General features: G+C 47.3%; 3 protein-coding genes across 14 annotated transcripts in view; 2 read left to right on the top strand and 1 right to left on the bottom strand.

The window, feature by feature from the left end:
* The first annotated feature begins 28261 nt into the window (after positions 1–28261).
* Positions 28262–52653, top strand: Muc6 (mucin 6, oligomeric mucus/gel-forming). 10 transcript variants are annotated; one of them, XM_050136667.1, is made up of 34 exons: positions 28262–28903; positions 29205–29258; positions 29413–29653; positions 29723–29849; positions 30124–30214; positions 30293–30405; positions 30565–30772; positions 30896–31018; positions 31362–31482; positions 31586–31724; positions 31805–31909; positions 32019–32091; positions 32187–32324; positions 32572–32733; positions 32821–32915; positions 32997–33129; positions 33343–33592; positions 33679–33731; positions 33831–33940; positions 34417–34568; positions 34759–34900; positions 34984–35094; positions 35599–35784; positions 35887–36126; positions 36834–36990; positions 37185–37328; positions 38152–38214; positions 38735–38770; positions 39159–39338; positions 39879–40097; positions 40506–42254; positions 46782–47807; positions 49513–49615; positions 50093–52653. In XM_050136667.1, the coding sequence occupies exons 1-34, from the start codon at positions 28822–28824 to the stop codon at positions 50268–50270; spliced, it is 7104 nt and encodes a 2367-aa protein (XP_049992624.1). In that variant the 5' UTR covers positions 28262–28821; the 3' UTR covers positions 50271–52653. The 10 variants fall into 10 exon arrangements, with proteins under 10 accessions (XP_049992624.1, XP_049992622.1, XP_049992621.1 ...); XM_050136665.1 differs by having other exon boundaries at positions 28283–28903; positions 40506–43763; positions 50093–50931; XM_050136664.1 differs by having other exon boundaries at positions 28306–28903; positions 40506–42877; positions 44888–47807; positions 50093–50927.
* A 137-nt stretch (positions 52654–52790) lies between these two features.
* Positions 52791–119153, bottom strand: Ap2a2 (adaptor related protein complex 2 subunit alpha 2). Of its 2 annotated transcripts, none has more exons than XM_050136668.1 (22): positions 118942–119153; positions 94163–94231; positions 86853–86995; positions 85529–85722; positions 81849–81978; positions 78960–79061; positions 73535–73643; positions 71413–71563; positions 70115–70283; positions 68634–68771; positions 66698–66880; positions 66137–66234; positions 65664–65895; positions 65397–65570; positions 62740–62903; positions 58698–58780; positions 56901–56990; positions 55491–55614; positions 54274–54390; positions 54098–54167; positions 53885–54019; positions 52791–53154 (listed from the first exon to the last, which is right to left on the bottom strand). In XM_050136668.1, the coding sequence occupies exons 1-22, from the start codon at positions 119006–119008 to the stop codon at positions 53077–53079; spliced, it is 2820 nt and encodes a 939-aa protein (XP_049992625.1). In that variant the 5' UTR covers positions 119009–119153; the 3' UTR covers positions 52791–53076. The 2 variants fall into 2 exon arrangements, with proteins under 2 accessions (XP_049992625.1, XP_049992627.1); XM_050136670.1 differs by having other exon boundaries at positions 71413–71560.
* A 22828-nt stretch (positions 119154–141981) lies between these two features.
* Positions 141982–144179, top strand: part of Chid1 (chitinase domain containing 1) — a 50446-nt gene continuing 48248 nt past the window's right edge. For both annotated transcript variants that reach the window (XM_050137664.1, XM_050137663.1), the window contains exon 1: positions 141982–142113. The gene's annotated coding sequence lies outside the window, so the exon portion shown is untranslated. The remainder of the gene's footprint in view (positions 142114–144179) is intronic.

Genomic DNA, 144179 nt, shown 5'->3' with positions numbered 1-144179 from the left:
GGGATGTTTTCAAGGTCAAACAGATACATATTTTAGATAGGTAGTCCTCAAAAACACTTCAGAGATCTGCAGAATATGGTATTTAAGATTCTTTACTAATATAAGGTTCTTTTTTATGACAATGAGACTTGTCTGCTTATGGTAGCAACAATCTACTTCAGAGAAGATGATAGGCATCAAAGAAATTCAACATGAAGTTTACTTTCTTTGTGACAAAAGTAAGCCATTGGGCAAGAAAGTGTCCTTGCCTCAACTGCTGTCCAAATTGCACAAGCAAGACACAAAAGAAAGTGACTGCCAAACATTGTCAAGACAAGGCAGGACAGTTCTTCAAAAATCCTGCCTCACTGACAAGTCAGTGAGATACTCTAGGCCTGTAGGCCAAAGATGGGTACCCAACATTACAGAGGAACCTTGAGTGACTGTCCAGGCAGTCAACTGTTTCTGTAATTTATTAATTTTGGAAGCTGTTTGCTCTGCACTTTGATTTACTCAGGTAATTTTATATCCTCCTCAGGTCTCTGATGAAGTTGAAGACTAGATAGTTACAGTTTTCCTTGTTACCAAATTCAGAAAAGAAACTCACAAAAGAGGTATAAAATGTATAAGGTTGAGGGACATAAAAAGATAGTTTGGGGTTGGAAATAAAAGTTAGACTAGAAAGTAAATTATGGGGTTGGAGAGATGGCTTAGAGGTTAAGAGCACTGGCTGTTCTTCCAGAGGTCCTGAGTTCAATTTCCAGCAACCACAAAGTGGCTTACAACCATCTAGAATAAGATCTGGGGTCCTCTTCTGGCCTGCAGGCATACATGCAGGCAGAACACTGTATACAAAATTCAAAAAAAAAAAAAAAAAGAAAAAGAAAAGAAAAGGGAATTCGTACAACACTTTGGACTCACCAAGATAGAATAGATAATGGAGTATTTTCTCTGAATTTGTCAGATGCAAATGGACTAGACACTGTTAATGTCCTTCTTGCCTGTATATATTTGTATATAGTTGTTTTACTTATTGTATATAGTTTTACTATGTTAGTTCAAACCTTCACTTTTTATTTAGACAAAAAGGGGAATTGTGTTCTGACAAATAAAGCTGGCTTGGAGTGGAAAGGCAGAGCTAGCCACTAGCTGACCATAGAGGTTTGGAGGACTGCAGGAAGACAAAGAGGAGACAGGAAGCAGTAAGGTGGGGCTGAGAGAGGATCTTGACCCTTTTGGACAAAGGAATGGATGAGGTAGGAAACAACTGGCATCTGCTTCCCATTCTCTGATCTTTCAGGTTTTTACCACATATTTGACTGCTGATTTTTTAATGATAAAGATTAATTAGATTAATGTTTCATGTACCAAATGGCTTTTGCTTCTGGATTGGAGCAAGGGGTATAAAGTGTGGATGGGTGGACTGGTGTATGAAGAAATGGATGATTGGTTGGTGGATGGTGGGTAGATGGCTGAATGAATGAATGAATGAATGAATAATAGGTGGATAGATGAATGAGTAGGATGTATAGATAGACAGACAGGCAGACAGACGAGATGGAACGGGATGAGTAGGTTGTATAGATGAGTGGATGGGTCTTTTATGTTTTAAATCAAAAGGGATTTTGATTGAGATTACACTTAACACATAGATCAGTTTGGAAGAATCAGCACCCAGAAAGATGAGTCTTCTAGCCTGTGACTTTGCATGGGTTTCTATTTAGGTCTTGGGTTCTCTCAGCAATACTTTGTAATTCTCAATGTGCTGGTCTTACACCTTGTCAGATTTTCCCCCCAGTATTCCATATTTTTGATAATTTTGTGATGCATAATTTTTTATTCCGGTATTAGTTTGCTTGGTGCTAATCTATAGAAACAGTCCATTTTTAATCAACACAAAAAACACGTAACCTAACATTTCCCATCTTAGCTCAGTGGTGTTGAATAGCCTTACCATACTGTGGTCTGTCACCACCACACACCTTGAGAACTCTTTCTTTCTTTGAGAAAAACTGAATTCTACTCGGGAGAAAGGGCTCAACAGTAAGAGCATGCGCTGTTTTTGCTTAGGATCTGAGTTGGGTTCCCAGACCCACAGCAGGTGACTCACAACCACCCACAATTCCAGTTCTAGGGGATGGGACACTCTCTCTGGCCTCTCCGGGCACTCACATATGAACACACCCTAACAGACATACACACACACAGAAACAAAAATAAGAGTAAAATATCTTGCTGGGAGGTGGTGGTGCACCCCTTTAATCCCAGCACTCAGAAGCCAGAGACAGACAGATCTTTGTGTTTGAGGCCAGCCTGGTCTACAGAGTGATTCCAGAATATTCAGGGCTATTTAGAGAAACTCTATAGTTAGACTTTCCTTTACGCTGTCAACTCACAAATAATGACATGGAGACTTATTATTAATTATAAAAGCTCAGCCTTAGCTTAGGCTTGTTTCTAACTAGCTCTTATAACTTAACATAACCCATAATTTTTAATAGCAACATAACCCATAAATTTTAATTACATTCTTTCACATGGCTCTGTTACTATTTCTCTGTTCTGTCCATCCTGCTTCCTCCATGTCTGGCTGGTGATTTTGCCTTTCTTCCTCTCCAAGTCCTCTCCGCCCCCCAGAAGTCCTGCCTAATCTCCTCCTGCCTAGCTATTAGTCATCCAGCTCTTTACTAACCGAATCACAGTGACACGTCTTCCCAAGGGCTAATACTAAAGTGTGTATCACCACTGCTTGGAAGTTTCCATTTCTTAACATTTTCATCAACGCTTGCTGTTTTAGTGGGTTTGTTTTCTTGTTTTTACCTGTGTGTGCCTATATGTCTCTGTGTGTATATGACAGAGGCCAGAAAAGGGTGTTAGATTCCCTGTCACTAGAGACATCTGTAGTTATGGGCCATCATGTGGGTGCTGGGAACTGAACCTGGGTCCTCAGCAGGATCAGCCAGTGCTCTTAATGGCTAAGCCATCTCCCCAGTCCCTGATTTCTTTTTTTATTTAGTTTTTTTAATTTGCATCTGACATACACATGTGTGTACATGTATGCAAGTATGCACACATGCATGCACATACAGAAGCAAGAGGTCAACATTGGCTGTCTTTTTTATTCTCCACATAAATTTTTTTGAATCTCTCTCACTGAGACTAGAGCTCACCATTTCATCTAGGCTGGTTGGGCAGTGAGCTGGTGGTATCTTCCTCTCTCTGCTCTCCCAATGCCAGGGTTACAGGCACACACCACCACATCTGGCTTTGACCTGGGCACTGGGGATCCAAGCTCAGATTCTCGAGCTTGTACTCTCCTCATCTCCCCAGCCCTTGGTGGGGTTCTTATTTGTATTTTTCTGATGGCAGATGGCACAGGGACTATTTCCTGCACTTCTTGGCCATGGGTGTTTACTCTTCACACAATTCTCAGACAATTCATTGTGGAAACATCTATTCAAATTCTTTGTCCATCTACAAGAATCAGTGTTTCTGTATTGATCTTCGGATTCCTACAACCACGGTGACGTCACTTACTCATGGTAGTGGCTTTTTCCAAACTTCTGTTGTCCGAGATGGATGATCATGTCATCTATGACTGTGATGGCTTCAGATCCTTTCCAGTTACTTGTATTTATTTCCCTCCATGGGTGCACTGGCTGTGATTTCCTGCACAGTGTTGGTGGGAGGCAAGGAAAGACGATACCCTGGCCTTGCCCCCAGTTTCAGAGAAACCACTCAGTCTTCTAATGTGCCAGCAGTGCTGGCCTTGCTGATAGCCCTTCCCCGAATAAGGAAGTTCTCTCCTATTTTTAGCACATGCATTCTTTTTACCAGGAACATGCATTGGGTTTCTTCAAGAGTGCCTTTCTGTCTTTACTGAGATGGTTGTGTAGCTCTGGCCTGCCATTTGTGGAATCACACTGATTTCTAGCATTACATTAAGCCCTTCTGCCCTCCTGAATAAACTATATCTGATTACATTTTTAAATTTATTTAATTAATTGGACTTGCTTTTAGACCATTTCATACCTGTGCTTCTCTCCCTTCCCTTTCATATTTTTGACAATACTGGATTTAATTTGTCAACATTTAGAATTTTTGCCTCTGTGCTCAAGAGGGAAGATTGGTCCAGCTTTTTCCTTACTTCTTTTACATTTTATTTACCTTTATATGTATGTGTGCTCCTTTGTCTGTATGTGCATTATGTGCTTGCAGTACCCATGAAGGCCAGAAGAGGGTTCAGATCCCTTGGAACTAGAGTTACAAGCAGTTGGGAGCTGCCTTATGTGGGTACTAGGAACAGAACTCTGGTCCTCTGCAAGGGCACAAAGCGGTCTATCTTTGAGCCCTCTCTCATTCAGCTTCATTTCTTCTTTCTCTTCTCCTTGTTGTTTGAGACAGGGTTTTTCTGTGTAGCCCTGGCTATCCCGGAATTCACTCTGTAGACCAGGCTGGCCTCAAGCTCAGAGATCTGCCTGCCTCTGCCTCCTTAGTGCTAGGATTAAAGGCACACACCACCACCTGGCTCATTTTTTTCTTTTTATAATGTGTTTGTGTGTTTCTTGAATTGGGGTAATACTGACCTCAGAAAAAGAACTGGAAGGGTTTCTTCCCTTTCGAGTTTTTGACTTTTGTTTGGTGTCTTCCCCAAGTAGAATTTCTCAATGGCTCCATCTGAGCCAGGAGTTCTCCTTGTGAGAGAGGTTTTGGTTGTTTTATTTTGCTTTGCTTTGCTTAAACCACAACTGGATTCCTTTGGACTCTAGCTTTATTCTGGTTCATTGATTTAGTGTGTTCACTTTTGATACATTGTGCCTTCCCAGAAGCTGCTAAATTCATTGCCATGTTATTCCTTTAGGCTCTTTCCATGATTGTAGTCTGTAGTGATATCACCATGTCTGTCTTCCCCCTTCTCCTAGTGGTCTGACAAGAGGCTTATCGGTTTTGTTAACCTGTTTAAGGAATTTGATTTGGGTTTCACAGATTTTTTTCTGTTTTGTTTTGTCAGTTTATCAAGGATTTATCCTTTTCTGCTACTTTGGAGTAACTTGATATTGTCTTTATTTCCTGATTTTTAAGGTGGAAAGCCACTGGCTGGAGACCTCCTCCTGTTCTAATGCCACAATTAGTACTATAGGTTTCCCCTAAATGCTGTTTCACTGGCATTCCACAAGCCACCATGCTGCACACACTGTGTTTCTCTCTCCTCATCTGTTCTCTGGCATCTCTAATATTGGTACCTTGGCCCAACCCTGAGAACCCACCTGGAGCCCAGTGCTTTCCAGTCAGTGAAAGAAAATGTCACCAAAGGGAGCCAATGAATAAAATGACTGCCCAAGTATCTGGCAAGATGAGCAGAAGGAAGCAGCTTCTACTCCCAGGTCCTGGGAAACAAAATGAAAGCCATGGGGCTGCTGAGACTTAGGAACAAAAGGTGAGGAGGGGCCTCTGAGGGGTTTAGCAGAACCGATTCAGGTAGTTTCAAAAAGAAACTTCCTCAAGTAGCTAGAGGGACTGCAAAAGAAGTAAAAAAAAAAAAAAAACAAGTAAAATTTCTCTCTTCCCATCACTCAACACTGCTTCTAGGATGCCACACAGCAGGGAGACTGGCGATTTGTAAAGTCCTAGCCATGTACATCAGTCAGCAACAACTGCAAATGGAGTTCTCTAAAACCAAAGTTTCAAGCATTTAGAAGTAAATACTTGAAAAATAGATGGCCAGATGATAGAAGTGTGTGTGTGTGTGTGCATGCACATATGCTATGTGCACAAATATATGTACATGTGTTTTCTAGTTTCTAGCCATCTCTTGGAGCCAGACTGTCATTCTAGAAGAGGAACCAGAGCTCTTTGAAGAAGCAGTTGTGTCTCTGGGAAAGGAAAGACAACTCTGGAGCATTTCACGGTGCCAGACCACAAAATAATCACACAGAAACTATATTATTTAAATCACTGCCTGGCCAATCACTGAAGCATTGCTAGCTAGCTCTTATATCTTTTGTTAACCCATTTCTATTAATCTGTGTATGGCCACATGGGTGTGTCTTACCGGTAAGGTTCCAGTGTGTCTTTCTCTGGCAGTGGCTACATGGCTTCCCTTGACTCTGCCCTCTTTCTCCCAGCATTCAGTTTAGTTCCCCCCCCACTTCCGCCTAGCTCTGCTCTACCCTACCACAAGCCCAAAACAGCTTCTTTATTAACCAATGATAGTCACAGCATACAGAGGGCAATCCACATCAGCCAAGGCTGTTACTGAATTTACAAGAAGCCTGTAAAGCATCTGTGTGGGCTACTGTGTGAGGCCTTACCATCCTGGCTACCCAGGGGAACCAGATGGCTGCACCAAACAGCAGAAAGAATGCTGGAGGGATCCAGCTAGGCCCAGAACAAGACCAAATGGGCTGCAAACCCCGAGCAATAAGAGACACGTTTTGCAGATTTCCTTTTTTTTAAAACTATTCTTTTTTTAAATGTATTTTTTTAACAATCTTTTCTCATTTTATATAGCAATCCCAGTTCCCTCTCCCCCACCCCATCCCCCATCCAGTCCTCAGAAAGGGTGAGGCTTCCTTCCCATGTGGAGTCAACAAAAGCAGACTTCCTTTTTAAACAGAATCTTTTATTTCCTCTTTGACAATTCCATACATATAAACAATGTATTTCTATCATATGCACCCCCATTCCCCTCCCATTTGCTCAGGCACCCCAGCCGAGAGATGCAGATGGCAAAGCTGTCGGTAGACTGGCCCCATGGCTCTAGACTGTAAGGAAGGAATCTATAGTCCATTCTCAGGGTGAGATGCACTTAGGGCTCACCAGAGAAGCACAGATGAGCAGGAGGCACTAGGCCCCCATCCCCCCCCTGCCTAAAGCTGGAGCCTACATGTCTAGACATTCTCAGTTCATCCTAGGGTTGAAAAGTCAGCCAGCTGGGTGTGGTGGCACACACCTTTAATCACATAGGTCTGGTCTACATTGTGATTTCCAAGACAGACAGAGCTACACAGTCAGACCCTCTCAAAAAAGAAAGGGAGAGGATGAGAAGGAAGGGGAGAGAAGGGAAGGGGAGGGGAGGGAAGGGAAAGGAAAGAGAGGGAAAAGAAGGGGAGGGAAGGGAAGGGGAGGGAAGGAAAAGGGAAGGAAGGAAGGAAGGAAGGAAGGAAGGAAGGAAGGAAGGAAGGAAGGAAGGAAGGAAGGAAGGAAGGAAGGAAGGAAGGAAAGAAGTGAGGGGAAGGAAGGGAGTCTGCTATGGGACTAAGTCCACAGATCAAAAAGGGGGGGCTCTTGAGCCCCAGGACTTATATTAGATAAGGCTTTGTGTCCTGAACTAACAAGGTGGGATTTGGGGAGGGAACAAAGCCAGATACTAGGAAGACTGTACCTCCCTGAAGAATTCAGCCAGTGAGAAATTCAGGGCCCAGAAAAGTGCACTAGGAATTTTAAAGCTTCTGGCTTGTGCCAGCCCCAGTGTGCCCGCCATTTCTGCCTTTTCTTTAAACAGATGTGCAACTCTACAAAGTAGAAAAAATAAAAAGTTCCACTCTCACTAGCTGAGTCCCCAGGACCCTTATTGTGAAGTGAGGGTCACTGTTTCACACAAAGTAACTCAGAGTTAGGCAGAGGGAAGCTAGGGGCCCCTCAAGGAAGGAGCCCAAAATGCCACTGAAAATACTGTTATTTTTTTCTCGGGTCTTCCCCAACACTCTAGGATAACTACGTGTGATGTCAAAGTTCTTGAAGGCCAGGCCAGGCTCTGGACACCTCACACTGTTGTAGCCCAGGGAACAAGGCATCAGATGAAGCTCAGGGCAGGGTCACATTGCAGTGGCCCATCCCTGGATGTCACCTCTCTCTGCAGAGCAGCCTGGGAGGAGACAATGCATACACAGTCTTCCTAGCTCTTACAATGGCCAGTGGCACTTACCCAAAAACCAAAGTACATCCCAAGTTCACAAGACTTGATCAAGAAAATACAAAGCCAAATAAGAATCTGAGTTTGCCCCTCAATTTTCTGTGGCTTTTTTTTTTAAAGATGGGAATATCCTACCCTGTAGATTAAGCTAGCTTTAACTCACTGTATGGCCCAGGTTGGTCTCAAACTCATGATAATTCTGCTTCAGATTCCCAAGTGCTGGGCTCACGGGCATGTGTCGTCATGTCTAGATGCAATGATTTAAAGAAGGGGGTTTCCTGAGTGTTCCCATGGGGTACAAGGAAGCATGGTCTCTGGCACATGACTGTGGAATGGGGGTATGTCCAGTGTCTCTCTTAGGATGTCACACTAGGAAGTGAGCAACCAGAAGTGGCCTCAAGTCTTTCTAATCTGTCGCTGCCCAGCTGTCCAGCCATCTAGCCAAAGGCCCTGCATGAATGAAGGGCCATGCAGCTGTGCCATGAACTATTCCAGAGCCATTAAAATCATGTTTCCAGTGCATTTACCATTGGGAGGAAAAGGCTATAAAGCAATCTAAAGCAATAATCAGCATGGCTTACGCACTAACGGAGAAAAGATTCACAAAGCTGAGCAGTGGTGGCCACGCCTTTAATCCCAGCACTTGGGAGGCAGAGGCAGGCAAATCTCTGTGAGTTTGAGGCCAGCCTGGTCTACAAGAGCTAGCTAGCTCCAGGACAGGCTCTAAAGCTACAGAGAAACCCTGTCTCAAAAAACGAAAGAAAGAAAGAAAGAAAGAAAGAAAGAAAGAAAGAAAGAAAGAAAGAAAGAAAGGAAGGAAGGAAGGAAGGAAGGAAAAAAGAGAGAAAAGATTCACAAATACAAGTCATCTCTGCTACCAGGGAAGGGGTACCCATCTTTAGCCATTACACGGAACAACTGTGCTTCTCCGGGACAAAACCACATTGCCCAGTTGGTCTGCATACAGCACCACTAGAACCCAATCCCACTGGACCAGAACAGCATCACCACCACTAGAACCCAATCCCACTGGACCAGAGCAGCATCACCAACACTAGAACCCAATCCCCTGGACCAGAACAGCATCACCAACACTAGAATCCAATCCCACTAGACCAGAACAACATTACCACTACTAAAACCCAAACCCCTGGACCAGAACAACATCACCACCAGAGAGGATTCCAGGCTGCTTGACTTCAGTGCAGGAGACAAGATGCAGCAACCTTCTTAACACTTTGCTGCACCCCAACCATTGCTCTGATGCATCTGAGATCCTGTAGACTCAGAATGTGATCTTACATATAAAGAGAATTGGGGTGCAGAGCAATCCCTACATTAGCAGAGAAGTCATCTTCCTTCTTCCACCTGTGCCCTGCATTGTCCAGCTCCTACAATGAGTAGCCATAGCGCTCTCTGGAGCACAGTGCCTTGTCTCTATGTACTCCCGTTCTATGGGTTAACAGCCCCCAGGCACCGCAGCTGTGGACAGGGCACCACAGGCATCGCTCACAAACGAAGATGGAAAGGTCCAGCCATAAACTCCTAAATCTCACACCTTGGTCCTACTTAATAAAATTAAATAGTACCATAAAGGAAGAAGGCCATAAAGATGGTAAATGCCTGCCTAAAGGCCGGGCATGGCTGGCACATCCCGGCCAGCCCGAAGGCACAGGGTCCGGAAGTCCTGCTTCCTGGGTCCTGGATCCAGCATGAAATTGAAATTGGAATGAAATAGTGAGACCTCAGCCTGCATCCGTGCCAGATCACCAGGTTGCATCCAGGACTTGATTCAGAGAGACAGGGCCCAGAGAACCCCTGAGCCCTGGAGAGCTCACAGCAGGCTTTGAGTATCCTCCTAAAAACAAAAGAGCAGGTCCCTATGCCTTAGATGGCATCCAGGGACATGGCTCCCTACCAGAATAAAATGGGTGACAAGTGGGTACAGAAACCTGAGGTGCAGGCCTTCAATTGGGACAGCAATTGAGGCCTCACTGCATACCCCCTTTGGGGTCCAGGGCATCTAGGCCAAGCCCCAGGGACCCTCCAAGGGTGAACTCCAAGCTAGAAGGCCGCAGGTTACACTCTATAATACCAGCCATTGGGGCAGGTAAGAAAAGATGGCTGGGACTCTGAGGCAAGCATAGGCTACAAAGTGAGTTCCAGGCCAGACTGGGCTACAATGATACCCAATAAAAGAAAGGAGGGGGGAGAAGGATGGGGTACCAAGGACTGGAGTCAGTGTTTAATAGGAAGTGAGTTTCAGTCTGGGAAGATGGAATGTTCTAGAAGATGGTGGGGGTAGCTGCAATACATTGCAAGTGTGCTTCTTGCCACTGAGGTGTGTGCTTCACAACGATAAACAAAATTTTTTTTGAGACGGGGTTCAACTGTGTATTCCTGCTGGCCTCTAGCTCACAGTCCTTATGCCTCCGTTTCCCTGCTGGCACTATAGGTGTAAGTCATCACATCTGCCAAAAACTAAAATTTTAATGTGTAAGTATTTTATTTATGTGTACATCTGAGTGTGGATATGCACATAGGTGTGTGGACATCTGCAGTAGACAGAAGAAGGCATCAGAGACCCCAGGGCTAGAAGTTATATATTGGGCTATTGTGATCCACCCAGTGTGGGTGCTGGGACCTAACTGGGGTCCTCTGTAAAAGCAGTATATGCTCTGAACACCGAGCCTTCTCTCCAGGCTCCAAAATAAATAAATAAATGAGAGAAAACCCATTTTAAATAATAAATAAATATGCAAAGTGCAGAGTGGCCAGCCATCACCTGAGATCCATACGGGAAGCATTCAGAAGGGCAGTCCTGGCACATAGGCCTTACTGTCCCTAAGATGGAGTAGGAAGATGCCGCTTACAGCCTCCTCTGCCTCAGGACCCCAGGGCACTTTGAAAAGAGTGCTGGTCTTTGGGGAACATGGGTAAGATCTTGGCATTTTCCCTACTGGACATTAAAACAGAAAATTATAAGATGCATTCTTCACTTCAAAAATAATAAGCACATTATGTAACAACACACCTAACACTTTTATGAAAAAATAATAACTTTATTTTCCAAGAGAAGAACGTTGAGGAGCTAAGAGGCTAATATTATTCCTCTTATTTTGTTTGGGGGTTTTGCCTCTCCCAGGACAGGTTCCACCAAGTAGGTGGGCTCTTCTCATGGTGCCTGTCCCACCTACCAGAACACATGGCCTTGGGGAAAAGACCACCTTAAGCACCTCCTTGGTCATCAAGGAACCCTGTGACCATCTCTCAACCTGGGAGCCGTCCCAGGATGCTCCAAACATTGACACCACCTACATATGGAATGCTCACAGTTCTCTCCTTAGAAGAGTCTTCAGACTAGGAAGCCACCCTAATGTGGAATTCAGATTTTCTCTAAAAAGCATGAATTCATCATAGCCACTAAGGCCATCACTTGTCTTCACTTGGTCCACTGGGAGAAAGATTTCTGCTGAGAAGCTGGGTATGCGCATTCTCCCTTCTACAGCAAGAGGCTCTTCCAGCCTGCCCAGACCCATGAACACCAGGTCACCGCACACGGTGCTCACACGCCAGGACCCAAAGGAGAATGCAAAATAACTCAATGACACGAGCTGCCAAGACCATCCCACCTTCGTCTGTTCTGTCCCTGTAACCATGGGAGGTCAAGGAGTCTGTTATATGGGGACACACAGGGTCAGTGCAGGTACCAGGCCAGTGGTGTCTCATCTTACTTTGAAAATAATTGGGCTCTCAAGACCTCCCTGAAGACTGATAGACCCTCACAGAGAGCTGAGAGGGTAGTGTATCGCTCGGGAGGATAATTAGTGTCACCAGATGAATGTCTGTCCTTAGGTGGGGACTCAGCCCAGTTGCAGCCAGGAGGGAGGCAGAAAAAAAAACGCACAGTCATTTCCCCACACTGGCCCCCTTTCAAAACTGAAGCCAATATGAGTGGCCCTGGGGGGCACCCTGTACTTATCCAAGTTAAGCCAGCCATAGGAGAGGCATGCCCAAGATGAGCCACTGGCCCCTGGTCCCACCTTAGAGAGCTACCCTTTTTGATCTCTGCCCCGTGTGGACTTCAGCCTTCCTGCCCAGTCCCTGGCAGCCTCTCCAGGTCGGTACCCACGTCTAGAGAGAAAAGCAGGTGCAGCCCCCGGCTTTATGAAGGAGCTTGAGGACTGGCATGTAAGAGCACCAGCACCTTCACGGAACAAACAAGGCCGACAGCTGCAGGCTAGGCCGGGAGGAAAGTCCACCAGGAGGGTCAGTTCTCCACACCAGGGCTTCACTCCACCCAGCTTTATGGCCAGGTCCTGTTGCGGGCACAGGTCCAGCACCACCACCCTTCCTCTTGTTGGCATCTTCCAGGAAGCACAGGGCATAAGGCACCACGACTTAAGAGCTAGGCCTGGCAGGAAGGGGAATTTATTTCTCGACAGACCTAAGAGCTGGGGCAATGAAGAAGAAAGTGGGACTATAAATTAACCCCCTAGCACGTGTCTCTCCCATGCCAGGATGCTGGGTGTCTTCTGGACGGGGCAGATGTACCAGGAATGGTGAAAGTGACTAAAGGGGATGGGACCTACTAATGGCTGTCCACCAGTCCTGAAGGTGGTAGTCTGCTCTCCTCTCTCCAGCAAGAGAAGGGGAGGATGAAGGTGTGGGAGGATAAGTCTGGGGATTGCCAGGAGACTTTTTTGAGACAGGGTCTCTCTGTTATGTAGCTCTGGCTGTTCTAGAACTCAGTATGTAGACCAGGCTGGCCTCAAACTCACAGAGATCCAGTCTCTGCCTCCCGAGTGCTGGGGTTAAAGGTGTGTGCCACCACACCTGGCTTGCCAGAGGACTTTAGGCAGGGAAGTAAGGACAAGGTTGTAGGTCAAGGGTCAGGGCCTGAAGTACAGGGTAGACCTTAGGACTAAAATGTGGGGGTCAGGAAGTTAAGGTAGGATGTGTTTTTAAGGCCAGGAGTTGGACTAATCTTTGAGACTAAGGACTTGGGCTCAGGAATCTAGGGAGATGCTGGAGGCTCAGACACTGAAGATGCAGGACACAAGGCCCTGAAGTACAGAGAGAGAACTGGGCAACTGGGTACCCGTTCTACACCTGCAGGGCTGTCCCATACCACCTTCAAAGAAATCTGCCTATTATCTCCCAGGTCTGAAGGGCAGTGAGTTCAGCCCTTGGTCCTTCTCCCTGGACAGGAGCTACTAGCTACACCCAGCTGTCCACTCCCTTCACTGGGGGCTACAGGGTCACCAATGGAGACCAGCAACCCTGAAAACACAGCTCGAGCAGGTACTAGGTATCTAGGTAGCCTTTCTGTCACTGCCCAGGGTACACCCAATAGGCACTGAAAGCCCTATTAAGACATTACTTCTGAATCTGCCTCTGCTTAGGTAAGGGTACCTGGGGAAGCCACTTCCTCCATGGCGCATGTCAGCTGCAGTGAGGGGTGCAGTTTTCACACCCACCACTACCCACATGGTCTCTGTGACTGACCAGGGAGGGGAGTAGACCCTGCTGGTGGCTTAGAGGATCTCTCACCCTCAGCATGCTCTGATCACCTGGCTCTAATGGGCTTGCCCAGAATGCTGACCCAGGGTGAGGGCAGAGGTAACCTGCCCAAGGCACCTCACCTGCTACTCTGATACCCCGAGATACACCATGGTGTTTGAAAAGTACCCCAGTCTTGAATGGGGTACCTGGGAATCCGCATATCTGGCTAGTACCCCAGCCTCTCAGAAACTTCAATGCTCCTGCGGTAGGCCTGAGGGCCCAGCAGGAGTACAGCAATGTTTCCATACCCTTTATGGAGTAGGTAAATGGCTAATGTGGGGCCTGTGGGCACAGTTGGTAGTTTGAACATTACCGCAAGGGTTGCGATCTGGTCTGAGCCGGGAGATAAGACGGAGGAGAGCAAACAGACTTGGGTGGAGACTCTGTGTTAGGGTGTAGGTAGCAACAACCATGATGCCTTGTGACGTCCCAGTGATGCTTTGGTCTCCAGGGTGTGCAGGACCACACACTTGGCCAAATCTAAAGCTGTGAAGGGCAGGAACTGTGCACCAACTTCCTGATGAAGTTTCCAGAGACAAGGGTCTAGGCATGGCCACTTCCGGAACTGACCAGCAGAGACCACTGGAGAACCTGCCTGGGTCAGATCGGCTGGACTCCCTTTTCCTATGGAGCCCCAGAAGACCCAGGAGATGATCCTGCCTAGCTCTAAGAAGGCAGGCAGAGCCAGGTTATGGGGTCCTAGGCTTGACAAACTCCTACCCCCATTTCCTCCCTGCCTAATTCAGTTTTTCCTATCTGAATCCATTGTTTCTTTACCCTACCCAAGCCAGCTCCAGCCAACCCCGAGGCTGCCTGTATATGAACCATGGAAGATTCCACCGAGTGCCATACCAAGATGCCTTCAGCTGCCAGCAGGTGGCACCTGATGTCCACACAATGTCTCAGAGGAAGGCTGGGCCATCAGTGCTGATCAAAGGAGGAATTCTCTCTTACATGTCTCAGTCACCTCTGGACACACCAGGCTCCATTGTGGTACATTCTAGAACAGGCCAAACTAGTTAGGATAAGAGAAATCTGAAGTGTGAGGCTGGCGAGGCATAGCTGGACAGGCAAGGGGGACACAGGTGTGTGGGCATATTCAAATTAACAGAGCTATATGGGTAAGAGCTGTGCTATCCGATTTAAACACATTATACCTTGGATTAGTTTACTTTTTTTTTAAATCATGGTGACAATTTACAGAAAGAATGATTTGTTTTAGTTCATGATTTCAGAGGACTCAGTTCACAGTCACTTGTCCCACATCATGGTGACAGCACTGTGTGGTGGCAAACTCTAACCTGTAGAAGTTAACACAGAACAGAAACAAGAAGTCCAAGCTCAGCTGTGCTGCAAGGGAACCACACACAAAGAGAGCACACCTGGGTCGCTTCCTCCAGCTCTCCCAAGCTTCCCCCAGCCCTCCCAAACTTCCCCTAGCTCTCCCAAGCTTCCCCCAGCCTTCCCAAGCTTCCCCTAGCTCTCCCAAGCTTCCCCCAGCTCTCCCAAGCTTCCCCTAGCTCTCCCAAGCTTCCGCCAGCTCTCCCAAGCTTCCCCTAGCTCTCCCAAACTTCCCCTAGCTCTCCCCTGCTTCCCCCAGCTCTCCCAAGCTTCCCCCAGCTCTCCCCTGCTTTCCCCAACTCTCCCCTACTTCCTACAGCTATGTCCTATTTCCTGGAGTTTTCTAGCACCTTTCAAGTGGCTCTATGAGCCTTTTCGGAAGACACTTTATATTTAAACCATAACACAACTTGATAACCAAAAGAAACATACATGTGTGTATGCATGTACATGGATGTCTGTATACCCACTATGGGAGAAGCCTATGTGGCCCATGTGCATGAGCATGTGAGTACATGTTCTCGTAACCATGAGAACAGTTGCAACTGTCACTACTGTCCTCTCTGAGGTCCTCTTGCAGTGGGAACATGCGCAACAGGCCCCTCAGGTGCTGACCCTGTCCTACTTTGCTTTCTACTGCTGTGATAAACAAATGACCAAAAGCAAGCTGAGGAGGAAAGGGTTTGTTCTGGCTTAGGGGCTATACGCCATCATCAGGAAAGCCTATTGGTTTCGTGGGAGCCTAGGCAGTTTCGTGGATGCTCACCTTACTAGACCTGGATGGAGGTGGGTGGTCCTTGGACTTCCCACAGGGCAGAGAACCCTGATTGCTTTTTGGGCTGACGAGGGAGGGGGACTTGATTGGGGGAGGGGGAGGGAAAGGGGAGGCGGCGGTGGGGAAGAGACAGAAATCTTTAATAAATAAATAAATAATTTTTTTTTTAAAAAAAAAAGGAAAGCCGGGGCAGGAGCTCAAGGCAAAAACCTGCAGGTAGGAACTAAAGCAGAGGCCATGAAGCAACATGCTGCCTGGTTTGCTCTCATTGGTTTACTTGTTCCAGTGGTGGCCCTACCCACAGTGGGCTGGACTTCCTCACATTGGTCATCACACGAGCCAATCATATGGAAGTATTTTCTATGTAAAGGTTTCCTTATCCCTGGTGACCATAACTTGTGTCAAGTTGTAAAAAAACAAAAACCTCTAACGCGAACAGTCCCCATCCTTTGTAACTCCTCTGGGGTCCACCTTGCTGCCGGCCCTCTGGAAACCAGATGTGCAGTTTCATGTTGTCTGGAACTACAAAGGTCAGAGGTCATCTGCTCTTCCATCCCTCAGACCTAGACTCCAGATGATTATGATCTAACACAGTCACCAGGACAACAGGGTCTATATCAGCCAATAGAGGCAGAGGACACACAGAATGAGCCCCAAGGCCTTGGCTCCTCCACATCCTCCCTGAATGGCCGTGGAAAATCCTCAAAGGCAATACAGGCATTTTTGGTACATACCACTGTGACTCTGAACATCACTAAAGTATGAAGCAAAGACCTGTAGGCATAAGGAAAGGAAGCAGGACCCACCAAGGGCCAGAAGCACCTAAATGAGGTCCTGTGTAAAAATATATAAAAGTCCCCCTTGTTATTTTTTTTTCTTGAGCCTTAGGCATGCTAGCTGAACATTCTGCACCGAGCCATATCCCTAACCCTTCCGTCTATCACTTTTTTAAATTTTTTAAAAATATTTCATTATTTATTTATTTTTGGTTTTGTAAGACAGAGTCTCACTGTGTAGTATTGGTTGGCCTAGAACTTGCTATGTAGACCAGGCTGGTCTCAAACTCACAGAGATCTGCCTGCTTCTCCTTCCAAGAGCTGGGATTTAAGATATGCATCACCACATCTGGCCTCTTTTTATTTTTAATTATGCATGTGTATGTGTGTCCCTGTGTGAGTATGCACTCCTGAGTTGGGATACCCTCAGGGGTCAGAGTGGGCATTGGATGCCCTAGAACTAGAGTTATAGATTGCTGTGAGCTTCCATGTTGGTGCTGGGAGCTAAAACCAGGTCCTCTGGAAGAACAACCAATGCTCTTAACCACGGAGCCATTGCTCCAGCCCCCTGACCCCATCAGTTTTCTGGTTTAATTATTTTTCAAATTTATTTTTGCATTGCTAGGGATCAGACCCAGGGTGTTGTGAGTGCCTGGCAAGCACTCTAACTTTTGAGCTACATCTTCAGTTGAAAAAAAAAACTAATTAGGCTAATAACAGATACCGAAATCTGCATAACAAAATGACACAAAATATGGGTGGAAAGGAAAGACCCCCGTCAGAGCTTACACCCATCTCTGGAAGACAGACTGTGGTTGGAGACACGTGCTTGACCCCTAAGGCTTAGGGACTAGACTTTAGGCAACAGATAAAATAACAACGAAGAATGAGAAGCTAGATGAGATGCTGCACACCTGTGCTCCCAGGACTGGAGACAGAGACTAGAGGTTTGGCTCTACAGCAATCTGAGGCCATCCTGAGCTATATGAGACTCCACCTTTAAAAAGACGCAAGCAAGCCGAGCATTGGTGGCACAAGCCTTTAATCCCAGCACTCCAGAGGCAGAGACAGGAAGATCTCTGAGTTTGAGGCCAGCCTGGTCTACAGAGCGAGTTCCAGGTCAGCCAGGGATACACGGAGGAATCTTGTTTCAATAAATAAATAAATAAATAATAAAGTTGCATTACAGAAGAAAAAAAGAAACTTGCCCGTTCTCTCTCCTATTTTTGTTCAGTACCACAGTGGAGGAAAGAGAGAACAGATGGGAAATGAACAGCAGGTGGCAGACTTTGCCCCAGACACATCAATAACACACCAGTCAAAACATGCACGGCTTGTCAGATAGGATCAAAAGGCTAAATTACCCTGTAAGGCATCTAAACTCACTATAGCAGCTAATCACAGTAATGCTGGTCTGGAACCCTAGTACTACAGAGGCTGAGACAGATGTTCAAGGCCAGGCTAAGCCATATAGCAACACCCTGTCTCTAAAAAGAAAAAAAATATTATAAGGGACAAATAAATTATTTAAAGGATAGAAAAGTATCTACCATGCTGATGGAAGGGCCAGAGTTCAAGGTTATCCCAGACTCAACCAGCTCCTGCCCCACCTGGGCTGCTTGAGACCCTGCCTCAAATTCATTGCTTTAACAGTGGACCCATTTTCTTCTAGAAGGCTTGCCAACATTAATATCAGACAGAATAGGTTTTTGAGCAATGATATTACCAGGTACAAGACTACTACATAATGAAAAGACTGCCAAAGGTGTGTGACCTCCAGAGTTCTGGGCTCCAATAACAAAAGCATGATGTAAAAAAAAAAAAAACCCACTGGTAAATCAGATTCTTTCAAAGTGAAGAACACCTGCTCTGTGAAAGATATGAGAAACATAACAAAGAGGCCACAACCTTGATAAACTTGCAGATAACAAAGGACTTGAAGGATGGGGAAAAAGCTCAGGAAGTAGAGTGCTTGCCTTGCATGCATGAAGCTTGGGTTCAATGCCCAGCTTGCACACGTGCGTGTACAACACACACACAAACACACACACAACTGAAGGACTTTCAAGTGAACCATAGTTAAACAAATAATCCAATCTGAAGATGAACCAGGGATTTGAAGTACTTCATTGAAGAACCAGATTCGGAAAATAGTAAAAAAGGGAAGCCCATTGACAGCTGCCCTTCCACAGCACTGCACACAGTGGGCACCGTGGACTGCCACATGGCAATCCTGACCACATACCTAGAGAGATATGAAGGGCCTAGAAGTTTCTTGTGCCCCAATGGGACACAGTTCAAAGACACCAGCTATGTGTCTATGGAAAACTTGATCATGGCCAAGTGTGAGCACCTGAGCCTCTACCCACATATTCCCAACAGCCCACCTGAGGGTAACTCAAGCTGAAAACAAGTCAAGTAACCAACACAGGGAGTGAGCTTGTTCCAGGCTCCAAGGGTTTGGACACAAGCACACGGACATTACTTTTATTTTCTTTTTCTTTCTTTCATATTTACACTTTTATTTATTATTGGATAGGAGGGCAAGCAAGCCAGAGCACCTATGTGGAGGTCAGAATATATCTTCTGGGAGTCTGTACGCTCCTTCCACCATGCAGTCCAGGATCCAGATCCGGGCTGCCAGACTTGCACAGGCACTTTTCCCTGCTGAGTCATTCTGCTGCCCCTGGACATTACAGTTATTTCCTTGGAGCTGAGACACGTGCAGTGCCACTTAGCTATGCTCTCAGCCCTACGCATGTCATTTCTAAGGCCAGTCTCAGGCTTGCTTAATCTGACACTGGGCGGAAGAGGCTAGAGCCCAATTCCCCAGGACCCCAGAAGTCCACCTGCTCCCATAGTCTTTGCTTCACCCAACCCTCTCAAGCTACAAACAATGGCCAATGCTACAGCCCTTCTGTGCCCAGACCTTCCCTCTCACCTGCTGCCTGTCTATACCACACCCACCTTCCCCTTCCCACTGCCTGGGATGGTCTTAGAGTTCCTGAGGATTGCACTGTTCTGACTGTAGCCCCGGTGTTTCTCATGGCAGAAGCCACGACTCTCTAGAATTTCCCTGCAGGATCTGTGGCCTCAGGGCTGTGGCCTCTGTGCATGTCTGTTTATCATGCTGCTGGCAGAATCAACACATTGTCCTCAGGCTCCACTGAGACACCTTACCCAGACCCCATGTAAGCACACATTACTGCCCTCCTTATTCCCACGGCTAGTTCAAAGACCCCTCATTGCCATCAGCCCTTAGGTTTGGTTTACCTGTTTCTCCCAGCTGACTCTAGGTCCAGAACGCTCTGAATTACCTGTGGCTGGCCAGGCCTGGCCTCCACAGTCTGCCCCAGATGGCAAGGCAGCCTCCTGTAACTTTGGCTGTTATTGACCTGATCTGAAATGTACCTGGCTTCAGGGGCCAACTGACTGGTTTTTCTGGGACTCTGATGAATCCCCAACATGATCCATCTGTGACAGAAACTTAAGATGTCTGGGGAGGAATGGCCTTGTGCCCCTCCAGCTCAACACCTGACCTCTAACTTCCAAAGTCACGCACACAGTCTAGGACCTTCCTGTATTTCTCAAATCCCCCTCTGCAGCTCCCAAAAGTGGGCAAGTCTTCACTGACAACATACATTGCAAGTGCTTGCAGAACAGACGGCAGCCCAGGAACCACAGCCTGACAGGTATTGATTGGTCCACAATGCCACCTGGGGCAGCCAGGGTGTTGAGTCCTGTGTCCAAGCCAATGCTATCTGTTTTTCACTCAACATCCGCTGATCAGCACTGCAGGGGGCAGGGCAGCTTGGATGGGGCTCTCTGGCAATCAATCCTGTGCTGTTTCCTGCTTGCCAGGCTGGGCACCCTTACACGAGGCCTGGACGCTGGATGCAGTGCATCCTTCGGGATCCTGACGTCTTCCCAGGGCTAGGCCTGGTAGTGCCTGTGTGATTTTGGAGTGCCTGTTGTGAGCATGACTGAAAGAAGGCTTATGGGGCATCTAAGCAGTGGGAAAAGTCACGTCACGGGCTTCTGTCTGATGGTCGGAGAGGTCCAGGGCTCCCCTCCCTCCTGCACACAGAATGAAGGGTATGAGGAAGTCCAGCATGGGACTCAGAGGTGCAGCGTCTCCCCTGACCCAACGGACAGCTGAGTCAGAAGACTTCCTGTCAAAAGGTGGGTATCTCAGACTGGGGGTGTGGCTCAGTTGGTAAAACATTCACCAAGATAGACATAGCCTTGAATTTGATCCTCAGCACCTCCTATATCAAGTCTGGTGGCTGACACTAGTAATCTCAGCTCCTGGGAGGTAGAGGGTGGAGGAGCAGAAGTTCAGGTTATCCTTAGCTACATAGCAAGTCAACACCAGTCGGGGCTACATCAGACCAGATCTCAAGAGGAAAAAAAAGAAGAAGGTGTGTGCCAGCTGCAGCCACCCTCACCCCAGGCTAAGACCTATTGGCTCCCTGGGAGTTCAGGCCCACCGAGCACCCCTTTCTGATGCCACCCGTATTATCTGCACTCCTTCTACTAAGTACCAATACAATACATCCACGAACAAAAGGGACTAAAGGGCCCCAGCTAGAGGAGTATGATAGTGAGCTCTCCATCCATTGCAGAGCACAGTTCCATCCCACCCAGGTAGGATCTACCTCAGGTAGTCACTTCTCTGCCAAGGCCAGAAGTCAGGGCCCATATCCAGAGGGAGGGGCTGATCACAACCAAATCCCAGGCCAAGAGTCAAAGCCAAAGCACGTGGTGGAGTCTAGGCCCTCTGCTAAGTAGAAGCTGAGGGAGGCACAGTCACTGAAGGGGCTGTGGAGGGCACATACACCCTCTAGCTGTGGGCCACAGCACAAGATTTGCTAGCTTCATTGTTACCTTCATCAGAATTGACTCCAGCAGCTCAGGGTAAATTCTACAAGAGCCAGAGAAACAAGAGTTGGCTAGAGTAGGGGACCAGAGGCCAGGAGTTAGACAGGATCTTGAACATCTCTGTGGAGCTAGTAGGGAATAGCACAGCATGGCTCCAGGTAGATGCACCAGCCACTAGGATCCTAGGGCAAGAGTTGCAGGTCCCTGGAGGAGGTGGACCAGGACTACTTTATCTCCTATGTACTCCCAAGACAACCAGGAGGCCAGGGTTGTCTCATATGGAGAGAGAGAGGCGGAGGGGTGTGACAGACCACTCATACTTGGGACAGAGAGGGAGGATGGCACAGTCCCTTTTGGGACAGCTAACAAAGCTCAGGTCCCACTGGGCCACAGAGTACAAGGCTGACTGCCACCTACTACACCCAGGACCCAGCAGCATGACCCCCACTCCAAGGCTTGAAATCCCGCAGCTACTTGTATCCAAGGTCACCAGTTCTCACCTTCTCCCCAAGAGCAGATGCCTATGAGCCAGCCCTGAAGCTCACTGACCACCAAGGTACATACAGCCCACCCACAACCTTCAAGAAACATCAGGCCCACGGCCCCACACTCTATACCCAGTTCTTGGGAATTCTGAGCGTCAACCTCCACCCAGAGTCCATACTGGCTGATCGGTCCTGGCTCACCCTCCTAAAGCTGGGCTCAGCCACAGAGAATTCCTACTTCTGGTGTGGTCATCTTTCACAAACACCCCCTACAGTCTTTCCATCTGATGGTGCACGGCTGCCAAGCCGAAGAAATTGGGAAAACACCGGCTCTTCCCCAAGAGAATGTCACCCCTAACCCAGATGAGCTCAGAAGCCAGGGACAGGTGGTCTGGATGGGCTGACCAATGTGTTAACTCTTGTACCTCTGTGAAAGAGACAGAGCAAACTCAGAGTTTGGGGCTTCTTCTCTGTGGCAGGGGTGAGGACCCAGACATAACGGAGGATGCTGGAAGCACCTGCTAGGGACAAGAGCCCTCAACCCCACACGGAGGCCTGCTTTTAGCTGAGCATGATCCTGGGCCACCGCTCTCTAGACCAGTGGTTCTCAATTTGTGGGACATGATCCCTTTGGGGGGGCCCTTTCAAGAGGTTGCCTAAGACCATCAGAAGACACAGATATTTACATTATAATTTATAACAGCAACAAAATTACAGTTATAAAGTAGCAATGAAATAATTTTATTTTATGTTTAGGGGTCACCACAACATGAGGCACTGCATTAAAAGGCTTCAGTATTAGAAAGGTTGAGAGCCACTGCTCTAGACGCTGGGCTCTAAGACCATAGCTGGCTTAGGCCATACTTCAAAGCCACGCCTAGGCCCTGGGAGGCCACTGTCCAGGGCCCGACCACACTGATGGATGTGGAGAGCAAGGGTCTGAGCTGGACGTGAGAATGGACAATCATGGGCTTGTCCAGCTGTAGGTTCCGCTTTCCTAGCCCGCCAGCGGGATCTGGGGCTTATCGCTGTGATAGCGGAGGGAACAATGGCGCACACACACTTATCTCCCGGTCAGAGCTATCTCAGCCTTCAGAGCTGTTTGCTCAGTGCAGTCGCTCTCCCAAGTCAAAGGACAAAAACACTATTGAGGCGTGATTTCCCACCAATCAAGTGTGTCGCAGAAGGTGGGCCCTGATGCCCTCCTGGGGCCCCTCCTCACCAGGATGGAGCCATCGACCCAGGAAAGGCCAAGCCGCTCCCTAGAGCTACCTTCTTGCCACAGGTGTATGCAGCCCAAAACAGCCCAGAAGATCCTGGAAAGCACAGCTCTGAGCCACCCATACGAGCTCACATGCACACGCCCCTGCAGACTGTTAGACAAGCACATCCAGCCACAGGGCTCCGGTTCTACATGACTGCCCTGTGTCCGGATCCACCCTGAGTCCCTCCTCACCTGCCCAAGCCCAGCTGCAAGGCTGCAGTCAGAGCTAAACAAGTTTCATTTGTGTCACTTTGGGTGAAAATGTCACTCTGTTTCCAGTTTCTCACTTGAGTGGGTGCTGCTGAGTGCTAAGAAGCCACCAAGAGGGCAGGAGACAGGGCTCTGTGGTTAAGATCATAGCCCAACACTGCCTACAGCTGGACCTCCAGCTCCAGCTCTGACTCCTCCAGCCTCGCTGGCATCTGCACTCACATGCACATACACACATAAATACCATATACATATAAATCAAAATATAAAAACTAAAAAGGAGAGAAATTGCTAAGAGGGTGGAGAAAGAGTTCAGCCATCAAGAGCCCTTGTTGCCATTACTGGACTGTTTATCTCAGTGGTTAAGAGCACTGGTTGCTCTTCCAGAGAAACAGGGTTCAAGTCTTGGTACCAATATGGTAGCCCACAACTATATATAACTCCAGTCCCAGAAAAGCTGATGCCTTCTGGTCTCTGCAAGTACCAGTCACACAATTAGTGCACTGACATACATGTAGGCAAAACACACACATAAAATAAAAATAAACCTTTTTTTTTTTTAAAAAAAGGAGCACCTATTGCTTTTATCAGTAATCCAGGTTTAGTTTCCAGTACCCACATAGCAGCCCATAAGTGCCTGTAATGCACTCAGGTTCCAACCCCTTCTGGCCTCTGCAGGCACCTACATGCACATGGTGCACATATGCACACTATGGCTCTCACACATGTGCGCATGCATACACACACACACATGACAAATAAATCTATTAGATAAAAAGAAAGATGGGAGGAAGGAAAGAAGAAAGTATAAGAGCAGTAACAGGCCACCCAGAAGCACACACAGCAGTAAGTGACCACTCCACCCACCGAGGCTGAACTCAGTTTCTGTAAAGATCATGTTATTTCTCTGATTTCCGTGGAGAGTTGTTGGTTTTTTTGAAGGGTGGTGCTGAGGTCAAAATGAGGCCTCAAATTTGCTAGACACACACTGTATCATGTGCCCCACCTAAAGGTCAGAACATCCTGATAAAGCTGAGGTTTATTTACAGCAAACAACATCCGTTGCTTTGTCACAGGATCTGCAGGGTTTGCTCTGAGCCAAGGGAGAGCAGAGTCTGAGAGCTACCAGTGTAGAAACGGGTGACCAGAGGAGACAACCTGGGTCCAAGCTATGGGGCTTGGCTTAGCTTGGCTATGAGATAGATACAGGCTCATTTGGGAATCCAGACTCAGTAGGGCTAGAGCCAATACCAAGCCTGCAGTGGACACAGCTAAGGGCTGGTCCTGAGTTCCTTCAGGGGTGCAAGTGGCACCCCTCAATACTTGTTGTAGTGACCAAAACACCACCAGGAGATCTAAGTTCCATGCCCCTGGCTCCCAATGGGACTGGACAAATTCAGTGGCTTGTTGGACCCCACCTCACATTCTGGCTGAAAGATAGTCTCAAGGAAGAACCTGCCCTTTCCTCACCCCAACCTTACCCCTGATTCTGGCCCGTAGCCTAACCTTTGTCCTAACCCTAGCATTAGCCCCTTAAGGGCCTGACATGCACCGCACCTTTGGCCCCCACCTCTCATATTCCCAGGAGTCTGTCTTCCCAGATGTCTACGGGGACCCCACAGCTCACTCAACCCATGGAAATGCTGCAAAGGTAACTTTACCTACCAAGCAAGAACACAGAGCACAGCAACCAGTGCTGGGGGAACCCCCCCCCCCCAAGTACAGGCAGCAGGATCCCTCCCCAGGTGGTCTTTCTCCTGGAGGGAAAACTCACAATGAATGGAGTAAACCTGGCAAACAAATGTCTCTTGAGGTTCCAGGATCCAGGGTGGAGGCTGGATTGATTACCTGGCAGGGTCAGCAGGAGGCCCAGTCTCTCTGATACCACCCCGCCCCCGACCAGGCCCATCTCAGGCACCCAGGTGTGTGACTGATGGTGTCCACGGTGATCTGGCAGTTAGGACGGATTGTGACAGGATACACCATGGCCCCAAGGACAGCCGGAAGCAAGAGGTGTGTGTGGGCCCCTGGAGTGCAATTGTAAGGCCCCCCACTGGGAGTAGAAAGATAAAGGGGCCACAGCCACTGCAGAATTTTCCAACGAAGTCTTGAGCCCTGATAAAGCAGAACCCCATATCCTGTTTGGCCACTGCTGTGCCCAGCAGGCGGTGGCGATCACAGGCCTGGAGTATGGGGCACAAGTGGGTGCGGCAGGGGAAGGGCACACCATCCCTATATAAGTTTTGGAGAGCCAGACACTCAAGTCGCAGCAGAGGCAGCAGCAAGACTGCCTAAGCGCCCAGCAGTAGAAGACCGGGGCTGGTGGCCGCCTTCTGCTCCAGGGGTGCCACCATGTTCAGGGGTCAGCAGCTGCTGCTGTTGCTGTTCTTCAGGGGATCCCTAATCAATGCTGGTGAGTGGGCATCTGCTAGGCTATACCCGGGGCGGGGACAGGTACCCAATGCCCTCCAGAGGACCCCGTGCATGGGAGAGTCTTCAGGTCTTCTCGCCTCATTGACTCTACCTAAGACGGGCAACCCACGCAGACACTGATGGACAGGGGACAGAAGCAGCCCGACAAACTACTCAAACCTGTCTACCTCCTGTGAACTGGGTTTGGTGGCCAGGAAAGGAACATGCTCGCCTGAAATGGGGGTAGGGCTCCCTCTTGTACAGTCTCAGCAGTTCTGGTGACAGCAGCACACAATGGTAGCAGCAGGGCGTTCCTCCCCTCCTCCCGTGGCTCTAGCCCTGAGAGGTCTTTGAGGAGCCTGGGGTATGTAGGGACAGGGGCATGTGTCACCCTAACAGAGTTGCTTCTTTGGTGCTGAAGTCAAAGTTTCCAGGCTCCGTTACTCCTGACCTCACCCACTAACAGAACTGAATGGTGGGCTCCAGGTCTCAGCTTCCCCTTCTGTTAACGTGGGGAGACATCTTGTGCCACCCCAACCCACAGTTCTGCATGCCAATCACCAGCTGTTGGAGATGTCCCCTGCGGGGAAGTCATATAGAGCCCACCCTCAAAATACACCCAGCCTGGGGGTAAAGGTGCTAGGAGGGTCTCAGACTTGAAATAACGTGATGCCCTCCCATCAGGCTGCTCTGCTTCTCCCCAGCAATGGTCTTCCCACTAAATAAGGTAGCGCGGAACACCATAAAGCAATGCCTATAGGCCCTACTGGGGACCCTGTCTTGCCTCTTACCCAGCATTCCTGGCAGAAAGAGAATGACATGTTGACTAGAACCAAGTCCCTTGGGTCCAGAGCCAGGAATAGGGGACTAAGTCCCAGGAGGACCTGAGGGGGGCTGGGAGGCTGAAGGGACTGAGCTGCTCCAATAGCAGGCTGAGTGCCACTCTGTGCAGCCTAGAGGGCGGGCAGAGATGGGAGAATATGAGGTTAGACAGGCCAGATGGGACCTGAGGCTACCGAAGCTGGGAAGGAGGCACCTGAGGCAGTGGGATTAACCCAAGACAGGTAAGGTCACCAAACAGACTGAAGGAAAACCATATGAACGAGTCCCCTTGGGCCATGGCAGAGGAGTCAGCTAACACAAGGTGCAGACGGTCCTGGTAGAAGGGGCAGCGATGCTGGTGATCCCCTGAACATCTTCAAAAGGGCCTACAGCTCAAAGAAAATCAGGGAAGCCAGACTCAAGCTGGGGCCCGGGAAAGGGAAACTTGTCAGGGGAGGGAGCCACCTACATGGGACAGGAGCCCCTTGGGATCACACTAGACAAAACAGTGAGGCAATGGAGCCAGACCCATGGGACCAAGACGGACCAGGACCTGGCCATTTGCTACTCACACCTCCTAGAATGAGGTGGCCTCCAGCGTTCCCATCCTGCCTGAAAGACAGCGAAATCTGAGCATCTGAGGGTGTTGCCCAGGGAACCTAGCCCATTCTCCACACCCTTAATAATCACTGGACAGGGGCAGGTCCCGCTTCCTAGCCATTGTTTTAGATCTCCCCTTCCCATTGCGGGCTGGATCCTGAGGGGGGAATCCAGTGATGAACCAGGCTGAGGCTCAGTGTGAGTCCCATTCCTGCCAGACCCCCATGGTATTGCCAGAGAGAGCCTAAGTCCCTGAAGTGACTGGCGGTAATGACAGAGAGAGCATCTTGCCCAAAGCTCCTGAGATGACGTGAGGGCTATCTGGCTGCGACATCTGTCGCGTTAACGGGGAAGCTGATTCTTGGCTGCTCTGGCTAGCTAAGCAAGCATCCCCTTCCTCTCTCACTGCTCCATGTGAGACCCTCCTGAAGTTACACTTGGTTCAGGAGGATGCCCTTCCTCAATACAGGGGACTGTTCCTTGATTGAGAGTGTGTATATGCACAGCTGTGCTCCCCAGCTAGAAACAAACACCCCCAAACACCTCAGGAGAGCTTGGGGTAGGGCCCAAGAAGAGAACTGAATCCCAAAGGATGGAGTGTGGGGGCCAGCTCGTCGGCAGGGTGGAAAGTGTGTCAGATAAGATGCTGGCAGAGGGATCGGGACATTACAGCCCATGGGAGCCCCAGCAGGGCCCTCCCTCACAAAGTCATCTTGTGGTTGCCTGTCCCTGACTGGCGGTCACCGTGACCCATGCTATTTGGCAATGGTCACCACGTTCCAAGAGCCCACTACAGCTGTCTTAGAGGCTGCCAAGGAGGAAAAGGGGAAGAGAACCAAGCACAGGGCCCCAGATGGGGGAGTAGGTAGCTTCTGAGTAGTTTACGGGATAGACCCATAGGGAGACCAGACAGCCAGAGCAGGGACATGGGGAGTGGCCTGGCAGAGGAGACAGCCAAAATCTGTCTCAGCCCTCTGTCCTCTCCTTGTTGTCCTCTCCTACCTCACAGCACACCCCAGGCCCACCCTCTTGTATCCTTCCTTACCAGAGTTTCACGGAGATGAGTCCTGTGCAAAGGAGGTCTCCTCGGAGCCTAGTCCTACATTTAGAGTCTCCATCTGCAGGGCTCTGCAGCCTGGCTCATCTGAGCAGTGAATGGGGAGTGATCCTGGCACACAGGCATCCATGCCTAGGATATCCCTACCTGACATGGCACTTGCTCCCCAGGGATGTCCTGCTAGCTCTACTCCAGCCACAGGATAGTGCGTCTCTCCAGCATGCCCCAGAGTAGCCAGCACCCTAGGCCCTGTTCTCATGTTATGTCCCTAGCGAGGCTGCCCTCCCGTTCCAGAATGCACAGCGGCAGCTGACTACTCTTCCTTGCTTTGTGTGCCCACCCCGCCAAGTCACTTAAGCAGCATGTGTGTGCTGTATGAGTGGGTGCCACCTTCCGGGGACCCTGCAGGAACAAGCCGTGTGCTGTAGACCTATAGCACCTGACATGGTGACAGGCACCAAGCAGGAGCTTCATGCAGCCCAGGCTAAGCCAAAGGTGGAGTATATGACTGAGTGAACAAACCAGGAAGTAATGAGAGCAGGAAAGATGTTACAGCGGGGGGAAAACTGAGCTGGGATGCCAGGGCCCGGGCTGGACTCCACCTCTGTCCTCCCTCAGAGCCTGCTACCTACTCAGTTAAGCATACTGTGGACAACTTGTGCTGTTCACAACAGGCTGCTGCTACAAACGACAGGCAAATGGGGGGTATGCACTTGGCCAGACCTATGCAACACTAACCATGAGTCCTGCCCATGCAGGTCTGGACACCACTTCCTTTGCCAGCCTAAGTCCCTGGAAGCTGAAGGACTCTCCACAGACAGGTGAGAGCCAACAACATCCACATGGCTGTTGACCAGAGTACCAGAGGCCCAATGGCCCAGTGTGCAGAAAGAAGGGGGCCACACCTCAACACACACACACACACACATGCACACATACTTGACTGACCACACCCAAGTATAGCATGCAGGTCTTGGGGGTGCTGTGGTTTGGGATTTTCTCACGAAGGATCCAGCAATGAAAGTCACAGTTCAGGCTCCAGTCAAGAGTTCTCATCCAAGGCACTGTGACCTCTATGCCTACCCCTGGGGGAACACTGAGTTGTAGCTTCCTGCCTTACAGGTGCCTGGACTGGAGATGCCACCGATTCTAACAGTGAGGATAGCCTGCAATCCTGTAAGGCCTAGACAGAAGGCAGACCCTGGGCTAGAGCTGAGTGGGCATGTGGGGTTGGGGATATGGTGGGCTCTCCAGGGTCCCAGCTTCTGGGTCAGGTTGTCCCTGTCTGGTCAATGGACTCAGGACTGGGAGTGTATCATTTTCTTTGCAGCATCAGAAAAGGGCTGGTGCTCCACGTGGGGAGCTGATCACTTTTCCACCTTTGACCACCATGAGTATGAGTTCAGAGGGATGTGCAACTACATCTTTACGGCCACGTGTGGGGGTGCCTTGCCCACCTTCAGCATCCAGTTGCGGAGAGATAGGGATGGAAACATCTCCCGGATCATCATGGAACTGGGGGCCTCTGTGGTCACCGTGAACAAAGCAATCATCTCTGTCAGGGACATTGGGTAAGCTATGAGGCAGGGCAACCAGGGGCAGGGGTAGAAGGGACAGTTGCTAACTTGTCTTACCCACAGGGTTGTTAGCCTGCCCTATACCAGCAATGGTCTCCAGATCACACCATATGGCCAGAGCGTGCAATTGGTGGCCAAGCAGCTGGAGCTGGAGTTAGTTGTCATGTGGGGACCAGATGCCCATCTTATGGTGAGAGCCATGAGCTGACAAACAGCATTCAGGAAGGGCCCTCCTCAGAGTTCCAGGAGCCCAGACTGGCAGAACAGCACTGACTGTAGGCCAGCAACCCAAGACAACCTGAACTTAAAGAGCAGCTCAGTTTCCTCGTTTGAAAAGGAGGAGGAGTCAGCCGGGAAAGAAACCCCACACCCCAGAAAGGGCAGGGTGGGCAGGTGGGAACACCTGAAATCTGGGTGGGGAACCCCTATGCATTCACACAGGGACCAACAGTGTCACCCCGCAGGTCCTGGTAGAGAAGAAGTACATGGGCAAGCTGTGTGGACTGTGTGGGAACTTCGACGGGAAGACAGATAATGAGTTTCTAAGCGAGGACGGTAAGCTGGCTTGGGGCTGCGTGGCTCAGGTCCCTCAGTGGTCTGCTCCTCATGCTGACCTCTGTCCTATGTCCCCAGACAAACTTCTGGAACCTTACAAGTATGCTGTACTCCAGAAGCTAGATGACCCCAATGAGATCTGTGCCCATGAGCCTATTCCCAGGCCTACCACCCTGAAGACCTCTAGATACGTATGTGAGGTGGCCCAGAACTCAGGGTCAGAACATGGCTGGCACGGGGGGGGGGGTGTAAGGGTCTCTGCTACCCCCACTTTCAGCTTCCCAAGCTCTGGGTATGTATGATACAAGAGGTGACCTCACCCATATGACTTTGAGTGGCTCTCTATTCAGGCCCAGATCTGCAACCAGCTACTGACCCTGGTGTCCCCTGGGTGTGATGTGCCTAAGGAGTCACTGGTGCTGAGCTGCCAGGCAGACATGGCTAAGTGTGCCCAGCCAGGTCAGCAGAATTGCAGCTGCGCCACGCTGTCTGAGTACTCCCGTCGCTGCAGCATGGCCGGCCAGCCTGTCCGCAACTGGAGGACCCCTGGACTCTGCCGTGAGTCCTAGTCAGGGTCAAAGGGAAAGTAGCCTGGGTAGGGGAGGAGCTAAGCGAAAATGAAGTGGGAACTGTGGAAGGTGGGCAGAAATCTTCTTACCAGACTATGCCTGCTGCCTGCAGCCGTGGGCCAGTGCCCAGCCAACCAGGTGTACCAGGAGTGCGGTGAGGTCTGCGTCAAGACTTGCTCCAACCCACAGCACAGCTGCTCCAGCTTCTGCAACTTCGGCTGCTTCTGCCCCCATGGTGAGGACATATACCAGCATCCACTTTCTCCCAAACTCACCTGCATGCTGGCCCAGGTTGGCCTAGACATTCTGTATCTCAGTCCCGAGTCCAGGCCTTATCCACCCCACCCCACCCCCCAAACTTCCAGTCAACCCAGGACTCCCTGCAGAGTGAGCAGGAGGAAGGAGGACCTCAGAGTACTAAGGAGAGGTGGGCTTGGAATCATCCAAGGCAACTTCCTAGGGCTGGCAGGGATGGGGGAGGGCAGAGGTGGGACTGACTGACCAGCCAGCTAGGGAGAAGTCCTCACAGTGATAGGCCACCTAAGGAACATCCATCCAACCTGAGCCTGTGCCCTTAGGTACACTGCTTGACGACATATCCAGAAACCACACCTGTGTGCCAGTCAGCCAGTGCCCCTGTATGCTCAATGGCGTGATTTATGGCCCTGGGGAGATCACGAGAACAGCCTGCCAAACCTGGTGAGTACAGAGAACGAGTTCTACTGGCATGGAACCTGAGAAGGGGCACTATTTACCTTGGGCCTCACAATCCACCGGGGACTATTCCAATGCCCACCTGCAGCCAGTGTACCATGGGCCGCTGGACGTGCACAGAGCAGCCATGTCCTGGGCACTGCTCCCTAGAAGGTGGTTCCTTTGTCACCACATTCGACGCCAGACCCTACCGCTTCCATGGCACCTGCACCTACACGCTTCTCCAGGTAAGAGGAGCCCCAGGGCTGGGGGGAAGGGAACAGTGTGCCCACCCACTCACCCCTCCCCTACTCACTCACCTCCCCAGAGCCCGCTGCTACCCAACAATGGCACCCTCCTGGCTGTGTATGACAAGTCAGGTTACTCCCATTCAGAGACCTCCCTAGTGTCTGTCATCTACCTGTCCAAGAAGGTAAGGCTACCTGCCCTGAATCAAGCACATGCTGGGGACATGGCCTGCAGACCTAGCATTTGGCTCCTGCTTCTCTTACTCCCTACCTCGTATTCCTCTGTCCCTCCAGGACAAAATTGTGATCTCAAAGGATGAAGTGATCACCAACAATGGAGACACCAAGGTGCTGCCATACAAAACACGTAAGTCCTGCTGGGTCTGGCACTGAGAATTTTGTGTTGCTGTGCCTTTGGGGGCTGGCAGCAGGGACAGCCTACTTAGCCCTGAAATCTTGCAGACAACATCACCATCTTCAGGCAGACATCTACCCACCTCCAGATGGCTACCACCTTTGGCCTGGAAGTCGTGGTCCAGCTACAGCCCGTCTTCCAGGCGTACATCACAGTCGGGCCCCAGTTCAAAGGCCAGACCAAAGGTGAGTCACTTACTGTCCCGCTGGTCACTCCCAGTCAGCCTGGCTGTCTCTTCTGCTGCAGCTAGATGCAGAGGGGACCCAGGAGTGCCTTGCACTGGCTCTCCACATCCAGGGAACCCATAGACACAGCCCCCTGAGGACAGTGGTGACTAATGAGAGAGGCATAGCTGGACAGAGGAGATAGGGTATACGGAGGAACCGGGTGGGAGGGCCTGGACTCAGTTGCTCCCACATCCCGCCCCTTTAGGGCTCTGCGGCAATTTCAACGGAGACACGACAGATGATTTCACGACCAGCATGGGCCTTGATGAAGGCACCGCCTCACTCTTTGTGGACTCATGGCGCGCAGGGAACTGTCTAGCTGCCCTGGAGCGGGAGACTGACCCCTGCTCCATGAGCCAGCTCAACAGTGAGTCCCCTGCACCCCCACCCTCAGCCACCTAAGCCTGTTGGTGGGAGGGAACAGGATACCCACGGCTGTACCTGTTGTCCCCAGAGGTGTGTGCAGAGACCCACTGCTCCATGCTGCTGAGGAAGGGCAGTGTCTTTGAGAAATGCCACACGGTGGTGAACCCCCAGCCCTTCTACAAGGTGGGTCCAATGGGCATTGGAGAGGGGGAAGGGATAGCAGCGGATGCAGTCCTTAACACCTGGGTCCTGCCCTCCCCACAGAGGTGTGTGTACCAGGCCTGCAACTACGAGGAGACCTTCCCTCACATCTGTTCTGCACTGGGGGCCTATGCCCATGCCTGCGCCTCCCGAGGTGTCCTGCTCTTGGGCTGGAGGCGCAGCGTGGACAATTGCAGTGAGTGCTGCCTGTGGTGAGAGGGTGGAGAGGAGTCAGGAGCAGGGCTGTGGACACAGGACAAATGGGAGCCTGGACCCCAACAGAGCCCCTGTGCGCATCTTGAGGAATTTGAGGGCCTTAACCTCTGCTCAGCCATTTCTCATCCCCAAGCCCCAGACCCTCTTCCCCACAACTCTCTGCCTGAAAAACCTGACCTCTAGTTTTCCACAGCTGTGCCTTGCTCTGGCAACCGCACGTTCAGTTACAATAGCAAGGCCTGTGACCGCACCTGCCTGTCTCTGTCGGACCGTGAGACAGAGTGCCACGCGAGTGCTGTGCCGGTGGATGGCTGCAACTGTCCTGAGGGCACCTACTTGAACCACAAGGCAGAATGTGTGCACAAGGCCCAGTGCCCCTGCCTGCTGGACAGCTCCAAGTTCGTCCAGGCTGATCAGTCAACCATGATCAATGGGGTCATATGGTATGAAGGGCATGGCTGGGCAATGCCTGGTTTGTGAGGGGCCCCGCACACCTGTAAGCTCATGGGTCCCTGCCCCTTTCTTATAGTTACTGCATCAATGGCCGCCTGAACTGCCCACGGCAGGCAGAGATGTTCTTGGGTAAGTGGATACTAGGAGCTGGCCATGAGGCCATCCCATAAGACCCTACACCACTTGGTGTCCCCCAGTCCACCTGACCCATGTTCCTCTTCCCTGCAGCAACCTGCGCAGAGCCCAAGACCTTCCAGTCCTGCAGCCAGTCATCAGAGGACAAGTTCGGGGCTGCATGTGCCCCCACATGCCAGATGCTGGCCACAGGCATTGACTGTGTAGGTAGTGAGGAGGGTTTCCATGAATCTTCAGGAGCCCGATGGAGGGCAGGGCTATGCTGCATCTACAATATCTCTCTATTTATATCTGCATCTCCATAGCCAGCGCTGGTACTGAGTCAGAAGCTGGTTGGCAGCAAGGTAGCTGGAGGACAGGGTCTATACAGTTGTGTGAGGACATGGACTGGCTGCCGCTCGGGAACTATGGCCACCTGTTCCTGTGCATGTGGCAGCCCATTCTGATAAACACACACACATGCAGAGAGAGAGAGAGAGAGAGAGAGAGAGAGAGAGAGAGAGAGAGAGAGAGAGAGAGAGAGAGAGAGAGAATGTTACTGGAAGAGTGGCTTCTCTAGAAGCAAAACTCAGCTACCCACAGAAGGCTAGACAAAAGGAAAGAAGACATGGGGAAGTCTCAGGAGCTGGAGCTGGCGTAGCAGAGTGTTGAGAAACTAAGAACCCTGTCTCCCCACCAGGTACCCACCAAATGCGAATCTGGCTGTATTTGTCCTAAGGGGCTCTATGAGAACAGCGATGGGCAGTGTGTGCCTGCAGAGGAATGCCCATGTGACTTTGCAGGGGTGTCCTATCCTGGCGGTTCTGAGCTCCATACTGACTGTAAGACCTGGTAGGTCATGCCTTAGTCTGAACACACAGAGCCTAAGTGCCATCTATGCAGGCAAGGACTCCCAAAAGTAAGTTGTTCCAGGTGGGGCTCTCAGAGGTGGGGTATCCTAGGGTCATGGCCCAGGTCTCCAGCCCACCTCCTTGTGTGGAAGGACTATCTCTTAACTACTCCTCCCCCTCCATCTCCCCAGCACTTGCTCACAGGGAAGGTGGACCTGCCAGCTCAGCGCACAATGCCCATCCACCTGTGTCCTCTATGGCGAAGGCCACGTCATAACTTTTGACGGACAGCGCTTTGTGTTTGATGGCAACTGCGAGTACACTCTGGCCACGGTAACCACTGGGCCCAGTGCCAAAGACTGCAAGAAGCCAGGGTGGGGATCATGAGGGCTTTTCCTCAATACCCTTTCCTGCAGGATGACTGTGGTGCCAACAGCTCACAGCCTACCTTCAAGGTCGTGACAGAGAACGTTATCTGTGGGAAGTCAGGGGTCACCTGCTCCCGAGCCATCAAGATCTCCCTGGGTGTAAGTGGCTGGGCCCCACGGGGTGGGAGTCCCCAGGTCTCCCAGCTTCACCTTCATTGCACAGCCCTTCCACCATCTCTCATTTGTATCACGGGAAGGGGTGGCAAGAGAATGGTGACCGACTGAGGAGTTGCACATTCAGAACGAGCGGCCACACGGTCTCCACCAGTTTCCCAGGGATGTATAGCATTTGAGGGACAAAAAGTAAAGGTGCTCTCCAGGAAGCTAAGCCTGAACCTTCTATCTGGAACTGGCTCCCAGCAGACACCCCTACACATTGTTTCATTGTTCTTGTTATTGTTTTCAGACAGGGTCTCATGTAGCCTAGCTTAGCCTCAAGTTTCTCATGCAGTTTAGGCTGGCTTTGAAATCTTGATCTTCACAAAGATGGGAATTTATTATGTTGGATTAGACCTCTACCTTCCAAACACTCAAATCAAAGACACCCTGGGTACTGGGGTAGGCAGGAAAAGAAAGCAAATGGTGACAGCCCTCTCCACACAGGGGCTATCCATCACAATGGCAGACAGAAACTACACAGTCAGCGGGGAAGAACCCTTGGTGCACCTTCAGGTGAAGCCCAGCCCCCTGAATCTGGTCCTGGACATAGACATCCCTGGAAGGCTCAACCTGACGCTCGTGTGGAACAAGCACATGAGCGTCTCTATCAAGATCCGCCGCGCCACCCGGGTACGCACCGCACGTCCGCCAGCCAGCCATGGGTCCCAGCTGGTCTAGGGGTGAGGGATTCCCCACCAAGCCTACATGGTTCCCCATCAACTGCTCCCACAGGATGCCCTCTGTGGCTTGTGTGGCAACTCCAATGGGAACATGAAGGATGACTTTGAGACACGCAGCAAGTATGTGGCATCCAGTGAACTGGAATTTGTGAACTCATGGAAGGAGAATCCACTATGTGGGGATGCAAGTTACGTGGTGGATCCCTGTAGCCTAAACACCTTCCGGCGCTCCTGGGCTGAGCGCAAATGCAACATTATCAACAGCCAGACCTTTGCTGCCTGCCACAGCAAGGTAGGCCCTGTCCTCCAAGATGGAGGCATCAGACACAGTCCTCCTACCACGGGACTCCAGTTTGGCTGGAGGGTATCAGGTGTGGAGAGGGGAATACCCATCACCAGAGGCCAGAGCCATCCACAAGTTAAAGAGATGGTTAAAGTGCCCAGACCACTATCCGCTAGAGGACCATACATAGCAGACAACAGTGAGTCAAGTGTCACCTCAGGCAGATAGCTGGCTGCTCTGGGATGCATGGTCCAGAGAAGAGATATTCAGTCATAAGGGACCAGCCATGGCCAGGGGTGAGTTTTCATAGACTCAAGAGTTTTTAGTACAGCCCCTGATCCTTGGTGCTCAGAAAGAATGACAGGGGGCTACTCCAGGCGGCGCAAAAGCCCTGTAGCCAGGGACCATCTGTGTTCAGGAAGGTAAAGAAGGGAGTAGAGAAGATCAGGTATGCAAGCAAGAGGCATACTGCCTTGGTTTGCCACACCCTGGTCCCAACAGGAGTTGTCTCTCACAGACACCGCTGGGCAGGGTTGACTGAGCACCAATAGCACCCACTTCTAGAAGGTAGCAGCTACTGACAATGGCAGCTTACACTAGAAGGTGCTTTCTCAGAGTGCCAGGGCACTCCCCCAACACCTATACCCCAAGGCTGCCAAGTCTGGCCCCAGTCTGCCACCACTGTAATGCCAACAGGAGACCTCTCCCCTCCACAGGTGTACCACCTGCCCTACTATGAGGCCTGCGTGCGTGATACCTGTGGGTGTGACATGGGCGGAGACTGTGAATGTCTGTGCGATGCGGTGGCTGCCTATGCCAAGGCCTGTCTGGACAAGGGCGTCTGTGTGGACTGGAGGGCCCCAGACTTCTGCCGTGAGTGTCTCACCCCATGTTCAAACCTGCTCAACCCAGGGGCCTACCCTGGAAACCTCTCTCCAGGCTGGTACCGGATGCCCTGCAGGGCAACCCCGGATCACCAGCCGTTCCCCAGGCTCTCCCATAGAACCCAAGCCCTTCATACTGGCGCTCGGGCCTTGATGCCAGCTGATGTACATCCTTCCTCTCAGCCGTCTACTGTGACTACTACAACATTCACACACTGGTGGGTGAGAATGAATACCAGTATGCTCAGGAGGCCAACTGCACGTGGCACTACCAGCCCTGTCTCTGCCCTGGCAGCTTGGGGACCTTCCCGGACACAAACATTGAAGGTATTAGGCATGGGGATGCACATGCGGTGCATGCGGCTTTTGTTCGTGCATGTATTCACATAGGTCTATTTGTTTATTCTCTCATGCAGATATATTCACAATGCATCCATTCGTTCACACACAGATCCACTCTCATGCATGCATTCACCCACACATTACTTGGCACACATCTGCCCTACAAGTACACTCATTCACACACACAATCACTCATGCACACTCAGCAAGTGTGTCCTGAATTCCAGGCCTTGCTCTTGACTGGGTACATGGCCTCACACAAACTAGCCCTGCTCTCTGGCCTGGGGAAGATCCTTAAAAACCAAAATAAGGAATTAAACTGCCCAATGACACACCCTACAGTGGGAGGTTAAGACAGGTCCACAGTTAGACGGGTTGCTGCTGCTCTAGAGTCTGGCAGAGTGAAAGATAAGAGAGGCCAGGAGCTGGGACAGACAGGAGTCTCCACATCAAAAAAGAGCAATAGGGCCAGTCATGGTGGTACTCGCCTCTAGTCCCAGCACTAGGGAGGCCAGAGGCAGGCAGATTTCCCTAAGTTCAAAACCATTCTGAGTCACATAGTGAGTTCCAAATCAGCTAGAGCTAAATAGTGAGATGTCTCAAAATCAGAAGCATAAAAAGGCAGTTAAAACACAGGCACCAAGAGCCAAAACAAGGACACACAGGGCAGAGTTCTAGAGTCCGGAAGGTGACTTTAGAGCTGGTGTGACATGACAGGAAGGAGGTGGTGGCAGGAGCATTGAGAAGGGAGCAGAGAACAGTAGTGGGTGAGAAAAGGAGGCTGAGTCTGACCATTTTTTTGCTCCAGGCTGCTACAACTGCTCCCAGAATGAGTACTTTAACCACACAGAAGGGACCTGTGTACCCTGTGGTAAGTCTAGCAGGTGTCCTTGCCACCAGGTAGTAGAGCCCTTGTGTGGGTAAAATCCATCAAGCCTGTCCAGCCCAGTGACTCCTTCCTAGATCCTCTCCCTCAGGACACTGACGCAGAGGCTCGAACAGTGTCACAGGACACAGCAGAAACAAAAATGCAGTACTGGTCCCCTTGGCCTCAGTTCTATTCCCCATCTCAGCCATTACTTAGCCACAATCTTAGGGCAGAGTACCCCAAGCCAGCAAGGTAACTTGGGTACATGATGGGAATTTTCCTGTGAACCCAGCTCTACACTACCCTGCCATGGTACCCTGGCTGGTCTCACACTCTCCCTGCCTGGCTGACAAGGGAGGGAGGGAGGGAGGGAGGGAGGGAGGGAGGGAGGGAGGGGGGGGGGGGGGGGGGGGGGGGGGGGGGGGGGGGGGGGGGGGGGGGAGGGAGGGAGGGAGGGAGGGAGGAGGCAGGAGAGGAATGCGATAGTCAGGCAGCAATTCCTGATGACTCCCTTCTCTTGCAGCACCACCCGCTACCACACTACCGCCAGCCACCACAGGTGATTGCTTACCCACTTGGTACCACAGGATGAAGGCTTCCCGCCTAGGGCTTACCCTAGCTCCAGTGGACAGCCCTCTCTACCCCACCAGCCCAGTCTCTGCATCTGCCGGGTCCTGGGAGGGTGGGTAATGTACCTTGCAGTCCCAGGTCAGAAGGGAAATAGCAAGTAGCGTAGAAAACTTAGCCCCCGGGCATCTGACTGACTTTATGTGAAGTAGGAAGCGGGGCCTCGACAGGTAAGTCCGCCAGGAGTTCATGTTGTCTTCATAGGTCCATGAGCCACTCTGAGCCTTTTGCCTAGCATTCAGTCAGCAGATCAGTCTCTTCCCAAAGAGGCACCAGAGCTAGGTCCTGCCCGTTCATGAGAGTACATATGCCCCACACAGGTTCACAGCCTACCACAGCAACCCCCACCAGCACCGAGTTCCGCAGTTCCAGCTCTGCAGCTACACCTATGGGCCCCTCCAACTTCCCAGGGCTTCCGGCCCCACCACCTTCAGCCCCATCCTCCACTGAGGAAGTAACAGGATGGACCACCCCCAAGAAATCTACAGTCTCCTCAGGAGGTAAAAAGGAGGGGACGCAGTAGAACCCCAGGGTATGGAGTAAGCATCACCGCCTTCCCACTGAGATATGCCTGCAGGCAATGTCTCAGCACAGAGTTCCCTGGGCATGAAAGGCCGGGTGAAAATTTTTCTGAAGACCTAGCTTACAACTCAAGCTAGCTGGTCACTCAGAGTGGACACTCAAGGTCATCTAAAACTCCCACTAGAATATATGAAAGATCTGCTGGGCCTCCATCCTGAAGCCTGCCCCACTCACATACGGCAGCAATCCACCAAGGAGAAAGGAACATCTGTTTAAAGAGCAGAAGTGTAGGCAGAGGGATGATCAGTGGCCCATGAGAGCCTGTGGTCACTGCCCTTGAGATGAGCCCATTCCAGCTAGGGGAAGTTGCAGGCTGGGAAAGAAACAAGACTCGTGTTCATCAAACTATGAATAGATAACAATAAGTATCATGAAGGCAGGAGCAAAGAGGAAGGGACTCAAATATGCATCTGGAAAAAGCAGGTGGGAAGAGTTATTGCCATGACTTTCCTCTACAGAATACTCTCCGATTACTGTGGGTACCACACCACTGACATCAGGTTTGCCTCCTGCATCCATACCGAAGTCAACACCTACAAGGCTCCCAGTGACACAGGCTACAACTAAGCCCACGGCATCTTCCTCCAGCTCGTCCACAAAGACCACAGCTCAGTTCACAGAGAGTACCACAGTGACACCACTAATTTCAGCAAAACCTGGGATGTCCACCAGCCAAGGTGAGTCAAAGCCCACGGGAAGTGAGGGCACCTGAGTCAATTGTTCACCTCTGACCCTCAGTATTGCACATCCAACTCAGAGAGAGGGTCTGTACTGCTCAAGGGGTGAGGGAGAAGGGGAGTCAATGGGGCAGACGAGCTGCAGAAGGAAATGGACACAGCATGACTCCCAGTCACACCTCAGGCCACTGGACAGTCAAGTACAGGAGAAAAGGGCTACATCAAGAAACATGTACAGAAGGGAAGGTCAAACAGAACATTCCAAAGAAAGCCAAGTGTCTCACTGAGCTAGGAAATTGGCTTAGAAAACAAAGTTAGAAAACAGAAAATCCAGTCCAGGAACACAGCAAAGCATATATGAAGGACTGTGAACATAAACTGAACATTGTTCACTGCCATGATCCACAGTGACATCAGCTCAACAGGAAAGTCACCGTCCAGCTACAACAAGCCGATCTACTGAGACCACAGAACTACCTCTCTTGGGAAAGACCACCCTGACCACACAGCAAACAGGGCAAAGCAATACCCTACCACCACCTACTACAAGCACTTGGACTCAAAACACATTATCACAAACCATGCCGACACTTGTGCCCTGGACCACACACTCTCAACCAACCGCTTCTTTCCACACTACAGAACAGTCCACAAATGCTCCATCAGAAACACCTATCCAGACAACAACCACCATTTTGCAGACACAGAACTCACTGCCCTCTGTAAACCCAACACTTTCTACAGCACAGGCACCAACATCTCAGGCTCTCAAGACACCAACTGCATCACATGTACCGCCATCACCATCCATGACACACCCACCTACCACAATATTTCAAGCCACCACAGTTAAGGAAGCAGACACAACACACACATTAACCTCAGGCACCTATACAACCAAATACATGACACAAAGTCAAACCTCATTCTTCACTGAAACCACCTCATCGTCCTTAACACACCCTTCCAGAACAACACAGCAGTGGTCTACAACACTTCCTCCCACTACAGTGTGGAAAACGACAACAATGGGTGTAAACAGTAGCCCGGAAGTCCACACAACTTCTGGAACACCAAGTAATCCTAATACTCCACATACCACAGACCTTTCACCCACTGTTCCTGTCTCCAGTACAATACAGACCACAGGGCCCTCACTGAGAACGTCTCTGCAGACAACTATCACGATCTCAACCCCTTCAACTCCTCAAACTGCATCCACAAAACTGCCATTAACTTCAACTTCCTCTGTGACATCAAATTTAATGACAATGAGCAGCCACACGAGCGAACACACATTATCACTACCCTCAACATCCATGACACGAGAAACTGCTCTCCCAACAATGATGGAAGACACCACAACTCCACAACAAACAACAACACCTGATACTTACACATCCAGTGCCACAACCCAAACCAAGAGCTCTTTCTCCACATACAAGACATCTACTTCCCACAATCCACAAACTTCCACGCTGACCCCATCTCAATCAACATCAGCTCCAGTCTCTTCCATCTTGACTACATCCACTATGGATGTAACTGGCACCCCAGTGGTACACACCACCTCAGGTACACATAGCAGCACCAAAACTCCATATACCCCACACTCTGCACCCATAGCTGCTACCTCAAGTACAACACACACCTCTAGTACCTCAGGAATTTCCCAACAGACCACCATCACCTTCCCAACAGCATCACCTTCTCTGACCTCTGTGACCACACCACAGACATCTTTGTCAACCTCCTCTGTCACAACTTCTGAGGCACTTAACACCCCGACAAGCCAACAGACGACATCATCAGTTCCCACATCCAGGCCACACAGCACCCCTTTACAAACCACAGTGGAGACCACAGGGACCCCACATACACCAACAGCTGTCATTTATACAACCACTGCTACCACACAGTCTCAAAGCACATTCTCCACGGGCAGAACCTCTACTTCCCACCTTTCACCCACTTCCTCCATGACTGCCCATCTGTCCACATCACTTCCCGCTACAACCGTATCAACTGGGACCACCATGGCTGTAACCGGTACCTCCATGTCCCAAACAACCTCAGTGACACCTAGCAGTCCTCAAACGGCACACACCACACGCCCTTCATCCACTGCTGTTTTCTCCAGCACAATACACACCACAGGTCTCCCCTCAGAGACGTCCATACAGACCACCTCCAACGTCCCATCCACATCAGGTCCTCAGACCTCGTCCACACACCTGCCACCATTATCCACTTCCTCTGTGACACCAACTACCGAGGTATTTAAGACGCCAACCAGCCCTCACTCGGTATCACTGGCCTCCACCTCCATGCCATTGAGGACTGTTCTCCCAACCACCCTGGAAGGCACAAGGCCATACAGTACATCAATACCTGTTGCTTACATAACCAGTGCCATCACCCCACCCAAAAGCACACTTTCCACAGACAGGACCTCAACTGCCCTCCTCTCACAGTCTTCCTCCATCACACCTACTCAGTCAACATCAATTCTACCAACTACCAACTCGATGAAGCCCACCATGCCTGTAACTAGTACTCCTGTGTTCACAACCACGTCACACATGCCGAGCAGTGCAAACACTGCATACACCACACACTCTCAAACGACAGCGGCTGTCATCAGCACAACACACACCACCTCTCCCCACTCTGCATCACCTGAGCAGTCCACAACAACCTTCCCAACACCATCAGGGCCACAGATCTCTATGGCCACATCACAGCCACCATTATCAACCTCCTCTGTCACAACTTCTGAGGTACTCAACACCCCGACAAGCCAACAGACGACATCATCACCTCCCACATCCAGGCCACACAGCACCCCTCTACAAACCACAGTGGAGACCACAGGGACCCCACATACACCAACAGCTGTCATTTATACAACCACAGCTACCACACAAGCTCACAACTCATTCTCCACAGAGAGAACATCTACCTCCCACAATCCACAAACTTCCACGCTGACCCCATCTCAATCAACATCAGCTCCAGTCTCTTCCATCTTGACTACATCCACTATGGGTGTAACTGGCACCCCTGTGGTACACACCACCTCAGGTACACATAGCAGCACCAAAACTCCATATACCCCACATGCTACACCCACAGCTGCTACCTCTAGTACAACACACACCTCTAGTACCTCAGGAATTTCCCAGCAGACCACCATCACCTTCCCAACATCATCACCTTCTCTGACCTCTGTGACCACACCACAGACATCTTTGTCAACCTCCTCTGTCACAACTTCTGAGGCACTTAACACCCCGACAAGCCAACAGACGACATCATCAGTTCCCACATCCAGGCCACACAGCACCCCTTTACAAACCACAGTGGAGACCACAGGGACCCCACATACACCAACAGCTGTCATTTATACAACCACTGCTACCACACAGTCTCAAAGCACATTCTCCACGGGCAGAACCTCTACTTCCCACCTTTCACCCACTTCCTCCATGACTGCCCATCTGTCCACATCACTTCCCGCTACAACCGTATCAACTGGGACCACCATGGCTGTAACCGGTACCTCCATGTCCCAAACAACCTCAGTGACACCTAGCAGTCCTCAAACGGCACACACCACACGCCCTTCATCCACTGCTGTTTTCTCCAGCACAATACACACCACAGGTCTCCCCTCAGAGACGTCCATACAGACCACCTCCAACGTCCCATCCACATCAGGTCCTCAGACCTCGTCCACACACCTGCCACCATTATCCACTTCCTCTGTGACACCAACTACCGAGGTATTTAAGACGCCAACCAGCCCTCACTCGGTATCACTGGCCTCCACCTCCATGCCATTGAGGACTGTTCTCCCAACCACCCTGGAAGGCACAAGGCCATACAGTACATCAATACCTGTTGCTTACATAACCAGTGCCATCACCCCACCCAAAAGCACACTTTCCACAGACAGGACCTCAACTGCCCTCCTCTCACAGTCTTCCTCCATCACACCTACTCAGTCAACATCAATTCTACCAACTACCAACTCGATGAAGCCCACCATGCCTGTAACTAGTACTCCTGTGTTCACAACCACGTCACACATGCCGAGCAGTGCAAACACTGCATACACCACACACTCTCAAACGACAGCGGCTGTCATCAGCACAACACACACCACCTCTCCCCACTCTGCATCACCTGAGCAGTCCACAACAACCTTCCCAACACCATCAGGGCCACAGATCTCTATGGCCACATCACAGCCACCATTATCAACCTCCTCTGTCACAACTTCTGAGGTACTCAACACCCCGACAAGCCAACAGACGACATCATCACCTCCCACATCCAGGCCACACAGCACCCCTCTACAAACCACAGTGGAGACCACAGGGACCCCACATACACCAACAGCTGTCATTTATACAACCACAGCTACCACACAAGCTCACAACTCATTCTCCACAGAGAGAACATCTACCTCCCACAATCCACAAACTTCCACGCTGACCCCATCTCAATCAACATCAGCTCCAGTCTCTTCCATCTTGACTACATCCACTATGGGTGTAACTGGCACCCCTGTGGTACACACCACCTCAGGTACACATAGCAGCACCAAAACTCCATATACCCCACATGCTACACCCACAGCTGCTACCTCTAGTACAACACACACCTCTAGTACCTCAGGAATTTCCCAGCAGACCACCATCACCTTCCCAACATCATCACCTTCTCTGACCTCTGTGACCACACCACAGACATCTTTGTCAACCTCCTCTGTCACAACTTCTGAGGCACTTAACACCCCGACAAGCCAACAGACGACATCATCAGTTCCCACATCCAGGCCACACAGCACCCCTTTACAAACCACAGTGGAGACCACAGGGACCCCACATACACCAACAGCTGTCATTTATACAACCACTGCTACCACACAGTCTCAAAGCACATTCTCCACGGGCAGAACCTCTACTTCCCACCTTTCACCCACTTCCTCCATGACTGCCCATCTGTCCACATCACTTCCCGCTACAACCGTATCAACTGGGACCACCATGGCTGTAACCGGTACCTCCATGTCCCAAACAACCTCAGTGACACCTAGCAGTCCTCAAACGGCACACACCACACGCCCTTCATCCACTGCTGTTTTCTCCAGCACAATACACACCACAGGTCTCCCCTCAGAGACGTCCATACAGACCACCTCCAACGTCCCATCCACATCAGGTCCTCAGACCTCGTCCACACACCTGCCACCATTATCCACTTCCTCTGTGACACCAACTACCGAGGTATTTAAGACGCCAACCAGCCCTCACTCGGTATCACTGGCCTCCACCTCCATGCCATTGAGGACTGTTCTCCCAACCACCCTGGAAGGCACAAGGCCATACAGTACATCAATACCTGTTGCTTACATAACCAGTGCCATCACCCCACCCAAAAGCACACTTTCCACAGACAGGACCTCAACTGCCCTCCTCTCACAGTCTTCCTCCATCACACCTACTCAGTCAACATCAATTCTACCAACTACCAACTCGATGAAGCCCACCATGCCTGTAACTAGTACTCCTGTGTTCACAACCACGTCACACATGCCGAGCAGTGCAAACACTGCATACACCACACACTCTCAAACGACAGCGGCTGTCATCAGCACAACACACACCACCTCTCCCCACTCTGCATCACCTGAGCAGTCCACAACAACCTTCCCAACACCATCAGGGCCACAGATCTCTATGGCCACATCACAGCCACCATTATCAACCTCCTCTGTCACAACTTCTGAGGTACTCAACACCCCGACAAGCCAACAGACGACATCATCACCTCCCACATCCAGGCCACACAGCACCCCTCTACAAACCACAGTGGAGACCACAGGGACCCCACATACACCAACAGCTGTCATTTATACAACCACAGCTACCACACAAGCTCACAACTCATTCTCCACAGAGAGAACATCTACCTCCCACAATCCACAAACTTCCACGCTGACCCCATCTCAATCAACATCAGCTCCAGTCTCTTCCATCTTGACTACATCCACTATGGGTGTAACTGGCACCCCTGTGGTACACACCACCTCAGGTACACATAGCAGCACCAAAACTCCATATACCCCACATGCTACACCCACAGCTGCTACCTCTAGTACAACACACACCTCTAGTACCTCAGGAATTTCCCAGCAGACCACCATCACCTTCCCAACATCATCACCTTCTCTGACCTCTGTGACCACACCACAGACATCTTTGTCAACCTCCTCTGTCACAACTTCTGAGGCACTTAACACCCCGACAAGCCAACAGACGACATCATCAGTTCCCACATCCAGGCCACACAGCACCCCTTTACAAACCACAGTGGAGACCACAGGGACCCCACATACACCAACAGCTGTCATTTATACAACCACTGCTACCACACAGTCTCAAAGCACATTCTCCACGGGCAGAACCTCTACTTCCCACCTTTCACCCACTTCCTCCATGACTGCCCATCTGTCCACATCACTTCCCGCTACAACCGTATCAACTGGGACCACCATGGCTGTAACTGGTACCTCCATGTCCCAAACAACCTCAGTGACACCTAGCAGTCCTCAAACGGCACACACCACACGCCCTTCATCCACTGCTGTTTTCTCCAGCACAATACACACCACAGGTCTCCCCTCAGTGACGTCCATACAGACCACCTCCAATATTCCAAGCTCACCTGTTCCTTGGCAGTCTTCCACACCACAGTCATTATTTTCAACGTCCTCTCTGTCCCCCACTCCCACCACCCCTAATACCGGAACTCTCCAACACACACTATCAGTTTCCACATCTATGTTACTGAGTACAATTCTTCCAACAAGCCCAATGATGGGTACACGTTCTCCCACCACAGAACCTCCTGTCTCTTTTAGTACAACTGCTACTACCCCAGTTAATTCTGCATTCACAAGAGCAACAACTCCCTTAGAGCTGAGCCCATCCTCAGTTCCCTACAGTTCTGTTCCCCCTTCCCCTTCTTTTCTCCCAACAAGCTTCCCATCCACTGTGGTTTCTCTCAGTAGTGTCCCACATTCTCCCTCTGTTCCATCCCCCACCTCTGTCCTGTCCACATCTTTTCACTCTTCAGCATCCTCCCCCTCTTCTTCCATGACGTTCCCTCTCAGTCCTACTCCCAGCTCAGCATCACATTCACCATTGTTCACTACCCCCGCCACGGTGTCTTATCCTTCATCCGTTTCTTCCTTTGAGTCCCCAACTACTGCCTCTACTCCTGTTATTTCCTCTGTTTTACCCCTTGTCACCTCGTCCATTCCTTCCTCTGCTCTCCCCACTTTCTACACAACTCCCACCCTATCTAGTAGGCCAACCGCCAGCGTTAGCCCTCTATCCACTGCCAAGACTACATCTTACGTCCCCACCTTTTCTTCGTTCTCCTCAAAGTCCACCACTTCCCAGTTTACTTCCCTCACTACCCAAGCCTCTACATCCGGGCTGCTGTCTTCAACCATGGGCATGACAGTCTTCCCAAGTTCCCCAGACACCAACCACACAGCTAGACCCCCTGGTACCAGCCCACTGCCTACAACTGCGTTCCTGAGCAGCCCTGCTACTACCAGTGGAAGCTCCTCGCCTTCTACCCTAGTGTCACCCTCCAAACCGGACTCTTCGATCTCTCCATCCCCCCAACCTGGTAAGTGGTGCCATTGGCTGACTCCTTGGTCCCAGCCTACTTACGTTCCAGCTGTTTACTCCACAGAATTCTTCACAAGAGTGGTCTGCTATATAGTGTGTTTTTCCTCCCATTGTCCTTTGGTGCTTTTATGAAGGCCTGATCCTGAAGCTTCTTTTGGGTATTTCTGGACCTAACTGCAAGTTCCTTTCTCTTCGCCTCTCACAAGCACTAATTTGTATTCCCCCATCTGTCTGAATTAGGGACTTGATCCCATACATTTCAGGCCCATTTGACTTCTCTAGCCCTCTCTTTCCTACAAGGAACTCACCAGTGGCCCACGTGCCTCTCTTGTTCCTAACGTCTCTAAGCAGCGCTCCACACCTGCCCCCTGGGAAGCTAGCATGTGAGATCTGGTTGGGCCCTGAATTCAGAAATGCAGTCTACCTCAGTGCTAAAGAAAATGATAGCCTTAGTCCTGGCACAGCTCATCCGAGGGGACATGCAGGAGGCACAGGAGGGATGGAGGCCAGGTAAGGCCTGGAAACTAGTGTGTACATTTCTCATTGCCGTGGTTTCCACTCGCTCTGTACCCAACGACAACCAGGGTCCCCACAGGGCAGTGATCCCTACAGGGTCAGCCTGCACAGGAACATGAGTTCAACATATACTGTGAGGACACCTGATTTGAGTGTTCTTCTCAAGACACCCACCTTGGGACCAGGCTCTGCACACATGCTCTAGGCCTCCCTTGTGCAGGAAGTCCTCACAGAGCCAGCAATCAGTTCCTGTCTTATGGTTACAGACTGTCACTTTAAGTTCAGGTTCTTTCCCCTAGAAAATGGCCTTGGGAAGTGAGGAGAGAAAGCAGAGTGTCATTTGAACAGAAGAACACCAGACAATCAGAGCAGGGATAAGCAAGCACAGGAGAGAGACGATAAATATATGGAGCATATCTTTTACCCACAAATCATTTTTAACTTAAACCGTTAAACTTGCAGGAGCCAGTTCTCTCATCATGTGACTTCTAGGGACCTGTTGGACCATCTTACCAGCCCCCAACTTTTTGTTTTGTTTTTCAAGAAAGGGTTTCTCTGGCTGTCATAGAACTCTCTCTGTAGACCAGGCTGGCCAGGAGATCCACCCACCTCTGCCTCCCAAGGGCTGGGATTAAAGGCGTGCGCCACCACCACCCGACCCCAATTTTTAACTTTGTAACCCAAGTACCACTGGGCAGTATCTAACCTGGGCTCTTGAACTCACTGACTTCCCACCTATGCCTCCTGAGTGCTGATTCTACGGGTGTCCACCCCCAGACACTGCCCACACTGGCAGTTCCGAAGGTCAAGAGAACTGCCAGCCTGCTGAGACATCACCACCACCATTTGTCACTGGATGTCATAGCCTCTGAAACCCTTCCAGAAGTCCAGAGCAAAAGGCTTTTTCTGCTGTGTCCCTTAACCCAGGTGGCACAATGCTATTCTCAGATACTGCATGTTCTTTTGTGAGGGACCCTCCTTCGGTCCTTAATATGTCCTACATCCAACAGACCTAAGACACTTTTACTGGGGATTGTGGATGACTGACTCAGATCTACCTGGGCCTGGTTCAATGTCAGATTCTTTAAGGAAGCCTTGAATACTGAAGGGAAAGCTGCTACACAGAGAAGAGAGTCGGGTGGGGACTAGGATGTAACTGAGACCTGCTCTTGGGCCTCCATCTCCAGAGACCTGCAGCTTGCAGGAAGAGCAGCGAGAGATTACCTACCAAGGCTGCACAGCAAACGTGACTCTAACTCGTTGCCAGGGTTTGTGTGCCTCCTCTGTCAGGTGAGTTTTTGGCAAACACCCTCCTTTTCTCTGGGACCCAAACCCAAGCAGGAGCTGGGTTCTCAATGTTTCCCACACCTACTCTGACAAATAGAGTGGTGAGTGGTTCTCAGCCTATGGGTCGTGACCCTTGGGAGGGGGGTTGAATGACCCTTTCACTGTCACCTAAGACAATTGGGAAACACAAATACTTACTTATGATTAATAACTATAGCAAAATTAGTTATAAAATAGCAATAAAAATAATTTTTATAGTTGAGTATCACCATAATATAAGGAACTATACTAAAGGGTCACAGCATTAGGAAAGTTGAGAACCACTGCTCTGGGCAGTTCATTCTGGCCACACTTTCCTTGCCCATGAGCAAGTGCTGACTCCAGAGGGCCTACAAATCAGTTATAGTATCCATTCTACTTTGGGACTGGCCTAGAGGGAGGGGGCCAATCCTGACCATACTGTTCTCTGCTTCTCGGCAGTTTCAATACCGACACCCTGCAGTTGGAGACCCACTGTGGCTGCTGCCAGCCTCTCAATACCTATGAGAAGCAAGTCTCCCTGCCCTGTCCAGATCCCAATGCACCAGGTCAGCAGCTCACACTCACCCTCCAAGTGTTCAGCAGTTGTGCATGTAGCCCCCTGCAGTGCAAGGACTAAATAACAACTGGTTTCTTGGGCACAAGGGGGTCAAAAACAGACAGACACACACGCAAAAGCCATTTCTTGATACTTCCCCAACACTGTAACAAGCAATCCTCTTACTGGCCACCGGCATGGCCTCAAAGAGACCTTGGACATGGCTCACCCTGAGACAGCGGAGAAACACAGCAACAGCTGTCATGCAAAGCCTCCTACCATCTACCTCCTGCAGACCTTGACCAAGCAAAACAGACCTTCTGTGGAAATGAACTACTCACACCCCTTCAACCTTTGATGCCTTGGGAATTTCCTGTCCACCTGTATACACCTCCCAGCCTCTGGCTATAATGCCCAAGAGATCAGAGCACCAAAGAAGGTGCTGGGAAGACTGGGCGGGGTACCTGGGGAGACACTGGGAATAACAGGAGGAAGATGCAGGAGTATGAACCTTGGGTAGGGGCAGGCAGCAAGATAAGCACCAGAGAGGCACAAGGAAAGGTCTCCCCAGAGTCAGGGAGAAGTAAAAGGCATTGACACCCGCTGGACAGGAGGCCATCACCCAAAAATGAGCAGATTCCAAATAAACTGGTTCTTTTCAAGGCAGAACCTGGTGTGTGCGTGCTGCTGTCTTCTTCCAGGATCCTGAGCATGATGTCACAAATATTTGCACAGAGCAGGTCATCAGGACCTGGGACTGTGCTCGGTGGGGCTAAGACAGAAATGCCCTGGTCTTGAGCTACTTCCATCCAGGATTTTGCTAAGTCTATGATGAACGAAACCCACTATCTTCCAGGCTTCCCAGGCAAGGACCATCTCTCATGTGCAGCCCCAGACTGGGGCAAGGGAGAGAAGTCCTGAGTCCATGGGTCCTATGTGCTTAGATCAAATCTTCCAGGCACAGACTTCAGTGAACTGGAGCCACAGACTTATGGTAGTATATGGACCCATGCTAGGCTCAACACACCCAGCATCACACAGACAGAGCTAGGGCAATCACTTCCTGAGGTACCCCTGAATTTAGAGGCAAGTAGCACTTGAGAGTCCTTGGTTCTGAGTTGTACTCAATTCCACAGGGCAAGGACTGAGGCCAGTACCGGACACTCCCCATAAAGATCACACAAATGTTCCAGTTTCCTGTCCTAGCATTTATTATTTTTTTTTCCTCTGAGAACAAGCACGCTGTACTAACGGAGGCCCAGGAGTCACAAAGAGTGGGCCTGTGCCCCAGCAGCTTCCATGTGCAGGGACATTACTGAGCTAGACACCATCACTGGATAGCACATGGTAATAAGCCACAGCCACACAGACTGAGCTCTCAACATGGTCCTTGCAGCCGTGTGTGGATTGCATGTAATAGAGAGCCACGATGTCCAGCTACTGGAGCAAGAGAACTCCAGAGGCTCACTGTGGCCACAACTAGATCATCCTCCTGCAACACAAGCCTGTGCCGTGGCAGATATGGATCACAACAAATGGCAGCCAGACTAAGGGCTTCATGGAACACAAGGGTCAGCATAGCAGGTGTTGGTTGTTCTGAACTAACTGCCCGGGCTGTACATAGTGGGGCTGCAGGAGCTTGAGTGGGACAGGAACCCTGCTACTATCCCTCAGATCCACCATGGCAGGCTGGCAGCCTGAGGGGGGAAAAACCCTCATGCATATGTGACCACACCTAGTGCTCTAAGTGAGCAAGGGGCATCAACACTGCTGTGTAAGTACAGATAAGCCTGTACAGCTGATCCACAGCAATCCTGGGCATCATCTCAAGACCGAGTGCAGGGCTCCAGCCCAGTATCCCAAAGCTTCTGACATGGTCAATGTTCTTCCCCTGATGGGCCGCACATACAGTCCAATGCCCCCAAAAGGGTAGCTAACAATTGAGTCGCCAGTACTCAAGCTAGGAAGTCCAGTGCATTCTTAGCAGAGCACTTGCCTGGGCTGCCATTTTCACCCCTGCCTCTCACTTCAATACTGCAATTAGGCCTCCCTTTTCCACCCAACCACAAGGGCTTCACAGAAGTGAGAGTGCAATACTGGGGCACCAACTAAGACCCTCTGGAGAGAAGCACACTTTATGAATTATTACTTCACCACCTGACCCATTAACCTTCAAGTCCCCAGAATGTACTATAAGAACAGCACATTCATTAAAAACAAAAGATGGGTGATGTCCATGTTTTCCAAAATCAATAGGAACCCTCTACCCATCATGCTGCAAACCTAAGGTCCCAAATAAGTAGTAAAATATTTAAGCTGTCCCTTTAAGAACACTGGTATGCTAGGCACAGGATCCTGCCATGAATGGGGCATGGAGTTTGCCGACAGTCATAAACACAAGCCTTTCGGCACCATCGGTTAGTGCTATAGCAAACCCCAAGAGCTCTGCTCAGCCCATGTGGTCACACACCTCTAGGCCACTGCTGTTACCATCCAGCATGGCCACATAGCCCTGTGTTAACCTTATAAGCACATGGCGCTGTTTCTGGATTCTGAGAATGAGTCAGTGGCATTTTAATAAAATTTGAACAAAATTTCCACTTTCGTTCAAACTTCTAATTTCCCTTTAATTTGTAGTTGAACCACGGGACTGCCTTGAATTTCCAGGTCCAGGCACCCTTCTTTGATGGAGCAGGCCTGCTGCAGCCCTTCTCAAACTGTCCTGCATCCCCTCCACACCCACAGGGCTGGCTGCAGGAGTACGACTGGAGGTGCCTTGAACGGCAGCTTTTCAGACAAGGGGTGTTTATCTGCAGTGCGGTACAAAGACAAACGGTAGAGACAAGAGAGACGCACAAACAAAAAGCCTGCTCTTCTGGCCTGTGGATTAGAACTGTTCCGACAGCAATTCACATAGTCTTTGAGAGACGGTGTCTTTGCTGGTACGCAGGGTGAGTCGGTACATCTGAAATAGAGAGCAGCAGGGTGAGCAGGCACTGAGCCCCAAGCTCTTAGGTATTTTTGTGGTACAGGCCTCATCATTCACAGAAGCTCCCACCCCCCGCAAGCATCAGTTTTACCAGTAAAAATAGAAAAGTCTAATAAAAGCAAGTGTTTGCAGCAAAGGGGGATGGATGTTAGTGAGATAGGAGTCAGCCTTTTGTATTCTGAGACACAGTCTTACTGTGTAGCCCAGGCTGGCAAGCTGTTAGGCCTCCTGCCTTCTCATCCTGAGTATTGAGATTATAGGGATGTACCACAATACACAACAAGCTTGAGAGCTTCTCATCAAGTTAACTATGCAGCACCCTTAGAGATGACCATTACACTCCCCAAAGCACCCAAGTGTTGTGAAAACAAGTTCCCAAAATCAATAGAATACATAGACTGGAGTCTCTACAACACTGCTGAAGCAGCAGCAATGTATACCACGTTCAGGGAGGGAGGAAGAACAAGATAGCACCAGGAGAGCTGGGCAGACACAACTCAGAGCTAGGCTACTACATGGGCAACGTGGTGGCATGCCAGGCCTTCTGTGAGGAGAGGGAAATCTATGTGCTCTGATGGCCACTTGCTGTCTAAGTGTCTGCACTGTCATATGACCAACACTTAGAATCTGAGTGTCTCCATAAATAAACTTCACCAAAATAAAAAACAACACAATCATATTCATCCTCCTGCTGTGGAGGCCTCACCTGAGCTTGCAGATTTGGCTCCAGGCGCAGCAAGCAGCCGATCTGGGTGGTTTTGGTATGGATTATGCCAGCACCCACAAAATTTGCAGGATTCGGATCAACTTCCTCAAGGAGTGCAGAACCAAATCCAATAATCTATACAGAATGAAGAGGCAGGTCAGGATGCACTGGTCACAATTCCTGCCTCAGCAACATCGCCATACAACCCTTTACCTTTGCTTTAGTGATCTCTGTGTCCATCGGATGCTTTGCTTTGAAGATATTCTGCACTTCTTGCTGTGGACTACAAAAAGCAGCATGTTAGTACTATAAACCATGCAGAGACCCATAGATTATCCTGTCCAAGGACAGCCCCATTTCCCTCTCCACCCATAGTACAGCCCTCTCACTTGCTCAACTGCTTCCAACGTTGAAAGAAATCCTGAGAAGCCATTTCTGTGGGCTGGAAAAATTTGTTGAGTGTAATGGGCAGCTTAACAGACACATTCTGGAAGGTACCACCATACCTATAACAACAGAGTCATGTTATGGAGAACAAATACCTGGTCAAAATGTTCCAGTTCATGGGTCTTCAGAACTTAGAGAATGGCCATGTGGCCACCCATCCCAATAACAGCCACTAAGACTGCATACCAACAGTATTCTTGGAGGGGCTAAGCCACATCCTCCACCTGTTACAGTCCATGTCTATGCCATTCACAGGTGAGCAAGGGACCAAAGTCACTGCTTTGTGCCAAGTGTCAAAGGACCGGTTCCTCTCAGTCCTACTCCTTTGGCAAATGAAGACCCAGGACAGGCCCAAGCAGACTATCAAATCAATTAGCCTTGTAGCTCCCCAAACAAGGAACCATTGTGATGACTAAAAGTAAGACTACATGCCATGACCCAGAAGTCTAACTCCAACACCATCTACCATCATTGTCCCTCAAGCTGTCCTTTCAAGCCAGCCTCAGCAGACAGACTGCTACAGGCTAATGCTCTTGTACACTGTAAAAATTTGTCACTCATATTGGTTTAATACAACGCTGATTGGCCAGTAGCTAGGCAGGATATATAGGCAGGGCAACTAGACTAGGAGAATTCTGGGAAAAGGCAGAGCCGCAGTCACGAGAGACGTAGTGGAAGCAAGATGAGAATGCCTACTAAGAAAAGGTTCTAAGCCATGTGGCTAAACATAGATAAGAATTATGAGTTAATTTAAGTTGTAAGAGCTGGTGAATAATAAGTCTGAGCTAATAAGCCAAACAGTTTATAATGTGTGTATTTGGGACTGAATGGCTGCAGGACCAGGCGGGACAGACACTTCTGTCTACACAGCAAGAGAGCCTGGCTCTCTGCCTCCTGGGAAGCAGGCCTTTCCATGTCTCACCACAAAATCACCTGGGTCAGAAATAGCCTAGCCCACAGACCACACAGGAGACTCAAATCCCATGGGTGCCATGTCATGGTCACAGAAGCCTCCTCCCTCTCCACTTGCTCCCATCCTCTGGAAGCTCCAGGTCTGGCAGGACTTTGCATACATGCACAGTGGCAGGGCAGTAACTAATTAACACCCTTGAGAAGCACACAGGTTGGGAAAGGACACAGGAAGCGCAACTCCCCTCACCTGAACTGGATGTTGAGGACAGGTGCCTCTGTGAAATCAGATATACACTCAATGTTGACCACCTGTTGCACCTGTGCGCCTCCATCCACAGTTGGGTCCACAGGCTTGGTCTGCAGGTTCAGATGTGAGCACATTAAGGAGTCCAGGCAGGCAGGGAAAATGGGACTAGCACAGCCAGCCCACAACAGAAAGCAGCAGGGGCCCCCTACAAACCACTCTGCCAGCATCATAAATCAAGGCCCAGAACTGTTGCCAGCCTGTCCTTCCACCATTCAACATGTCCCACTGGCCCAGACCACCCACAGTCATTATGTATCTGACTAGTCCCTTTCTCTAAAAGACCTTGGATGTTATACCCTAGCTGCATACTGGCCTTGACACTGCCCAAGTGAGCTCTGGAACTGTGATGACTCCTGCTGTGCTCAGTAAAAGCTTTGAGTTAGTAGAAGCTATGCCTGCTAACTCAAAGGCTTTATAGATCAGTGTAGCTCTGCACTTCTGCAAGCCAGAGGTTGCAACATGTGAACTGAAGCCTCTAAGTTCACTGAAACACCTTTATATCCAGGATCCATGGAATCATAACTAGACTTGGGCAGTTTCTGCTTCCCTCTGCATTCTGCATAGCAACCTGTGCCCACACTTCATGACCCCACGAAAAAGACACACATAGACAGTAAGTAGTTCTGTATGCATCGGTCCTTTTTGTGTGTAACAGGGGAATGCTGGAGATAGAACTAGGATTTTGCTTATACTTCGTAAGTGTGCCTTCCACCACTGAGTCACATCCCTAAACGCTACCCCAGTATTTTTTACTTATTTCCAAATAGTTGTATATTTAAATACATCTCCAATTGAACACAGATCTACTACAAAGATGATACCCACTGTTCTACATACTATGAGTTGAGCCCAAGGTTCGTATGCCTGGCCGTTGTGGATCGTGATCTGCAAACTGCAGCGGACCCCAGCTGTCCATCTCTCACAGCCCCTCAGCTGCAGCCATCCAACATTCCTGACCATTCCTGATGACTACATGGAGCCATCCTCTACGTGAGCAAAGGATGTGCCAAATAAAACCTAAGCCCAGCAAGCACGAGATGCTCCATACTGGCTAGTTACCACAGGATCACTCTGCCTTCGGCCACAGCACCTATAGGGGGACTTCACAGAGTAAAGGGCAAATGATATCCACAGGAGAACAAAACAAGCAGAGAGTGACTCACACAACAAGATGAAAGGCACAGCTGTGTGGGTGGTGTCGGATGCACCATCAGGACAACTCAAAGGGAAGGCCGTGGTTTGACTGGGATATGGAAAACACTGCCATTTGAACAAAAACAGCACCCCCCCAACTTCCTCTAACCCTAATTGCTGTCTGTCTGTCTGAGACCCTAGAGATAACAAGGATATTAGCCTGAAGGTCATCAGCACAGATTAGTGTTGGAGTGAAGTTCAGGAACTGCGTAGAGGTCTTGTTACCATAAAATATGAACATTCGGCCTAGGAAGAAACAGAGATAGTTTGTTTTATAACACATTATGTCACACTTATCATGAATAGTCAGTCAAAAGTGGCCCCTGCAATTCCCAGTTAGATATATTATTGTAAACTATGACTATTGCTAAAATATAAAAACAACTTTGTGTGTGTGTGTGTAACCAAACAGTTGGTTTGGTCTCACTATATAGCTGCCTCTGGCCTAGAACTCTCAATGTATTCCTGGCTGGCCCTGACATGACAACCCTTCTGCCTCAGCCTCCCAAATGCTAGGATTATAAACACAGGCCACTATACTAAGCTTCTAGTTTAAAAGTAGCATAGCAGGCAGGCAAAGTAGCATTTGCCTGTCATCCCAATGCTTGAGAGGTAGAAGCAAGAAGATCAGGGGTTCAAGGCCAACCTCATTTACATAGAACATTTGAGGACAGCCTGGGCTAAGTAAACTGGGTAGCTCTCGCCTTTACTCCCAGCAGAGGCAGGCAGATTTCTGTGAATTCAAAGCCACTCTAATCTACAGAGAGCAAGTTCCAGGACAGCCTCCAAAGCTGTAGGGAAAAACAAAACAAAAACAAAACAAAACAAAAAAAAAAAAGAACCTGTTTCAAACAAAAAACAAAAACCAAATTTTTTAATAGCATGGCAGAATGAGAAAAGGGAAATGGGGATGGGAGGGTATCTTCTCTTTTGCCCCTCATACCTGCCCTTGGGCCTCCTTTTTACTCAAGGGTAGAAGTCACATTTCTGTACATTAGAACCACAACCACAGACACAAGGTCAGGAGGGTCAGTAGCCCAAGCAGGACACCAGAGCCTTCTAAGGAACAGCCTGCCCTGTGTTGAAGGCACCTAAACCCACCCATACATCTTCCACTTTTGTCTACCAGCTGACTCACTCGGTGATACTAACAGCCAGGACTGTCCTTCTAACATGCCATGCCCCTGCCCCTACAGTGACCAATCAGGACATGCTCCCTGTACCAAATGGCTAGATCCTGTTGACACTTACACCCTTGGAGTTCAGAAACGAAACCAAACACTAAAAGTTGTGAAAAAAAAGTTTAGCTTCCCTCCTCAACCAAACCTGGTGAAATCACCATGACAAGGGGCAAAGCCTTGGTCGGACCAGACACAGGGGGGGCAGTCTCATCAGCCTGGCATCTCTCAGATAAATGCTACTGGTCCCCACAATCCTGCAGGGATGCAGGGCAGGCCTACTCCCTTTTCACAGACATCAAATCCACCTTAGTAGTAACTCCAACAGTGTGGTGGGCAAAATGTTTTCTTTTATGACTCAAAAAAATTCCCTTCCTTTTTAATTGTAGTAAAGTGTATATAAGTTAAGTCATGCTAGGCGCATAGCTTAGTAATGTATAGCTATCCCCAACATCCAATTTTCCATGTTACTAGTCAGTGCACAGATTATAAACATTTCTCATTATATAATTTCCTCTAATTCTTTTTGGTTTTTTAAAATTACTTTAGTTTAGACAGAATCTTACACTATCACCAAGGTTAGCCTGGAACAAATGACAATATCCCCGTCTCAGTCTCCCAAGAGACTTATCTATGTATTATAACATAGATAATCCCAAAAGAATTATCTATGTTAGACCCACATGGAATTCAACAGGTTACATTTGTGTGTCACCATGCTTGGCTATTTCTCATAATTTCTTTTTTTCTTAAAGAAACAAAGTAAAACACATACCTAAATTCTGCCGAAATTCAGACTTAAGTCCAATCTGAAGCAGCTGGTTCTCAAACAACACACCATTGTTTTTACAAACAAACCTAGGAGAAAAGGACAGTGAAGCATCACTCAGAGCCACCTGCAGCAAGCAAAGTTAGAAAGGGTTTACAGTATTTTGGAGCTAAAATATTTCTGTGGAGACAGGAGAGACAAAGTGAAGAGCTTCAAGGATCTTTCTTATCCCAGTCTTTAGAGCTGGAGCTAGAAGCCAGTATCTGGTGGCAAGCTTCCTCAGGTGCCACTCAGAAACAGATGGTGTCACCTGTGACTATCACCCAGGGAGATCTGGGGTAAGGAGGCTAGGAATGGGGAATATGTAGAGGGTGCAGTTGGATTTTCAGTGCCTGAGACAGTGACATGTGGCAGCACATCTTAAGGTCTCAATGCACACTTGAATAGGCTTAGGGACCAAGCCGAGTGACCTCTGCCCTAGATCATACAGCAATCAGCTCAGCCAACTTTTCTACAGTTGAGCTGTTCCCTTGTGCCTGGGCACGCAGGGCAGAGGACCTCTGCAGCTCCCACTCTGCACTGTGCCACAAGAACAATGGAAACAGAGTACCCTCTGAACATACCATAGGCCCAAATGCCAACAGCTCTTCCAAGTCATCCAGCTACAACCCAACACTGTCCCCCAGTTCTGGCAACAGTGAAATGTCCCAAAATAAAACACTGCCTATTCTGAATAAGAGATAATTTTTCTAACACTTCTGAGAACATATAACAGCACACATGAGAATGACTGTTCTCTTGTAGGATGTGGCTGGGCTCCAAACACTAGCACAGGGCCTGCTACCCTAGGCCAGCACTCTACTCAGGCCCAGCTTGGATGTTACTCAAGGAGCCTAAGCAGAAGTTATGGGGCTCACACACTTAGATCTGGATATCAATCTATCATCCAAATGATAAAGAAGCCCTGCCATCCATGAATGTCCAGCTGGCTATTTCCAAAAGGTCACTTCAATTGCACTTGACCTAAGAGAACTCATAGGTAAACAGTCATGTTAAGCTTATGGAGAATGCAACCTCCCTCATGCATGCTGCACTGCCCAAAGCAACAGGTCCTTCCGCAATGCACCACACAAACATCATGTGGTAACCCTGTGTGGCCACATCAAAGTCAAGACTGGCAAATCCCTGCACAGGGTAGTATCCTGAAGAAATGTCCCAGAACCCAAAGAGATGGTATCAAGGATCAGACCAGTAGGCCAGGATAAAGAAAAGTGCATGACTTACTGGAGCTGGACAGCACAAGCCAGAACCTTACACCAACACAGGAAGACTCAAGTCTGCAAACAACTAACACCCATATTCCCTACCCCCATCTTCACAGGACACCAAGGAGTAGCTAACCCACAGCCCATGGCTGTCATGGAGTAACAGTAACTAAGCAAAGCTAGGGTACTCCTAGATACAGACCCTGTAAAAACTAGGGTACATAGCTGAACCCCATGTTGCCCCTTCAACAAGGGTCTACAAGGAAAGCTGGGTTTTCCACAGCTGTAAAATACCAAGCTCAGCAATTCTCAAGCCATCAGAGGTCTGTTCACAGCCTGCTCCAAACACACATTTCCTAACAGGAAGGAAGGATCATGTGCAAAATGAATACAAGGAAATGAAAACTCTAAAACCACAAGAACCCTGGTATCATCTCCAGGCAGGAAACACAGGTTATCCTAAGATACATTCTAACCTCCCCAGACAAAATCCATTGCCACTGGAGGGTACAAGTGAGGAGCTTCACATCAGCCATGAACCAGGATACAGCGGAGTAAGGAGCAGCAAGGGAAGCTGGCAAAATCAGCCAACAAGAAGGAAGGTGATTCTAAACCTTTGAAAGTAGAAAACAGAGAAAGTGGGTGGACAAGGGGCATGTAAGTGAGCATGTAAGGGGCATGACCCAGGGAGTCAGCAAGTGATGTGGGATGTCCTTCTTGTAGATGTGTTGCTTTTAATGGCTAATGAACAAAGCTGTTTCAGCCAGTAGCTTAGTAGAGTAAAGCCAGGTGGGAAATCTGAACAAAGATATATAGAGAGAGTAGGCAGAGTCAGGTTTGGAAGAGAGAAGAAAAAGTATAAACAGTGTAAAAAAGAAGTAAATAGTTATAAAAAAGTTTTAAAGAAACAGTAAAAGTAATATAAAAAGTACAGACAGTCATAGATTAAAAGAGTAAAGAAAAATAAGCCATGTAAAGATGGAAAATACACAAAAAAATCTGGATTATGTTTATTATTGTGTTTTCTTTGAATTTTTTGACTGTTAATGAGCTAAGTAGAGAAAGACATTCCATTGTACAGGCTGCTAAGAAAAACCAACATATATATTTTAATGGTATCTTGACTTCAAAATTTGAGTCAAAGGATATGTTACCTTGGAAAAGAGATTCCCCATATGTATATTTCTACTCTTGTTTAAGATATTATGCTTATGCGGCTCATTTAAAATATAATGTATAATTAAGAAATACAGGTTAATAGATAATCATCTAGATATATAGAGATATATTTCAGTTAAATATTCTTCAAACCTTTCAAAGATCTACAGAATGCAGCATTTAAAATGTTTTAAGAACTTAAGACTTTTTTCGACAGTGAGACATGTCTGCTTCTGGCAGCACTGACTATTTCAGAGAGGTTTGTGAACAGTGAAGAAACTCGTTATAGAATTTGCCTTCAATGTGACAAGGCTAGCCATTTGGTTCTTGCTTGGACTGCTTGATTAGGTCCTTCAGGGTTCCTGCTTCACTTCACAGAGGAAACTGCCTGACATTCTGCAGGACACAGAAGAAAGCAACTGATGAATATTGCCATTACAGAACAGATCTTTAAATTTCTTGTTTCACGCAAAATTTGCTGGATACTATGGGCCTGTGGGCTAAAGATGGATGCACCAACAATACAGAAGAACTTTAGGTGACTGACTATCCAGGCAGTAAGATGTCTCTGTCAATTCTAGAGTTTTGGAAGTTGCTTACTTACAGTGCATTTCCTGTTTACTTAGGTAATATTATATCCTTCTGGGGTCTTTGAAGAGTTGAAGACAGACAGTTATAGTTTATCTTAGTTATGATAAAGGATCAATTATATATAAAACTTTAGACTCACAAAGATAGAATAGATAAGAGTATTTTCCTTAATTTGTCAAATGCAAATGAACTAAATATTATAACTATAATTCTTGATAACTGTTTTGTATACGTAATTTTACTGTGTTAAAGTTAAAACCTTCCTTTTTATTTAGACAGAAAGGGGGAAATGATATGAAATGCCCTTCTGCATATATGCTGCTTTTATTCAATAATGAATAAAGCTGTTTCGGCCAATGGCTTAGCAGAGTAAAGCCAGGCGGGAAATCTGAACAGAGACATAGAGAGAGAATGGGTAGAGTCAGGGAGACACCATGTAGCTGCCCAAGAAGTAAGTGGTAACATATCACAAGCCTTGTGGTAAAATACAAAATAACAGAAATGGGTTAATTTAAGATATAAGAGCTAGCTAGAAATATGCCTGAGCTGTGGGCCAAACAGTGCTGTAATTAATAGAGTTTCTATGTAATTGTTTGGGTCTGGGCAGCCAAGAGATGAACGAGTAGTCAGGGTTCCTGCTTCAAGCAAGAAAGAGCCAGGCAGGTGCCTGAGGCTATGGTGAAAAGGCAGCTATCTATGCACAGCACTGAAGGGGATTTAAAAGGGTATCTGTTAGAAGGTAATAAAAAAACCAAACTGACAGAGAGGAAAGCACAAGGGACATGGGGGTGGGGGTGAGGGTGGGGGAATAAGTGGGAAGAAATAAGCTCAGTATTTATCAAATGTCAAAGAAAAGAAACAGCAAGGGTACCATCCGACTCCAAAGCAAAGCACAGGCACTCACATGCTCTCTCTCAACAAGAACACCAGACCCCTCTCTAATAGTACTTTAGGTGTTAGGGACTAAGCACAGAATCACCCATGAGGTACAGCTCCCACCATGCCACCCAGGCAGTACTCAGAAACTGGGCTACCTGGCAAAGTTGTCTTCGGAGCCGGGTGCAAGAGGTGCAACTGCAGAAGCTGAGTCTGAGAACACGTCCACTAGCAGCCCACCGCCAGAAGAGGAAGGGGGCCCCATGGGAGCAGGGGGAGCAGCTCCCAGACCCAGCAGGTCTGCTGATGGAGAAGGTGTAGACTGGAAGATAAGAAAAGGGAACATCAGCATGGATCCTTGGATGCTCAAGACTCACACAGCCCTGTGTCCACTCCCAGGTCAAGTAACGAGGAAGTTGGGGAAGGGGGCAGGGAGCAGTCCAGAAACTACAGACCAGCAAGAGAGAGCTGCTGACCACATACAAAATAAGCCTACCCATGAGTTTAGATGAAGACATTCACCTCATTATACCATCATAATTTCATACAACTAGAAAGTCGTCTGCATTTTCCCACAAATGCTATTTGAGCAAAACGACAAAGTTCTAAAAATGTTTTGCCACCAAAAACGTTGAAATACAGGGGTTAAGAAATAAGTTCATGCACATTACTGTCAACTGTTCAAAAACAGTAAGGTTTGCATACGGTGCAAACAGGGGAATAGGGAGTTCAAGGTTATCCAATGCTACATAGCAAGTTCTAGGCCAGTTTAGGCTGCACAATGAATTCCTGGCTACAATATGAAGGCCTAGTTTCAAACAAACAACAAGAGAAAAGTTTTGGTGTGTGATCTACTGAGTTTAATAAGGGCCATCTATATAAGGTGGTGGAGCTCTCTGTTGGAGCCTGGTGGGCTCAGCAGTGAATGCACAAGTGAAGATTCCACCTCTCTCAGAATCTATCAATAGCCAAAAGCTCATCAGCAAGGGTTAGAGTCCTGTGAATCTTTCTCTCATCCACAACTGACCGTTGACAGGAATGAAAGAAAGAAATGTGCAGGAAGGGAAGTGGGTGGAAGAGGTGGGAAGAGAGTAATCAGTATATATTATACACATGTGTGTAATTATCAAAGAGCAAATTTAGTTAATAAACCTGTAAAATTCAAAAAAGAAAAAAAAAAGATGCAAAGGTAAGCAAACAGATTGCTAGGATGCATTCTCAGCTCAGCATTAAGTCTGCTTCCATTATGAAAAGAAGCAGATAAACAAGCACATACACTTCTTACAAACCCTTGTTTTTAGTCCAGGCAAAAGCATAAGAAAAGAGCCCTTGAAGCCAGGCAGTAGTGGCGCATGCATTTAAACTCAGCACTCAGGAGGCAGAGGCATGGGAATCTCTGAGTTCAAGGCTAGCCTGGTCTATAGAGCAAATTCCAGGAATGCCAAGGCTACACAGAGAAACCCTGTCTTAAAAGAAGAGGAGAAGGAAGAGGAGAGCAAGGAGAAGGAGTCCTTGAAGTCATTACTGTATCACTCAGGACAAGGGCATAGCTTGTCACCCCACATTCAATACCTAACATTCACAGACCTGACTTACCCAAAGGTGCCCTGCCACACCACGGCCAATTCACACACCTGTGTGCTGTCCACAGAGCTCCCCAGGCCAATCTATAAATGTGGGGTGCTGATGGAATGAGACCCTGTGTTCAAGAGTTACTTTGAATAACTTTTGAACATCCATTGGTCATTCACAAAGGCAAACATCAGGAAACTAGATCCTGAAGCCGTTCTAATAGAGCACATCTTGGACAGAGCGGGTGCCCAGTGGCTGCAAGTACCCTGCACACAAGTGGCAACGGTCTGTCCCAACCACAGAAACTCCTTCAAGTAGGGGCAGAACTCAGAGTGGGCCTCAGCAAAGAATGCTGAGTGTAGAAATATATTAACAGGGAAGCCAAAATGTTTATTCTTTGAAACAGATGTAATATGCTGTGCTTTTATAGTTCATGTGTAGGCATGTGATGATGTGTATGAATATTATTTCAAATAAATGAGACACCCAGTCTTTGTCATGTAAGGAGCAAAGGTATGAGTGACAGCCTTGCCAGACCTTAGGCCAGGCACAGTCTTAATTGCTGCTATTGGTCAGGAAATAAGGAGGCTGGGGACATAGTAAGCTTCTGGGTCCCCTCATGTGGCTGCATAACTCTTTCAAAAGGGCTACCAAACATAGCAACACATATTCCCCTCCAAAGGGAACAGGGTCACAGAGAGGCTGGCCAAAGAAGAACTAGAAAAGCCTGGGATCATAGCATCTGATGAACCGCATCTACAGCAACCCAGGGCAAAGGTGGTCACAAGACCACATTTCTAGCTCTGCTTTAGTTAAAAGACAGTAACAAAGCTCTCCAAATGGCGTCTCCCACCAATGACCAGCAGATGTTGTGTTCCTCCATCCACAGAAACAGCTCCATTGTGTCACATCAAAGGGAAGTTTGTTCTACTTCAGTCACTAAGGGAAACCTCCAAGAGGAAAAAGGCAAGCAATTCTAAATTTATAAAGAACACACACCAGGTCTCCTCTAGAAGTGTGTAGTCTTGGGTCTAAAATAAGTCCACCACAGAGAGCCACAGGTGCTCACCTGACCCCAAAAAGCTAAAAACTGGTCTTATAGAATAGGTTGCCCTGACCACATGCCCAGCACTGGATTCCACTGGACTACCCACAATCTTTCTCACAGACACCAGGACTGTCATTCCCAAGTCTAGGAACAGAGGCCCTAATGGGCACCAGGTACACAGTGGCAGGGACCCACCGCTGCACTGGTGCTGGCTGGAACAGGTTCAGGACCCCCATTCACATCGATGCTTCGCTCACGCTTGCTCTCCTCCAGGTCAGTCACTGTGCTCGGGCCCTTCTTCTTCTTCAGCTTGGCCAAGATGGAGGACTCACGCTCAGGGAAGGGTGGCATCTCCTCCAGGACAGTTGCCTATTGGAAGGAATAGAAGTTGGTGTGGCCATTCTGGCACCCATTACCAGCCCAGTGGCCCCAGCACCAAACAGCCCGGCCAGGAGCCCGCACCAGGATGTCAGTGCTGGCAACAGTACTCAGTCGCAGGTACTCCACAGCCCGCTGCTGCAGCTCCACATCTGCATTCTTCAGTTGGCTGTCGCTGCGCAGCACGTCCTGAATGGTAGCCTTTACCTCTGGAAAGAGGTTCACGAACTTGATGTAGGTGGACAGCAGGAGTGCCCGGGTGGGGACGCTGCACAAGTGGAACTTGGAGTGGAGCAGGTTGAACTGGATCAGAGGGCTTGAGAGGGGCAGAGAGCACAGACGGGGAGTCACACTATCTCATCTGTCCCATGTGCTGTCTTGTGTTCAGCCTGCACCTGCAGTGGGGACCCTATGCTAAAGCAGTGCCTCTTTAAGGAGGGCATACTGCCAGCTCCCAGTGTAAGGGTTTCCTCCTCCCTCAGGATATCAAAGCAGTGTAGACAGGGAGCAGGGCAGTCCAGTGCAGTGCATACCCCTGGTTCCCTGGGGTCTTTTACCTGGAACGTGGGTCCCCAGCTATCAAGTTTCCAAACTCCCCCAGGATGTAGCCTCCCACTTTGACCAAGTTCTCATGACACGCTGGAGCCTGCAATGCCTGTGAAACAAGGAACATCAGGAGCTAGGCCACAGAAAAGGCAGCTGACATGAAGTGAAGCCACAGCAGACACACAGGCCCTTCCTTGCAAGGTATATTTTGAAGTCAGTGAGAGCTTCCCGCTAAAGCCCTGGCAAACCCTGGCTTCCTACAGCTGGCTGCAGTGCCAACAGCAGAGGGCCCAGCAGCAAGACCAGTGACTATCCCTAGAGACTCTTGAGATGATGTCCCTCATGCACAGGACAGCTAGTAGGTCGCTCAACAGCCCCATGAGCCCTAATAGGCTTTTGGAGATTAGGATGAGAGGAAAGTGCTGCTTGGTGGGGGACATTAGTTCAAGAAGGGCATAACCACCACTGGGACAAAGAAGGGTGAGAAGCAACACCCCTGGAGCCCATCTCTGTCCCCTCAAGCTTAGACAACACTGCCCCTAGTGAGGGTGTGCACCCCTCCCCCACCATACCTCAAACACTGTCTTGGCAGCATAACCCTGCACATCGTCACGGTTGATGACAATCTGGATGACGCGATACCACACCTCTTCACTCACATAGTCGCCCGCGATGCGGATGAGGTTGAGGATGGTGTCCACATACCAGGTGTAGTCCACTGCATACTTCTCAGCTAGGATGGCCACCTTCAGCACCTGCAAAGAAGACAGGGCCCTCAGAGAGATACTACTGAACACATCAAGAACAGACTGGCACACAGTCTATGCTGGGTTGCAGAAGGACCTATCGCAGGGTGGACAGAAAGCTTCCAGCAGATCTTAAGAGGGCCAGAGAGTGGAAAGCAGCTGACTCAAGTGAGGAAAACTGGTCAACTTCAGGGACACAACAGTGCAACTGTGCAAACAGCTGCGCCTAGGACAAAGTGCTAACACTCACAACAATCTACTGAGGTCAGCCATACCCCAACCCTGCATTATCTTATCTCCCTGACTCCATAGAACCTCCAAAGTTTGGTAGTTTGAATGAGTCTATGCATGATCCCCATAAGCTCTTACATTTGAATGCTTGGTCTCTAGTTAGTGGAACTATTTGGGAAGGTCTTAGAGTGGGTGTGGTCTTGTTGGAGGAGGCTTGTTACTAGGGGTGGGCTTTGAGGTTTTCAAAGCCCAAGCCAAGCCCAGTCTGCCTACAACTTACAAGCCATATGAGCCCTCAGTGTTCCAGAAGCCATGACTGTCTACCTGCCACCATACTCCCCACCGTGATGATGCGCACAGACTAACCCTCTGAAACTGAAGGCAAGCCCCCAATTAAATATTTTATTTTAAAAGTTGCCTTGGTCGTGGTGTCACTTCACACTGACAGTATGGACACTAAAACCAAGAATAAATGGGGCCTCATGAAGCTTAAAAGCTTCTATATGGCAAGGACACCTCCATTCCAGCAAAGCGCAGTCTACAGAATAGAAAACATCTTCACCAGTAACACAGCTGATAGAGTGCATCTAAAATACATGAAAAACAAAACACAAACAGAACTAAACAGTTCACAAAAGATGAAATATAAATGGCTAAGAAACACTTGAAGACATGTTCTATATCCTTAGCCATCCAGGAAATGCAAATTAAAATTACTTTGGGATTTCACCTTAACCAAGTCAGAACGTCCAAGATCAATAAAACATATGACAGTGCATGCTGGCAAAGATTCAGGGAAAGAGGAGTACTTGTTCATTGCTGGTGGGAGTGTAAACTTATACTGCTACTAAGGAAATCAGTGTGGCAGTTCCTCAGAACCTCAGGAAACTAGGAATAAATCTACCTCAAGATCCAGCTATAAAACCAGGAGTGGCGGTACAAACCTTTAATCCCAGAACTGGTACGGCACATAGGCAGATCTCTGTGAGTTCAAGGGCAGTCTGGTTTACATAGAATTTCAGGATAGCCAGGGATACGTAATGAAGGAATGTCTCAAAAAACCCCAAAAAGATCCAGCTATATACCATTCTTGGGTATGTACCCAAAGGATTCTATATCCTACTCCTAGAGATCCTTGCTCATCCATAGTCATTGCTGTTCTATTCATAACAGTCAGGAATTGGAAACAACCAAGACGCCCATCAACTGATGAATAAATAATGATTTTCTTTCTAGCTCCATCAATTTACCTGTGGATTTCATAATTTTATTTTTCTTAACCACTTTGGAGAATTTTTCCATCATGAAATCAGCTCAAGTTTGCTTGGCACAGATGATTACACCCTGCACTAACAGATATCCACCCTGGAAGGTCAGGGAGAGGAAGCTGATACCAAGGAATCTTTTATGTAGCGTCTCATAGACACTCATGTAAGCCTGCCGGGCACTGAAAATCATCCAAAAATTATCCACTGGAACTCATGTCCACAGTAGGGAGCAGCTTGGACAGCCCTCAGGCTGCAGGACTCACAATTTCCTCTCGGATGGAATAGTCAGCCGTCTCTAGGTAGCTCAGCATCTCAGCCACAATCTGCTGGGCGTTGCTGCGGTCACACATGGCATAGAGCAGATCCACTGCCCGCTGCCGTACACTCACGTCTCGTTCCGTCTGGGAAATAAGGCAGAGTCAGAGCCACTCCTACAAAGCACAGGTTGGGGAACAGTGCCTATCCACTATTATATGAGAGTCCATAAGATAGCATCTATTTATTCCATAGGAGCTGTCTTGTGGCACCCTATAGCACTGTCCCCATCAGGCTGGGTGCTCCCCTATCTCAAAGTCCCTTAATGGGCCCCGTACTATCAATATATGGGACTCAACAATTTAGGCCACTTGGAACCCACAAACAACTCACTGCCAGTCTCCTCATACTTAGTCCAGTCAAGAGAAACTCCTCCCTAACCAGCTCTTCTAAGGCTACACTCAGGCCTAATGAGCAGGTGACCACTAAGGCCTCTCCATTGTGTGGGCACAAACCAGCACCTTCCATGTTGCCTGGGAGCTGGTTCCGAGGCAGGTTCCTGGGCCCCTCTCCAGGTGGCATGGGAAAGAAACCCTACTGCACACAATGCTTGAGAAGCTTGATGCAGGTATTTGTAACCCCCTGCAGTGGTCGACAACAGTTGCAGGATAACCCAGGGCAGGACAGACGAACCTAACAAGAGTTAGTGCAGCTTGAGATGAGAGCTGTCTTTATGACCAAAGGAAATGATAAGAAAAGAGATCAATCAGGACTAGGAAGAACACAACTTCAAGTTCAAGACAGGCACCAAATGCCTATTGAGTTACACAAAACACAGATCATGGCCAGACCTGCTCCCCTACAGCTGAAGACTCACCAAGATGAAGAGTGTGAATCCACAGTTCTCTGATAAACTAGCCTAACAAGCAGGTACAGTATATAGTGTGAGCCGTGCCAGAGAAGCACACCAGCAATGTTATTCACACCCAGAAGCAGGTATGAGAACAGGTAACCTCAGCTAGGCTCTTTAAATTCTGGAATTCTAATTCTTAAAAAAATCTAAAATCCTTGAGTAGGAATTTTGCTTTGTAAAAGGTGAAGCTTCCTGGAGGTAAAAACAAAATATTTCCTCTTTCTACCAAAGAAAACTACTTCTGTGTACTGAACTATACTATCTTGGACTCCAGACAGGTGTCACATGAATTCATCCCATGGGACAGGACTGTCACAGTGGAGACAAACTCAGGTAAATGTGCTTGGCTAGAACTCTGTTCCCAGGTGCTACATCCATGGGAATGGCAGGACTTCACTGCAGGAATATAGACAGATTTCTCACCCAATTGCTGCATCCACCTCATATGTCTGCAAGTGACAGGAACCAGGTAAACACCCTGGAATCCAAACCAAACAGCTTGAAGGAACTCATCTATGCCTACAGGAGGCACCTCCCAATTTTCTGGCATCCACACATGACCAATAAGGAGCACACCTTCAAGGCATTGATGACAGTCTCAATGTGGGTCTTTACAGCTTCGTGAGAGAACTCAGAGCTGGCCAACGTGCACATGCTCTCCAGAGCCAGGTAGCGCAGGTTTGTCTCACGGTGCTGCAGGAATTGGCCCAGCTGGTTGCAGGCACGGACGAGCAAGTTAGGCTCGCTGCAAGGAACAAGGGACATGGTAAGAAGGAGAATACAGTCAGGGAGGGCTGGGAGCTACAAGAAGAGGACACAGTAGAGGATCACCGTAAGGAGGGAGTAGAGAAGTGCAGTGAGAAGTGAGAGAGAAGAAGAGGTGCTGTAAGGAAGGAGCACAATGAAGGATTGTTGTAAAAAGGGTTACAATGAGACTTCCCAGTGAGTCTGCAGGATCTCCTCTACTCCAGAGTGGACTCTAGAAAGCTCTGGAAGAAAGCTTCACTTTCTTCAAGTTGTGTCCAGAAAAGTGACTAGGTCAGCAGCCAGCCTGGAGCAGGGCTGTGCAGGAAACTGGACCAGGTTAGGGTGAGTGGTGAAGGCTAATGGGGAACTCAGGATAAACCATCACAATTCCTCCTCATAGAAGTTTCTTAAGGACAAATAAGACTTTCCTCACATTGCAAGATTTGCTTTTAACAGTTCATTCTCAACCCTGCTCCTGTCTGGCAGACTGTTTCTGTCACAGTAACATTTATCTAAATGATGTAACAAAAACAGCTGTGCCCGAGTCTCATGCCTCTGGCAGAGACCAAGAGCACAGAGCCACAGGCATACATAAGAGCATGCCACCAGGATTGAGCAGAAAAAGAATAGAAGCAAGCCTGTGCTGTATAAGACAACCACAGCCTGTGACCCATCCATGGCCCTTTACAGGGGCTGGGAGTCATCACTATCATTGTCCCAGGAGACCCCCAAAATACTGGAGTGTGCCTTCCTGAGCAGCAAAGCTAATAGCACACAGGTGTCCCTCCCTTTCAGAGAAGTCACTTGGTGACAGGGACACAGCAGTTCTAGGGACACTGCCACAGCCAAAGTATCTAAAAGGCACGTGAGCTGGAGAAGTGTGAGGAGTCACCTGTCACCATCTGCACAAATAATAGACACCAAGTGCCAGCCTCCGTCAAGTGACTTTGGCGGTTATTCCCAGCTGCAGATACGACAGGGAGCATTTGTAAATTGCCATGGGACAGCTCCCTGTTCCAGTGTCATAAACATAAGGTGGAGATAGAGCAGCTGTGGTAGCCACATCTGCTTCTGATTCAGATGGCAGAAAGTACTTCCACTGAGATGTGTTGCTGATAATGGCTCACCTGTCATGGTGGATGATCAGGCTGATGGCCTCAAACAGCACAGCATTCTTGGCATTTGAGTGTTGGACCTTCTTAGACTTGGGTGGCTCCTGAGCCTTGTTCAGGATGGTCTCCAAGCACTCAGTCAGACGGCCACGCACCGCAGGGTCTTCTGGGCAAGACACAACTGTCGGCTGGGCTCCTAGGCATTCATCCCACCAGCCCAACCCACACCTTAGCAAGAGGCCTCTGACACACTGTCCTGTGGGTGCCTTTGATGGTTATTCCCAGCTGCAGATATGACAGGGAGCATTTGTAAATTGCCATGGGACAGCTCCCTGTTCCAGTGTCATAAACATAAGGTGGAGATAGAGCAGCTGTGGTAGCCACATCTGCTTCTGATTCAGATGGCAGAAAGTACTTCCACTGAGACAACAGTATGTTAGTCATAAAATTCAAGGATTATGGGCGAAACAGCTAATAAGCTTCAGGGGCAAGGAGACTAGTTTTTATTATTACCCACAAAAATGGAGAAAATATACAGAAACATAAATAGAAAGAAATTTTTAAATTTGGTTCAAAGCAGAAGGAAAAATTGTGCAAAAACTAAAGCCAGCCATGGTGGTACATACCTGTTTCACAGTACTTAGAAGGCAGAGGCAGGAGGACTAGGCATTTAAGACTACATAGAAAGTTCAAGACCAGAATGAGTTACATAAGACCCTATCTCAGTAAGAACAAAACTAGGGCCAATGAGATGGCTCAGTGAGTAAAGGCATTTGTCATTAAACCTAATGAGCTCAATCCTCAGAACCCACATGGGGAAAGAGAGAACCAACTCCCACAAACTGCCCTCTGACCTCCGCATACATGTTGTAGTACATGCACTCCCATGTACTACATACACATACACACAAAGTAAATGTCAAAACTAGTAAAGCAAAAACCTATAGTGAGGGCTGGAGAGATGGCTCAGTGGTTAAGAGCACTGCCTGCTCTTCCAGAGGTCCTGAGTTCAATTCCCGGCAACCACATGGTGGCTCACAACCATCTGTAAAGAGGTCTGGTGCCCTCTTCTGGCAAGCAGACATGCACACAGACAGAATATTGTATACATAATAAATAAATATTTAAAAAAAAAAAAACCTATAGCGAGCAAATTCGAGTCACAGTGGTAGGAGGCTGCTATCCCAGCACCTGGGAGGCTGAAATAGGAAGATTACAGTGAATCCCAGGACAGTCTGGGCTGTGTAATAAAAACCTATTGCAGCTGGGTGGTGGTGCACACTTTTAATCCCAGAACTAGGGAGGCAGATGCAAGTAAATCTCTGTGAGTTCGAGCCAGCCTGGTCTACACAGTAAGTTCCAGGATAGCCAGAGCTGTTACAGAGAAACCCTGTCTCAAAAAAATCAAAACCAAAACACACAACAAACAAAAATCTATTACAAAAAGAAGAGGAGGAGAAAGAGAACAGCAGAACCAAAGCTCTCAATAAATTTTATGCGTAAGTAGTTGTGTGTGGATATATGCGCATGTGGGAGGGGTCAGCCTCAGGTTCCATCCACATCACATTTTTGAGATAGGAACACTCACTGGGACGTGAGTCTTGCCAGTAGCTTACACTAGATCCTCGTGTCTCTGCCTCCCTGCTACTAGGATTACAAGTATGTACCACTAATCCTGGCTTTTAGTTGGTGCTTTAGATTGAACTCAAGTCTTTGTGTCTGCCATGCCAACACTTCACTAACTTGACGTCGCTCTGAAGCACCTCCTAATAAACTTTCAAATCTAATAAACAAGATATTTGGCTGGACAGTGGTGGTGCACACCTTTAATCCCACTACTTGGGAAGAGAGGCAGGCAGATCTGTTTGAGTTCGAGGCCAGCCTGGTCTACAGCTAGGGCTGTTACACAGAGAAACCCTGAATGGGAGATGGGGAATCTAGTAAACAAAATTTTGATCAACTGAAGAATTAAATTTTCCCTCATGAAGAATCTGTAGTGAATTGTCATGGAGTAGGGGCTGCACGGCACACCAAGGAAGGGGTATGGAGAATGCTACTTGGGAGGCAGTGCTATTAAAAACAACAACAAAAAAAAAAAAAAAAAAAAAACACCTAGAAGGACTGCAGGGAACATTACCTGGGGGTGGGTAGCACTGCAGCAGTCTCAGAAGTTTGACTGACAGCCAAGGAGCTGGGACAAAGTAGTAAGTATAATCCTGAAGATCTGTTGATGCTGACGTCACAATCTGTAAAACAAGTGAATGGATAAAAGGCACCATCCTCAGGGGTCTCTGCGTGACCCTTAGAAGAGCCACACTGGTTCCCTGACCCATACCTTCTGAGAGGTTTACAGTGTCAGCTATTTTCAATACTGTTTCCTGTTTCCCCTTGAAGAGAAGCTGGCATGGCCAAATCAGTTCACATTGAATCTTCTAGAGAACAGCTCCAAATGCTCTCTCCACAAGGGCTATGGTGCCCCAGACACAAATGCTTCCAAGCCAGAAACCATCCCTTAGTACTAAACACTGACACCTGAAGAAGGAAATCTGTCTTTTGTAGGCTGGAAAATGAACAAAAGTCTAAAAGTGCCTCAGGCTTACTCAGAAGGGACAACCCAAAGAGCTTATGTTGTTCTGACCCACACCCCATGGCCCTCAGCCTGAGTCAGGCTGTGAGTTTGTAGAGCCAGGCAGCACTTGCTCTACTTACAATCTCCACCTCATGAAGCAATATGGCCCCTGGCCTAGCTGTGACAACTGTCTACACAGACAGTTCTGTGTCCTGTCCACCTCTTATACCTTTTATTGTTGACAATGTTTTTGAGACAGGGTTTCTCTGTGCAACAGCCTTGGATGTCCTGAAACTTGGATGTCCTGTAGACCAGGCTGGCCTTGAACTCATAGAGGCCCACCCACCTCTGCTCCCAAATGCTGGGATTAAAGGCATGCACCACCACTTTCAGGCTGTTACCTCTCATTCTAAGGACCCAGAATTGCTCTCTCCCTAAAAGTGCACCTGTGTGACCCTTTAGCCATGTGAGCACATTCTAGAAAGCTCATCCTGATGATACTAGCCTGGAGAGTCAGGAAAGGACTACACAGGGCAAGAAATCAACAGCAAGCAGCCAAGCCAGGCAAAAACAAGCCCCAAACCACCTCTGGGAAATGCAGAAACAGGCCCAACACAATTTGTCTTCCAACATGTGCCTTCCAGCTACAGAATGGTCAGAGAGAAATCTGAAGCTTTAATTGCATTCAATTACAACAGAAAGGCAAGAATAACTCTTGAACATTTAGGAAGAAATAAAACAACAATGATACAAACAAGAACAAAATAGTGTTGGGGAATATTTTCAGGTGTGTGGCTTTTGTTTATGCTGCATTTGTTTGACTCTGTGAAGCTGTGTTACTGTATCTAAAACACCTAATGGTCCTAATAAAGAGACAAAGGGCCAAGAGAGAGGCAAAAGCAAGGATAGGTGGGGCTGGCAGGCAGAGAGGATAAATAGAAGGAGCAACAAGGAAAAGAAGAGCAACAAGAGAACAAGGAGAGGAGGACATGAGGGGCCAGCCACCCAGCTACACAGCAAGCCATGGAGAAAAAAGTAAAGAAAGGTAGACAGAAATAGAGAAAGATAAAAGCCCAGAGGCAAAGTTATTCGGGATAAATTTGGTTAAGAAAAGCAAGCAAGAAACAAGCCAGGCTAAGGCCGGGCATTCATAACTAAGACTAAGCCTCTGTGTGTGCTTTATTTGGGAGCTGAATGGTGAGCCCCCCCAAAAGAGTTCAAAGAGTAAAAAACATCGCACAACAAAATAGGAAAACAATAGAAGATCAAGAAAAAGAAAACGACTACTTCCAGAGGAATTAGTACAGTCAACGGAGCACACCTCAGATATGGTCCATAAAGCTACAATAGAGAGGGGGCTAGAGACATAGCTCAGTGATAGAAAAACTGCATAGATTCAGGCCCTAGGTGCAATCCCAACACTGCCTTGGGGGGGGGGGGACAAAAAACCCGAGACTTGGCACTTCTGCAGATGAGATAAGCACATGGCCAATAAGCAATGAAAAGATGCCCAACCTTGTAACCTGAGGGGCTTGCTTGTTGGGGTTTCTGTCCTGCCCAGTTCCCCAAAGAAGCAGGATGTGACCTGCCCCGCTGAAAAAGGTACTGAGCCATGTGGCTAACATAGATAAGAATAATGGGTTAATATAAGCTACTAATAAGAGCTAATAAGAAGCCTGAGCTAATGGGCCAATCAGTTTATAACTTATGTAGACCTCTGTGTGATTTTCTTTGGGATTTACTGGCTGTGGGAACTAGACAGGACAGAAACCCCAACAAACAGGCACTCATGTTACACAACCTCATCATTAGGAAAATGCAAATCACAGGATACACCCCCATACCTGTGAGTAAAAGAATAAAAAATAAAACATGCCAGCCTAATAGCAAGGTGGTAGGTACATATCTACAATCCCAGTATGGGGGGGGGGGGGACTTAGGCTACAGAGCAAGACCTTCTCTCAAAGGGAGGTGGGGAGGGTGGGCCAAATGGCTCAGTGGACAAAAGGACCTGCCTCACAAGCCCGACAACCTGAGACCAATCCCTGGAATCCCTGGAACCCATTAAAGATGGAAGGAGAGAGCTAGAGAGATGGCTCAGTGTTTCTTCTAGAGGCCCTAAGATTAGTTCCCAGTAGCCACATCAGGCAGCTCATGACTACCTGTAACACTGTCTCCATGGGGATCTGATGTCTTTGCTCTCACGTGTACATACCCACATGCAAACAGATATGCCTACACAAAATTAAAAAGAAACCCTTTAAAAAAAATAGGAGAACCTAAAAGTTGTCCTCTGACCTCCACATGAATCATGATGTGCATACATATAACACACTAAACGACACACATTGGTGAGGATGTGGAGAAATTAGACCCTTGTGTACCGTTGATGGGATGTAAAATGGTGTAGGTACTGTGCAAACAGTATATCAGTTCTTTAAAACATAAAATTAGCATATAATGCAGCAATTCCACTCCCCCCAAAAAAGCAGCATGTAGGAAACATTTGCACAGTCACATTTACAACAGCTCTATCCACAGAAACCAAAATATGGAAGTAGTCCAGCATCCAAGTAGTCCAAGTTAGCAAAATACATGAGACAGAAATTCAGAGCTGAAGAGATGGTTTAGTAGTTAAGAGAACATGCTGTCTCAAAGGAATGTGCTAGACTTTGTTGACTCCCCATGGAAAATCTTACTCCCTCTGAGAAGTGGATGGAGGGTAGGGTAGAGGGGAAGGTGAAGGGAGGGAGAAGAGGGGAGGGAGTGGGAACTGGGATTGGTATATAAAACAAGAAAAGATCATTTTTTAAAAAGATAAACAAATTTTAAAAATTATAGCAATAGACACAGCTTATGGATCTTTTTAACAACAACAACGAACCATAAGATTTTATGTGTATGCCACCACACTACATCTATTTTTTGAGACAGAGTCTCACACTATGTAGCCCTGGCTGGCCTTGAACTCAGAGATCTGCCTGCCTCTGCCTCCCAAGTACTGGGATTAAAGAAAAGTGCTACCAAGCCTGATCCCTCAAAAAAAAATTTTAAGCAGTTGCATAATGTTATATAATAGTTAAAATACAAATTTGAGATTGGTGATACAGTTCAGCAGTGGAGTGTTTACCTAACATACACAAGGTACTAGATTCAATCCCCTGAACATAAAAATAAATGAATAAATAAATAAAGTAAGAATATTAGGTAATCACTGAGAAGAGCATTTTAAACATAAAACAGAGCTGTCAGTCTAACATAAGGCGTGGGGGAGGGGTGACTGATGATGGAATGGCTGTGGCAACAAGGTCCTAGAACAGCTTCCTCAAAACCTAAAACTAAGCAGGTGGATGTCATGGCAACTGAAACACCATTCCAACTCTGAAGGAAAAGACATCCTTCCTATCAGCATACTAACATGGACACCCACCCTCCCCTCAGAACTTCAAAGGGGTAATCTTTCTCTTCCACTTACTGATGAGACCAAGAGCACAATTCCCATTAAGAGGAGGGTGGCTGTGTTGCAAACTAAAATTGTGCTTTACTTCCAGGGCCATTGTCTCGTTTTTTGGGTTTTTTTTTTTTAATCTTTTTTTTTTTTTAATCTCGGGTGAATTCTAAAAGGAAATACTACAATAAGCAGAAGGTTTAAAAAAACAAAAACAACCTTTTAAATTTTGTATTGCATCATAAAAAAATTTTAAAAAGCTACAAAGGTTACAGAGACAACTTGTTTGCAAAGGCAAGTGACACCACAAGACTTGGGGGTAGGGACTAGATACACAGATGATTTGTGAGACCGCAGACTGACTGGGTAAGCTCCAGAGAGCAGTGTAGGCAGAGCAGGCAGTAGAACTCTCACAGTAGAAGTTCTCCAGTATGGTCCAGGATATTGGGTCCCTCACATCTGTACAGTGCCAGCTGTACCACCTAGGTGTGGCCTTACAGTAGATGACTACACAAGCAGGATTTACCATGCTGACTAGAGGAGGTTCAGCAACTTAAAAGTCTCTAACCAGAGGACTCTGCAAAACAATGCCCTGGTAATGTATCTGGCCGTGGAGGTAGGAATGTCAGTTCAAGGCCAGTCTGGACTACACTGTAAGAGCCTGTCTCCAAGCAACAAGAAACCCAAATAGCATGTCACACCAACTTCTACACATAGATCAGGGAAGGCCATATACACCCACAATCTTTGAAGAATAACAAAGGGTACGTGGTGGCAAATTGTCTGTTCCAATCCAATGCAGCCAACAGTGCCAACAAAACCCACATGAATGATTCCCAGCCTCAATGACCAACGGGCCCTATCACAACAAAATACAAGTCCAAGAGGCCAGTGTGAGCAACCTCAGGCAGTACCAAAGCAGAGGAACCAACCATATTACTAAAGATAGCACAAGCAGGTACTGCAGAAGCTACTGAACACCCCACAGCCTGGGCAATGCCATGGAACTGGGCTGCTCATGGTCAGCCACTATTGATGGTCTCCAAGCAGAAAGTAACAAAAGGCTTGAGAGACCAGGGATGACTACACTGCCGTCCACTGAACTGTCACTTCTCTGCAGGATCAGAAAGTAATAACAGCTACTCCAAACATAAGTGAGGGGTTTACACCCAAGGCTTCTAGACAGACCTTGTAAAATAAACAAGCCACAGACCCACTGACAAAACCTGAGACACAAAGTCAGAGCCAGTCCTAGCTACAGTGAAGGTGGGCAGGGATTACACCAACTAATGGGCTCTCCCCTTTAGGAAAGGAGACAGAAGAATGCTTCGCACTGGCAGCTGCCCCGCAACATGCACGCTGGTAGGGCAGGGTACTTCTCAACCAACAGAGAAAGAAACGTCAAGGACTGGAAGAGGCAGTTTTCACTCTAAAATTTACAAAGCGGGCCAAATATCCTGCATTCTAAAATGTAAAAATTACTTCAGTCAAGCAAAGAAGACCAGGTTTTGACCACCCTGCTATCTGTGCCCACCACGGACTTACTCTGCTCAGTCGAGAGACGGCTAGAGAGACAGAAGTCTTGAACTCCTCGGGATTCTTCTGGGCCAGTGTGGTGATGAGGCTAGTTGCAGCAGTCACTACACCCTGAAAGACAAAGACTGCAATCAGGAGGCCCATAAGAACCACAAGTGACAGGACATATAAAATGCAATCTATAGTACACTGAGTTCCCGGCCTGCCCTAAACAACCCATGAGGTTTGCAAAACTGAGACAGGGAATACCGGCTTCTTCTATTCCCACCTTCTCTCTGGAAACTGGAAATCTAGTCCAGCTTGGTCAAGATACTTGCAGGTGAGGCAGGGTTGGAGCTGGAAAGTGTGTGAACCCTATTCTGTCCCCATCTGCTCTAGTTGCTTTCAATTGAAATCACCATGCCTAGTGTAGTGGGAGACAGAGCCTTCCAGCTCATTTGAATTTTCACAATCCTGTTGTATCTGAACTTGGATGGGTCCCAGACCCAGGGCTCCCTTGCAGAGACCCCACACCCTACCTGGGCTCAGATTGGAGCAGCTGAAACCCCAGTGCAGCATGGCAGTTACCCATAAGGCCTTAAGTCTACCACTGTACCAGGAAAACAAACAACTGTGTCCAGCACATTATCTCTTGAAAGATTTTGGTTAAGAAATTCCTAGCCAGGCAGTATAGCACACCTGTAATCAAAGTACTTAAGAGGAAGAGAAAGAAATGTTACTTCAAGGCCAGCCCAAGCTATATAGCAAGACACTGGTTCAAAAGTAAATTCTATCAGGAGTCAGGAACTTCTGGGTTCCCAGGATTTGGAATAGGCCAAATCCAGATGAAAGGTAGCTGCTCAAGCTATGTGCAAACACCTGACTATTGGCCACCAATTCAGTCTCTCTCCATGTCATGGTTTGCGCTTGTGTGGTCTCACAGGAAGCTAACAACAAGCACACTGCTATATGGTAACACACGGCCCTCAAATATCCCCTGGCCTCATTTTGCTCCCTCTCCAAATCTCTTCCCCAGGTGGCAGGTTCAGACCTCATACCTCTAAGTCATCTGTTCTATCTCACCACCCTTATGGGTCATCAGAGCTGATCCCTGCCTTTCCACCAGTAGATCCCTCTTCTAAAGGCCTTTGTGTATTCCTGATCTCACCTGCAGATCCTTGGCCTTGAGATTATACACTGTTCTCAGAAGAGGCCACCAAGCTTACTATAAGCAGGCATCTGACATCTTAACCAGAATCCCCGAGCTTGAGGCTAGGACAGCAGTGTCTCAGGCCTTCTCCAGTGACAAAGCTGGACATGGGTTTGGAACAGCTGAAAGAACAGCATGCCATGCAGCTGAGGAAGGCTGAGCATATGGATATAATGCCCCATCCTTTTTGACTCTGAACTGAGTTCCTACCACTAGCCAAAATGCTAGGAAAATAATATGCATGTGAAAAACCAAAAGCAACCAAGAAATTGGAGTCAAAGAATCAGTATCCAGAGAGGTGATGAGCCGGGCGATGGTGGCGCACGCCTTTAATCCCAGCACTCGGGAGGCAGAGGCAGGCGGATCTCTGTGAGTTCGAGACCAGCCTGGTCTACAGAGCTAGTTCCAGGACAGGCTCCAAAGCCACAGAGAAACCCTGTCTCGAAGAACCAAAAAAAAAAAGAGAGGTGATGTCCTGGCACCAAAGACCCAGCCTTTCTACCTGGAAATGACTTGATGGCCTTGATGGCCATGGCAATGTGACTGTAGGAAGCAAGAAATAACTTCTGCCAGAATTCTACAGACAAAACTACCCACAGAAGCTGCTGAACTAGAGCAAATGCTGCTCAATGCTCCTCACAGCTGGCTCACCCGCACATCTCTGTGACACATGGCTTTCACAGCCTCTAAAAACCTGGTTGAAGTCTGAACACTATACTTTGACAATGAGAATCTTCATCTTTCTGAGCCTTGGTTGGTTTCTTCAGCAGTAAAACTGGGAAATCCCTACATGGTGGTGGTGTACACCTTTAATCCTAGCACCCAGGAGGCAGAGGCAGGTAGATCTCTGTGAGTTTGAGGACAGTCTGAAAGAGTTCCAAGACAGCCAAGACTATACAGAGAAACCCTATCTCCAAAAATAAAAACAAAAACCTGGGAAATTCCCATTGTTTACAATTTACAAAGTCTACTGACGGTGAACTACTATTTCTCTGACACAGCTGATGGCCTCCAGCAACACCTTCTGACCCCCAAGTGGTCAAACCTGCAAGGGCTCAGCTATGTGCACCAGTGCTCAGGACCCACTCACAAACCAGCATTACTGGCTCACCTCCAGGGCCCTCCGCCTTCTCTGCACTCCCTGCAAGATCAACTCCTATCTCAACAAGCACAACACAGGGACAGTGTGAATGGCTGCCATTCCAGAATAAAATGTCCACCGCAAGCCCCATGTACTGTCCTCTGAATGTTCATATAACAATCTTTAACTTTCACAGCAGACTCTCCTGGGTGGGGAGATAACTAGCAAACACACTTGCCTGACTTCAGGTCATCAGACTCACTTGCTCAGCAGTCCAAGCACAGAGGCCATGGCCCACAGCCAGAATCACCATTACAGTCCTCTTCTATAAAATGTGTAGCTTAGTAAGACTTGCACACTGAAGCTTAACCAAGAAGTGGAACACACCCATCACAGCCCCCACACAAGCAGCTTATAAGGACACAGGTGCTGAGTGGGAATCGCCCTGCATAGAGGGAATCCCTGGAGAATGTCTTGCTGCAGGGAGATGCTGGCAGTCTGTGTGCCTGGCTGCAGAGGAGACAGTACATCACCTCCATCCTCCTGAGAACCTCAAAGGACCACTTCTACAACACTCTCTGAAAAGCTTATTGAGTGGTTAAGAGTGGAATGAAACACAGACACTTACCAAGTGCTGGTCATTGAGGAGGTGTACCACTCGGGATGTCCAGTCGCCCATGGGAACTAGGTCAGGTGATGTCCTATATAGACGCAACAAGCACAGGGCTGCACTTTGCTTCACACTATCCATAGTGTCTCTGGAAACAGACATCATCAGTCAGTCAGGAGAATGGTGGCCTCTCAAGGTACCATAGGTTAAGCCAATCAGAGCAGAGCATGGATCTGCGTACAGAGCACATCAGGTTCACCAAGAGACCAGTGGGTCAAGAAAGCCTGCACAGTTCAACATGCCAGCCCTGCACAGGTCATTCTTAAGGACAAAGATCAAGCAGGAATCCAGCCCACCGGTAAAAGCCTACATGTTTGCTCTCTGGCCTCCAAAGGCTTCAACTCTCATCCCTTTCTAGACACTGAATATGCAAGATGGGCTACAGAGGCCAGGCATGTCTATGACACTCCTCTCTGAACCATAGGACTCTTCCCCCTCTGCACCCAATTCATCACAGCAAGAATGGATTGGAGGCCTGAAATACCAGAGAGGTTTCTACACAATGTGTCCTGCCCCACTACTCTGAGGAAGCAGGTTCAAGTTGTCTTGTCGTGGTGAAGAAATGCGGTCTCTTTTTCTTCTGCTTTAGATTTTGTCATTGTTTGATGCAGGGTGTTGTCATGTATCCTACATGCACCTCAAACTTAAGATTGTCTTGTCTCAACCTCCTGAATGCTAAGATTACATGGATATGTCACCATGCCCAAAGCTAAGACTATCTTAAGAGGAAGCACGCTTGTGTCCTGGCACAGCCTGCAGCCTCACATCAGCACCTGCTGCAGCTGTGTGTCAGCTGTTGTGCTCCCTTCCTCACCTGACACGCAGCTGCTGGCGTCCAGTCACACTGTGCATGAGAGGGCCTGAGGCAAGCAGCCTCTGGGGTCAGGGAGTGCTGTCCTCTCTCCACTCACTCCAAGGCCAAAAGTTGTAAGTGGGTGCAGACACCAAGCAAGAAGGCAACTGTTTTCTAATCTGTTGAAGACAGGCGCTCTGGGGGCTCCCCTTCACCATACCACACCTTGCTAAGAAGTAGGAAAGAGGCCAGGTGTAGACCTAGCACTCAGGAGGCAGAGACAGAAGGACCCTGTGAGTTCCAAGCCAAATAGGACTACATATTAAGACCCTGTCTCAAAAACAGTCAAATAAAACCAGGTGGTCGTGGTGCACGCCTTTAATGGTGCACTCGGGAGGCAGAGGCAGGTGGATCTCTGTGAGTTCAAGGCTAGCCTGGTCTACAAGAGCCAGTTCTAGAACAGCTAAGGAATCTTGTCTCAACACCCCTCCCCCCCCCAAAAAAAGTCAAACAAACAAGCAGTGGGAAAACAAAACAGGTTGGCCAAGTTAGCTGAGGAGCGAGCATCCCCAGAAGAACCAGAACCTGCCAGAGTCCTTAGGGCTTAGGAGGAGCTGTGGCTGTGATGAAAAGGAAAAGAAGGGCCAGTGAGCCCTAGCTCAGCTAACTCTTGGTTATTGAATTTTTATTCCCAAATAAAACAAAAATCAAGAGGAAAACCTTCTAAATCTCCCCCAGGACTATTCCAATGAAAAAAAAATTACTACTCTGAATAACTTTGGCTTATGTGTAGTGCTGGGGATGGAAACCAGGGTTTCACATATATTAGATAAATGCTCTACCACTAAGCTGCAGTCTAGCCTAAAAGTCCTTTTAGATACTCATCCCATGAGGAGAAGAGCAGGCCCACGCCTCATTCTGGCTTTGTATCAACCCCATGGGAGCCACTGGCAGGTGCCCTCACCGTAGGCTACAACTGCAGGGTCTGTGCAACAAGAACCATACTTGTTTCTACACATTCAACCAGGGTGCTGAACCAGGAGACCACCTTCCCTTGTTCCCAGAAACCTCAAAAGAAAGGAGCAAGCACCTGCCAGCTCAGAGGTAAGGACACAGAGCACCCTCTTACACCCGCTGAGCCCAGAGCAGCTCCCACCTCTTGTAGGTATTCTTTCTGATCCTCTATTGTATCCTTGGGGACCGATGCCACCTCTCACCTCAGCACCACATCCTAACTGCTGCAGAACTACTCCATCATGATGTCATCTACATTCACTGGCCTCCCATCCACAGGCGCCACACTAATCAGAACTGTGCAAAACGGTGCACAAACACTATTCACAGAATCATCCAGTGTTCACTAGGATTCGCCTCTTGCTTACAGGGTATCATGGTAAGCTTTGCCTACGAACTGGCCCTACAGCCCAACATTCTCCAACTGGGAAGTATCACCTGTCTTCTGCTAAAGAACCTTTACTCAGCACTGGGCCTTGGGGGTCATTGTACATGTGTGCTTTCAGAGTTCAGAAAATATGCCTGTTCAATGTTTTTCAAGGATTACCCTGTCTTCATACTCTCCATTGGACCAGTCCTGTGGCAATGCCAGAAGGCAGCAACATAACAGAGACATCCAAGCCAGAAACCCTCATGGAGCACAGCAGGCAACACACAGGACTCCATGGTGACTACTAGGAAGGAAGGCCAGGGAGGCCTTACTAGCAGCTCACACTTGCATTCTGCCCAACTTCCTTTCTCTGTGGTCTCAGCTCTAGCCTTTCCTCTACCCCAACACCCACTGTGGTCTCCTACCTCAGGTACACTGTTGTTCTCTATGATTTATGCTTATAGTCTACAGTAATAAAGCCTTCGAGTTCCCACTGCTGCTCAGCTCTGTAATGTTCGTCATCATCAATCTCCATGGTCCACACCTACATTTCCACAGGACAGTTCTTTCCAGCTTGGCTCTTCTACCTACCTATGCTTCACATCACTCAGGGCTGAGGTGCCAAGGCTAACGTAAAGCTCCTACACCACAGCACAGCAACAGAGGCCTGCATTGTTCTCTATTTTGTGTCTGTACCATGTGTAGGACATTTAGTAGTATCTTTGGCCTCTGACTACTAGTAACAGAAGTAGGCCCTCCACTATGAAAACTGTAAATGCTCTGAGTCTTTGTTCAGTGCCAGCCCCATCCATTACCCCAGATAGCTGACTAAGTAGAGAATGTAGGTTAGCTCTGACCTATGGGACCCCCCCCCCACCTATACTCCAGCTTCATAGGCAGCAGAGGGCTGTGATAACAGCTCCAAGAGCCTTGACACCCCATTCAACTCACTAACAACTATCCTATCCTGTCTCCTAGACCATGATGAATGTAACCACTATGTCTGCAGACTGGCTGGACAAGAGCATAAAGCACATGACCAGGCAGTGGCTAGCCTTGCCTCTGCCAACCCTGAGACCTGACACAGCTCAGGGCTGCTTCAAACTCTTCCAGAGCAGCCCTTTGGCACCACTGGACAGTTCTCCAAATGAACTGAGGGGAGAGATGATGCAGAATTCTCAAGATACAAGAGTTTGGCCTTTGCCCCAACGCTTCTGGGAAGGGATGAGACTCAGCGCTATGCCAAACAACTTTGTTTCTTTCTCCTTAGAGTTCATGCAAGGCTGGAGTTCTTTCTGGGCTGTCAGGCTAAGAAGGGTTTTCTTCTATGATCTGCACTTAGAGAGAATATGATAGTACCTCTGGGCTCTATACTAGGGCTTTGTGATATCTCACACTACACATAGTGGAGTGTGTTCAGACAGAGAGCATGCTGTCTGTCAATAGTACCCAAATACATACCCTGCCACGAGGATCTTGGGGATCTCTCCAGCGAAGGCCTCCGCCATCTCACGGCTACCCACATTGGCAATGCAGTGCAGGGCCAGGCCCATAAATGTGGGGTTGCGGCTGGCCAGGTCATTCTTGATGGCATTGTTAATCAAGCGGATCAATTCGCTGTTCGAGTTCACCAATACAGAGATGAAAAGGTAGCCCTGTATTCCCAGAAGGCAGGGACAAAAAGCTTATGACAAGACGCCTAATACACAGTGCACAGATAAGCAAGCCTGGAAGGTCTCAAGCACCATCCCAATGGGTACCAGAGAGACTTGTCGCTGAAGACAGTCCACATTCAGACAATGTACCAGTGAACGATATTTTTGCTACCATTCAGCTCTGATGCAACATTCCCATTAAAATGTGTGCATAATCAGAGGCTCAAGGAAACCAGATCACCTAGTCCTTCCCCAAGCCTCACTTCCTTCTCAATAGTTCACACGTCTGTATCCAGAAATCACGGTATCCTCAGGTCAGGATGAGAGGGAACTGTCACTGCAAGAACCAAACCTGGCACTGTTCACTAATAAATATACATACATGTCTGCCCAGAACCCTAGTTTACTGCTATCCCCTCCTCTCTCAAGTTTATGCCCACTGCTACCTCACTACCTGTTCAGACCCAGTCTCATATCACCATTCTGTCACAAGATGGGAATGTGGAGCCTGAAAACACAGAAGGCTAATTTTCTTAAGGAAAATCCTATATTTTGATTTCTGTAAGTTAAATTTTTAACAAAAAGAAAAAGCTGTTAATTAAAACACAAACAGCCTTACTACAAAAGAAAGCAGAGCTAAAACATCAAGCCTGAGCAAGTCTGAGCAGACTGCATAGCAGGGACTCTCAACTCTAGTGCAGGGGAGGAGAGGAAGGAGACAGCACCTTCTATGGCTTTATTTCTTGTCCCTGTGGGTGCAGATCCCATTTCAGACAGTCATGCAAAAGGTCAGGGAGTAAAGTCATGACTGGTACTGTACTCTCTAACAAGAGCCCTTGAAAAGAAGGCAATAAGGCCTGTGGGTAGCAGACACAGGGGTGTAAACACAGAGAATCTACCAGTCTAAGCCAACAGAGCAGTGGGAAGAAGGCCACCCCATCAAAGTCTATCCTTGGCTCCCTAGAAGCAAAGAACTAAGTTGGAATGGACACGGTTCTTAGGTACCAGCACCAGGCAGTAACATGGGCCAGATGCAAACGTGGTTAGTACCCAATATGGAACAAAGTAGAAGGAAGAGATTCTACAAACTGCACACAGGGTACAAGGCCCTGCCCCTCAACCATACTCACAATCTGCTTTTCCGTGTATCTGTTTGAGCTCAGAAGATTCACAGCTTCCATGTGTCCAAAGTCAATGTCATGACCAAGGAGAAAGATGAAGAGCAACTTGCAGACATACTTCTTTTTACTGTAGCCATCAAGAGCCTTGTCACCTACAGAAAAGGTGAAGAAAGGTTTATATCCAGTGGGCAAGGTGAGGAAGGCAGAGAACTGTGTAGCAGATAACAGACCACAGTAAAGGTCTCAAAGAGGACACAGGCCTCCAAAGCAGCTATCTCACCGGGCAATCATGGTGCACACCAAAAACCAGAATACCTTGCAGTTAGTGTTCTGTTGTACCCAATAAGACCTGCTAGTGCCTGTCAGTGGAACCTTGACCTCCTTCAACCTGCCTTGGCCCCCAAAAGCCCTGAAGGGATCTATCTGCAAGCCCTGTATAAGTCATCAAGATAATCCTTTAACCAGGCTTACTGCCTTAGGCAGATACACTTACTATAAATTATCTTCCATTTCACAACAATTATGGGGCAAATCACCTAGCCATAAAACCACACAGACACAGGAGGGCTGAACTCCCTCCTGATCACAGCAATCAGGTTCAACAGGAGACTTACTAGAACACAAAAGCTCCACATGTAACCAAGCACCGTCAGCACTACTGCTCACTTCATCTAAGCACAGGAATATTCCTGAGCTGACCTGCAGCAGTAAGGAAGGGATGCTGCCATATGCTCTTCTCACTGGGCTGGGCCTTCCAATGACACTGAGTCAGTATAAGGTATGTATGGTCTAAACTCTGTGAGTTCTAGGCCATACTAACTCCTCATCCAGACTCTTCAAATCTCATTCCTTTTTTGTAGTTGTGAAGAGTGGGAGGCTACAATAAGAAGTAATTCTTTCCAGAATGATGTTTTGATGATTTCACAGTTCCTGTAACTCACCCTCAAGGTTCAACAGCTGAAGACTACTACTATGAATCCCTGGCTTGCTCATGCACAGATGTGGTTTGCAACATCAAATTTCTGCCTGTTAGTGACGGTTTCACATGTGCAACTTTGTGAGGGGTGATGAGTGAGACAAAGCCTCATTCTATATCCCAGGCTGGTCTGGAACTCACTATGTAGCCCAGGCTAGCCTTAAACCTACAACAATTTTCCTACAGTATTGCACCACATATCTATAATTCCAGCACTTGCCAAGAGGTGAGAGGATCTAAAGTTCAAAGTCAGCCTTGGTTGCACAGCAAGTTTGAGACTATCGTAGACTATATGAGCCCATGTCTCATTTTAAAAAATTAGTATTGTATCTGAGAATCACTGTATTAAATTGACCAACACAAGGCTGTAACTATTAGAGGTGGCAAATGTCAACTAAAGGGCTGGAAACATAGCTCACTGATAGAATGTCAAACATCAGGAAGACCTGGGTTTGATCCCCACACATCTGCCCCAGAAACCAGGTAGCAAACACCTATAATCCAGAACTAGGGTGGTGCAGGTAGGAGAATCAGAAGTTCAAAGTCAACCTTCATGACATCACACTTTCTAGGCCAGCCTGGTCCTTTTAAGTCTCTAAGTCTAAATTAAAGTAGTGCCCTCTTGTGTAACTCAGCATCAATCATTCAGTAAGTTTAGACTACCATAAAAATACAGATATAGAGTCAACTCTCCAATGTTCACTGCTCACATTTTATCTGCTTGCTATCAAGGACTTAATGTCTACATAGACTTTAAACTCAGGACAACATTGCCACACATAATCACCTTTTAAATTTACCCAACATCCTCTGCTTTATCATTCCTTTCTGTGTAACTGACCTTGTACCTGGAATCACGAATCTGTAAAAGTTCTTCTGTCAGAGAGGCCTGCCGTTAAGAAATTCTTCCACTTTGTATTTAAGACATGTTTAAGCTTTATTATTATTATTTTAGGGTTTTGGAGGGGTTGGTTTTTGGGTTTGTTTTGTTTTGAAATGGGGTCTCACTATGTGTTATTGGCTGGCCTGGAACTTGCTTCCATGTAGACAAGGCTGGCCTCAAACTCACAGAAATCTACCTACCTGCCTATGCCTCCCAAGTGCTAGGATGAAAGGTATGTGCCACCATGCCTAGACTTATTATTCGGCTTATTTTGTTTTATAAGTATGGGTATTTTGCCTGCATGTATCATCATGTGCATTCAATCCCAGAAGAGGATACTGGATCCCCTAAAATGGGAGTCACAGATGGTGGTGAGCAACCATGTGGGTGCTGGGTATCAAATTAAACCCAGGTCCTCTGGAAGAGCAAGACTCTTAACCTCTGAGCCACCTCTTCAGTCCTTATTTCGTTTTTTGAGACAAGGTCTCACTATAACAACCATACTGACCTTAAACTGGCAATCCTCCTGACTCGGCCTCCTGAGTTTTATAAGAGTTTGTATATGTAAGCTTGCACTCACTTGTGTCTTCTCCCTCCCCCTCCCTTCCTCCCTCTCCTTCCTACCCCCTCTCCTTTCCTCTTCCTCCCCTACTTACCATTGTTTAAATTCTCTTTTCCTTCAGCTTTGGTTTTGTTTTTTAATAAGACACTTTTCCCAGAGTCACCCCTAGAATGGACTTCCTCAATGTCTGGACTTGGCATCCTTCTTGCTGCTCCTGCTGTTCCTGCTCAAAAGCTGCCAGCCTTGCACCGCTGCTATGGAGATAGGACTCTGCCCCTCACTGCTCAGAGCATCTGTCTGAACTCACACATTGTATACTAACATATTCAGTGGAGATTTCCTTTATTCTGTTTGTCCCAGAGATTCTGAGTTTCCTAAAGCCCATCAGATCTGCCCACCCCAACCCTGTTTCTCTAAGACGCCAAGCAACGTTCCAGCATCAATTCTAGTCTGTACCTCCCACCATCCATCCACTACCTTTTCCTCCCTCTGAGCTACAGTTTCCATCTGACTAATCTTCCATAACACCAAGGTTTTCTTAAATTACCCCTGACACCATAGCCATCTACTGTATCTTCATTTAAGTTACTGTAACTGGTCTTATTTCAAAGTCTGCCCTCACTTCTGACACTTTCTAAGTTTCCTACCAAGTCTGTCTTTTAAACCTTTAAAATGCTGTAAACCTAGTTCACTGTAACACAAACCTGACGTAAAATCTTCATGATTCCATCTCCTGGGCCTCTGTAGGCCCCAGTTCACAGGATCTTATTTCTCTGAGCACCCTTGTTCTCTCTGACTCACTAAAGAGTGTATTTAAACCAATTGCATTCAAGGTCAGGGAGATAACACTTTCCTTTACTCCTCACCTCAACCCATGTCTATGTGTGAGGCTGTATGCAGTGCCATGTGCCAACAGAGCCCAGCTGCAGTTTGAGAGAGGCCAGTGGACCCAGTTCCCAGAGCTCTGGGGTGATTTTGGTTTTGATGTAGAAGAGGGTCTCCAATCTGGTGGGTTCTGAACTTTGGCTTTTATCCCTCTACACAGGGAATTCTGACAGGATTATGGGTGTCCAAAGCATCTAGCCTCTGCAACCTGGATGTCAGCCTATATCCTACCCCTAGCTGACAACCAAAAATGCATTTCTTGCAAAAAAGACAAGATCATTCCAACCAATGGTCAGGGCTCTGAAGTTCCTAAGGCCACCAAAACAGCTCTGTCTGGACTCCCTTTCTCAGGTTAGTAAGGATAAAGGCACAGACAGTGCTGGTCCTAGACTCACAAGCCACAGCCGCTTCCTGGGTGACCTGAGAATGTTTCTTTTTTCACTTCACTCTGATGCTCTCAGGATGTCTTGGAACACTGTCTACTCCCCAGCTGACTTCCAATGATAGAACAGGTCTCCTGTGGTATTCAGTAGAGGAGGCATGTGCCACCTAGGCTGCCAGACACCTGGGGATGCAGCAGATCCAAATGGAGATCAGTTCCAAATGTGAAAGAAACACAAGAGGTGTCAAAGAGTTACATGAAAAAAAACAGAGTACACCTCTGTAACTTTTGCTGCAATAACATGCTGCAGCAATACTTTAGAAGCCTGAGCTACACAGAGTACACTATCAAAACTAGCCTCATCTGTGCCTATTACTTCTTTCTGTGAGCTAAGAAGTATACCTGGTGCCTGGTATGGTAGCATATACCTTTAATTCCAGCACTTGGGAGGCAGAGACAGGCAGACATCTGAGTACAAGGCAGTCTGGTCTATATAGTGAGTGAGTTCCAGGACAGCCAGGGCTACATAGAGAGACCCTATTTAAAAGAAAAAAAATCAAGACAGAAAGGAAGGAAACTTGGACTCAGGAGGTACCATCTACTTTAGTCTTTTAAGTAGTGCAGACCTAAGCCAGCTGGACTGCTCTAACCAGAGAGGACACCTGAGCCACAGGCTCACCAAGGACAGATAACAGACTTTCTGTCTGGCCAGTGCTCAGGAAGGTCTTCCTTCCTGCACAGAACAGCTTGCTTTCCCAAGACTTCCTGGTTCCACAACACCCAGACAATGTTTATAAAATGAATAATTTAACACCGTTCCTTGATTTTTTTTTCTTGGGTGTGGGAGGTGTCTGGGAATCAAATGTAGGGCTTTGTACATGTCAGGGGAATACTTTACCAGTACGCTATAGTCCCAGCCAAAGTCCTTAACCTCTTTCTGTTTTTTTTTTAAACTTGTTAATTTTTGGGGGGGGGAGGGGTAATGTGTGCAAGTGCATGGGGGAGCACTCATGCCAGAGTGCAGATAAGAAACAATTTACAGAACTCAGATCTCTCCCCTGCAGTGTGAGTTCCGAGGATGCTGTCAGAATGATGTCATAATCAATGAGCCCTATCTCTCGGGCCCCAAAGTCTTTAATCTTTAGCTTATACATGAACAAATTAGATTATTGATATTAAAACTGACAAAAATATCAACATTTAGGGCTGGAAAAATGGCTCAGTGGTTAAGAGAACTAGCTGCTCTCCCAGAGGACCTAGGTTCAATTCCTAGCATCTCCTTGGCAGTTCACAACTATTTATAACTCCAGTGTCAGGGGATCTGATGCCCTCTTCTTCTTCTTGCCTCTGTGGGCAACAGGCACAAACATGGTGCACAAACATACCTGTAGGCAAAACACCCATATACACAGGATAAAATAATTTTTCAGCTGGGCAGACATGGAATAAAATAATTTTTCAGCTAGAATTGGTGGCTCTGCCTTTAATTACAGAACTTGGGAAGCAGAGGCAGATGGATCTCTGTGAATTCAAGTCCAGCCTGGTCTACAAAGTGAGTTCTAAGGCAACCAAAAATGTTACAAAGAGAAACCCTATCTTGAAAAACAAATAAAATATATAATATNGATGGAAAAGATCATTTGAATACTACCTGAAAGACATATTTTCACAAAGGCTTGTTATCCAAAATATTTAGTGATTATATTATTAATATTAAATTTTTATTTCAACATTCAAATTTAATCCTTCCTATTCTGAAAGTCACAAATTGTATTAATCATATAGATTAAAAATGTATTAGGTGCTATCTTTTATCAAATAAGCAAGTAATATGCATTTTCTCATATAACACAGTTAGAATAGCAGACACAAGCATTTCACAATGAGGGCCCAGAGCTGCCAGCGTGTGAGAGCTGGAGGGGTGGCTCTGTCCAACTCTGCTCACTTTTGCCTGAGTCTGAGCAGGGGTGACTGAAGGCCCCAGAGGAAGGCCTGACTTCTCAGCTCCCCAGTAGGTTACAGATGACTATCAGTCAGTATCCCTGCCCAGGGCTTCCCTCCACATTATAGTATACTGTGTGTCTTCTGTAAATCTTCGGCATCACAACCCCATCATGGGGTCTGCATTGGCAGAGCCAACCATTAGCATTCCCAATCTGCAGAGAAGCTAATGGGCAGCCCCACCCCTCCCAAAGTAATGAGTGACAGACTCCCAAAAACACAAGACAGTCACTACATGTATAGTCAGGGCTTTCAAAGGCCTGCTTTAAAATACTCAAATTTAATACTTTCTGCCAGCTCAACAGCAAATACTCTGAGAAGTAGTAATTTAAATTCTACTAGTTTTCACTCTGCCTGACCAACCAGGAAATTCACTTTCAAGGCTCTTGGGGATGCCCATTCTATGAGTCTAGGAGATCACAAGGATAACACTTAATTGACCTTGCACCTCTTTGGGATACAATCCAAGCTTCTCCTCTACTCATCATTTCTGGGAAATTACAGCTGTTCTCATGGTAAAAGCATACTCGGCTTAAAGGGTTATCTGGGCTTTCCTAAAGGTCTTGCAGACAGGAGTCTAGGCCTGTGCTGTGTTGTGAGCAGTGTTTCAAGGTAAGAGTGCTCAGTGGAGCACATACCTTTTTAGCAGAAGCAACATGGTAAAGACAGGTTTCTATCTTCAACTGACAGGGCAGATACACTTCAGATAAACAATAGCAAGGGCCTTCGGTGTGTTTAACAGACAGAGGCACCCAGGGGTCCCTGGCCTGTCAAGACAGCTCCACCTCGGCATAGTGCTGAGCAGCACTTTCCAGACAAGACACAAGGTCAGTGTTATTTCCAACATCCAGGAAAAGAACAGGGCCACAGCAATTCAACACATGCTGTTCTCACTACCTGGATCCCTCAATGAATGGATTCAGTGTACTAAGAACCTGATGTGTTTTAGGAGTTTTAAAGAAATGTTAAAAGCTGGGTGGTTGGTGGCGCACGCCTTTAACCTCAGCACTCAGGAGGCAAAAGCAAGTGGATCTCTGTGAGTTCGAGGCTAGCCTGGTCTACAGAGCGAGTTCCAGGACAGCTAGAGCTATACAGAGAAACATGTCTTGAAAAACAAAAACAAAAAAAAAATGTTAAAAGATTGTTTCTGCGTTTATTACTCTTCTGATAGTTGTGACAGAAATACCTAAGAAAACAATTTAAGGGAGGGTTTATTTCGGTTCACAGTTCAAGGGTATGTCCTACATGATGAAGAAGTCCGCTTCAGGAACTTGAGGTGGCTGGTCACATAGCATCCAGTCAGTATGACCAAATAAGATGAATCCACGGACAGGCCTAAGGATCACTTTTCTCCTGTGCACACTTGCTTATATGAGCAGGGATCACTAGGGCTGAACTGGGAACATTCCTGAGGCTGGAGGGGTATAGTCAACCCACTTTGTTCTTTTAATTCAGTCTAGAACTCCAACCCATGGTACTACACACATTTAGGGTATCTTCCTTCTTCAGTGACCCTAACCTAGATATCCCTCACAGGCATGCCCAGATGGATCCCGGATCATCAGGTTGACAAAGGACATTAACAACCATCACAAGGCCCTTACTACATTTAGGAAAGGGTAGCACTTACCTTTAAATTTTGATCTAATATTTGCCAGTTCCTTGTTTATCCTCTTTATTTCAGCTTCTTTACTTTTACCTTGGAAAAAAGAATAAAAATACATTTTTTTTTCATTGCCTCTAAAGAAGCACTCATTTCTTCTAGGACCCACATTGAGAACTGATGCCAGAATCAAGGTTTTCAGTGGTGCTGGGGTAAGGAAGGGCTGTGAGCCACATAGATGTCAAACTACAAAGCCCTGGGGTCGCCACTCAGCCTCATAACTTGAAGACAGGAGGCAAGACCAAGGAACAAAATAAAGGCCAGCAGCAGAACCCAAAACCCTAATTGACTGGCCTAGCGTGGTGACCACAAGGCAAGCACCCCATCAAGACCAGATGAACTGGACTCCCAGCCCCTCACAAGGGAGCATCACACCACACCACTGTGTACCTCTGTGCCATACCTCTGAGGCTAGAAAGCACCTACAACACCCAGTGAGAGCTTCCCCAAGTAAGCCATCAGCTATAGCTCATGGAAGCTGACTGCCATGAGCAAAGATGAAATAACAGTTTAACCCCGCAAGTTTCCAACCGTCTTCTCTCGGAAAACCCACAAACCTGTGAAGCCTAGGAAGTCTACCCCCAAGGCAAAATGAAGAAGAAAAGAAATGGAAGAACAGCTACTTCGAAACAGTCAAACTTCTACTACATGTAATATCTACTACTGGGCATCTCCCTTCCTTCCAGGAACACTAGCTTGTTACATGTCTGTCTTTTAACTTTACCTGGACTGATCAAATCACAGTCCAGAGAGTGCAGTGGAATTAACCAGGACCACACATCTTACCAGGTAAGGATAACTGTGTGTACAAACAAGCTGCTGTATGTTTAAATCACTTTTTAAAACAGGAAGAGAATAATTAAAGGGACCAGAAGGCAGCACAGTGGGTAGGACATTTGCTACATGAGCCTGGCAGTCTGGGACTGATCCCCAGAAACCCAGACAAAGGTGGGAGGTAAGACCTGACTCCAAAGAGTTGTCCTCTGGCCTCCACATGCACATCATACTCCCCATGCACATGCAATATTAATAAATAAGATTAAAACTTTAAAAATAGCATTGCCAGGCATGGTGGAGCAAACTTTTAACCCCAGCACTCAGGAAGCAGAGGTAAGGCCAGCCTAATCTATTAGTGAAATCATGTCTTAAAAAATAAAAATAAAAATCACTTCAACAACTGATAGTTGCTCAAAGAGGGAGATGAACTCTTCTTCTGTGCGAGTGTGGGTGTCACTGGCAGATTTCCCAAGCCCCACATCTGTGCATATGAGCAACATTAATTGGACCTAGTGAGGTATTGGACAGAAACAAAACAGAAGACGACATGAAATTCAGAGAGAGAGATGTTGGGGAGGAAATACAGGGGATATTGAAGGAGGGAAATGAGATATGGATATGACAGAAATTTCATGGTGTACATGAATAAAAATCTCAAAGGAATAAAAAAGCAAAAGAAAAATGTAAGTTTCATGCATAAAATCATTACAGACAATGCACACACAGTACCACACATGGCACCCAACTGATATTATGATTTCTGTGTTTTTTATAGACAATTTAAAAATAAATTTGAATTTTAGAGTTCTTTTTAAATAAAATTAAAATGGTTTCAAGTAAAAAATAAAACAGATTCAAGGCCAGAGAGAGGTTACAAGCATTTGCTCCTGCTGCAGGGAGAGGACTCAAGCTGAGTTCCTAGGAGCTACCTACGTCATGCAGCTTACAACTCCTCCAAGTTCAGCTCCAAGGGACTTGACGCCCTTATTCTGGTCTATGAGAACACTATAAGCACATGATGTGTATACATAGCATACATACAGCAAACACTCATACAAATAAAAGTAAATCTTAAGTTGGAGTTGGGGGAAGAATGGGGAGATGGCTCAGCAGCTAAAAGCATTGTCTGCTCTTCCAGAGGACCAAGATTTGATTCCAAGCATCCACATGGCACCTCACAAGTGTCTGTAACTTCAGTCCTAGGGATCTGAAGCCCTCCCGTGCACAGACATACATGCTGGCAGAACACCTGTACACATGAAATAAGCCTAAGTTCTAAAGAAAAAGTTAAAGAAGCCTCTCCATGACAGTGAGAAATGCAAGTGCTGGGGTTGAGGGGGGTGGATATGACAGAGATACACTGCATTCATGTACAAAGTTAAAATAAAAGATATAAATGAAAGATAAAAATAAGCCAGGTGGGGGCTGGTGAGATGGCTCAGTGGTTAAGAGCACTGACTGCTCCTCCAGTGGACCCGGGTTCAATTCCCAGCACCCACATGGCAGCTCACAGCTGTCTGTAGCTCCAGTTCAAGAGAATCTGACATCATTATACCAATGCGCATGAAATAAAGTTAAATAAAGTTTTTTTTTAAAAAAAAAAAAAGCCAGGTGTAGAGGTGGATATCTTTAGTCCCAGCACTCAGGAGGCAAACAAAGGCAGGCAGATCTCTGGGAGTTCCAGGACAGCCAGGGCTACACAGAGAAACCCTGTCTCAAAAAATTAAAAAACAACAACAAAAAAAGATTTAAAAAAAATTAAGGACCCTCTCAGGTTCATCCTGATTTTATGGTTGATCTTCCAGAAGGACAACCCATCTGTAACACCAAACCCAGGCCCAAGGTTGTCAGAGCCCCAACACTGACTTAGCCACATAAAACCTTGCAGGGCCTGTCTTCACACTGCTGCTGCCCAGCTTATCTGCTTCCCAACAAGACAGGCCCAAGTATCACTTATCTCCTGTGCATACTTGCCCGTGAATAGAGCTCACTGTGGCTGAACTGAGAGCATGTTTGAGTCCAGCTCTGCCCTAGCAAGCTCAAGATGCACAGGTGAGCAGGACAGGCAAACAGGATCCTATGCAGCTGGAACACAGAGCAGCAAAGCCTGGAGCCCAACATCCCCTCCTCACTGTCACCAGCCTTGATGGAGCAGGCCTTAGGACCCAGGCTCCCATGAGCGGCTGAAGGCTCCGTCAGGGTGGGCACAGGCTTAGCACTGGTGCTTCATAAATGGCGAGGGGCAAGGTAAGGAGAAGTCTTTTTATCTAAAGTTTTTATTAATACTGTCTTTAACCAGGTTTAGTTCAAATTTATAATCCCAGTATTGAGAAGACTGAAGAGTTGGAGGCTAACCTGGGCTAACAGTATAAAGAAAAAAAGAAAGTAAAAGTTAAGAATAAAAAGCCAGGCTTGGTGGGACACACCCACCCTACCCTAGCATAGGCCTCATCGTCTCCGCATCGCCTTAGAGCATCAGGCCCACCACATCCTGCTCTAAAGAGATATCGGGTATCCCCTGCAAGAGGCCTAGCCTTAGAAGAAAGGCTCTTGGAGCACATGGTTGTCACCTGAGGTCTCAAAAAACTTGGACTGTAGCTGTACAGTTCCTCTGGTGATAAAGGACCACCTGCGTAGAAAGGCTGCTCCTCCTTTCAGAACTGTGGCTATGAACTAGATCATAGACAACATTTACAGAGAAAACAGGACTGTAGAGTTTCATTTCAGCAAAGAAATGTTTGAAGTAAAAAGGGCGATTCATTTTTGAACCTACTTGTTATCCAGAAGCAGTTTGCCTGCAATAGTGAAGAATGGGTTGTGGGGCTTCAGTTATTCTAGAGAGAACTAAGATTTAGGCCATGAAAAAGAAATGAAAAAAAAATCTTAAAAATGAAAGGATTCGCCTACATTGTTTTGTGTTTAACATAAACTATTAACAGCTTTAACTTGCAAAATATTTCATAATCTTTTTTTGCCCTCCCCCCACACTTTGAAAGAGGGTCTAACAAAGAATGTGGTGGCCTCAACTAGCCTGGAACTCATGGCAAGCCTTTCCACCTTGGCATCAGTCACCATACCTGGCTCTCATTTTCTTATAATAAAGGAAAAAGGACCTCTATTAGGAAACATATAAATCCTGATATTATCTGTAACTGATCATTCCATGTAAATCTGCTTTGCAGAGATGTAATACAAACACCCTTTAAAGCCGGGCAGTGGTGGCATATACCTTTAATCCCAGAACTTGGGAGGCAGAGACAGGCAGATCTCTGTGAGTTCAAGGCCAGTCCGGTCTACAAGAACTAGTTCCAGGACAGGCTTCAAAGCTACAGAGAAACCTTGTCTCGAAAAAAATAAAAAATAAATAAAATAAAAAATCATAAACAAACACCCTTTAAATTAAGTGTATAATTACATATTCTAAATACATTATTTAAATTAAAAAATGACACTTTCAGGAAAAAAAACTTAAAAATGCAAGATATTGGCTAACAGGAAGATGGTAAGAAACAATCTTATGAAAAAGAATGTAACTGAAGAGGTATAGAATGCCTACCTGGCATGGCAAGGCCCAGGGTTCAATTCCAAGCACCACACACATTAAAAAAAAAAAAAAAAAAGACAGTATAGTTGCCATGTGTTCAAAGATAACCTGGAGTAGAGTGAGGCTTTCAACAGTGGTAAGTAAAGACGTCTACTACCACACTGAAGACCTAAAATCCAACCCCGCATGCTGTCCTCTCACCTCCACCAGTACAGCGACACTTGCACCCATGTATACAAAATAAAGCTTCAGATAAAAGGTCTACTGTACACAGCAGCTTCTGTTTCGTGTGTGGGTGTTGTATATGTAAGTTGTTTGTTCTTTAGTTTCTTTAGGCTGGATTTCATGTAGTGAAGGCAAGGGGGTGCCTCAAAAAAAACCAAAACAAAGCAAAACAGCTACCTGTGGTGACTTTCTGTGAGTTCAAGAATAACCTGGTCTACACAGCAAGTCCCTAACCTGGTCTACACAGCAAGTTCCAGGACCATGCCTCAAAAATAAATAAATAAATAAATAAATAAATAAATAAATAAAGGATTGAATGGTCAATAGCTAGGCAGGGAGGCAACAGGACACATCGGAAGGTAAAAGTCACAAGCCATGTGGCAGCATGTTGTCTAGTAGAAATGAACTAATTTAAGTTTTAAGAGCTAGTTAAAACTAAGGCCAAGCTTTCATAATTAATAAGTCTCTCTGTGTCATTATGTGGGAATTGGCTAGCAGGACAGAAAAAGACTCGTAACACTAGACCACCCTACTCCCCAAATTCTTTATGGGCCATGGACTTCAAACATCCAGAGTCACATGAAGAACCATCAGCATATGACTGTGTGAGGAGCATGAGTTGGGGGTGAGTGCAAGAGTGGACATAGGTATTTGGGGGACAGTCTAAATGTACAGGATGGGTGAGTGTACAAGGGGAGGGCATACATGAGTGTGCAAAGGGAAGTAAGTTCAGAACCACTATGTCCAGGCAATGTAAAAAAATGGACAACTGTCACACACACCTCCCACGGGAACACAGCAGGACAAGGAGGTGGCAGTACCTACCTGGAGCAGAGTCATCACTCAGAAAACTTAAGTTGCCCCACTCAGTGGTCCCCAGTGAGAAGGAAGACCTGTCCACCCGCAACCCAGAAGCAGCACTGTCCTGAAAGCGTGGTCAGTCCTGGCTCTCTCCAAGTGGAGATCCCAGGTCTGTTAGTAGCCCTGGCCTTTCCAGTGGTTCTGACCTACCCTGTCCTTCAATCCATCTGACCATGGTTTCCCCTACAGAAAATTCAAGTCTTCCAAGAACAAAGAATGACCCTAATCCTTTAAAGAACTACCATTTGCCACCAGTACAGTCCTAAGCCATCTCACCTTCTCCTGGATTGATGCCCTCAGTCCTTCTCCTGGACCAGAGCCCTGTGTCTGCTACCTCCCAGCACTGCAGACTGAGGAGCAGCAGGGGATAGAAAGGAGAGCAGGTCAAAATCTCCTCCATGAGGAATAACCATGAGCTGAGCATGTACGCACAGACTCTGGTACTGCTGCCCCAAGATGGGCAAACGTTTCCCAGTTCTGTGATGGCTCTAGGCCTGCTCTGATACGGAAGACAGCATCACAGAGCCCGACATTACTGTGAGGATCAGGTAGCATGAATGACACAGGTCATAAACATGGCCCTCTTCAAGGTGTTGTTACCTTCACTCAGTTGAGCACAGTGGTCACCAAAAGTTGAACTCTGGAAACGCCACAGAGAAAATTACCCCAGATGAAGTGATATGCAGGATTTAGAGAACAAGGGATACTAGCAGACCTGCCCTCATACGCCCAAATGTTTTGCAGGACACATCTACATTACATGTATGCCCCTGCCTTGTGTCACACTTCTAACCCTCAGGCAGAGGGCCTCATCTTGCTAAGAACAGACCTAGGGAGGGGGAAAAAAACCCACACTTTGTGGCAAAGCATTAGGTTGGGGGTCAGATGAAGTGGTGTATGCCTTTAATCCCAGTATTCAGGATCATTGAATACTGAGATCTTTGGGGTCAGCCTGGTCTACATAGAGAGTTCCAAGCCAGTCAGGGTTATAAAGTGACATTACAAAGCGTCCAAAAAATAAAAATAAAATTAAAATTGGATATAAGCAAGGACTTACTGACTTATTCTGACTTTAGAAATCAATTTTGAAAGGGTAACACCAGTCTGAGTAACTAACAGGCCTGTGTCAACAAGCCTGCCAGACAATCTGAGCTGTGAGATTCTGATCTTAGCCACCTTGACTCTCTGAAATGCAGCAGCAATTTCAGCATGGACTTCGGAGCACCCCTGGCTAATAAGTGACCCAGACTAGCTGCAGACATTGGCCAGGAGCAAGTTGTAATTGGCCACAGTGAGTCTCAAAGAATGCACAGAATGGGGACAGGCTGGGATTGAGCACCTAGGAGAAAGCTCATTCCTCAGCAACAAGCTAGTTAATCATTTCTTCTCCACAGACCAAACTCATCCCTGATGATACTGGTAGGGAATGGCCTATATTACAAAATACCTGCCTAGGCTGGGCATGTTGGCAGACACCTCTAATCCTAGCATTCAAGAGGCTAAAGCAGGAGGATCACAAGTTTGCGGCCAGCCTGGACAGAGCAGTAAGACCTTACAGAAAGAAAGACAGATAGAGAGATAGCAAAACTGTGAGCTTTGACATGTACAATAAAACTCTAAGACAAAGTGAAGAGTTTCAGTCAATTGTATGCAGAGGCTGAAACTCTTCATTCTAGATTGTCCACATTAATGAAGAGAAGCACTGAAGATGGTCACCACAGTAGCCACTCACAACCCAACCACAAGCTGCAAGACCCAGACTGCTGGACTTTCCCACCTCAGATCTTCTACTGACAAGACTACCATCAATCAGAATGCTCTGAAGATAATGGGCAGAAGACAGTGAGTGGCCATGGGTTTGACATGGTTATAGTTAGGGATGCCTCTGTGGTCTGTGTTAATGGGGGGGAGGGGGAGTGTGATCAAAATCCACACCAACAAACACAAGTGAAAGAGTGCACAGACAGCCTGGTGATACATCCTGTGATCCTGAGCATGTGAGCCTAAAGCAAGGTTGACAGCAGGGATATGGAATGAGGAAGGAAAGGGGGAAGGAGAAAAGAAGGAAGGGAGGGAGGAAGGGAAGAAGAAACGAAAAACTTATTCATGGAACATTAAAAAACATTCTGTTGATAAACCCCAGAAGATAACCCCATGTGCCTTTAACACACTAAGCTGGCCCATCTTTTTGGGATATGATTTCCAAACCACATGGTTCACTCACATAAAGCATGTGTGTCATTGGCTTCCCACATACTCAGCTCTGTCTGTCCTCTATCTCCCCAAAGGAAATCATTAGCAGTCACTCACCAACCAGCCTGGGCCCCAGTCCTGGCAACCTCATTAGCTCTTAATAGGCTTGCCTCTTCTCAGCCCTTCATTCAAGTGGGAAAGCACAGGCTGCTTTCCCTCAGCACAACGCTGTTAAGCAGCAGTTAATCGTTAGTGATGTGCCTCTACGCTCCATACTTTGGTACCTAGTATCTTTTGGGGTTCTTTCTACTTTTAGGCTATAAAGAATAACATCCTGGGGACTGGAAAGATGGCTCCTTGATAAATAGCACTTGTTCTTGCAGAAGACCTAAATTCAGTTCCCACACTCACAGGGCAGTTCACAGCCATTCACTAACACCAGCTCTAAGGTAACGAACACCCTCTCCTGACCTCCATGGGCACCAAGCATGCACAGGGTGCAGATATATGCACGCAGACTAAACAGTCATAGACATAAAACTAATAAATAAATCTTTAAAAAAAAACATGCTAGAGGAATGGCTCAGCAGTTAAGAGCACTTATTCTTGCAGAGGACCTAGGTTCCATTCCCAGCATCCACATGGTGGTTCACGACTGTCTGTAACTCCAGTTTTGGAAAATCCAATGCCCTTTTCTGGACTCCTTAGGCATAGTGCATATAAGGTACACAGACACACACAGGCAAAACGCCCATATAAAATAAAAATAAATAAATATTAAAAAAAAAACTTGCCAGGCAATGGTAGCACATGCCCTTAATCTCAGTACTTGGGAGACAAAGGCAGGTAGACCTCTGTGAGTTTAAGGCCAGCGCCTGCTCTACAGAGCTGAGTTCCAAGACAACAAGGACTACACAAAAAAAACTCTGCCTTGAGAAACCTTAATAAATTAACAACCCACAGGGTCAGCCAAAGCTACAATGAGACCCTGTCTCAAAAAAAAAAAAAAAATCACTAGGAATATTTACATGCAGGTTATTGTATGCACATTTCCTTATTCTTAAACTATGCCTCCCAGAGGAATTCCTGCTCTATGGTAACCATATTTTACACAGAGCCACCAACCCCACTGTATGTGCCCACCCTAGACTAGCAGCCAGTCAAGGAGAGGACTTAAGCCCTCCCATGGGAGCCACACTCTGCACATAGATTGCAAGTAAAAGAGAATTTACCCCAGATCCGTTTCAGACACCAGAAAAATCTGTGAGACCCACTCAAGTAAGTTGTGAGCCACAGTGATTAAGGGTTCATTCCTTCCTTCTTTCTCTTTCATGTGTATGTATGTACACATATGTCTGTGGATGAACCTGCCTATGTGTAGAATCCAGAGATAACTCTCAGATATCATTCCTCAGGTACCATCTATACCTGGGATTGTTTTGTTTTCTTGTTTTGTTTTGTTAGTTGGTTTAGGTTTTTCAGGACAAGGTTTCTCTGTGTAGCCCTGGAACTCAATCTATAGACCAGGCCAGCCCTGAACTTAAAGAGATCCACCTGCCTCTGAGTGCTGGGATTAAAGGCCACCACCACCTGGTCCACCTTGGCTTTTTTGTTTGTTTTGTGGGGTTTGTTTTGTTTGTTTTGTAGGGTTTGTTTTGTTTGTTTGTTTTGTTTTGCTTTGCCACTGAACCTAGAATTCATCAAGTAGGTTAGACTGGCTGATCAGCCAGCACCAGAAATTCCCTGTCTCCTCCTTCCCAGTGCTGTTTTAAAAATGTATACCACGGTCAGGCATGGTGGTGCATGCCTTTTAATCCCAGGACTCAGAAAGCAGGTGTAGGCAGATTTCTGTGAATCTGAGGAGAGGCTAACCTGGTCTACACATTGACACCTTGCCTGGCCCTGAAAAGGACAACGCTACATGCAATTTTTTATTTGGTTGGTTGGGGAGAGGTGTTGAGACAGTTTCCCTATGCAGCTGTAGTATAGACTAAACTGGCCTCAAACTCAGACTTGCCTACCTTTGCTTCTCCAGTGTTGGGATTAAAGGCTTATGCCACCTATACCAGGCCTACAGTTTTTTACAGGGTTCTAGGGGTTGAACTAAGACTTTCACACTTACATGACAAGAACTTTAATAAGTGAGCTATCTCCCAAGCCCCAATGGTTTTAAGTGAACCTGTCATGAAGTAACAGGAAGCCAACACACCCACCCATTGCCTCTGCAGTCACCACCCATCCTCACTGTTCATATAGCAAAACTTTTGGAAAAGTTAAGCCAACTATGGTTGTCCCTTGAGCCACCCCACCAGACTTACCTAAATCTTCTTCCTTACTGGTCTATGATGCTCTCCACCCCAATACACCTAGGACATCCTCAAAAGAAGGCATGCACTGTAGTCTGTAGTATCCACGGCCTGAATCTGGGCCCCAGCACTCAGCAGCAGCAGTAGTCACAGCAGCTGCCTCACTTGCTCAGCCGGAGTAGGGAAATGCACAAAACCTGCAGTCAGCTATAAACTAGGGTGGCCAGAGTGATGGTTCCATTACTCCTCCTGGGCTTGTACCTTTCTGCCCTCACCCAGTACGCCCTCCACTCCAGCTCTAAATGTAACGGTACCCTGTATTTCTACCTCTAGCCCGAATCTCTTCTCTAAACTCCTCGCTCTTTCATAACAAGTCTCCCTACTCTCCTAAAGATCTAAGACACCCAAGAGCCAGGCAGTGGTAGTGCACGCCTATAATCCCAGCACTCAGGAAGCAGAGGCAGACAGATCTCTGAGTTCGAGCCAAGTCTACAGAGTGAGTTCCAGGACAGCCAGGGCTAGCTACAAAGAAACCCTGTCTCAAGAAACAAACAAAACAAAACAAAAAAACACCAAAGCTAAGCTTTGGCTCCAGCCTCCTGCCAAAGAGAGGGGATGCAGGCCTGCTGTCTCACTTAAGCAGGAGAGGGACTCTGTAGGAAGTGATTTGACAAGCACTGACTGACCTGGTTAAAAGGAAACCACTCAACGACAAAGAGCCCAATGTGGCCAGCTTCTGGAGAAAGACCCTGCCTTAAACGAGGGAATGAGAGCCAGGTATTGTGGGTTCACACCTGTAATTCCAGTACTCAGTAAGTGGAGACAGGAAAATCATGAGTTCAAGTCCAGTGTCCACTACACAATAAGTACACAGTAAGATGGAGGTCAACAAGCCTACAAGACTCTGAAAGAGAGAGAGAAAGAGACACAGACAGACACAGAGAGAGAAGAGTGAAATAGCCCTGGGCCTAAGGCCACTCTAGTCCTTCCTTGACAGACCAAACTGTTTCCAACTGACAGGGCTTCAGGCCAGAACAAAGCTCTGTGGTACTTATAGACAAGAGGATGATTCAAAACCAAGGTGGGACTCACAATATCTAAATCCTAGAAAAATGTCACCTGTGAGCAACGGAAAAAAAAAAAAAAAAAAAAAGAAAGAAAGAAAAAAGAAGCAACATAAAAGGAACAAGAAGCCAACAGGATAGAGCCGGTAGGGCAGCACAGGGCATTCAGAAGAGATGAGTGAGACATGTGGTGTCCAGCATGTCAACCAGACCTAACACTGCAGATCAGCAGCTGGGAGGGCAGCCCCAGGGACTTAAGGAAGTAGAGCAAAAAGAAAGAAAGACCAACGGTGAGGGCTGAGGAACTTCATGGAGCCTGACAAGCAACTAAAGTGTGGATCAGAATGCAGATGGGTTTCAAAATTGATTAGAACTACAGCTACCATTTCCGAAATCTGGAATGTCCCCCAAAAGTCAATGTGTTAAAGGCTTGTTCCCCAGCTTGAGGAAGAACATGACCTCCCAGCACTGGCCATGGGTGGAAGCAACCTATATGAAGTGGGACACAGGGCAGGTCTTTTGAGTCATGGGGGCTTTGCTCTCCTAAGGGGCTGTGGGCCCCATCCTCTTCTACCCTTCACTTCCTGGTGCTTTTAGTTAAGTGACTTTGCTTCCAAGAAGTCCTGCCACAGGCCCACAAACAATAGGACCAACCACTCAAGAACTGAAAACTCCAAAGCTGTGAGACAAAAGTGAACTTTTTCTCTGTTTAAGTAGATTATCTCATCTATCTTTCAAACTTCGAAACTATAAACTCACTGGCCTAAAACAAACTTAAATCCCAAGGATAAGAAACATTAACTAATGTCAGCCAGGCAATGGCAGCACACTAACTGTGAGTTCTAGGAACTGAACTCTGGTCCTCTGCAAGAGCAGAAAATGTTTATATCCACTGATCAATCTCTTCAGTACCTATTTCAAACAATTTTAAAATCTGGGGCACTCAAGCCAAGAGATCAGACAGTTGACAAGGGCCTCCTTCCAGATGATCCATTCAGGATGGAAGGTGACAGGGTAGAACAGCATCACGGTAGATCTAAGCCAGGTACAAGGCTCAAGCCTTTAATCAAAGTACTAAGAAGAAGGTAAAGCAAGCTACCTCTGTGTAAATCTAACCTAGTCTACACAGAATTCCAGCCAGTAGGGGCTACATAGTGCAACCTGTGTCAAAATATTAATTTCAGATGGGTGTGGTGGCCCATGCCTTTAATCCTAGCCCTCAGGAGGCAGAGACAAGCAGATCTCTGTAAGTTTGAGACCAGTCTGATCTATTCAGCATAATCAGAACATCCAGAGATATGTACGTAAAAAATCCCTCTCTCAAAATCCAAAATAATAATAATAATTTTATGTATTTATTTAGTGTTGGTATTATAAGCGTGTGTCACCATCCCTGACCAGTTGTTAATTAAAAAAAAAAAAGTGCTCCAGTGCCCATGCATACACACAACCTAGAAAAAAATAAAGGAAATTTGAAATATACATCCTCAGAATACCCTTCAAGAATGGTGCTGCATCAAAATCATAGCAAAAATCCTTATTCCAGCACTCAGGAGACAGAAACAGGTGATCTCTGAGTTCAAGACCAACCTGGTCTACACAGTGAGACCTTGTCTAAAAATAAAACAAACAAACAAAAACCATAGCAACACAAGTGTGTTAGCACCTGGAATCCCAGCACTAGAAAGGCAAAGATTGGGGGGGGGGGGGTAATCAAAAGATCAGGGCCAATCTTGCTACGTGGTGAGACCTTGGTTAGAAAGAAAAATCACCTGCAATTTACTATATAGTACAGAGAGAATGTGTCTAGGGATCCCACAGCCCCAGCTTCCACCCCTAGCAAGGCTAAAAGAAAATAAGAATAAAAGTATAGCAAAGGAACAAGAACGTAACACAGAGATCTGTGGTTTTTCTTTTTTGTCTCTCTAGTCTCACCTCACACCCACTATCCTCCTGCCTCGGCCTCCAAAATGTGTCGATCCTAACGGTGCACCTTCACATCCTGCGTGTTTTCTAAGTTACTTGTTTAAAAAAAAGATGAAGAAGCATATTTAAATTAGATCTGCAGCAAAAGTCAGAGGATGTGGAGGACGTCAAGGATACAGCACTTCACAGAACTGGATCCACACCCTCCCACCAAAAGGAAAACAATGACAAGAATGTCAGCTTCAAAAGGCAGGGATGGTGGTGCACGCCTTTAATTCCAGAGGATCCCAGGCCAGCCTGGTCTAAGAAGTTGAGTTCCAAAACGTCTAGAGCTACCTAGTGGGACCTGATCTAAAAACAACACAAATGAGCAAAGAATGCCAGCTGAGCCAGTCCCAGCAGTCGAAGGACAAGCCAGGGAGTACCTGCCTTACTCTTACTTCTTAGGAGAGTGACTTGCTAGTCTATGAAGGGACAGTTAAATACGGCAACAAAGGTTTAACAGGGAGAATTGACTGAATGCAGCCAACAGGGCAGCATACCAGTCTTCCCAGCTACTCCTGAAGCTGAGGCAGGAAAATGACTGAACCCAGGAGATGGAGGTCAGCCTAAGCGATGTAGCCATCACCACAGAGTGTGTGCTAACAGTGGTGAGGAAAGAGAGCATACTTTAAATTCCTTGTAAATAGACTCACAGCAGCCCACAATACCAATAAGCTTAGAACTGGTCAAAGATTTTCTAATTTCTATAGGCACAATGAGGTTAAAAGCAAGACTCTGATCTGTTGTTGGTAATGTGACCAGCAACAACCACCTCCACCAAAAATAAAAAAAAGCTAATGATCTGGTTTTTGTTGTTTGTGGGTGGTTTGGTGTTTTGGTTATGGTTCAATTTGGTGTCTTCTCAGAAAGGTTCTCAAGTCATCTAAGGCTAGCCTCAAACTTGCTATGTAGCCTGATCCTCCTGCCTGCCTCTGCTTCCCAAGTGCTGGGGTTCCAGGTATGCACAGGCTGTGCTTTGGTCAGAAGGGCTTCTGTAGGAGGAGCCTCAAGATACAAAGCTGGGCTGCTTGCTTGTTTTTTGGTTTGGTGTTTGTTTGTTTGTTTGTTTGTTTGAGATAGGTCTCTATTAGCTGTCCTGGACTGTGTAAACCAGACTGAACTCAGACTCACAGAGATTCACCCATCTCTGCTCCCAAGTGCAAGAATTAAAGACATGAACCACAACACCCAGCCTCAGAATTATATTCTGAAGTATAAAAAACACAGAACTTTTCCAAAATACTCAACTTGTATTTTCATCATTTTAAAAGATTTCACCATAATCTAGTGCTTTTGAAACTGCAACTAGAACACAGACTTCCTCTCCACCACCTCGCAGGAGGCATAGCCTGCCCTCAGGCAACTGTCTGGGAACCCAGGGAGCCAGCAGCCTAGGCCCCAGGGCAACCTGAGGGTTCACCACACCTACCTTACCACCAACACACTTGACCTTCATCAGAAGAATCTGGCCTTCTGCCTTTCAGCTATCCTTGAGGCCAGTGTCAACCAAGGAAGGTAAATGGGAGAGCAGTAAATGCCAAGCCACCGTGGTTCTCATAGGTTGAAGTTTCAGGCTCCAGATATGCACAGGGCAGAGGAACCAGACTGACGAAACCCTGGCTACAGGTTTTTCCACCTGAGCACACAATGCAGGAAGAGAGGCACTGGCTCAAAGCTTTGGTGGCCATGTGAATGAACTGCATACTACAGCACCTAACAACAGAGAATGGGACCTCCACAGCAGAACCCCTCTTCCACTGGGGCACAGGCAGATGTGGACACATCCCTGCCCACCCACCTCTGAAAATCCCACTACCACCAGTCCAGCATTGTACCCTGTGGCTCCTCCCACAGAAGCCCTTCTGACCTAACCTACCCTCATTCCTACCTCTAATCCTCAGCCCTTCTTCTCTAACAATACTGAAGAGAAATGGGTGAGGTTGGCAACGGAATTCTTGGCTACAGGGGCCACAGGGTGGCCAGGAGTAACACCCTTTTCCACCCAGTTCCCTGGAGGGTTTTGGCAACTCTGACTTTGTAACCTCAGGCTCCACACTCTAGGTCTTCAGCAATTCTGTGTACAGGACACTATTTCCCAGTGAAGCCTCTGTCTACTCACAAGCTATCTATTTTATACATCTTGGCCAAGCCTAACAATGCCACATCCACCCCAGGACTAATTATGAAACACTGCCATGGCCCTCATCTCAGCACAGCAACACCCAGTTAATCCTAGACACCCTGAAATCTCCCAGAATAAACTGCACATGTGGCACTGTGTTTTCAGGATGCGTCACCCTTGTTGGCCTTCACACGGAAGTCAGGAAAGTATAAAAAGCAAACCCTTATTATATATTTTTGCAATCTGAGTGTAAGGCAGCATACAACTTAGTAAAAACCATCTGTTTGATTTTGATCTCTAGTTTGGATTTGTTTGTTGTTTTTTTGTTTTGTTTTGTTTTTTCTTTTTTGTTTTTTTGAGACAGGGCTTCTCTGTGTAGCCCTGGATGTTCTGGAACTTGCTCTGTAGACCAGGCCTTGAACTCACAGATCTGCCTGTCTCTGCCTCCCAAGTGCTGGGATTAAAGGTGTGTGCTACCACCACCACTCAGTCTGGAGTTTGTTATTGCTGCTGTTTTCAAACAGGGTCTTCCTCTGAAGCCCATAATGATCTGGAATTCATGGTTCTACTGCTTCACTCAGCCTCTGCAGTGCTGGGATTACAAGCGTGCAGAACACCTAGCTTATTCATTTAGGTTTTAAGTGAAGGCTATTCAATCTGCATTTCTGTCTATTTAGAGAGATTTTCATTTAGCGTCTACACACAGAAGTTGAAAGACGCCATCCAACTTTGTACCTCCCATAGCTTCCACATCAGGCCACACCAGGCCACATGCCATTCACTGTGGACCAGATGGGAGGGTGGGAGCGAACATTCCAGTATTTTATTAACCTGCAGTCAGGTGAGGACTACACAACACACTTCCATTCCACCTGAAAAGAATGCTTGCTAGGCAAGGCCGCACCCAAGTACATAATCCGCCAAAGTTAGTTGGAATTGCAGATTTGTAATATCCAAATACCTTATGTAGCTCTATTATTTCTCCACGCCTCCTGTAGGATCACCCGCCTCCAATCAGATAAATCCATCAAGAAAGGTGTCCATTCCACTCCACCTCCAGATCTAAGAAATCTATCGGGTAAGAGCCCACCATGTCCATCCTAATGGCAGTGCTGGTTCACTGCTTTTTTTTTTCTTAAGTTTTCTGATTTAAGAGGGTTTTTTTTCTTTGTGATGGCATTTCGCTGAGAAACCCAGGCTGACATCAAATGCAGTCTTGCCTCTGGAATTAAAGGTTTACACTACCATGCATAGCTTCAGCATAGTTTTTTGGTTTTTTATTTCTTTTTAAATTACATTTACTTATTTGTATATGTGTGAGCATGCACATGTGCCATCATACATGTGTTGGAGTCAGAGACAACTTGAGGAAGTCAGTTCTTTCCTTCCATCATGTGGGTCCTAAGGATCAAACTCTAGTTGTCAGTCTTAACCCTCTGAGCTATCTTGGCAATCTAGGCCAACCAACACTTTTGACAAGTTTATTACAGATTAACAAAAATACTATTGTTTTGGAACCTTATAAATCCTCAAGTTTGAGCTCGGGGTTGGCTCAAGAATCTGCCACAGATGAGATCCACCAGCGCTCAACCCTTCTGCTCAAGAGTTCACACTATGTATTTCAACTCTTCTCATACTATGTAAACTCTCTTCAAAATACCATTTTCAGGGATGGGAAGATGGTTAAGTGGCTAAAAGCACCTGGCGCGTTTCCCAGCACCCACCCAGCACTCAACAGCCATCCAGAACTCCAGCTGCAGGGAATCCAACACCTTCGGACCTCAGGCACCAGGATGAAGTCAGTACTCAGACATACACGCAAACAAAACTTATACACATAAAATCAAACTGATTTTTTTAAAAAATAACCATTTTCTACAGCAGATGCTCATCTGCCCTTCTAGTCTGACTCATTTGTTTTTTAAAGAGCCGAGGAAATGCCATTTAATCCCACAGAAACAGCCTTTCTAAGAACCCTGCTGCAAGCAGTTGCCAAAGCAGCAGAGAGAATCACTCTAAGAGGAAAGAGGTACCAAGTGTGGTGCCACACACTGCAATCCTAGCACTAACAAGGCTAACCTGGACTACACGTGAATTCAAGGCTGGGAGCAGGGAGGGCCATGGGATCACTGCTAAGTTCTGACATGGGAAGATGCTATGGGATATGCAATGGGCAGCCAACGTGTCATAAAAGAAACAGTGACACCACCCTTCAGAGAGGAGGGAGAGAAGTTGCTATGAAGATGGCACTATGGTGCTAGGAAGCGGGCATTGCCTGTATGCCCTGATCAAAGTGCAGTGCAGCACAGGAGCCCTGCCTGTAGCAGAGACTTCCTTCCTCATCCTCTTCATACTGTCACAAGCTTACAAATGGGTTTCTAAGGGATATGAGTTATGCAGAAGATTGCAAAAGAAAATGTGCGAGACAAGCATTCTTCTCAAAAAGTCAGCACTTTCAATGGGACAGTCAGGAAAGAAGACAAAGTGAACTGCATAGACTTTAATTTTGAAGGTTCTTTTTAAAATTCAACAAAAAGTTAGGCATGGTGACTATAATACATGACTATAATCTCAGCACGGCAGAGGCAGCCTGGACTACCTAAAAAGACCTTATTTCCAAATTAATTAATTAGTCAATTAATAAATATGCCAAGTGTGATAGCTCACACGGTGCTCAGAGGGCTAAGACAATAGGACTACACAGTGAGTTCCAGGTCAGCCTGGACTACAGTATGAGTCTCACAAAAGTAAAGATTTGTTTAAACGAAAACAAAGGCTGGAGAGATGGCTCAGCAGTTAAGAGAGTTTGCTGCCCTTACAGAGGACCTGAGTTCAGTCCCAGCACCCACATCAGGTAGCTCACACCCACCTTCAGCTCCAGCTCTGGAGTATCTGATGCCCCACAGGCACCTGCACTCCTGTGCACATAACCACATCAAATACAATTAAAAACAAAGCAAATCAGTCAGGCACTGGCGGCACAAGCCTTTAATCCCAGCATCAAGAGGCAGAGACAGAGGCAGGTGGATCTATGCGAGTTCAAGTTTGAGGCCAGCCTGGTCTACAGAGCAAGCTCCAGGAAAGGCTCCAAAGCTACACAGAGAAACCCTGTTTCAAAAAAAAACAAATAATAAAAATTTAAAAAATAAAACAAAAGAGCAAGTCAAACAAAGAAAACAAAAATTAAAAAAGGGAAACCCTGTCCCAAAAAAAACCAGCCAGGGGGATAAGAGCACTGGCTGCTCTTCCAGAGGTCCTGAGCTCAATTCCCAGCAACCACATGGTAGCTCATAACCATCTGTAATGATATCTGGTGCTCTCTTCTGGCCCAGAGGGATACATGCAGACAGAATATTGTATATATAATAAATAAAAAAATTAAGAAAAAACAGCCAGGCAGTGGTGCTGCATGCCTTTAATCTCAGCACTCAAGAGGCAGAGATAGGGGGCTGGAGAGATGGCTCAGCAGTTAAGAGCACTGACTGTTCTTCCAGAGGTCCTGAGTTCAGTTCCCAGCAACCACATGGTGGCTCACAACCATCTGTAATGAGATCTGGCGCCCTCTTCTGGCCTGCAGGCATACAGGGAGGCAGACTGTTGTATACATAATAAATAAAATCAAAAAAAAAAAAAAAAAAAAAAGAGGCAGAGATAGGCAGATCTCTGTGAGTTCAAGGCCAGCCTGGTCTATAAGAGCTAGTTCCAGGACAGCCAGGGCTATTACACAGAGAAACCCTATCTTGAAAACCCCCCAAAAAAATAAATGAATGAATGAATAAACAAACAAATAAATAAATAAAAATATTCAACAGACCAAGTTTAATTTGTTTTTACCATTATGCAGGAAAATCAAATAACTTTATATTTAATGTTTACATGGAACTTAAGCAGAATTTGAATTGTTATGCTCCATTTCTGAATGTCCAACTTATAGCTAATAACTGAGGTTCTATGAATAAATAAATATTTGAGACTTTAGTAATGCTAAAGTACAGTTCAAAGGGGCATCCACAACAGCAGACCCTGATAGCTGCGCACAACAAACGACATTCTTCTCTTAGGAACATTCAAGACATACCACTTGGCCACCCTTGTCTTCCTTCACTTGAGCCCTAAGGAGGCACCTAACCTACATTGTCTCTAAGCCCCAATCCCAGCCCCAGCCCCCACACAGGGATAAATGGCAATTTTTGCAATTTCCTGCCCATGGCAACATGACTACTCTCACAAAGCCCTTCTGTCTTTCTGTTGTAGTCCTGCCTGTTCTGCATCAATTCTCAGAATATGCCGTGTTCAGCACAGTCATAGAAGGATGCTCTTCAACTTGTGATGAAGTTGTGCCCAGAAAACCCACAGTAAGGTGAAAATAGTGCAGCAGAAAAGGCATTGAACACACTTAGCCCAGAGCCACAAGCTCAGCAGCACACTGCAGAACCACACTTGTCTATACTAGTGGCCAGGGACTGAGGGTATGCGGCACTCACTGCCACTGCTCAGTGTCATGAAAGGATCATGCCACAAGCAGCCCAGGAGAAGATACAAACTCAAAGCCAGATTTTCATGGACTGTGCATTGCTTGCATGCACATTAACAAGAACAAAAACCCCACCGGGCCAAAGCACCTTAGTCGGGGATCACTGGTGTTCCCAATCATACTGGACTGTTGGTATGTCAACAGCAGTAGACAAGTTCCATTTCTACTCTTTCTGTGGCCCAGTGACAGTGCTCTCACCTAATAAGAGTGAGGCCTGGGTTCCATCCTCAGCACTGCAAAAGCTAAAGAGGAAGGCATGCTTATTTAAGCAATATATGGTTCTGCCTGATGGACATACATCACTCATGGAAAAGCAAGTGAAATTCCAAACCCCTAATGTCAGACAGAAGGGTTGTGGTTTCCTTGGAACACTATCAATACAACAGGATATAGGTGTCAAGGACCACGCTGAGTGAAAAAGCCAACCTCCAAAGGTCACATGCTGTACAATTCCATTTATGTGACATCCTTGAGATCACAAAATTACAGAGCTGGTGAGCAGATTAGCGGTTGCCATGGTGGGAGGCGGTAGGTGTGGTTATGAGAGCTGATGCCACGGAGCTTCATGGTAACAGAGCAGAGCAGTCTCTCACAGAGGTGGAAGTCACACGAAGATACTCAAACTAAAACCACACAGCACCACACACACACACACATGCTCAGATACACGTTAAGTACAGGTAAAACTACTGACATCTAGGGGCTGAAATACTCAAGGCCTCAATTCAAAATCCAGCACCAAAATAAATAAATAAATAAATAAACAAAGAAAGAAAGTAATGAAATCTATATAGCCCAGTGGTTTGTACTGTTTTCCAGTGTTGAAAATATCCTAGTTACAAAAGATGTCCATATCAGGAAAGGTGGGGTAAAGGATGCCAAGGACTTTCCTGTCAATTTCTTCACAACTTCTGTATTGACTGGTTTTGTGTGTCAACTTGACACAAGCTAAGCTAAAGTCATCAAAGAGGAAGGAGCCACAGTTGAGGAAATGTCTGAGACCCAGCTGTGAGGCATTTTCTCATTTAGTGATCAATGGGGGAGGATCCAGCCCATGCTCAGTGGTGCCATCCCTGACACTGCTGGTCCTGAGATCTATAAGAAGGTGGGCTGAACAAGTCATAGGAAGCAAACCACTAAGCAGCTCCCCTACATGGCCTCTGCATCAGCTCTACATCAACTCCTGCCCTATTTGAGCTCCTGTCCTGACTTCCTTCAGTGATGAACAGCAATGCTGAATGAAGTGTAAGCCCAATAAACCCTTTCCTCCCCAACTTATTTTTTAGTCATGGTGTTTCATCACAGCAATAGAAACCCTACCTAAGACAACTTCCTATGAATCTATAAATATTTCAAAATAAGAAATTATAGCTGGGCAGTGGTGTCACATGCCTTTAATCCCAGCACTTGGGACACAGCAGGCAGATCTCTGTGAGTTCGAGGCCAGCATGGTTCACAGAGCTAGTTCCAGGAAGGTCAGGACTACACAAAGAAACTCTGTCCTGAAAAACCAAAAGATTAAAAAGAGAAAGAAAAAGAAATTATTTTAAAACTTGGACTTTAAAAAAAAAAAAGACACTAGAATTTTACTTTTTTAACATCTGGTGGGGCAAATGTGCCAGAGCAAACACGCCGCGGTGTGTATGGAGATGCTAAAGACCACTGTTGGGAGTCAGTTCTCTCCTTCTACCACAGGGGACCAGGGATGGAGCTATAGTCATGGGCTTGGCAGCCAGTGCCCTTACCAGTTGAGCTATCTTACCAGCTCAAATTTTTTTTCTTCATGACAGCTTACAAGAGAAACAGCAATGGCTCAGCAGTTAAGAACACTGGGTATGCCAGGCATGGTGACACAGGCATTTAATCCCAGCACTCGGGAGGCAGAGGCATCTCTGTGAGTTTGAGCCTGGTCTACAGAGCGAGTTCCAGAAAAGTCAAGACTACAGAGAACTACAGAGAATCCCTGTCTCGGGGAAAGAGAGAGAGAAAGGGAGGGAAAAAAAGAAAAGAATACTGGCTGTTCTTGCAAAGAATACTGGTTCAATTCCTAACCCTCACATGGCTGCTAACAACTGCCTATAACTCCAGTTCCAAAGGGTCTGATATCCTCTTCTGACCTCCACAGGCAACAGGCACCCATGTGGCACTCATACATACAGTCAGACATGCAGGCAAAACATTCATTTTATATATGTATATAAAATGTATATATGCATATATACAGATATATATAATACTGGATGCATATATATATTGTATGTATACGTTGTTAAAGAAGCAAAAATCAAGCTGAGGTGGCCCAGCAGTCAAGAATACGTGCTGCTCTTGCAAAGGACACAGGTTCAGTTCCCAGCACCCGCCAACCACATGGATAGATCACAACCACCTGTAACTCCTGTTCCAGGGAATCCAACAGCTGGTCTCTTCTGGAACCTGCAGGCACGTGATACACATATAAACAAGCAGGCACACACATATACATAAATAAAAATAAATAAAGGCAAGAGAAACAGAAGCAATTTATAGGACTCTGACACCCTGAAATAACATTACTGAATTCATAGCCCTGGCTGAAGTAGATCAGGAAAGGGCAAGTAAGTTAGTCTTAAGAGACAGAATTTGTCTGTTACCTGAGCTGCAAAGCTACAGGTTTAAGTGACATGGGAGCGGGATGGTGGCTGCCTATGCTAAGAGGGTAAACTAGTAACCCAAGTGCAAACAGATGCAGAACCTTCCCGCTCACATCCCTTTGTCCCCCTTGATCCTTCCCTTTCTCTCAAGGTTCAACACAGGCCTTCAAAGAGAGCAGCATCAGGTTAAAAAGCTGCTGAAACAGATTCCGACGATACTGCGGCCTACAAGTAACTCTTGAGAACCAAGGCTCACTGGCAGGTGGCTTCCAGTTATGGGGCTGGATGCAGAGCCAGGATCCTGCATTGTACCTTGGGGGCTGACCTGGGGAGCGCCTCTCCACAGAGCCACCACTCACTCTCACCATGAGTAAACAACTGTGGCCCCTCCTCATGGCCTAGGGATCAAGTTCGCACCAACTCTGGTCCCTGCTCCCTCCTGAGAGCTTCTGTGTCTTACTTGTAGCTGACTCACTGACAGAGGACATATTGTGTGCCAGACACTGAGGGGCACGGAAGGGGTGAAGTAAAGAGCGAGGACAGAGGGCCCTTACTTTGGTGCTTCCTGTACAGCAGGACACAGACTCCACTGGAAAAGACATCACAACAGGGGACACAGCTCCTTACGGAGGGCCACAGTGTCTATGAGGCCAGACAGTAGGAAAGCCAGACAGAGACCTGGATCCCAGATAGGCCCAGGTACCCCCTCTTTCAATGGTTCCTCTGGGAATGATCTTGTATGCTTCCTACATCTTTGAGGAACAATTTACCACCACTACAACTGAGGCACCTGGTGCTACCAAACATACTCCAAGACACAGAATGCCCCCCCCCAACAAATGCCAATCATTCCCAAAGATCAGCTGCTCCAACACAGGGAAAGCTTGCTCTACAGACAGGCAATAAGTCATTTACCAAGTTCTCACTAGGTGCCACCTCTGATCAAACACTTGGGTGAGAAACTGGCTTTCACTTTCAATGTCCTGATCAGCTGAACTCTCCTCAGAGAATACAATGACAGGATGGAGGAGATGGCAGGGGCGGCGGGCCAGGCTGCCATGCCATACCTGAAGATTCACATGAAGGAAGAAGAGAAGGGATTTCTCAGAGAGATGTCCTCTGACCACCACCTCAGAGGCACCATGGCTTGTAGATGAATACACCTACACACACACACACACACGCACCTATAAATGTAGTTTTTTAACAAAAATTTTAGAAAAAAAATGCATCATGACTATAAATGCTATGGTCTACAATTTTGGTAAGCCCTAGTCCAAGGATGCTTGTTTCTTTGCAGAGGACAGCAATCTACTCTTCCAGAATCCTGCAGACCCAGGCAAGCTGGGGTCCTGCACCCAGTCTTAGGGAATACAGTCTTAAAGTGTTAGTCTGATGACAGCACCGGACAAAGTTCCTCGGGACACACGTTAATCTCTAAAGTAACAAAAGTCATGGAGTCAGCTATTTGCTGGATGGGGGGAGGGGCGGGGGGGAGATTTAATAACCAACTGACAGGAAAATAGCTTTTCTTCTCTTCAGTAAGGGGCTGTCTGATCACCCTCCGAAGTTTCTGTCAGCCAAAGTCCTGGGCACCCACCCTACCTGACCTTTAACCTTCCGACCCATTTCACTTTGGGCGGATTTTTTTTTTCTACCCAGGGGACACTGTCTACAGAACTGCTCTCAGCAGAGAAGCAAGAGCAGCTTCCAGCATCCACACCCGGCTGCTGCCGGTTCCCTGGGGGAATGAGTCACTTTAATCGCAGTGGGTGAGATCTAATCATCGCCCAACACTCCGCCTGAATCAGGTCCGAGACGTACGGTGTCCTGATCCCCGCCCAAAGAGAAAATCCACGCTGTTTTGGAAAAGGCTGGGTTAAAAGCTCCATTACTAGAAAGACCAAGATGACATCATGCTGGGGAGGGGCGTCTTGGGCCGGAAGCCCCTCGACGGTGCCACAAACCCCACAGACAACCCACCCCGCCCCACGTTCCCATTGCTACCCCTAGCTCTCAAGACACCTAAACCCCGCATCTCAGTCTGAACACCCACAGGCAATCCCCAGCCGTCCAAACCGATACACGCACCCACTCCACCCGGGGTCCGCACCCCCTCTGATCTCTGCCTCGCACCTCTGCTTCCTACCCCCACCCCACTGCCAGATTAGCACGTCCAGGACCCAGCCCCGCACGGTGGCCTGAATCTCCACTCCACACCCCCACTGTCTGTCCAACACCAGGGAAACAACCACCCCCGCCCTAGCCTGGGTCTCCGCAGCAGACAACCAACTCCCGCCAGATGTGCACCCAGGACGCGCGCTCTGTACCCTAAGTGCCCGCGCGGGACCCCCGCCCCACCGCGCGATCTTCACCCCGCAGCCCTCATTCCCAGGCCTCCGCCGACCCGCGCGCCCGCTCACATAGCCCTCCCCATCGGGGCCGCACCCCCAGGCCCCCGGCCGCACCTGCGGACCCCCAGCCGCGCCCCCACTCAGGCCCTCCCGGTGCCTAGCACTCACAGTTGCGGATGTCGGAGATGAAGACCGCTAGGCCCCGCATCCCGTCCCCCTTGGATACGGCCGGCATCTTCGCGCCCCGGGAGCGGCCTCGGCGGCGGGCTGGAACAGCGCGGGCGCGGCCGTCACGCCGAGGAGCCCTGGAGCGCGGAGCCGCCTAGCCACAGCCACTCGGGCCCCCGAGCGCCGCTCGCTGGGCCGCGCGCGCGAGCACGCACGACGCACGCGCCGACGCGCACGCTGAGCCCTCGCGCCCGGCGATGGGCGGTGCGAGAGGGCGTGCGCATTCTCGCAGTGCAGGGCTCGGGGGCGGGAGGGGGGGAGGCGTGGCGCTGGATGGGGCCGGACCGCGGCCCGGAGAAGCCGAGCTGTGCTGTGCGGAGCGCGCAGGCGCCGCGCCTCCTATTTTCACCGCCTGGCAAAGAATCCTTCTAAAGTAAACCTGACTAGCCCCCGGATCTTGCTGTCATGAGTGGGCCCGGCTTCACGTAGATAAGGACACCGACACCAGAGCCTACTAGCCCTGTGTCACGCAGAAGACGGGGGAGGGGAGGAAGTGGGGTGCGGTGCTGCTACACTAGCACCTGCAGCGGTCAACCTTCGTCTGTCAAACCCGCCTCAGCATAGCTCTCTTGTGGTGGGACTGGCCTCTTTCCCCTACCACCCGTGTGGAGCCAGAGCCGGAGGCGTTTGCGAGCCTCTAAACTGGGACGAAAGGAAGCGCTGCTCCAGGACACTTCCTTTACAAAAGGGGAAACGGAGGCTTGAAGATACACTGACCACCCTTGCCGAGGTGACTGTTGTATGGAGTACAACCTCTCAGCACCCATTCAGGCCCCTTTGCTTCTTACTTCTGCTCCCCTGTTCCACTCTCTAGCCAAGTGGACCCAATGAATCCTTCCTGTGATCCCATTTTGCAGAGGACCTGGCTGGGCCCAACACTTCAGGAAATGGAAAGTATGATGGCTCTTCCCCAGCTCTCTTATGTGAAACCAGGTGGTTTTGAAGAGGAAACTCCCTACCTCAGGTGGTTATCCTGGCCCAAATCCACCAGGCAGACTTTTGTCCCTTCCCAACCTTTTTTGCAGAGTCCACGTGGAGTCTAGCCTGGAGATGGAAGAGACAGGAGGGCCCTCCCAGGAATCAGGCACCCCACTAAGGCCCTGTAACTGAGATTATAAAAAGCCAACTCTCTGGCAAGGCTGCTGAGTTTGCCTAAATTTGTTTTTGTTTTGTTTTGATTTTTTTTGGTTTTGTTTTTGTTTTTTTGTTTGTTTTTGTTTTTTTGTTTCCGAGATAGGGTTTCTCTGTAGCGTTTGGAGCCTGTCCTGGAACTAGCTCTTATAGACCAGGCTAGCCTCGAACTCACAGAGATCTACCTTCCTCTGCCTCCTGAGCGCTGAGGTTAAAGGCGTGGACCACCACCTCCCGGCTGCCTGACTAAATTTTCTAAGGCAAAGAGCCAGCACCAGAGAATAAACTTCCCACAGTCATCTCCTGGCAGAGGTATTGACTCTTTAGCTTGTCCTCCCCATCAAAAGGATGCTTCTGGACCATATGAGGAGTGCTAGGCAGGGAGCAATATGAACCCCCACTGCCTATGCCCAGAGAGGAATACAGATGCAGGAGGGGCTCAGACTCCTCCATTGCACTGACTCTGAGATTCACCACAACTGTCTGTGATGGTTAATAGTTAAATAAAATTTTATCATAATTTATTCATTGAAGGGTATGCAATGTGGAGACCAGAAGACCCCTCATGAGAGTCGGTTCTCTCTTTCCATCTTGTGAGTCCAAGGAAGCACCCTTACCTGTTGAGCCATCTCGAAAGATGGTTGATCTTGATTGTCAGTTTGAGGGATTTATAATCATCATGAGAACAAACATCTGGGCAAGCCTGTGAGGAAGTTTCTAGGTTAGTTAAATTGAGATGGGAAGGCCCACCATAAATATAGGCAGCGCGGGTCCTGTGCTGATTGAAAAGAACGAATGGTGTAGGAGGGTCTTCTGTCTTTGTGTTGCTTTCATTGGGTAACAAAGAAACTACTTTGGGTCCTTGATAGGGCAAAACTTAGGTAGGCAAAAAAAGACAAAAATCAATTTTAAAAAAATAAAAATAGGGCTGGAGAGATGGCTCAGTGGTTAAAAGCATTGCCTGCTCTTCCAAAGGTCCTGAGTTCAATTCCCGGCAACCACATATTGGCTCACAACCATCTGTAATGAGGTCTGGTGCCCTCTTCTGGCCTGCAGGCATACACACAGGCAGAATATTGTATACATAATAAATAAATAAATAAATATTTAAAAAAATAAAAATAAATAAAAAACCTCCATAGTGCCGCCAGAGTCAGACATGCTAAATCTTTCCCGGTAAGCCATCTCTCCAGCCCAAGGCCTCCTTTTCTTAACTTGCTTTTGTCAGGTGTTTGTCACAGCAAAAAATAAGTAGACAACATAGGGTCACACGGTGTGCTACATCAGGCCTGACCAGGGGCTGTAGAAAAGACTCCTCCACCTGCCAGCACCTTTTCCCTCCCAGAGACACAAGTACCGGCATCACATTCACCACTCAAGCCTGGAACCTGAGTACGTGGTCCTTCAAGGCCTTTCCTCATTGGAAGAGAGGCTGCTGATGTGCCATCCTGAGGAATGAGAGCCCCACCTTTCACCATAACCACTAGGCAGTAAGGGCTCTGCAGGCTCCAGCTGGGGTTGTTCAGAGAGACTAGCAAAGCATCCCAAACGACAGCTTCTGCAGCACCGCCTGACCTTGTCTCGGTTCCTGTGCTCACCTGGGTCTGCTCACAGCTCCTGTCGGTTTTATAAATGGCCCAGTTTTCCTGTAATTTCTTCAGTAGGTTACAGATAATGAACCTTGTGGAGTGCTGGGGGGAGGCGGGGCGGTTCTCTTTCTAGCACAGGTGTGCCTAGATCCTGAGCTTATTGAAGTATAGAGATGTAGAAGTCCTCAGACCCCGTGGCTCTCTCTGTGATTAGATGACCTGAGGTCATCAGAAGTGACAAAAAGCCAGGGAAGGCCAGGTCCTGAAAGCAGAGTAACCCATGCCCAAAAACAACGTATACATATGGAAAGGTTCAAAAATTCTAAAGTGGTTGTGGGTGTGGCTCAGTGGCAGAACATTTTTCTTGAATGTATGAGACCATGCCTGAGGTCCCCAGGACCATAGAAAAAAATAAGACAAATGTCATTGAGCATGGTAGTCCATAGTTTGTAATCCCAGCTGATTCAAATGCTAAGGAAAGAGAATTGGAGGTATAAGATCAAATAGGCAAGTTAATGAGACGCTGTCTCGAAATTAATTTTCGTTTAGACAGGGTCTCATGTGGCTCAGGCGAGCCTCAAGCTTGTTCTGTAGCTGATACTGGTCTTCAAATAATCTTTTACAAAGCTAGTGTTGTAGCTTAGTGGTCAAAGGCTAACCTAGTATAGAGATCAGGCTGTACTTGCTCTAAGTTACTACATTTTATGTGAAACCACGGCTTTCAGGCTGTGCCTTGTCTTGGGTGACTCCATTTTACAAGCAGCGTTCGACTCTATTCTGAGTGCAGAAGTAGAGGCAGGGCAACTCTGTATCTCATTCAAGCACATAGGCTCCACCACCTTTCCAGCACCACCCATGAGGCACAGACTGATAATTGACATTACTAAGAAATTGCAAAGTTACCACCTACAAGCTTATCAAAGTATATTGGAACACAAGGACACATGGGCGCATTAAAATGGTCTCAGAAAAGCCAGGCCTTTCTGGGTAGTGGTGGTGCACACCTTTACTCTCAGCCCTTCCAAGGCAGAGGCAGGCAGATCTTTGAGTTCAAGGCCAGCCTGGTCCAGGGCTACACAGAGAAACCCTGTCTCTAAAAAGAAAAAAGAAAAAAAGAAATTGAATGTCTTGAATACACCAGACACTTAAAAAGAGAGAAAACTAACTCTCCCATGGCAGCAGTGGTGGCAGAGATAGTCCCATAAACTGACATCTGACCATCACATGGCCATCACATGACCATCACATGGCCATCACATGCAGTATGTGCCTTGAGGGATGTATAGATATTTATGTTCCCTGGGGCAGGATGTTTGACTACTTGTCACTGTCCACTCAAATTTCAGTCTGTCCACTTTTCCGTCTGGACGCAGTCCTGCCATGGCCCTGCTCCTGCACGTCTCCAACAACTCTCCCTTGTCGTTAGTTAATTAATATCTTATCTAACCACATGCATATAAGCTCTCTGCCTCTGTCCTCAGTGAAACCTCTCTGAATTCACCTCTGTCTTTGTTAGTGTTACTATTGCTGTGATGAAACACCATGACCAAAAACAGCAATTTAAGGAAGAAAAGGTTTGTTTGGTTTACACTTCTGAAGTCACAATCCATTAAGGGAAGCCAAGGCAGGAAACTTAAACCCAGCTTGCTCATCATAGCTTGTTCAGGACTATCTATCTATCTATCTATCTATCTATCTATCTATCTATCTATCTACCTACCTACCTTCCTTCCTTCCTTCCTATCTCTCTCCCTCCCTCCCTCCCTCCCTTACCCCCCTCCCCTTCAGTTTTTCAAGACAGGGTTTCTCTGTGCAGCCTTGGCTGTCCTGGAACTCACTCTGTAGATAAGGCTGGCCTCTTGTCTTCTGAGTGCTGGAATTAAATGCAAGCAACACTAAACTCAAGTCAACCTGCTTTCTCGTAGAATCTAGGACTACCAGCTGAGAGGTGTCCTCCACCCACAATGTGCTGTGCCTTCTCTTATCAATCACTAATTAAGGAAATGTCATACAGGCCTGCTTACAACCCAATCTTACAGAGGCATTTTCTCCAGTGATGCCCCCTCCTTTCTGATGACTCTGGCTTATATCAATTTGGCGTAAAATTAACCATCCCAACCTTTTCATGGTTATTGTTTCTTTCTAAAAAAAGATTTACTTAGCCGGGCAGTGGTGGCGCACGCCTTTAATCCCAGCACTCGGAAGGCAAAGGCAGTCGGATCTCTGTGAGTTCAAGACCAGCCTGGTCTACAAGAGCTAGTTCCAGGACAGGCTCCAAAACCACAGAGAAACCCAATAAGTGCTGACCTTCGTGTATGTATATGTACTATATGGGTGCCTGGTGCCTGCAGAGGACTGAAGTGACATTGGATCCCCTGGAAATGGAGTTACAGATGGGAACTGATCTTCGGTCCTCTGCAAAAGAAGCCAGTTCTTTTCATCACTGAGCCATGTCTCTAGTTCCTTTGTTTTATGTATATTTTTTTTGCTTGTTTTGGGTTTGGGGATTTGGGGGATGTTTGTTGTTGTTTGGGTTTTTTAATATTTATTTTTTATTTATTATGTATACAATATTCTGTCTGTGTGTATGTCTATAGGCCAGAAGAGGGCACCAGACCTCATTACAGATGGTTGTGAGCCACCATGTGGTTGCGGGGAATTGAACTCAGGACCTTTGGAAGAGTAGGCAATGCTCTTAACTACCGAACCATCTCTCCAGCCCCCAGGTTTTGTTGTTTTGTTTTGTTTTGAGACAGAGGCTCCTGTAGTCCGGGCAGATCTCAAACTCACTATGGAACCAAAAATGAACTTCAACTCTGTTTTTCTACCTTCATTTCCCAAATGCTACCTACCCATCCCTTTAACTCTTTACTAGCCGTTCTGTAACCAACATTCTGATGCTGCTCACTGATGCCAGATCCACCTTCAGAAGTCCTGATGAAATGGCCTGGTGAACTAAATATGTAGCTAAGGATAATCTTGAACTCTTGATCCCCCTTCCTCCATTTCCAAAGTACTAGGATTATAGTTGTAAGAAGGCATTTCTGTTGTGTGTGTGTGTGAGAGAGTGTGTTTTATAGGACGCTGAATTCACACATGCGAGACAAGTGTGCTACAACTCAGCTATATTCCCAGCTCTATAGTACTGGAAGTTTTTCAGATATTCTCAGTACCAGACTGAGAATGGAGTGTGGTCTGTAGCAGTTAACTGCTCTGCCCAGCCGCTTAAAGGAGTAAGATTCAGGAAGTGTTCTGGATTGTCAGGTATATAGCTGTAATGGTGATGGTATCTCAGTTTTATTATCCACAGAATCTAAAAGGAAAACTAGTCAACTTGTAAATACACAGACCCTCTCTCAAAAACAAAACAAAACAGAATCTAGCCGGGCAGTGGTGGTGCACACCTTTAATCCCAGCACTCAGGAGGCAGAGGCAGGTGGATCTCTGTGAGTTCTAGGCCAGCCTGGTCTACCAGAGATAGTTCCAGGACAGGCACCAAAGCTACAGAGAAACCTTGTGGGGGGTGGAGGGCAGGGAGAAGCTAGCTAAGCAGGAGGCTCTGAGCCAACAGATTTCTTTTATGGTTTCTGCCTCCAAGAGTGTGCCTTGAGTTCCTGCCATACCTTCTCTCGGTGATAATGGACGTGACCTGGACATGTAAGCCAAATAAGCCATGACCTCTTCATGTTGCTTTTAGTTCGTGTTTTATCAGAGCAATAGAATGAAAATAGAACACTGCCTAATATGTATGAGGCTTTGGGTTCAATTTCCAACACTGGTGAAAAAAGTCAGTATTTACCATGCAAGGTGTCAACATCTATAATCCCAGCACTTGGGAGATGAAGGTAGGACGTTCAGGATTTTAGTGTCAACCTCAGTTAAGTAGTAAATTACCTCAAACCCTGTCTCAGAAAACAAACAAGGTTGGAAATGTTTGCTATGCAAGCATCTAAGTTGCAAACCCTAGAAACTAGGTGAAAAAGCAGGTCATGGTGACATCCTGAATCTCAGTACTGAATGGCTTGTCTTAGTTTCTATTGCTGTGATGACATACTATAACCAAATCCAATTTGTAGAGGAGAGGCTTTCTTTGGCTTGCGCTTCCATATCTCAGTTAATCACAGAAGGGAGTCAAGACAAGAACTCAAGCAGGACAAAAAACTGGAGTCAGGAGCTGATGCAGAGGCCACAGAGAGGTACTGCTTGCTCCTCATGGTTTGCTCGACCTGCTTTCTTATAGAACCTGGGGATGGCCCCACTCACAATGGGCTGGGCCTTTCTACATCAATTACTACTTAAGAAAATACCCAATAAGCTTGCCTTCAGCCAACTCTTATAGAGCCACTTTCTCAGTTGAAGTTCCTTCCTCTTAGATCACTCTTGCTCATGTCAACTTGATGTAAGAGAAGCTGGAAGGTGATGGCGCATGCCTTTAATCCCAGCACTTGGGAGGCAGAGGCAGATGGATCTCTGTGAGTTCATGGCCAACCTGATCTACAGAGTGAGTTCTAGGACAGCCAAGGCTACACAAAGAGACCCTGTCTCAAAATATAAAACAAACTAACTAACCAGGAGAGTGGGTGACCCTTTGGGGTCACTGGAGAACAAGTCTAGCCTAGTTAGTGAGCTGTGAGCTGATGGGACCCTTCCTCAAAGGAGGTGGCTTGAGTTTCTGAGGGTGACACTCAAGGTTGTCACCTGACCTACACACACACACACACACTTGGAAAATATATAAATAAATAAATAAATAAATAAATAAATAAATAAATAAATAAATAATTAAAAAAAAACTGAGAGTCCAGAACTTGCTAAAGGACATGGGATTGATTGCAAGTTGGTCAAACCTGAACTAGAAAACAACAAACTCCATCTTAATTTCTCTCCACCTTTTCTGTGGTACTCTTATAAATTTTTAATTGTGTAGGTGTGGTATGCCTGGTGTCTGCCTGCCTGCCTGTCTGTCTGTCTGTGTGCAGTGAAGGCCTAAGGAAAACCTTGGGTATCATTCTCAGGAATTCCATCCACCTTCTTTGAGACAGAGTCTGGCAATGGTCCAGAGCTCATTAATTATTCTAGACAACCAGGCTAGTTAGCCCCAGCCATCCTCCTGTCTCTGCTTCCTAAGTGCTGAGTTTACAGGCATGCCTTTATACAGGAACGGGTATCATTCATGTCTTCAAGACAAGCCCTTGCTGGCTGAGCTGCAGCCCCAGAACCTCAGTCTCACAGAACAGACGAAAGCATAGAAATGAGAAAATCCAGCCATGAGACGAATCAATGCTCTTTTCAGGCCAAGGCAGCTCCTCCTGTGCTTGTGCCCAGGCTATCCCACTCTCAACAGGGCCTTAGATCACTGTTAGATTCTTTCTGGGAAGACAGAGGCAGGCAGATCTCGGAGTTTGAGGCCAGCTTGGTCTACAAAGCTAGTTCCAGGAGAGTCAACAAACCCTGTCTCAAAAAGAAAAAAAAAAAAATTCTTCCTGGTTCAGCATTAACTTCCTTGCTGAGGATTCCAAGGGAAATATTTTCTCCTCCTTATGCAACAAATCCCGTCAGCTCAGGCCCACACCCATAGCTATCAACCTGGCTAAAAGCTCTTTGTTTTCTCAAATGCATGAGGACAGAGGCCAAGCTGATGAGAACTTCAGATATAGTGACTTAAAGAAGAAGAATGCTATTGTTCCCGTGTGGAATATCCACGGGCCCACACTGCAGGGCTGGCAGAGGGCTCTGTGTTCCCCAGCACAATCATTTGTCTTTGGCTTTTGAATCGTTGTTTCGCCTGTCATTCTCAGGTAGTAGAAAAGGAAAGGGTAGAGCCAGGGGTTCCATATCATGCTGGAGGCTCTGAGTTTCTCCTTAGCACTATATACACAAAGCAGGGGCTGGTGATTTAAGTCTGCAATCCCAGCAGTCAAGAGGTTAAGGCAGGAGGACTGTCACAAATTCAGAGCTAGTCTATAGTGACATTTTGTTTACGTTTTAACAAATAAAGCTTTCCTGAAGATCAGAGTGCAGAGCTAAGCCACTAGGGGCCAGGGAGTGGTGGCACACACCTTTAATACCAGGACTCGGGAGACAGAGGCAGAGGGATCTCTGTTAGTTCAAGGCTACCCTAGCCCAGGCAAGTTTGGATCTGTCTAAAAGAGAAACGGACTTCACACAATGATGATTCTGGCACTAGTGGACTGGGGACAGAAATGATATGTCTGGGCGGAGAGAGGAATATAAGATGGAAGGAGACAGGAGCTCAGTGCAGTCTGAGAAGAGAGTCTAGGGATTGCCCCTTCAGTTTGAGCAATGATATGGTAAAAAGGTCTTTCTTGTGGCTGGCCGCACTGCTTCTCTGATTCTTCAACTTTCACCTGCTAATATCTGAATATTAGAATTTGTGCTATACTAGCCTGGCTACCTAGTGAATTTCAGGCTATCGTGGACTACAGTGTAAAATCCTCAGGAGAGCTAGAGATGTCTCAGCAGTTAAGGGTACCTGTTGCCCTTCCAAGGACCCAGGATAGATTCTCAGCACTCGTGAAGCGGTTTAGAGCCATCTGTAACTCTAGTTCCAGGAATCCATTGCCCTCTACTGGCCTCTGTGGGCACCAGGCACCGCATAGGGTCCACAGATATTACACAGAGGCAAAATATCCATATATGTAAAATAATTTTTAAACAAAGAAGAAAAGAAGGAAGTAAGGACAGGAGAAATGGAGAGATGGCTCCCCAGTTGAAGATGCTTGCTTCTCTCACAAGGACCCCATTAGATTTCCACTGCCCGTAACAGGAGGCTCACAACAGCTCTTGGGAATCTGACACCCTTTCCTGGGGTCTGGGAGCACTTGCATGCACAGACACACACAGAGACACACAGACACAGACACTCTCTCTAAAAATAAATTGTATGTTTGGTGGTGGTGGTGGTGTTTGAGACTGGGATTCTCTGTGTAACAGCTCTTGCTGTCCTAGAACCTTGCTTTGTAAATCAGGCTGGCCTCGAACTCACAGAGATCCACCTGCCTCTGCCAAAGGAGTGCTGCAATTAAAGGCATGTGCACCACCATCACCACCTGGCAATAAACTGTTTTCATAGCCCTGATTGCCCTGGAACTTGCTCTGTAGACCAGACTGGCTTTGAACTCAAAGATATAATGGCCTTTGTTCTTGAGTTCTCAGTAGACCTCATCGTCTGCTATGTTCAGCGAGTCTGGTTTATCCCATGCTTTTTCAGACCCAGGCCAGCTGGCCTAGGTGAGTTCCTGATAGAACATCCCCATTGTCTCAGTGTGTGGGTGCACCCCTCGCGGTCCTGAGTTCCTTGCTCGTGCTCTCTCTCCTTCTGCTCCTGATTTGGGCCTTGGGATTTCAATGGCAATGAGTTTTTGATCCTACTGCTTTGTGGGAGCCTAGGCAGTTTGGATGCTCACCTTACTAGACGTGGATGGAGGTGGGTGGTCCTTGGACTTCCCACAGGGCAGGGAACCCTGATAGCTCTTTGGGCTGACGAGGGAGGCGGACTTGATTGGGGGAGGGGGAGGGAAATGGGAGGTAGTGGCAGGAAGGAGGCAGAAATCATAAATACATACATACATACATACATACATACATACATACATACATAAATACTAAAAAAGGATATAATGGCCTCTGCCTCTCAAGTGCTGGGATTAAAGACATGAGCAACCACCACCTGCTAAAATAAATATTTTTTCTTGAAAAGTCCCCAGAGAGCCACAAAAGAACTCCTCCTGAGGTCTCTCTGCAGAGTTGAGCTTCTAAGGCCTTTGTTCCTTGCATCATCCCACAGCTATTACACAAAGAGGACCTGCTGAGCAGGAAGTAGCTAGCGGTGGGGAGACTTGCATGCCAATGGTAGAGATTACAGCTGATTCCTCCTTTTACACTCAGCAAACTCCTGAGCCTAACCCTAAATGAATAAAAACTATATTCCCCAGCCTTCTCTGCATCTAGACATTGTCAGGTGATAACAGAACATGAAGGATAATGTTAATTTCTTGTTAAGAACACTGACTGCTCCTTCAGAAGTCCTGAGCTCAAGTCAACCACATGGTGGCTCACAACCATCTGCAATGAGATCTGATGCCCTCTTCTGTCCTGTAGGCATACATGCAGACACAACACTGTATACATAACAAACAAACAAATAAATAAATAAATCATTTAAAGAAAAAGAATGGCCAAGATCAAAAACACTGATGACAACTTATGCTGGAGAGGTTGTGGGGTAAAGGAAACACACCTGCATTGCTGGTGGGAATGCAAACTGGTACAGCTGCTTTGGAAATCACTATGGTGATTTCTCAGAAAATTAGGAAACAACCTACCTCAAAACCCAGCAATACCATTTTTGGGTATATACCACACTTATACCACAAGAACATGTGCTCAGCTATGTTCATAGCAGCCTTGTTTGTCAGAGCCAGAACCTGGAAACAACCTAAATGCCCCTCAACCAAAGATAAGGAAAATGTTGTACATTTACACAATGGAGCACTATACAGCAGAAAAAAATGATATCTTGAAATTTGCGGGCAAATGGATGGATCTAGAAAACATCATATTGAGTAAGGTAACGCAGACCCAGGAAGACAAATATCATATGTACTCACTCAGAAGTGGCTTTTATACATAAACCAAAGAAAAAACAGCCTACAATTCACAGTCCCAGAGAACCTAGACAACAGAGAGGACCCTAAGAGGAAAACATACATGAATCTAATTTACGAGGAAAATAGAAAAAGACTAGATCTCATGAGTAAATTGGGAGCATGGAGACCATGGGAAAGGAGAGAGGGGGAGGGGAGAGGGAGACAGGGGGAAGGAAGAGGAAGAGAGGGGAGTGGAGAAAAATATATAGCTCAATAAAAACAATACAAAATTAAGTATAAAAAAGTAATAAAATATAACTGGCCCCTCCAAAGGCCTCTCTCCTTGGCTTGTAGGTAGCATCTTCTCCAGGTGTCCTCACACGATGGTGCTTGGTTTGTTTGTGTTCCATTCCCTCTTCTTATCAGAATTCTACCAGGATGGTGAGATGGCTCGGTGCTTAAGAGCATATGATACTCTTGCCAAGGACCAGGATTTAGTTCCCAACACTCACATAGCAGCTCACACCTCCAACTTCAGTTCCATGAGATCTGACACCCTCTTCTGGCCTCCACAGGTACCAAGCATGCATGTGAAACACATACATACACGTAGGAAAGTACTCACCTACATAAAGATAAATAAATCTAAATTCTACCATATATGATTAGGAGCCATCTTCCCTCGTGACTTCATCTGAAATATTCACACCTGCCCTAAGCCTGTCTAGTCATTCTGAAGTACTAAGTTAGGACTTCACCACATGAACTGTAAAAGGTACAATCCAGACCATAATAGAGGTGGTGCGTGCACATTTGCAGACATGGTTTGCATTCCTATCCTCTCTCCTAGCCCTGGAAACTTGGTGTTTTAAAGTTTGCTTGTTTGTTTTTAACAGTTAATTAACTAATTCATTATTTCGTGTGGTGGTTGGACATGTTTGTGTCGGGGTGGGGATGTCACAACACATGTGTGGAGGTCAGTGGACGACTTTCAGGAGTCTCTCCTACCATGTGGTGTTGGGGATTAAACAAGGGGCCTTAGACTTGGCAACAAGTGCCCTTACCTATAAAATCATCTAACCTAATCTCCTTCACTTTTAATAAAATATATTCTTTATTTTTATTTATGTGTGTGTGTGTTTTGTCTGCATGTATGTCTGTGCACCATGTGCATGCAGTGCCCTTGGAGGTCGAAGAGAGCAGCGGATCCCTGAGAACTCTGGAAGAGTGGGCAGTCACTTGTCTTGACCACTGAGCCAGACCTCCAGCCCCCATGTTGGCTGGGTTTTTGAAACAAGGTCTTCTTTTGTATCCCAGATTTCCCTAGAACTCACTATGTAGCTCAGGCTGACCTCAAATTTATGGTAATCTCCTGTCTGGGGTAGACTGAACTTCAACTCCTGATTCTTCTGTCTCTACTTCCAAAGTGCTGGGTGTATGTGAGCATAGTTAAGACCTTTCTTTTTTTCCTTGCATGTCTGTTTGTTTGTTCTCAAGGCAAGGTTTCTCAGTAGCTTTGGAACCTGTCCTGGAACTCACTCTGTAGGCTGGCCTCAAACTCACAGAGATCCACCTGCCTCTGCCTCCCAAGTGCTGGGATTAAAGGCGTGCGCTGCCACCACCCAGCAATACATTTTCTTAATGGACTCCCACTTTGTTGAAAGACAGACAGACAGACAGACAGACAGACAGAAACAGAGATACTGAGACATGACAGAGACAGAGATGAGACAGACAAAATGAGACAAGACAGAAGATACCCTTCAGGCCTCCTTATTTCCAAAGACTAAAGACTCGGGCCTCCAGGATCCCAGAGAAACCTGTCTAGAAATATTCCCCTTGACCTGAAAGGCAGGTCCCTATGTCTAGAACTCCTTTTGTAGACCAAGCTGGCCTCAAACTCACAAAGATCCATCTGCTTCTGCCTCACAAGTACTAGAATTAAAGCCACCATGCCAGAGTTAGTTGGGGTTTCTTTCTATTGCTGTGATAAAAACACCATGTCCAAAGCAACTTAGGGAGTAAAGTGTATATTTCATCTTACAATTTGTAGGTAATCATGGAAGGATGTCAGGGCAGGAACTCAAAGTAGGAACCTGGAGGCAAATACTGAAGCAAAGGACTTGGAAGAATGCTGCTTATTGGCTTGCTCCCCATGGCTTGCTCAGTCTGCTTTCTTATAAACCCTAGAACCACCTGCTCAGTGCAGGAGTGGCATCACCCACAATGGGCTGGACCCTACCACATCAGTCACTAAATAAGAAAATGCCCTAGAAGCCACGGTATTTTCTTAATTGTGGTTCCTTCTCAGATAATTCTAGCTTGTGTCAAATTTACACATTTAAAAAATTGCAATAATAACAACAACGGAAACCCAGAAAACCCAGGACACTGGGAATAGTGCTTTGGACCACTCGACACCACTGAATGGTTTTCTTTTTTTTTTTAAATTTATTTATTAAAGATTTCTGTCTTTTCCCCGCCATGGATGATTTTCTTGAAACTGTTGCGATACTGTCATCCAATTGGATATGTAGTGGTTTGGATGAGAATGCCCCATAGGTTTATATGTTTGAGTGCTTGGTCCCCAGCTGATGGAACCCTTTGGGAAGGATTAAGAGGTGTGGCGTTATTGAAGGAAGTGTGTCACTGGGAGTGAGCTTTGAAGTTTAAAAAGAGTTCTGGGACCGGGCAGTGGTGGCACACGCCTTTAATCCCAGCACTTGGGAGGTAGAAGTGGGAGGTAGAGTTTGAGGCCAGCTCTGGTCTACACTCTGGTCTACACAGTGAATTCCAGGATAGCCAAGGCTACACTGAAAAACTCTGTCTCAAAAAACCCAGAAAGAAAGAAAGAAAGAAAGAAAGAAAGAAAGAAAGAAAGAAAGAAAGAAAGAAAGAGAGAGAGGGAGGAGGGAGGGAGGGAGGGGGGAGGGAGGGAGGGAGGGAGGAAGGAAGGAAGGAAGGAAGGAAGAAAGAAAGAAAGAAAGAAAGAAAGAAAGAAAGAAAGAAAGAAAGAAAGAAAGAGGGCTGGAGAGGTGGCTCAGAGGTTAAGAGCACTGACTGTTTTTCCAGAGGTCCTGAGTTCAATTCCCAGCAACCACATGGTGGCTCACAGCCATCTATAATGAGATCTGGTGCCCTCCTCTGGCATGTAAACATACATGGAAGGAATGTTGTATATATAATAAATAAATAAATCTTTAAAAAAAAAAGAAAGAAAGAAAGAAAGAAAGAGAAAAAGTAAAAAGAAAGGAAGGGAGGGAGGAAGGAAAGAAAGACTGTGGATTCCCAATGCTTTCTCTCTCTGCCTTGTGACTGTGAACCAAGATGTAAACTCATGGCTGTTCCTTCACTCCACCATCATGGACTCTCACCCTCTGAAACTGTAAGCCAAATCAAAAATTTTCTTCTATAAACTGCTTTGTCATGGTATTTTATCACAACAGTAGAAAAGTAGCTAGACAGAGGTTGGTACTAGGAGTGGGTATTGCTGTGACAGACATGACCCTATGGGTTTGCTGTTGTTGCTGTTTGTTTTTTGATTTTTTTTTTGATGAATTTGGAAGACTTTTGGACTTTGGATTAGAAAAGCAGCTGAATACTGTAAGATCGTTGTTTATTTGTTTGTTTTTTCAAGACAGGGCTTCTCTATGTAGCCCTGGCTGTCTTGGAACTCACTTTGTATATCAGGCTGACTTCTAACTCAGAGATCCATCTGCCTCTGCCTCCTGAATGCTGAGATTAAAGGTGTGCACCACCATTGCCCAGCTTTGTATGCAGATCTATTTTTGGTGGTAGGAGGGGGTGAGACAGGGTTTCTGTTGACAGAAGTTTCTGTCCCACCCACTACTACAGCAGTTAAGTCCCAAATAAACACACAGAGGTCTACATTAATTATAAACTGGTTGACCTAATATCTTAGGCTTCTTATTAACTAATTCTTACATCCTACATCTTAACCCATTACTCTTGTCTGTATTAGCCATGTGGCTTGGTACCTTTCATCAGCGAGGCATTATCATCTTGCTTCCTCTCTGTCTGGGTGATGACTACAGACTGAGCTTTCCTCTTCCTCGAATTCTCCTTTTCTTGTTGCCTCACCTCTATTTCCTCCCTGGTCACCCCACCTCTACTTCCTGCCTGGCTACTGGCCAAGCAGTGTTTTATTAAAAAATAATACAAGTGACAGGATAAAAGACCATTGTCCCAAAACACTTCTCCCCCTTCTTTAAAAAAAAAAAAAAAAAGAACTCTGACTCTAATATTCTTTGTTTAGCTTTTTGTTCAGACCATTATCCATAACATCTTGTAACCAATACTCTAAACAAAGATAGATAATCCATTTTTGGGCATAGTTTTCCAGGCTACTTCCTCTTGATTGGGGGTGCTGATAATCTTATGGGGGCCTAAATAAAATTTAGAATTATGGTCAAGTCCTGGCTGGAATATTCTGTGAGGCTTAATTATCTCAGCCAGCAGTCTTGAGGCTGTTCTGGATATAGAACTCAGACAACTGGGCCATCTGTTCCTATCAGAGATTTCTCAGGGGGTCTTCCTTGATCAAACCTTATTTTTCTTAGGCCAGAATGAATCCACAGCCTCTCATTTCCTGTGGAAACAAAAGTAAAACCTCTTTTCCAAAGTAACATACTTTTTTACTTAAATTTTGAAGTCAAGGCATTTTCAAGATACATATGTTAGATTAATCCAGCAGCATTTATAATCAAATGTCTTTTAACAGCTGTTGCTCTGTCCTCAGCAATCATGCAATACAGTATCCAAACTCTCTGTGTATTTTCCATCTTTATCTGGCTTTATTTTAAACTCTCTTTCTTTTATATTCTTATTTTTAATTTTTGGCTTTTTGAGACAGGATTTCTCTGTGTATCTTTGGCTGTCCTGGAACTCAAAGAGATCTGCCTGGATCTGCCTCCCAAGTGCTGGGATTAAAGGCATGCACCACCCACCACCTAGCTTTTGTAAGTAGATCATACTGGGCTATCCTATTAGGCTTGAAAGACAACAGTGCTGAGAGCTCATATAAACTATGGAGGCCCAGCTGGAGAGGTTTCAGAGAACAGTATTAGCAATGGGTCAAGAGAAATTCTTGTGATATTTTGACCCAAAATGTGGCTGCCTTTTTCCATTGTTCTAATAATTTTTCTGAAGCTATATTAGAAAGTAATGGGCTAATTTCTTTGGAGGAGATTTTGAAACAATGTAGTATTTACTCTGTTGTATAGTTACTAGTAATCCTCCTTATGTAGTTCTACCATGAAAAAGAGCAAGTGGGGTAAAAAGGAATACAAAATGTACAATCTGAAGAGAAAAAATAGCACCAGGAAATTCAATGTTGAAACCAAGGTTTGTGATGAAAGAGATTAAGAGATCAAAGAGTGGCCTGACCCATAATGGAGAAGAGGGAGTGGTGTTCTCAGGGCAACACCCCACCCAGATAGTCCTGCAACTTGAGAAAGGAAAAAGACATACATTTACGTCCCTAAAAATCGAAAACAAATCAAAGTTGTTGCAAATGTGATTCAAGGGGTCCAGAGTTCACTCCAAGGTGGTCATCAAACTTGACAGTGTCTTCTAAGTGGTTCAGGCTTCAGAGTTGAAGGATACATGAGTAACAGGGTTGTGGAATCCCCCTTCAGAGTTAAGGAGAGCCACTGAGGCCAGGTGGATGGCAGGGTAGGCTTGCATGGAGGGCCTAAAAGGCCATTGTGTGAAGCTCTGAGAGTAAAGCCTAGATTGTGTTGTAAATCCAGTGTGTTAGAAGTTGCCAGAGCCATAGAATATCTGCAATTAGAGTTGCACACAGGGAGTAGAAACAGCTGGAAAGAGAGGTATATCTTGCACAGACCAAAGCTAGAAAGGCAGAGCTATCCAAGCCTTTGACATTGAACATGGAGCTACAGTTACAGTAATAGAGTTTGCCTTACTATGTTCAGTCTTACTTAGGTCCAGAATTTCCTCATTAGGCCTCAGTTTCTTCCTTTTAGAATAGTAATGTATAGTCCGTGCCATTGTAGTTGGAAGTACATAATTTGCATTTTGGTTTTACATAGGGTTGCAATTAAGAGATTTCTTTTTTTTAAATATTTATTTATTATATATACAATATTCTGTCTGTGTATATGCCTGAAGGTCAGAAGAGGGCACCAGACCTCATTACAGATGGTTGTGAGCCACCATGTGGTTGCTGGGAATTGAACTCAGGACCTTGGGAAGAGCAGGCAATGCTCTTAACCACTGAGTCATCTCACCAGCCCCAAGAGATTTCTTTCTATGTCAAAAGAGATTTGGATTTTGGACATTGAAATGGTATTGATACTGTAAAAGAATATGGGGACAGGATGTGAACTGTGGCGGTTTGAATGAGAATGCTCTTCATAGGGCTGGAGAGATGGCTCAGAGGTTAAGAGCACTGACTGCTCTTCCAGAGGTCCTGAATTCAATTCCCAGCAACCACATGGTGGCTCACAGCCATCTATAATGAGATCTGGTGCCCTCTTCTGGTGTGCAAGCATACATGGAAAAAAATATTGTATACATAATAAATAAATTAATCTTTAAAAAAGAAAAGAATGCTCCTCATAGGCATACACGCTTGAATACTTGGTCCCCCTTGGTAGAACTGTTGTGGGATAATCTTTTTTTAAAAATATTTATTTATTTATTTATTATGTATACAATATTCTGTCTACATGTATTCCTGCAGGCCAGAAGAGGGCACCAGACCTTATTACATATGGTTGTGAGCCACCGTGTGGTTGCTGGGAATTGAACTCAGGACCTTTGGAAGAGCAGGCAATGCTCTTAACCACTGAGCCATCTCTCCAGCCCCTGGGATAATCTTTTTGTACATTGTAAAGATGTGTCTCTGCCTAAGGTGTCTTCTGATTGGGTTCAATAAAGAGCTGGATGGCCAATAGCTAGACAGGAGAGAATAGGTGGGACTTCTGGGGAGAGGATTCTGGGAAGAAGAGAGGTGGAGATGCCAATAGAATATGAAGAGAGTAGGACATACAGAATTAAGGAGAGGTAAAAAGCTATATAACAGAATGAGGATTAATAGAAAGAGGTTAATTTAAGTTATAAGGGCTACTGGGACAAGCCTAAGCTAAAGGTCAAGCTTTCATAATTAATAATAAGTCTCAGTATCATTATTTGTGAGTTAGTGGCCCAAGGAAAGTCTGACTACATAGAAGTAGTTGGGAAGGATTAGAAGGTGTGGTCTTGTTGGAGGAGGTATGTCACTGGGGGAGGCCTTTGAGATTTCAGAAACCTTATATGAGTCCCACTGCTCACTCTCTGCAGGTAGGGATCAAGATGTGAGCGCTCAGCTGTTCCTTCACTCTGCTATTATGGACTCTAACCCTCTGAAATTGTAATCCAAATTAAACAAGCACTTTATAATTTGTATTGGTCACGGTTTTTTTTTTTTTTTTTTTTTTTGGTTTTTCGAGACAGGGTTTCTCTGTGGTTTTGGAGCCTGTCCTGGAACTAGCTCTTGTAGACCAGGCTGGTCTCGAACTCACAGAGATCCACCTGCCTCTGCCTCCCAACTGCTGGGATTAAAGGCGTGTGCCACCTCCGCCGGGCTGGTCACGGTGTTTTATCACAGCAACAAAAAAGTAACTAAGATAGGATGCTTACAAAAACAGGAGTTCATTTCTTCACAGTTCTAGAGGCCAGAAGTCCAAAATAAAGGTAGCATACGTAGGGGGGTTCTTCTGGAAGCCTTGAGGCAGCTGCAGGTAGCTGTGGGCATTCCTGGCTTCGGAGCTGAGTTATTCCCTTCTGTCCTCACCCTCTCATGGCTTTTCTACCTGAGTCTGTCTCAAATCTCTCTCATCCTCTTAAGGACACCCTCTCCTCACATCACTGGTTTTAGTATCTAACCTAATCCTTAATCTAAGATTCTTAATTTAATTATATGTGCATAGTTATTATTGACAAATAAGGTCACACTGAAAAGTAGTAGAAGTTGGGACTTGCACAGTGCTTTGAGGAGGGGGCACCATTCAACATAATCATCCAATTGCCACCTACCCAGTCACTTCCCTTTAGTTTTGGGTTTTAGGTTAGTTTCAGAATACTAAAAAGCATTAAAAAAAAATCCCCTGCAGATACCTTGAGGCACCGGCTCTTTGCAAAGCTCAAATGCTGTAGCTATAGGGCCACATGCCATCACAGATGTTTGCCCAGCTGCTGACCAGACACCTATGCACAGCAATCATCATGGCCAAGGTCAGCCAGGCCAGCCTTGTGGAACACAAACAACTTGCTGTGCTGGTCCGGGAGCTCTTTCCAGAAACTTCCTCCTTCCTTCTTTCCTGGAATTGCTTATTCCAGCACTGAGAGAGGATGTCTCTATCCACAATGGGGGAGGGATCTGCAGCAGGGATTGCTGGGATGCATCCGGCCTTCTGGACTTGTACCCTTTGCACTGGGGTGTCTCTAACCGAGGAGTGGCATGAAGCGGACAACTCCAGACGACCCAGGCCGAAGCTTTGGTTAAAACAGAATAGAGACGTGGGTCTTTACTGTCAGGCAGCACCTTGTTGGTGCTGACTTGGCAAATGAGGCCTGGCACAGAGCTGCCTTCAAGACTCTACCTTCACCCCATCTAGGAGCATTGTTGAGGTGATGATCACATGCTGGGCTGCTTGTAGTAACTCAGGGACACCTCTTAGGTTGTCCCCATAAAATCGCCTTGGGCTGAAGATCCTTAACTGACCATGTGCATGAGGGTAGTGTGTTCCTAGAACAAAAGCAAGGATTTCATTGGCAGCAGAAAGGCCACTGGATGGACAGTAACCGCCCTGCTCCTGTCTACTTTCCAGTGCCAACTGTAGATGGTGGTACAAGCTAAAGAGTCTCCGAACACCAGCCGGGGGCCCACAGCTCAGAGGTGGAGCATGAACCTTGGCTGGGACATTCCAACCTTGCTGTGGTAGCAAAGGTCGAGAAACTGATTGAGGTCTGCCTTAGTGCTCTGGCCAGGGGAGTTATACTCAGATTGACACTAAAGTTAAATAATTAGGATTTAGGGTTTTTTCATTTAGCCCAGGCTGCCTTTGAACTCATTGAATATCAGATTTCAGTTATGAGCCACTGTGCCTGCCTTTTTACAGCCACTGTTTAGATGCCTTTGCATCATACTTTGTTCCACTTCAAACACTGTTAAATATAAAAAATTTTTTTTCAACATTTTAAAATGAATATTTATGTATGTATATGTATATATTGATATATAACCCAGGCTTGCCTTGTACTTGCGCTCTCCTCCTGTATCTGCTTCCTAAGTGCTGCTATTACAGAGGTGGGTAACACCATATCTGGTCTAAATTTCAAAAATAAACATTTATTTTTTTTCTTGTTCTTTTTTTTGTACTTTGTTTAAATGAGCAACAAGATCTCAGGAATCTCAAGAACTTGAATTTTAAAAAAAAAAGTTAATTCCTTGGGCCAAGGAGCTGGTTTAGGGTAAAGGCACTTGATTAGAAACCTGCCAACCTGAGCTTGATCCCCAGAAACCACATGGGGGAAGGAGTCAGTTCCCAAAAGTCCTTTGACCTCCTCACATCTCCTGCTGTTGCATGCTGTGTGTGTGTGTGTGTGTGTGTGTGCGCGCACACACACACACCAAATAAATAAATAAATGTAAATGGAAGGCATCTTTTCCAAATAGAAAAGTAAATGCAATAAATCTGAAGTTACCTTAAATATTCCAGAAACGTTAAAAATGGATGGATTCATTATGAAGGTAGTGTTGATGCTTTGGTTCTGATTCTCTTAGACTTTTCTATCCACCTTTTTGTATTTTCTGTGTGACTAAAAGGTGGGTAGCTACTTGAAATCAAGTTGGGGCTGGGGATGTAGCTCAGTGATTGAGCGCTTACCTAGTAGGTGTTTGGCCCTGGGTTCAATCCCAACATGGAGGGGGGAAGCCAGTGTTCACACACACACACACACACCAGGGATCTTGCACCTTGGTCCAGCTGTGTAGCGGGGTTGTGGGTGGAAGGGGTGGGGGGCTTTTTTGTGTGTGCTAGCTTCTCAACAGGCTCCTGAGCATCTATCCAATGGAGTCCTGCAGAGGGACTGGTCTTGGGATCTTTGCTTTCTGTTCTTACCAACACAGATCAAGAATTGAATCCTTAGTGGATTTTCCAAGTTTTTAGTTCAGAGACCTCTGACCTCAATTGGATTGGTGGCCAAAACGTCTTTGCTGGCTTAAGACAATGTTGGTCTCAGTTGGGCAGTGGTGGTGCACACCTTTAATTCCAGCACTCAGGAGGCAGAGGCAGGCAGATCTCCACGAGTTTGAGGCCAGTCTGGTGTTAGTTCCAGGACAGCCAGGGCTACACAGAGAAACCCTGTCTCGAAAACAACAAACCAATAATAAAAAAAAAAAGAGCGTTGGGCTCATTAGTATTTCTAGGACCGCACAATTCTCAGGACATCCAATGTAGCTCTGCCGCACCTGAAGTCTGGGCAGCAGGGTGCTGAACTGGATGCCAGGAAAGCAGATGGTGATGCACAACATGCCTTAGCACACACACCCGGCCCCGCTGGCAGAGAATATGGGGAAGAGAAAGGAGGAAACGTGATTAGGAAGGAAGAACACCAAGCTCAGCTCAGTGAGAAACCTCTGCAGCAGCAGGAATGGGGAAACAGTCACACTGCGAATTCTGCCACAGGCCCTGGTGGAGCTCGGCGGAGGGTTTAACTGGGTGTGTTCAGGCCAAATGTGGTTTTCTGCAGGAAACTGCTGGGAACAGCGAGGGATGGGGGTGGGGACCAGTCAGCTTGATGAAAAAATAAAAAATGCTGGTCACGTGTGCATTCAACCCACTCGTAGAATTGTCTGGCCTTACTTCCCCTTGCTAAGGCTGAAATGAGGGTGGAGAGAGAGTTGTCTGCCTCCCTGGGTTCTGGTTCCTACAATTTGCAAGACCAAAACGAAGACAGGGACAGCGCTGGGATTCTGACAGGCAGAATGTTCGCTGTGCGAGGCCATCCGTGGAAGGATGTTACATCTCCTGACGCAGTGTCCCTGCTGGAGACCGTGCAGTGGGCACTGCAGACCTGTGGATGCTGACAGAAATGTAGCAGCAGGGTTAATGCAGAGAGAGGACCAAGGAAGGCCTAGCGCACAGAGTGCATGAAACAGGGTCGGTCCTGACACTCCTGGGAGACCATGGAATTGACCACGCGCGTAGGCGCCAGTGCTACCCAGGCTTGGCAGGGATAGGTTCCCAAGACCCTCAGGCTGGACGCCCGGATGGTCTCAAATGTGGACGTGACGTAGACTTCAGCGCGGGCACTAAGCCAGACAGCCAGCAAGCCCGCAGCCGGAGACGCTCAGCAACAGCAGCAGGAGCTCCGCGAGGATCTCGGGATCTGACTGCACGATTCTACTGCAGGCCAGGTCCTGAGCAAGTAGGAGACTGGCTGCACAAGCGGAAACAGATCCACGGTCACGCAGTACCCAGTCCGCGCTCGCGGCACTGTCCCCACCCAACTGCCGAGTCCCGGCCCACCCTCCGCCCTTCGCCCTGCTCCGCCCTGCCGGCTTCTACAAGGCTTCACCTCTAACCCCGCCCTCCAGCTATCTTGGCCCCGCCTCGTCCCAGCGTGCCGTGCGCATGGCATATAGGAAGCTGGCGTGGCGCAGCGATAGCGCGCGGTGGCCTGTGGGCGGGACTTCCGGCCCGATGAATCGTCTTCCGGCCGTGCTTGATGGGTCTGGCCGGTCTTCTGACATGAAGGTGAGCCCGGCGGCGGCGGCGACGCCTGCTCGTTCGTGGACTGCCTCTGCTTCCGCGTCACGATGCGGGAACGCCGGGCAGCGAGGCTCTCTCCGGACAGAACGGGCCGAGTGTGAGCGGGAAGGAGAGCGCGTGGATGAGAGCGTCTGAGGGGGCTGCGAGTGTGAGGGTGAGGGAGTGTGTGAGAATGAGCGGTGTGAGGGTGAGAACGATGTGTCAGTGCGAGAATGAGCGGTGTGAGGAGGATAAACAGATGTGAGTGTGAGCCAGTGTGAGAATGAGCAGGTGTGAGGAGGATAAACAGATGTGAATGTGAGCTAGTGTGAGAATGAGCAGATGTGAGGGTGAGTGTGAGCTGGTGTGAGAATGAGCAGGTGTGAGGGTGAGTGTGAGCTAGTGTGAGGATGAGCAGGTGTGAGGGTGAATGTGAGCTGGCATGAGAACAAGCAGGTGTGAGAGTGAGTGTGAACTAGTGTGAGGATGAGCAGATGTGAGTGTGAACTAGTGTGAGGATGAGCAGATGTGAGGGTGAACTAGTGTGAGGATGAGCAGATGTGAGGGTGAACTAGTGTGAGGATGAGCAGATGTGAGTGTGAGCTAGTGTGAGGGTGAGCAGATGTGAGGGTGAGCTAGTGTGAGGATGAGCAGGTGTGAGGTTGAGTGTGAGCTAGTGTGAGGATGAGCAGATGTGAGGGTGAATTAGTGTGAGGATAAGCAGGTGTGAGGTTGAGTGTGAGCTAGTGTGAGGATGAGCAGGTGTGACAGTGAGGAAACAAGTGTGTCAGTGTGTAAAGTGAGCTGATAATGAGGGTGAGCGGCAGTGTGAGGGCCCGAATGTGTATGTGTGAGGTGAGAGCAGGTGTGAAGATGAATGGATTTGCTAGGGTGAGAATGAGTGTGAGGACAGGAACAACTGTGTTAGTGGGAACAAGGGTGAAAAAGTGTCAGGATGAGAGAAAGTCCGGAAGAGAATGTGACCTTGTCCTTGTGTAGGAGTGCCAGGGCAAGCGTGTTAACGTGAGGGCACTTTTGAGCAAACAGTAATATGAGACTGTGAGATTCACAAGTCACTATATAGACAGGAGAGAGCCGGAAGCGATGGCACAGGACTTTAATCCTAGCACATGGGAGGCAAAGGCAGGCAGATGGATCTCTGTGAGTTCTAAGCCAGCCTGGTCTACACAGTGAGTTCAGGACAGCGGGCTACATTATGAGACCTTGTCTCGGAAAAAAGGGGGGTGGGGTAGGAGGAGAAGTGGCAGGAAGTGTGTGTGTGCACGTCGGCAGTAATGAGTGTGAGCATGTGCCAGTGTGGCTGCGTGTGGAGAAGCATGGATCAGAGGTTGTTAGTTGTGTGAGTGTACATAACTTGAGGAGTCACGAGTGTGCAAACAAGTTAGTGGGGCTATAGTGGATGCATGAGCTCAGTGTGGCAGAATGGTGGCTGGCAAGCCCAGCCTGAGGTAGGAGGGTATACAGCAAGTTGTGTGGGTTCCTTCAGGTTTGCTGGGTGCATGAGGCCGCGTCTTACCCTCAGCACACCCTCAAACCTTGAAGACTATCCTGGAACATTTCCAAAGGACTTTCCACAGGTCTCTAGATTGGCGCCAATGGGTCCAAGAGACAGTGTGCTCTTGACGGAGCTGGAACTTGAGCCATCCTTTAGCGGTCATGTTTGCATTGCCTTGTGCACTTGGTCATGGTGTGGTAGCCATAGCCCCAAGGCTTAGTGGGCTGCCCCCTGCATTGCTCTCCTCGTCTGTGAATGGGAACAACACTGATACCTGGGTCCTGAGCTGTGGCGAGAACTTGTGGGTAACTCACCAGGTTTGGCATGCAACATATGGTCAATAAATGTCACCTGGGGTTGTGATCATCCTGTTTCTTATGTCACCTTCATTTCCAACCATGCACTCACCTACCTTTTCATATGAACAGTTTGCTCCTAAATGTGTCCTCAAAAGTAAGAATGTAGGATGACTGTCATGTTTGCTATAAGAGCAATGAATCTATTAAAGAACTCAGAGGGATGAAAATGTGGCCCAGTGTTTGCTTAGTATGTGTGG

The sequence above is a fragment of the Alexandromys fortis genome, unplaced genomic scaffold (assembly GCF_014885135.2).
Source record: "Alexandromys fortis isolate MF-2015 unplaced genomic scaffold, M_Fortis_MF-2015_v1.1 scaffold_3, whole genome shotgun sequence".
Classification (NCBI taxonomy): domain Eukaryota; kingdom Metazoa; phylum Chordata; class Mammalia; order Rodentia; family Cricetidae; genus Alexandromys; species Alexandromys fortis.
Note: the sequence above shows the minus strand (reverse complement) of the source record. Positions and strands in the feature narration are given on the sequence as shown.

What these genes read in the sequence shown, in the direction of transcription:
- Muc6 (XM_050136657.1), top strand. Translation starts at nt 28,822, where the DNA reads ATGAGTCCTGCCCATGCAGGTCTGGACACCACTTCCTTTGCCAGCCTA. An exon ending in ATCTCTGTCAGGGACATTGG is followed by an intron (nt 29,654 to 29,722) that starts GTAAGCTATGAG and finishes TCTTACCCACAG; the next exon opens with GGTTGTTAGCCTGCCCTATA. An exon ending in TTGCTGCCTGCCACAGCAAG is followed by an intron (nt 36,127 to 36,833) that starts GTAGGCCCTGTC and finishes TCCCCTCCACAG; the next exon opens with GTGTACCACCTGCCCTACTA.
- Ap2a2 (XM_050136668.1), bottom strand. Translation starts at nt 119,008, where the DNA reads ATGCCGGCCGTATCCAAGGGGGACGGGATGCGGGGCCTAGCGGTCTTC. An exon ending in GCAGTGCTACCCACCCCCAG is followed by an intron (nt 71,564 to 73,534) that starts GTAATGTTCCCT and finishes TGTCTTGCCCAG; the next exon opens with AAGACCCTGCGGTGCGTGGC. An exon ending in TCCGAAGACAACTTTGCCAG is followed by an intron (nt 58,781 to 62,739) that starts GTAGCCCAGTTT and finishes CTTTTCTCCTAG; the next exon opens with GTTTGTTTGTAAAAACAATG.